The following is a 144,179-nucleotide window of genomic DNA, read 5'->3' as shown; positions in this document are numbered from 1 at the left end:
CTCAATGTGGCTCCCAAGAATGTTAAATGGTATACATTTTCAGTGGTCAAAATAAACAAATGTGGTTCACCTTGTTTACTTTTTAAGCCAGGGAAGATTCCAAACCTTGGTTAATTTGAAACAGAATGGCCCAAAGTGAGAAATCGTTTACTCTGTTTTACTATCCCAACACAGCAACACTGATCCACCAAGAGTCTGGGACGAGGGCTACCTGTGGACATATATATTACTTTTGCAATTCTGTCTGGTGCTGCTAGGTGCAAAAATTATCACACACTTCAGCTTTAAGAATGTGAGTCAAAGTACTAGAGGACACATAATGTAAGTTTGAGTTACAAATGCTGAAATATAACAAGCTCAAATAGTTTTCCTTTCATAACTCAGAAATCCCAGTCACTCCTTCTAGGACAAAACTGCAATACAGGTGTTAGGTAAATACTGTTTTCCTTCAGACATGATTACAGGTTCGTTTTCCTGCCGGCATCAGTCTTTGAAAGTCCAAATTAAATTTGTCTGAAATGATTTTCCTTGTGACTCGTATATCATTCAACCTCTCAAAATAACTCTCATTATGATGATTGGAAATCCAGACAATATAGACCTTGCATCATTTCCTTTTTGTGTTTTTATAGCCCTATTCAGACGGGACTAGTTTTCAAAAATTTGAAAAAAAGTTTGATTCATTCTTATCACCTGACATCTGCAAAAAAAAAAAATGTATGTACCAATTGGGACAGGACTAACATCTATGTTTATTACAGAGGTGGGAGGGTCTGTTTTGTACATGTGGGCATTTCAGATCTGTTTTGTACATATGTATGCCTGCATTGCTTATAGTCATTAAGATTGATAAAATGATATATACTGTATCAGTCAGCTCAAATTTTTTGTGACCCAAATTCAGAGCAGATGCAACGACAGAGTTTGTGTGGAATTGTCTACAATGAACTGAGCTATTCTGAGCTGCTAAAAACACCAGATCATGAGCAGTTTGTTAAATTTGGTATATTATCTCAATTAAATTGCAGCAGTTTTTTTTTTTTTTTAATGGTTTCATTGACAAAGTACTTCCAACAGGACTTGATATTTCTGATATCTATAATACCAGATACAGCAGTTTAATACCAGACAAAGCGGTTTTCTTATTTATTGAGTCAACAAACAAAATTATGTCATGTAATAAAGTTCAGACAACTTGGCAAACCTCCCAACCTGTAGGTCTGGTACCATTTGTACTAAACAACCTGTGTCACCACAGGGTCATTCCATGTCAACTCAACCACAGGTCCCTGGTTCAAATTTTTTATTCTGCTAATATTTTTTTATGAAGAAAAATAAGCATGTTTAGTGATGAAAGCTAAAAATATTAGATATCATGGATGAATATTTATTGATTATTACTTTTTTAATAACCACTTTTTGTAGAGGGGGGTCAAAATGGCAGTTTTCATCTCAGATTCAGAGCCAATTTACAGGGGGTAAAAACTGAAATATGGCAGCATCATAATGTTATTTTTACAACGAGATTGTTAGGTCAGTCAGTCAGTAAAATCTGTTAACTTTAGCAATCTTTGTAGCATTATGTGCCAAAGGTGACCATTTAAAAATGGGGAACAGCACTTCAAGTTTATTCTCCAAAGTTTGCAGGCTGTGGCGAGTATCTAGAGGGCAGATCAGCATCGCCCTGGAAATGCCGCTCCCTCACTAATCACAGACCGCTAACACCTGTGCATGATGGCCAGTGCATCTGGAGCTCTTATACACAGCCTTTGAAACTGGGAGAGAAAACACGCTATGGCAAGTAACAAACTCAGAAGAAGAGAGACTAAGGGACCGTTCACATATCGCGTCTTTTGCACGCTCAAGTTCATTATTTCCAATGTAGGCCGCGGTATGCGCACTCATAATGGAAAGATGCGCGATGCGCACGCAGTGCGACTCTCCCATTTTTTCCAGGCGCACTGCATCGAGTTAAAAACATCTCAACTTTTCAGAATGCCGCCAGGGCCCCGCAGGTCATGTGACAAGAACTAAACATTCAGCTTCATCCTTTCTCGTAACAACGTTGAAAGCTCAGCCAAGATGAAGGAACAGCTGATCATAGCTGTATATGGATTGCCATTTTTAAATAAATTTAGTAGCAGAGCTACTGAAAGCGATTTTTTTTTTGTGTGCTGCAAATCCGTTTATCCTTTACTGAAATTTCCGCGTGTTCATGGAGAGAGTGCGTCATTGTTTCTTAGCAACGGCAGACGCCTCAGGAGGGCTTCTGCCTGAGCGCTTTGGAAAGAAGGAGAAAGCGTCGAGCCTAGTGTTTTCCACGAGTCTTTAGGCGCGATATGTGAATGGCCACTAATGTGTGTTTTCTCTCCATTTTCTTCCAGAGACCGACTGAGCTCCTGGCCATTCACCCACTTTACAGAGGACCACAGACAATGCTGCCACTAGGACCACAGCACCTTCACTGTGCACCATATTTGCACTTCTTTGTTAAATAAATCACCCTCAGGGGATTTTCTTGCCGTTACCTTCGCCTTTTGTGTCCTCAATCACCCCGCTACATATGGTGGAGAATGCGGGTATAAGAGGGTTAATTATGACACGGAAGTTAACTGCACCAGTCAGTGCCAATTGAAGTTGATGGACCAAGATGATATTGAGGCTTACCTTAAGAAAGTCTAAAAGATGCTGAAGTTAGGGGTCATAGGGGTGTGCCAGTACTAGTATCGGTACCAAACGGTTCCTGGGCAAATTCCAAATGGAAGTGATCATCTCTATTCCCCTTGGAGTGGGGACTTTGGAGTGAACAGGGCATGTGTTGCCATTAAGTAGTCGTTAGGAATGCACTTTGCGAAAGGAGCCACATAATTTACTCATTATCTTCAGCTGGCATGTTCCTGATAGCGCAGCATGTGTCCGTCAGAAGATGTCGCTGTTTTACTGTTGTTAGCATAACCGTTGCAAATAAACATAAATTTTATATTTAAATAGGTTTTTAAAATATGCTATATAATATATAAAAACAAATATATATAAAACTTTTTAAAACATTAAATGTATATTGTTTTTATGTCAATTTCCATCAGTGAATCTGCTGTCACGGGAACATCCCAGCTGAAAATAATGAGGAAATTATATTTCTCCTTTTGCATTCCTAACGACTACTTAATGGCACGCACATGCCCTACTCACTCCAAAGTCCCCACTTCAAGGGGATAAGGATGATCACTTCCAAATTTAATTTGCCCGGGTACCGTTCAGTACTGATACTAGTACCGGCGCATCCCTAAGGGGTCATCAAGCAATCTCGTAGCCCCTGGGACAGCCCCATCGTTAGGGTGCCGAAGTCCGATGGCATGACCCGATTGTGCAATGACTTCCAGAAGTTGAATGACGTTTACACCTTCGACAGCTTGGTCAGTGTAAGTTGAACTGTGACGGGCTGGCGTCACAGCCAACCCCAGAAAATGCCACCTTGGGCTCACTGAAGCTAAGTACTTGGGTTACAAGATCAGAAGGGGACTCATCAGAAAATCATCAGGGGGCAGTCAGAAAATTTAAAACCCAAGTATAGTGCTGGGCGGTAAACTGGTTCATACCGAAAACTATTTTCGTTACGATGTTAATTTTGAATATACCGCCACACCAGTGTATTTAATTACTCAACGTTCGGAACGAACGTTATGCTGTGTCGCGGCCACGCGACACTGTTTCAGATGGACCCTTTACAATGTTGCACTTCTAAGCAGCGACTGCGAGGCGTGGTGAGGGTACACACAGCAGTGCTCTGGTGTTACGTTATAACACCTGTTTCACACATAGTCCATCTGCAGTGTGTACTAACGGATTCCAGCTGCACGAGGTTGCGGTCCGTCAGTGCGTTCAAGGAGCTGTGTGCCGTCTGCAGCAGTGTAGCAATTACTGAGTATATTTTTGCTGTGCTGCAGGCGCTGAATTAAAGTGAAAGCGGATTGTTCGCAGGAAAAATGAACATGGATTGACATGGAAACGCAGTCACATGGGTTTTTGGCTAGGTTAAAAACAAGAAAAAGAGCACTTTTAGATAAGAAAAGGAAAACAATATATATGTTCACTTTCATGGAAGCAGAAAAACAAAGTTCATTAAGACCCGTGGGATTGCTTGTGATAAAGATTTAAATGCAAAATGCACGAGACTGTTTCTGTCTGTGGTGTTTTAATTTTAAATATTTTAACAAAAACAGTAGGCTAATTATTGTGTTTAAATGTTTTGCCGCTTGCTTGAACAGCTTATTATACAAACCTAGAAGTAAAATGCATGAATAATGCATTGTTTATTAGGGCTGCAACTAACGATTATTTTGATAATCGATTAATCTGTCGATTATTTTTACGATTAATTGATTAATCGGTTTATGTACTTATATTTTAGTTTTTTCCATTTTTTCCCCAAGTAAATTATTAATAAAGGGTCTTTATCATTCAGCATAGATTTTTAAGAGATTTTAACCATTTTGCATTGTCATATCCTCATCAAAAATATACCTGGAGTTGTTTTATTATGTTAGTAATCCTTTGTAGAACTCTTCTGCAATCAAAACACTGACCCATACTCTAGCAAAATTCACAAGGAGATTTCAAATATTGTTTTCACCATGGCAGTCCTTAGAGCTCCTAAATTAGTTTAACATCCCAAACAAAGCTTAAGGAATCTTTGAGAACATATTTTCACGAAGTATAAGGATAAAACAGGATAAAATTGCAGTGCATTGTATTTTATTATTTACTGGGAAAAAGCTTTATAGCTTATGCTGTGAAATTGTAAACAATCCTTCGAAAAAAAAGTGCCAATGGCATGAAACCTGAATGGAACTCACAATTTAAAGTAAAATCCATCAGAAGGTTGTCCAGAAAAAAAAAATTGGGACACACAAAAAACCTGCTGTGTGAAAAAGAGCAGTGAATACTTAGAAAAGAAGTGCATTTTAAATATACTCAAACATTTACCTCTCTCATTCAGTCATAATTAGGCTGCAAGTCTGAATTATGAACTGGTAAACGACAAACTGATCACATAACATGTTTGTAAAGCTTTAAATGTTAACTGTTAAAAAGCAATGTTATCAGCTTTTACGACTAAACATTTGCAAACAACCTTGTACTGGAGAATCCGCACAAATAGAATTCTTAGGGGCCATTCACATATCGCACCTGAAAACGCTAGTCGCGCCGCTTTCTCCTTTCCAAAGCGCTCGGGCAGAAGCGCCCCTGAGGCGTCTGCCTTTGCTAAGCAACCATGACGTGCTCTCTCCATGACGTGCCCTCTCCATGAAGACCCGGAAATTTCAGCAAAGGATAAATGGATGCGGTGTGGACGCGCCTGGAAAAACGGGCGCATCGCACCGCGTGCGTGTCGCGACCGCGTCGCTTCCATTATGAGAGTGCATACTGCGCGCCTACATAGGAAATAACGAACTTGAGCACGCAAAAGACACGATATGTGAACGGCCCCTTAAACAGTTCAGTAGTGTAGAGTTTACAGGTTACTCTTCATTTTGAAGGCTCAAAGTAAAGTACTCCCACTTCCCGCTGAATGCTGCAGAGACGCTGTTCGGGAAGCACGTGACATAAAACGAGGCCAGCTATTGGCTATTCGCTACTTCACCTGCTGTACTGGCTGAGTAAAACCTCCGGTGGCTCATTACTGCCACACTTTGGTCACCGCAGATTTGAAATATGCACGAAATGAGCCGCTTATGGCAAATAAAATTTATTTAACGACGAATCGATTACTAAATTAGTTGACAACTATTTCAATAATCGATTTTAATCGATTAAATCGATTCGTTGTTTCAGCTCTATTGTTTATATTTGTTGAGTTTAAACTAATGTCTATATTAGATTAGGTTCAACTTTATTGTCACTGCACATGTAAGGTACAAAGCACAAAATGCAGTTAACATCTAACCAGAAGTGCAATAAGCAGTAAGGACCGAATATACAAGGTCTACAACAGACCACATGGCGTTCCAAAGCGCTTCACAAGGTGCCTCACATTCACCCATTCACACACTCATTCACACACCGACTGCGGTGTCTGCCATTCAAGGCGCCATCCAGCTAGTCGGGAGCAGCTGGGGTTAGGTGTCTTGCTCAAGGACACCTCGGCACTTGGTCAGGTGGAGCCGGGGATTGAACCACCAACCTTCCGGTTTGTAGACAACCTACATGAACCACTGAGCCACTGCCGCACATATGTACAATACAGATAAGTATTTTGAAATTAATTGACAGATTTTAAATACTATTAGCATGATATACAGATAGGTGTGCTATGAACAGACTATACAGGTGGATTGTATAAAAGTGTACACTATAGGCAGAACTATGAACATATGAACAAAATTGCACTATTGCAATGGACAGTAAAGTGCATAGAAAATATTTCAGTGTGCAAATGGATTATTCAGTGTTCCTGGATGAACAGGCAGTAGTGCAAGTAATAACAAGTTACTGTTTTTTTGCTTGTTGTAAATAAATAAATAAATATGAAAGATTGTTACTGTTCTGTGATAAAAGACTTATATATATATATAAGATATATATTTTTTTTTTTTTTCTTTTTTGCCATGCATTGGTCATTAAAGCTCTTCCTCTGCCCTCGGGTGTTGAAATATATTCATTGCCCAAGGTCCACACGTAGTCCGTCTGCAGTGTGTATGTGTACGTGGTTCAGAAGCAGCAGCTGCACCAGTTCTGACAGGTACTGTGTTTTCCCACCCCATACTCCCTGCAACTAGTAGCTCTTTCCCAACATAACCAGGTCGATGCTTGGGGGGCGGGGGTGTGGTGAGTAATAATTAACACTGGGAAATAAATAAAAAAAACTGGTAAATGGGAGCTGGGTAATCTTATTGTACATTTCACACTGTTCATACTTTAACTACAGTTAATAATTAATCGTGGTCATTCATAATCTGATGTGTCACTGTGTATTTCTAAACCGTGGGTTACTGTTATTATTTGCATATTTGACAGTGTCAACAGCAATGACAAGATAAAAACAAAACCGCGATTGTCATGCGTGTCTCGTCAGTAAAGCTGGTTCTTTGATTACTAAATATCCATCACCTGCTTTCAAATGGAGTGCCACTTACTACACAGAGCTGTAGTTTGCTGACAAGCTACACAATACCTCGTCATAATCGCAGATGAATCGCATGCGGTTATGAACGCGATATTGCGTAGCTTGTCAGCGAACTACGACTCTGTATATTTAGTGCCGCTCCATTTGAAAGCAGGTGATGGACATTTACTGCTAATCACAGAACCGGCTTCACTGTCGAGACATCATGACAATCACATGTGATTAATCAAGCAGCCCTAATTAAAACAACTTATTCTATTTCTGAAAAGGTTGAGAAGTAAGCTGCTACATATTGTAGCTTCAATTCATATGCAAATGAACTAGAACAGAAGAGGTCCAGGAAAAGCTCCAAAAAAACCTCCATCCAGATATGTGATCATGATGAGAAGAAAGTGAGGCAATAAACTGAGAACAATGCCAAAATTCCAGTTCAAATGTCTCAACTGACATAGTTTTAGTCTACGCTCCTTGCTGCCAAATCACACTAGTCTGTGTTTTCTGGAATGGATAGGTCACTGAGGACTATGAGGGTTGTGTCTATGTATAGAGGTGTAAATCTACGTCCACCCCAAATCTCCACAGTATTATGAATAATGTTTCCTATTAACCTTTGCAAGCACTATTCAGAGTGAAAAAGAGTTCAGAAAACCAATGTCTGGCTGCTGAAACGGCTTTGGTTAACAAGCAGCTTCAGAGCTGAACAATTATCTCAGGAGAAGTTTTTTCACACATAATGTAGCCCTGGGTCCATTTTCAGAAACCAATCTGACAGCCCTATTCGGAGCTAAAACTTTAAGACAGACCCTTCTGTTATTTCAGTGTAAAGCATGTTTAAAATGGATTCTCTTCATGCTGAGCTCATGTATCTCTGCTCACATTTACAAAGCAAATGGGCCACACCCTATACTTAGACGATCTAAAAAAAGAGGGTAAAGATAATTGCTAGCATTGAAACCCCAGAGTACTTTGGTGTCCCTGTGCAGACGTCACCCAAAAGCTATGCCAATTTGATAATTCACCATAAATTATCTTTTATTGAAATGTAATGACTTTCTCTGACTTTACCTAGACTGTTTTAAGCATTGTTTTAAGGCCCAGTTCACACCAGTGTTATTGTAGTGTCATTATCTACTATTTGTTGTTGATATTTTGAATAAGTTTTTTATATTTTCTGTTGCATGTAGTTCTTGTTATCTTTTTAAATCCTTTTGTCTGTAAAGTGTAGCGTATGAAAACGGCATGTCAGATTGCCAACACAAAATACAGCATAAAGTTTCAATATGCAATACTTCTATAGCATTGATTAACATCCATTTCAACATTTACTTAAACATTATTAAAATTAAAAGTTTTATCTGTTTACCTTCGTCCCTGAAATAATATCAATGAACATTCATATTTTTATTACCCATAATTAACAAATGTAATACATATTGTAACTATATTGCTCATTGTTAATGTCAGTTAATGCATTCTAACGTTAACTAACGAAAGTTTACTGTAAAGCACCTCAGTCTGAAACAGGGCTTTGCAGAAGATTTCATAATCAAGAGTCTCTGTCAGTTCACGTTCAAAGGACAGTAAACTTTGAGGACCGTAGAGATGTGTGCAGCTGCAATTTGTAGTGGCGAACAGCATCTAGCACATCATTTGTGTTTCTTTCCTCAAAGGACGCATCTATTTAGCAAATCAAACCCTATACCTTTGCTAACATGCTTATTACATGCTTGGCTCAGAAATCCAACACCCCCACAGGTAGCTTCATTTGTAGACGTTTTTTGATTCAGTGCTAAGACTTAGTTTCAATTGGGATATTCAATATTTACTTTTCAAAGAATTGATCTTGTGTGATATTTGTTTCGCTGTTGTCAAATTCAACTCCCCAAAAGCATGCATTTTACTATTATGTCATTAACAAACTGTAACTAACAGAAAAACAAATCATTATTTTGAGAAGCATATGGTAATGTTATGGGCCTACAGGAAGAGGGAAAATTAAGAAACTGCATGTAATTGGCCATGAAAACACACGTTTAATTATTTTTTTTTTTATTAAATATAGTTTAAAATTATAGTGAAATAAGACTATTATTATTATTATTATTATTTAATAAATTACACCCATTTGGAAAATGACCATGTGGGCCACAACTCAAAGCCTTGCCACTATTCTCACCAAGGACAATAATGATGAAGATAAAGTTTTGGTCACACTTTATTTTAGGGTCCAATTCACACTATTAACTAACCATTAACTATAACTTTTGCCTCAATTAACACCTTATTTGATGCTTACTTATAGTTTATAAGGTAGTTGTTAAGTTTAGGGTATTGGGTAGGATTATGGATGTCATGCATTATATGTACTTTATAAGCACTAATAAACAGCCAATATGTTAATAATAGACATGCTAATAAGCACCTAGTTATTAGTGTGAATTGGACCCTATACTAAAGTGTTACCAAAGTTTTTAAATCATTAAATTTACAAGAATAGCACAGTCCAAACTAACAACAACAATAAAAACTATATTTTTGGAACTTTTTTTTAGCTGATGAATGATAAAAACATTGACAGCCTATCAGAATTCAATCATACATAACTGCAGCACACACTTGCAATAATGAACAGAACGTTATGGTCTTTGGTCAGAATGGACCTATAGGCTACTTCAGGTACAGCCTTTCTAAAGCCTTAAATTGTCAATTATTACTATAAACATTGGGATATGCTGAAATGCTTTGAAGGGTTAATATGACCTGTTGCCAATGTTAAAACTTGTCCTCCATATTTAACTGCAATTCAGACCATTTCATTCTCGTAATTAACAGCATTTAATCAATCATAATTAGATAAAATCAAGTTCTGCCATACATTTTATTTTTTTATATCCTGTTTTGCTCAAAAGCATGTTACATTTACAGAAGTAAAATTGTAACTTACTGAAAGAAAAGAGACTTTTTCAAAGTCCAAATATCAACGGCCTATCAACACCAGATGAATATGATGCCACATGCTCCCTGTTCTTCATGAACCATTCTGCTGAAACAGCTTTCCAGACTAGAGTCAGCGTTCCCGCATGGAAGCCCCAGCCCTGGCACTGTCAGCACTGAGCTCAAGTCAATTCATCATGTGGCTGATTCCGTCTGATGTGATTTGCTCGACCACACACACTTTCATTTTCTCGATTTTACTACAGCTGTGAAGTGTGGCTGCCAAGAGTCATGAGTTACGAGAAACTCCATTTCACGTCATTTCACTCCAGTTCATGTGCAGTACAACATTCATTATTCTTGTAAGCACTGAAATAAACATTTTAATAGGGAAACGGTTTAATTTCTGGAATTAATCTTCAGTCGCCTTTTTATTTTATGAGGCCATTCTTTTCTAATAATAGAAAAACATATATGTCGTCCATTTGTCAAACAGCTCAAATCCTGTTTCAATTAAAGACAGCATGACCTATTTACAAACCTATTTACTTTCTTAGCTCACATTTCTGTTGTAAACAAACTAGTTGTAACATAAATTGTCAAAATGTTACTATATATAATAGTTTACTTTGACTTTAACTGAAATATTATGGCTGTTGATTTTAAAACAAATCTACCTCTACATATAATGAACAATCATAATACATAATACAATAAATGCTCTGCTAGAATACATTTGAAATAAGCCCCTACATATTATAGTACATATATACAAGCATATAAAGTCCCTACATTATATAGTCCCATGGCAGCCTGAAGTTTTGGGTTTGTTCAAGTGATTTATTTTAATTATTTATATATTAGTATAATTACACCTGTTTATATGCATGCAATTTGTCCCCCAAGTGATGTGATTCATTAGTTACATTAAAAATTTGCGTTTGGTGCTTTTTGCCTTGAGTTTCTGAAAATGTTCTCTGAAGAAACTAGATGGTGTTTGTCCCTTTCGAAAAGGATTCTGGAACTGGATAGAGCAAATTTCATAATATCTCAAATTCCAAACAAATGCTCACTGATCAGCTTTTGAGTGCAAGGTCCTAATTCTGAACTCACATTCATAATTAACTCATAATTAACCCTATCAACCTCGATGGTTAATATCTTATAATGTACATGTATATTTGGATCAGTTTTAATATATTTTTCACATAACATAATCTTTGCATCATTGTAGGAATTCCAGGTTACACTATTTTAAGGAGTCATTGTTAGAATGTAATTATACATTTAAGTACTTAGTAATATTAATTTATTAATACATGTACTTAGGGTTAGGTTTAGGATAAGGTTTTGGCTTATGCGTAATTAATTGTTTTTATAATAGGCTAGTAAGTACATGTAATAAGTGTAACAAGGACGCCTTTAAATAAAGTGTTACTGAATTCCATATTCAAAGCCATTTGGTTATGTAAACGAATGGCTTTCATATTTAGTTTGCCAATTTAAATGTACATATGCATGCCTCTAGTTTACATATGAATCATAAACAATGATTCAACCTTTTACATGCCAAATATATAGAAACAAAACATTTCACATGTCTGCTCTAAGCCTGGCTTCTGATTAAGCTCCTTAGTCCTGTTGTGGAGTTGTGCAGGCTGCCATGGCACCACAGACCCAGTTTAACTGCATCTAGTGAAGGGAGTTAATCTTAGCAGCCCATGACAACTCAGTCCTCTCAAGGATAAATGGACGAATTGTTTCGATAAATAAGAAAAATGACCTCACCATATGTCTCTTACGTCAAAAACATATTTTGAAACCCATACTATTGTGATCGGGTGTGCAAAAGCGACATACTGTGACTACGATTACAACAACTGATAGATTCCAATCAGATTTTAGCAGCAGCTGCACCACGTTTTTACCTCGTTAAAAACAAAACCTAAAGATTGAAGATAAGAAAAATGATCTCAGTCTTAAAGGTCAACCACACTGCTGCAAAAATTCATTCTCACCAGGCATTTGCTGGGAGGTAGAGATAATAGTAGAGGTAAATCGTCATAACAATAATGCATAATAATCTGCAAAGGGATTTTTACCTGAAAGTGGTAAGTCTTTGACAACCAGGCCCGTGAAAACAGACCCCTCGCCATTGCAGAAATTGATCATCTCAAAAACCGTGAGCTATCTAGAGCAGTCTCCGTGTGCCGAATAAGAAAATAAAAATAATGTCCAGCGAACTTCAAGTGATTTGGCTCGCGCTACACATGACGTGTACGGTTGCTCTCGGCCAGTTGATATCCTTACATATAATTGGACTCCACGAAGGCTACTGTGTGAATTTATATATTAAGAATTCATGTTATTCGAGTCGGCTTGGTTGACATCCAGCAGCTAACACTTTCAAGTGCAGCTGTTTGAAAATAGCGAGACCGCAGCATGTCAAGGGCGCAGGCGTACACAATTTCTGCCGACCTAATGTTGTGCTTTTTCTCTCGAGCGAGCTGTGAGTCATGTTTACTGGCGCCCTCTATTGAACACCATACGTATAATGGATATTTCGAGTTATGATTTGCTAATAGGGACGCCTTCCTATTTAAAAATGCTAAAATGCAAGTTGCACCACATAAACATGCACAAATAATGTTTATTTTGTCTGTATATAAGTACTGTACAGGCTAAAAGTTATATTCTTAAAACAAATCTAAAACTTAATTTTATGAAAGAGTATTTAGCTTTTTTGTAAGCCTTTTTCATGCTGTTTAAATTTTATTTTTGCCCAGTGGTGAGGGTTAAAATATATCTTAAAAGTGTTAATACTGATGTGCTTTATTATGCAAGATTAATTCAAGCTTGTATATCAGGGTTCTTAGCTACAGTCAACTCTGAAACAACAAAAATACGTTAGTTACATATTTTATAAAATATTTTAAAACATATTTTATTTCAGCTTGTCAAGTCAAGCCACCTTTATTTATATAGCACTTTTAACAATACATATCGTGACAAAGCAAATGAACAGCATTAAATTGGAAAATGGTATGTAAATTATGCAAAAAGGCAGTTCATCATTGAATTCAGTGATGTCATCTTCCAACTCAGTTCAGTTTAAATAGTATTTATGCAATCAAGTTGATGATATGGATGGAAATTATATGTCCTCCAATTAAGCAAGCCAGAGGTGAAGTGGCAGAAAAAACCTCTGGAAAAACCAATCTCAGTCCTCTGGCCAGATGAAACAAGCAGTTGTCAAAGCAACAATTTTTTTTGTTTGTTTTTTTTTTACAAGAGTTTATTTTTGTACTAAAATAACCAAAATAAATTTATACAAACTGCAAAAACACACAACAGAATTACTAAAAATGTAGGCCTCACTAAAATTACATTGAAAATGAAAAATCTAAAATAAAAACAAATTTACAGTATGAATAAAAACTATAATAGTATCTCAATGATACTAAAATAGCACTGAAATAAAGGCTATAATATTTAAAGGAACGTACAGATTGTGCATTGTGCCATGACCCACCTTTGGACATAGATCTCTAAATAAATCTTTCTCAAGGCTTAATCAATGCTGCATTTGAAAGGGCAAAGTCTGGTTCCATTCAAAGGCCCTTAATATAGAGAGGACTAGTGACACTTAAAAATAAAGGAATAAGTAATCAGTATAATAATTCAAACATAACATTTTGATTAAAATTACTTAGGCCTATTAAATCAACAAGTTTTTACACATGTATAAAATTGTTTACTTAACTGATGTTTATAATATAGTTAAAATAATTTATCAAATATATCAAATCATTTTAAAAAATAAAGACATATTTAACACTATTTTTTTAATAACTTATTTAAAATTATTTTAGATGCGTGTAGAAACAAGCTAGGCTTCTTAATTATCTACTTTTAAAAAGTGTTCAGTGGTGCCCAGAGTAAAGACTACATTGGTAAACTTTTATCAAAGGCTAGCATGATGGCTAGTACAATGCACCATTTGTATTCCTGGCATGTGAGGCTTGGCTTCATTGGTGAGGCCAACTTAGAGGTACATAATGATACATCCAGCTTGGCAAAACACATGAGTTCAGTCTAAAGGTCTAAAACAAAATTGCAATATTGTAATACCTTGGAAAGTAGAGAGATTGTCATGTTTGACAAACATGTTTTTCAGAAAAAGCTGGTGGCTTAGTGTTATACTAAATGTTAGCTATTTGAAATTTTTAAAGGGGTGCTATTATGCTTTTTCACCTTTTCAACTTTAATTAGTCTGTAATGTTGCCGTTTGAGAATAAAAAAGATCTGCACAGTTACACAGCTCAAATTAAAATTCAAAAGGAGATATTTTATGTAACAGAAATCACATTTCAAAAACTACAATGAACGACTCGTTTGGACTACAATGCATATTTTCCAGTATTTGTGATATCACAAATATCAACGAATGGGACGAGACTTGGTTGAGCTGCACTAAAGAAGGCAATGAGTTTTTTCACTATTTCAGAGACACGCTAGCTTTCCCAAGGCAGATGAACTTAGAGTGGTTACAATTATCCAGGTTTAAATCACACTCAAATTGATTTGATTTTGACGCAATATTTACACTGAAGCTCGTAGCTGGCAGCTATGGTAAGGGGCATGACATTTCCCAACAAGGCACCGAGTGCCAATCACAACACACACTGGCCCAGCTAACAAATCACAGAATATTTCGTATTTCAAAAGGTGAGCTGATACAGGAACTATTCGAGCCATTCATGCCAGACTGGGTAGAGAGGTGTTGTAATAATGTAAAATATTATAACATAATAAAAAATTATGTGTTTTTCGAACAAACCTAGTATGAGAGCCTGGTCTAGTACCATTAACCCCCACGAGTCAAGTTAAAGCACAGTTGATCTTCATTAGCAAAGTCAAGTCACAGTTGATCTTCGTGAGCAAAGTCAAGTCACAGTTGATCTTCGTGAACAAAGTCATGTCCCCGCTGACCTTCCAGATTCAAAGTCCAGTCAAGTCACAGCTGACCATCCAGAGTCAAGTCAAGTCACCATTAACCCCAACGAGTCAAGTAAAACCACAGTTAAACTGCATGAGACAAGTCAAGTCACAGTTGATCTTCGTGAACAAAGTCAAGTCACAGTTTATCTTCATGAACAAAGTCAAGGCACAGTTTATCTTCATTAACAAAGTCAAATCACCAATGATCTTTGTGAGTCAAGCCAAGTCACCATTAACCTCCATAAGTCAAGTCAGGTCACAGTTGATCTTCATGAACTAAGTCAAGTCACCAATGATCTTTGTGAGTCAAGCCAATTCACCATCAATCTCCATGAGTCAAGTAAAGCCACAGTTAAACTTCATGAATCAAATCAAGTCACCGTCGGCCTTCATGAGCAAAGTCAAGTTGACACCAATCTTTGTGAACTAAATCAAGCCACTGTTGATCTTTATGAGCCCAGTCGAATCACTACAGATCTTCCAGAGCTTCGCCATGTTCCAAACAATCTTCCAGAACTTCACATCTCAACAGATCTTCCAGAGCTTCATAATACCACAACAGATCTTCCAGATATTCATCATACCACAACAGACCTACCAGAGCCTCATTACGTCTCAGCAGAACTTCCAGAGCCTCATCACGTCTCAGCTGAAATTCCAGAGCTTCATCACGTCTCATCTGAACTTCTAGAGCCTCGACACTTCTCAGCTGATCATTCAGAGCATCATCATTTCTCAGCTGAACTTCCAGTGCCTCATCTCATCCTGTCTGTTGCACCCAGCAATGTTCTCTCAGCCTGTCGTGTCACAGCCATGGAGACTGGCTATGAACTCTCTTTCTGCCCTGTCATGGCTATGGAGGCTGTTTGGGAGCTCTCTTTCCCTCTCATCATGGCCACGGAGGCCACCATTAACCTTTTTATGTTCTCTGTTTCAGTCCCACCTGGCCAGACTTGCTCTCCTGTGCCATAGACTCCACTGTGGTGGTCCCCTGCTCTGCCCTGGTGGGTTTCTAGTTCAGCTGCTCGACTGTGGTGGTCCTCTGCTCCGTCCTGGTGGGCTTCTGTCTCATCTGCTCGACTGTGGTGGTCCTCTGCTCTGCCCTGGTGGGCTTCTGTCTCATCTGCTCGACTGTGGTGGTCCTCTGCTCTGCCCTGGTGGGCTTCTGTCTCATCTGCTCGGCTGTGGTGGTCCTCTGCACCACCCTGGTGGGCTTCTATTCCATCTGCTCGACTGTGGTGGTCCTCTGCTCCACCCTGGTGGGCTCCTGTCCCATCTGCTAGGCAGTGGTGGTCCTCTGCTTCACCTTGGTGGGCTTCTGTCTCATCTGCTCGACTGTGGTGGTCCTCTGCTCTGCCCTGGTGGGCTTTTGTCTCATCTGCTCGGCTGTGGTGTCCTCTGCACCACCCTGGTGGGCTTCTATTCCATCTGCTCGACTGTGGTGGTCCTCTGCTCCGCCCTGGTGGGCTCCTGTCCCATCTGCTAGGCAGTGGTGGTCCTCTGCTTCACCTTGGTGGGCTTCTGTCTTATCTGCTCGACTGTGGTGGTCCTCTGCTCTGCCCTGGTGGGCTTCTGTCTCATCTGCTCGACTGTGGTGGTCCTCTGCTTCGCCGCGGAGGGCTCCAGTTCCACCTGCTCTACCCCGGTGGACTCCTGTTCAGTCGGCTCTTCCTTGGTCTCTAGCCATTCCATTTCCACATAGACCTGACACACTGTCCCTCCCCCTGTTTTGCCTCCACTCCACCACCCTCCAAGACTGTATAGAGCATCTGGAAGCCGCTCCTTGTGGGGAGCGGCTTTCCTGAATTTAATTTAATGAAGTTCACAGGCACTCCAGCTAGAGATCATGACACAGGCATCGATCTCTAGCTGGAGTGCCTGTGAGCTTCATTAAATTGAATCAAATTAAATTCAATTAATGCATTTAGCAGACACCTTTATCCAAAGCGCCTTACAGTGCATTCAGGCTATCAATTTTTACCTATCATGTGTTCCTGGGTAATCGAACCCCCTACCTTGTGCTTAATAGCACAATGCTCTACCAATTGAGGGCACTCCATTCCAGGGCACTCCATTCCAGACTCTTGCCACTTCACCCTGGACTCCATTTCCCAACTTGCCTCCTTTACCAAGACTCATCAATTGCAATCACCTGTCACTCATCACCTCATCAGTCTAGCACTATAAAGGTTGCACACATCCACACACACTTTGCTGATTATTGTTTACCCTGTTCCCTGTATTTGTGTTTCTTTGCTTTGCCTTGCCTCCTTGTTTTTGACATTGGACGGTTTATCTGGTTTATTTATTGTTTTGCTGTCTGCCCCTGACCTCTGCCTTGGACTGTTGCTGATTTTGGATGTCCTTCGACATACTTGACGCTGTTCTTTGATTACTGCTTGTTTGACCATTCTCTACAGTAAAGCCTGCATTTGGATCCTCAAATCTGTTGTCATGATGCCTCCATCATAACAATAATGGTCTTCTCATTATAATAGTATGTATATAACAGTCCCAGTCATAGTTATTAATATTCTGCATTGCAGCCGCTCAAATCATGACTAGGGCTGTCAACGAATATTCTAAATTCCAATATATATTCGAATAGTTAAAAAAAAAAAGAATTTCGAAGGTGAAAATTAATATTCGAATAAAAAAAAATGTGGAAAAAATGGCCCGCAGTAGTAGAGGCGTGGTTGTCTGTTTTGCGAGTGGCCGCGCTAGCGTGCCTGAGGGTTCAGGGACATGTCACAGCCTCACAGGAGTCGCACTATCTGGCACAGCATCACTGCTGAAAGTTGACGCGTCTTCATGGAAGATGCCAGAAAGTGCAAAGCCCAACTCGACCGCAGCAGAGAAAATGAGGTAAAATTGTTGACCCGCGAGATAAAGTTGTATGAAAGCTATTTAAGATACAGTTAGCATACCATTCGACCACTAGCAACATGAGGTCACATCTCAAAAATGTGCACTCAAATGAGCATGGCATAATGTGTGGAACTCCAGCTAAACAGTCACGCCTTGACACTTAACGTTAGTTTGCATCGCCCGCCGCAAGCTCTTTTTCTGAAACACGACAACGAGGCCATAACGAATAAATTAATTTCGTTCATTTGTAAGGACAATGAGACCGATCAGTATCGCGGATGGTGCACGCTTCGGGAAGTTCTGTGAAGCAATGGATCCTAGGTTTGATTATTTATCGTTTCATGTCAAGGAAAAGTTCCATGTTTACCACAGCACAGCTCGCTCGGAACATTCAATGTCAGTTATATATGCTGGAAAACTTCAATTAATATTAATAATATTTGTTTTAATCACTGAATGAAGCCTGCTATGTTTGGGACAACAGTCGCGACCTTAAATTGCTTGCACAAAATTTTTTTGTTCATTTAAACCATTATGCGCAGAGAACGTGAGGGTGAGAGAGCTTGAGGTCTGCAGTCTTGGCCATTAGTTGATTTCCTTGTTTTTGTGTAGGTAATACGTTGTCATATATGTTTAAACTTAAATAGACTTTCTATACAAGTAGTTATGTCTCTTTGTATTGTTTTGGCCTGTTATTGATGTAATGCGCTTCATTTACAACATGCGCAACCAGATGTTCTAATAGTTCGAATATTCGTGTATTTTTTAGAGGGAATATTCTAACGTCATTTTTGAGCAAATTTGACAGCCCTAATTATGACTAATACACGAGAGTCCCCGTTTATCTTGGAGTCAGTTTATGGACTATGCTTTGTTGCTCTTCATTCACTGTGGGTGTCGTGAAGGAGGAGTGCGACATCGCACTCACTCATGTTATGGCAGCCGCACTAGAGCACGAGCACAGAATGGGGGCAACAGGTGAGCCTGATTGCAAGATGGCCGCCAGCCCAGCGTCACTGCACAAGATGGCCGCCAGCCCAGCGCCTCTGCACAAGATGGCCGCCAGCCAAGTGCCTCTGCACAAGATGGCTGCCACCCTAGCGCCTCTGCACAAGGTGGTCGCCAGCCCAGAGTCACTAAACAAGATGGCAGCCACAGTTGATCTTTCAGGGTCAAGTCAGGTCCCCGTTGCTCTTCCAGGGTCAAGTCAGCTCCCTGTTGATCTTCCAGGGTCAGGTCAAGTCACCATTAACCCCCACGAGGCAAGTTAAAGCACAGTTGATCTTCATGAGCAAAGTCAAGTCACAGTTGATCTCCGTGAGCAAAGTCAAGTAACAGTTGATCTTTGTGAACAAAGTCAAGTCCCCGTTGACCTTCCAGAATCAAAGTCCAGTCAAGTCACAGCTGACCGTCCAGAGTCAGGTCAAGTCACTGCTGACTGTCCAGAGTCACCATTAACCCTCACAAGTCAAGTCACAGTTGATCTTCTTGAACAAAGTCAAGTCACAGTTTATCTTCATTAACAAAGTCAAGTCACCAATGATCTTTGTGAGTCAAGCCAATTCACCATTAATCTCCATGAGTCGAGTAAAGCCACAGTTAAACTTCATGAATCAAATCAAGTCACCGTCGGCCTTCACGAGCAAAGTCAAGTTGACACCAATCTTCGTTAACTAAATCAAGCCACTGTTAATCTTTATGAGCCCAGTCAAATCACTACAGATCTTCCAGAGCTTCGTCATGTTCCAAACAATCTTCCAGAACTTCACATCTCAACAGATCTTCCAGAGCTTCATAATACCACAACAGATCTTCCAGATTTTCATCACACCACAACAGACCTACCAGAGCCCCTTCACATCTCAGCAGAACTTCCAGAGTCTCATCACGTCTCAGCTGAACTTCCAAAGCTTCGTCATGTCTCATCTGAACTTCCAGAGTCTCGTCACATCTCAGCTGATCATTCAGAGCATCATCATTTCTCAGCTGAACTTCCAGAGCCTCGTCTCATCCTGTCTGTTGCACCATATAGACAGGCTGTGAACTCTCTTTCTGCCCTGCCATGGCTATGGAGGCTGTTTGAGAGCTCTCTTACCCTCTCTTTACAGCCACGGAGGCCGCCATTAACCTTTTTATGTTCTCTGTTCCAGTTCCACCTGACCAGACTTGCTCTCCTGTGCCATAGACTCCACTGTGGTGGTCCTCTGCTCTGCCCTGGTGGGCTACTAGTTCAGCTGCTCGACTGTGGTGGTCCTCTGCTTCTCTCTGGTGGGCTTCTGTCTCATCTGCTCTACTGTGGTGGTCCTCTGCTCCGCCCTGGTGTGCTTCTGTCTCATCTGCTCGACTGTGGTGGTCGTCTGCTCCGCCCTGGTGTGCTTCTGTCTCATCTGCTCGACTGTGGTGGTCGTCTGCACCACCCTGGTGGGCTTCTATTCCATCTGCTCGACTGTGGTGGTCCTCTGCTCCGCCCTGGTGAGCTCCTGCCCCATCTGCTAGGCAGTGGTGTTCCTCTGCTTCATCTTGGTGGGCTTCTGTCCCATCTGATCGACTGTGGGGGTCCTCTGCTCCACACCGGTGGGCTCCAGATCCACCTGCTCTGCCCCGGTGGACTCCTGTTCAGCCGGCTCTGCCTTGGTCTCCAGCCATTCCATTTCCACATAGACCTGGCCCTCCGTCCCTCCCCCTGTTCCGCCTCCACTCCACCGCCCTCCAGGACTGTATAGAGCGTCTGGAAGTTGCTCCTTGTGTGTGTGTGGGGGGGGGGGGGGGGGGGGGCTATGTCACGATCTCTAGCTGGAGTGCCTGTGAGCTACATTAAATTAAATTAAAGGACGTCTTTATCCAAAGCGACTTATAGTGCATTCAGGCTATCAATTTTTACCTAACATGTGTTCCCAGGGAATCAAACCCCCAACCTTGCGCTTAATAGCACAATGCTCTAACAATTGAGGGCACTCCATTCTTGCCACTTCACCCTGGACTCCATTTCCCATAAACCTTTGCCAAGATTTATCAATTGCAATCACCTGTCACTCATCACCTCATCAGTCTAGCATTATAAGGGTTGCACACATCCACACACACTTTGCTGATTATTGTTTTGCCTGTACCCTGCTCCCTGTATCCGTGTTTCTTTGCTTTGCCTTGCCTCCTTGTTTTTTGACAATGGACTGTTTATCTGGTTTATTGATCGTTTTCCTGCCTGCCCTCACCTCTGCCTTGGACTGTTGCTGATTTTTGATATCCTTCGATATACTTGACGCTGTTATTTGATTTCTGCCCATTTGACCATTCTCTACATTTGGATCCTCAAATCTGTTCTCAAGACGCCTCCATCATAACAATAATGGTCTTCTCATTATAATAGTATGTATATAACAGTCCCAGTCATAGTTATTAATATTCTGCATTGTAGTTCGACCTGCTCACGCTGTGCGCTGAAAAGATATCACCGTAGTACTACAATGAAGCGCTTGACTCAAAATCAAATGCATCTTATATCAGATAAATAATTTAAGTAAAATTGTCACAGTTTCTTTGCTTTGCCTTGCCTCCTTGTTTTTGACATTGGGCGTTTATCTGGTTTATTGATTGTTTTGCTGCCTGCCCTCACCTCTGCCTTGGACTGTTGCTGATTTTTTGAAAGGAACATCACCTGCAAATTAACCTTGCCAAGACAGAACAGCTTGTGGTTCCACCAAACCATCTGAAGCATGGCAGGGAGCTAGAGGACGCAGTGTCTCGTTCTATACTCAGGGAACCATGGTTACATTCGTAACCTGAGACATTCCCTTTCAAGGGAACTTCAGACTGCGTCCTATAGGGGTCGCTATGGGGAACAATATACCCATGCTGCCACGCTGAGGAGAGTGTAGGCCAGAATCATGGCGAACACTAAGTAGCAACTCTACCATTTCCATGGCAGTTGCCCATGGGACGTTAGATGGCTGTCCGTGACATTACCCCTTATGACCAAAAGCACAGGCTACAAACCCACCTAACTCGTTAGGGCCTCGGCCCGGGGTAGAGCGGAAGGCTTGGAATCAAGAAAGATTCCTTTAAAATGATACGTCAAATGATACGTTTTTATACTAAGTCTTGCCTGTCACACAGGGGCTACCGCTTGCTCTTGCATAAGCTTGGTAAACGAGCTGTCTCAACAGATCCCTAGTAGCAACACCCTGTTTAGATAGGTAATCGAGGATACATATGTGGGGTGGTGCCCAAGAATGCAGAGCACTAGCGTGCGAACCTACCACAGTGTGGATTTCAGAAAGTGCGCAAAGACTTCACGTGCACACTTACCATAACATGGATTTTAAATACTGTTTTAAGGAGGGGGCTCTCGTGGCACTCTGACAGAGCAGCTCATAGATGGTGGATAGGTGGATCCCAAAACAATATGTTTGAGAGTCATCAACTCGATCTGTGGAAATAATGATGGAGTGCTCTGGGGAAAGAACAGAGAACTCAATCTCACATGAGAGGAGAACTCGGAATTCAGAAAGAGAGTAGCGCACTCATAGGCGACCCTTCTTGGTAAAGTGTAACGCTGCTAAACTACCATGAGAACCGCCCAAATAGTCCATCATGTTGAGGGAAGCGATGCTTGAAGTGTATAAATGAATACACACTGGCTGAGTGGAGCCCAAGGAACCAAGGTCTAACCAACTCAAGAAAGGGAATGAAGCTGAGCACGAAACCCTTACCGTACAGGATTTTAGAAAGTGTGCAAAGTGTTCAACATGTACACTCACCACCATGTGGCTTTCAGAAAATACACAGAACTTAGCCTGTGTACTTAAAGGTTCCTAAGCATTGCAGAGGTGCCGATCTGCACAGGAGACGCAAGTTCACATTTACAAACTTCTGGCGAGGGGAGCATCACCTGAGGCAGCATATACAAGAAGACTTCCATAACTGCCACCTCCACTTCCCGCTTGATGCGTCAGCAACCACCAAGCGGCCAGGAAGCCCCTCAGGCTGACCTGGTCAGACATCCATGAAATTCCTTGCAGTGCTGTGCCGGGCCTAATGAACAAGAAGGCTCCCGCAGAAACCTGTGATCTGGCCGCCTGATACTGGAAACATGAAGCCGGAATCAGGGCTATCATACCGGCTGGACATAATGCAGACAAGTGTTTAGTAAACACTGTAATTGAGAACTGCAAAGAAACTCACAGAAGATTAGTACACACATAACCTCCAGCAATTTGATACATATACAAGAATATACAGCATGGATCAAACTGACCCACCTGGTTCCTACACTGGAGACCAGCTCAAGGGGTGCTTACCCTTAGTCCGGACCATCAGTAAGTTGGTTACCATGAACATAGAACCAATTGAAACATAATAGGTTTAGGATAAGAGACTGTTATGCAAGAAGTTCCCACCTGGTTACAGGGGAATTAGGAAGATATGGGAAAATGAAAAAAACCCCAAAGAGACTGAGTAGATACTAAGTATCGCTCTGATTTGGACGAGAATGCCGATACCTCATTTGGATCACATCTCTTAGGTCTTGCCTACCTCCCCGTGTCACGATTCCTTTTACCCCTACCCGCAGGTGGGGGAGGAGCGTGAGTTGTGAGATTATCCTTCTGTGCCCCGTCTCTTATCCTCACATTGAGATGGATCAGGACCCCTATGTTGTTCATGGAACAAAGGATCTGAAAGCAGCTGAAGCACACCTTCACCTCCCTGAACTTCTCGATTACAGTCTCAACGGAGGTACCGAAAAGTTTGGAAGGCAAAACCTGAGCATCGATAAGAAAGCTTTTTCTTTCTTCCCGATGTCTGCCAGGTTCACCCACAGATGTCTCTCTGTTACCACCATGGCCACCATAGACCCATGGCGGAGGCGGCTTGCTTGGTAGCACGGAGAGAAGGATCTGTGGTGTGGCGCAGCTCGGCTACGTGATCAGGAGAAAAGCCCTCGCCTTTGTCCATGTTTTTTAGCAGATCAGCCTGATATGCTTGAAGCACCCCCATCATGTGTAATGAAGCCACAGCCTGACCTGCTGCTGCATATGCCTTGCCCTTTAAGCAAGATGTATCCTGAAGGGGTTTAGATGGTAAGGAGGGAGATTAAAAGAGGATGTCTCTTCCACAGAAAGAAAGCTTGTTCTGCAGGGGGGCATCCTCTCATAGCCGCTTTCGAGCATCGCCTTGATTAGGGATGGGTATCGTAAAGGTTTTAACGGTATTACTACTCTTACCGATACTGCTTAACGGTCCGGTACTTTAACGGTATTCTTATCGGTACTTTGTGTTGTGTTAGGCAGTTGAAAACTTTGCATTTCTCTGTCTGCGTATAATGCACTTTTGAAAGATGCTTTGACAGATTGCTTGTGTTTCAGCCCTTACATCCAAAAATGTTGTTGCACTTATGACAACCAGCGTTGTTTGCATCAACTCTAGTGAAGTATAACCACACTTTGGAACATTTTACTGTCTCCACCATCGTCACTCTTTGTATTAAGCGGGAGTTTTCGTACTGTAAGGGGCTGTTCACATATCGCTTCTAAAAACGCGTGGAAACCGCTAGGCACGCCGCTTTCTGATTTTTTTCCCCCAAAGCCTTCGGGCACTTGCACTCCTGAGGAGTCTGCCGTTGCTAAGCAACCATTACCTGCTCTCTCCATGAAGACGTGGAAATTTCAGCAATGGATAAATGGATTTGCAGCACTAAAAACTGCTTGCAGTAGCTCTGCTACTAAATTAATTAAAAAAAATCCACATTCAGCTATCAGCTGTTCCTTCATCTTGGCTGAGCTTTCAACTTTGCAACGGAAAAGGTGAGGAAGCTACATGAACTGCGGTGTGCTTGCGGCATTCAGCAAGTTGAGATGTTTTTAACACGATACGATGCAGACGCGCCTGGAAAAAACGAGCTCTTCACACTCTTTATTATTAAGCGGGAGTTTTCATACTGTTATGTCTGTGCGTGCGCCGCGCTTATTGTGGTGTGTGACTGACAGACAGCCTCTGCGGCGCGCATGAGAGATCTCACAGATCTCACAGACAAACGTCTAAATACGACCACTTTGCTTCCATTATGAGCGTGCATACCGCGCGCCTACATTTGAAATAACGAACTTGAGACATGTCTCAAGTTCGAGGATACATATGTGGGGTGGTGCCCAAGAATGCAGAGCACTAGCGTGCGAACCTACCACAGTGTGGATTTCAGAAAGTGCGCAAAGACTTCACGTGCACACTTACCATAACATGGATTTTAAATACTGTTTTAAGGAGGGGGCTCTCGTGGCACTCTGACAGAGCAGCTCATAGATGGTGGATAGGTGGATCCCAAAACAATATGTTTGAGAGTCATCAACTCGATCTGTGGAAATAATGATGGAGTGCTCTGGGGAAAGAACAGAGAACTCAATCTCACATGAGAGGAGAACTCGGAATTCAGAAAGAGAGTAGCGCACTCATAGGCGACCCTTCTTGGTAAAGTGTAACGCTGCTAAACTACCATGAGAACCGCCCAAATAGTCCATCATGTTGAGGGAAGCGATGCTTGAAGTGTATAAATGAATACACACTGGCTGAGTGGAGCCCAAGGAACCAAGGTCTAACCAACTCAAGAAAGGGAATGAAGCTGAGCACGAAACCCTTACCGTACAGGATTTTAGAAAGTGTGCAAAGTGTTCAACATGTACACTCACCACCATGTGGCTTTCAGAAAATACACAGAACTTAGCCTGTGTACTTAAAGGTTCCTAAGCATTGCAGAGGTGCCGATCTGCACAGGAGACGCAAGTTCACATTTACAAACTTCTGGCGAGGGGAGCATCACCTGAGGCAGCATATACAAGAAGTGAATCTCACAGACAAACGTCTAAATACGACCACTTTGCTTCCATTATGAGCGCGCATACCGCGCGCCTACATTTGAAATAACGAACTTGAGCAAAAGACGTAATATGTGAACGGCCCCTTATGCGTGTGTGTGCGCTTATGTAACTCTTATGCTGAAACCGATGGATGTGAGAAGAAAACGGCCTCTTCCATTCCTTTTCGATCTCTGCATGGAGATCAGATAGAAATGGAAGGCTTACCTGAGCTGGAGGGCTATGGTTAGAAAGATAACGCTAGTCGCAGCGACCTCGCGGCATTACCTTGTTAGGGCACTTTCATGGTAAGTCCAACTTTGCTGTGGTGTGATCCATAACCACCAATAGCTCTACATATGCAGGGCAGGAGGATTGAGAAGGCTCAGCCTCAGTTTCTTCGCCATCCTCAAACATCTCCTGCTCTTCCTGGGTAGAACCCAGCAGAGCACTAACCTCAGTATCGGAAAATGTTAAAGATATAACATCACCCTCACAAGGCTCTTTCTCGTCCAACACCCACAAGCGCAAAAGGGAAAGTCCCTCTCTAAACTCGTCAGCCAGATCCACCTGTGATCTCCACAAGCTCATTCTCCTCCGTGCCTCAGCAGCGGCGGGTCTTGAACCGTGGGAAGCAGATGGCTGCCCTTTTTTTCTTTTTTCCTCGAAAAGAGAGACGAACAAGAGCGGAGCCTTTTCATTTAAAAAACACTCACAATGCATGCAGATTGCCTTCTCACAGACATTGTGTGCGTGCTCTTCACCCAAACAAATGAGGAAAAGATTGTGTGTATCATCGTATGTCAAATAATGTCAACACGGATGCACACACTGTCTAAACACTTGCTAGTAGACGCCATGATAGACAGAGAAAGATCACTCTTACCAGTTCTCTCAGATGCATGCTTCAAACGGAACAGTCAGTGAAGACGAAGAAGAGAATGACGTGTTCTCTTGGTGCCTATTTTCCATAGTCGCGCTGGTAGTGACATCGGGGGGCTGTCGCCGGCTAACTCATTGGTGTTTTTTTCAATGTATGCTTCAGAAATGGGTCACGACGAGGTGTTCCCCATAGCGACCCCTAAAATACGCAGTACGAAGTTCCCTTGAAAGGGAACTCCTTGTTCAAGCTCTTGCTCTTTCCAGGCTGGACTATTGGAATACTCTCTTGGCAGGTCTTCCAGACAGTTCTATAAAACATTTACAATTAATCCAGAACACAGCAGCAAGATTAATTTTTAATGAGCTAAAAAGAATGCCATCACACCTGTTTTTCAGTTTGCACTGGCTACCAATAGGTGCTGGTGTAAAATTCAAGGCATTGATGTTTGCCTAAAAAAACACCACTGGCTCTATACCCCTTTACCTAAATCCATTACTTCAGTCTTGTGTGCCCACTTGCGTCCTGCAAGTGAATGTAGCTTTATTTTGCCACCCAAAAGAAGCACAAATTCATTTTCACAGAATTTTAAATTAAATGTTCCCTCTTGGTGAAATGATGTGCTCAACTCAATCCGAGCAGCGTAGTCCTTAGCCATCTTTAAGAATCTGCTAAAAATACATCTCATCCATCTTTATTTGACCCTCTAACTCTAGAACTCTCTATTCTAATTCTATTCTTATAAAAAGAAACTTGCCCCTTTTAGACTTGCACTCTGTTAATTTACTAACTGCTGTTTTCATTAAAAAAAAATAAAACTAGCTTCTCTATTCTTTTTGTATTCTATTTATAATTGTCTTTTATTTATTATATAATTAACAAAAGCAAAAAAGGCCTCAAACGCTAGCTTGTGTACTACATTAAGGTAACTGAGACTTGTTATTGCACTTGCTACCAACATTACTCTTTTGTTGATTTTGTTTGCTTTCATTGATCATTTGTAAGTCACTTTGGATAAAAGCATCTGCTAAATGACTAAATGTAAATGTAGTGTAAACCATTAGAATTTTTTTTATATATAGTTAAATTTTTTTTTTTTTTGGCAGGAATTATAGCTGCAGGCTACATCTAAGATTTTTACATATCAGATCGTTTAATCATGAATCATTACTTTGTAAAATATATTTATGAAATATTTTAAGAATTTAGATTTACATGAATTTGATGTAATTTATTACAATAAAGCTTTTAATAAAGTTTTTTGACTGCATGAAAATAAAATAAATATAAATATCGCGTGTTTTAAACTATATTTTTAAAAGATGCCTTTTTTATAATATTATTATAAAACATACTTACATACGGACATACGTATTAGTCACTGACCAAAAATAAAACATTCTGATCACCTAAATGTCAACATAAAGTCAAAATAGTTACGCGGAAGTGTAATGGGACAACGAAGCGCAGAATTATGTGACGGTGTGAGTGAGGTAAACATCCTCCCACTAACGCTTTTTCAAATTTGTGAGGGAAAGTGAGTCCGTGCGGAGCGCGAGTGCGTCCCACAATGCACTCGCCACTCAGCGGGAAACCAAAATGGCGAGAGCGAGCGAGCCAAGCCAGCCGTTTACCATAGTGTAAAATACTTAATACGTTAGATTCATCTCTCAAAAGCAGCACCATCTCGATTTACAGCGGAGCGCCTGCTGACCGTTTATGGTGTAGTTCGTTGTGTTTGTGAGGCATTGTAACCCGGGAAAGTGGCCGAATGAGGTAAGACAGATCCAGATAGGATTCAGTCTGTTACAATAAAACAAGGGGGTGTGTGGGGGGCTTTCATCTCTCACTTAGCTGCAGGTAAAAAATTACTGGGTTCAGGCATACGTTTTCTGATTCCAATGAAACAAACTTTAAGCTTTTGCACGGTAGGCTTTTTTGTTTGTGTGTGTGTGTGTGTGTGTGTGTGTGAAGTCACATTGTTCTGAATGAGAAATCCTGTTAGCTCTCTCCAGCTATGCTGCTAACAAAAGAGGCTTTTTGCTTTCTCTGTCATTCTGCTTGGGCGCTTCACTGACCAGCACATACAAAGTGCACTCATTTCTATAAAAGCTCCTACTCCGCTCTTACACGTGAAATACCTCTAAAATCAGCCCCAGAGTAGTTTGAGACTACATTTTCAGCCTTTTTGTTTATTTGAGTGTGTCCAATGTGCTTTTTTTTTTTTTGCATTAGTGTAAACTAAAGTGTGGTTGAATAGTTTTTTTCATGAGGTGTTTTTCTCACTTGACAGAGACTCCGCAAGTTTAGATAACCTGGCCGCCCACCAAAAGTCAACTCCAAATCACCAACACAAGTCACCGGTGCCTTTGTCACAATTTCCCGTGAAAGATGGGCTGACCGACACAGCCAAACTCGCCAGCAAGTTTGAAGAAGGGCAGGATGTCCTGGCCCGATGGTCAGATGGCCTTTTTTACCTGGGAACTATCTCCAAGGTGTGTTTGAGATCTTGTCATTCAGACGATAAATATTTCAAAGTATAAAACAGAAATAAATGGAGATCATGTTTTGTTTTGTGTATTACATGAAAATAATTGGCTGCCTGTGGCAACAGTTAAGTGGCCATTACAGCGATCAGAATCATTTACTCTACTGTGTTAAGGAGTGCATTACATGGGTCCTAGAAGTACAAATCCAATTTAATGTCTACATAGGGAAATACATTTTAAACAATAATGTTAAACTGTTACCTACAGACTTACTGTGAGCTATGTAGTTGTAAGTCAATGGTCTATGCTTTTATTGAAGACCCCAGCTTGCTAATTTTTGAATAATTGTTTAACAGTTTAATTCCATGAGAAAACTACACTACCCATTATTCTACAAAATAACCCACCAATAAGAGTTTCACCAAACAATAAATTGCACTGAAAGCGCTCTATAGCAGCCACCCACTCCCATGAAGCGCTGTGAATGACTCAATCATCAATCACCCTGCACTTTTAAAGTAAATATTTGGACATATCCATATTTTGCTATAAACATAAAAAACATTGTTTTTACATATAGAATAACATCTTAAATTAATAGTCTTATATAGATTGTTTTTAGATTTGTCATTAGCAGTGCTTTTTGTCTGCTAATCAAATACTTTTTTGCAAATCAAGTTTTGTAAATGTTGTAATTTGCCTTGTAGTGGGCGGACATCAATACACTGTATATACATACTGTTACCAGAATGAATGAATCTATCTAGATTAATCTGAACCTCTTTTGATTTATGCTTTCCGCAGATAGATAAACATAAGCATCGCTGCTTTGTGATTTTTGAAGATCAGTCTAAATCCTGGGTTCTGTGGAAGGACATTCAGACAGGTAAATACAAAATGTATTTTCTGATAAAAAAAAAAAAAATGCAGATACCCTGTTACTAGTCTATTGTGTCTTGATGGCATCTCTGAGGTGGGTTTTGGAATGAGATCCTGACATAGATTTATGTGCACCATCCACTGGCTGATTGTAATACTAATTCTCTTTTGCTATAAAATAACACATTTCTTCTTCCCTTCTGGTCATTTTAATAGAAGATTGGTCAGTTCTTCTATTATGCTTCTAGTTTCATGCTGTCTGACTGTGGTTTTGCTTTTTGCCGCCTTTTGGTTTCTCTTCCCTATCTCCTTCATTCAGCCTGAGTTACCTCTTAATTTGTCCCTGACAGTTGACAGACCTCAGAGTCTCCAGGCTTACACAAACCGTAAGTCCCACATCGAGCCAGGAGACAAGAATAGGGAAGGTACCTATGACATCTGTCGGTGTATCTCTTGATAACAATTCAACAAAAGCGTTAATTCTTAGGCCTAAAATAAATTCTCTCATGGTTTTATCTTCAGTTATTATTTGTCTCAAGTGGCAGTTGCAGTGAAGTATTTCACAGTGGTGTTCATCATCAGTTTCGCCTGGCAACTATGGCACACCATTCCTTCTTTTGTAATCTTTTGTGTGGTTTGAACAGTTTCTTTTTATTAGTTATTCAGATATATTCTGAAAAAACAACCCCCTTTTAGTCACCTTTAGGCGCTGTCCACCTCTCATAAATGTAGTCCCTGGGTCTCATTCACTAAGTATACATGTGCAAAAGTTGCATATGAATGTTTTCAGAAACAAATGATGATTCACCTAAAACCTTTGTACAAAAAAATATTCTAAACCTATCTTTTTTTTTTTTAGGAAATAAAACCATGCGTGCAAAAAGCATGTATGCTGAATGTCATTATTATCATCATAAAATGTATATTTTGTCTGAACTTTTTTCATGAAAATGAAAGAATAAGAAAACCTTTGTAATAGCTCAACATCAAGGTTTTTCTAAATAATGAAGCATATATACATGTATGTACAGCTGCCTAATGGGAGATCTGTAATGTGAATGTGTATAAAAAGTTTGTGTTTGACGATGCTTTTTAGGAAAGCACACTTGCGATTGCTCAAGGATGTTGCTTCTTTAGAGGGTGCTAAAGTGATTAAAGGCTGTAAAAGAAAGGTTGCCTGTAAAGCCCTTATATGGAAATGGTTAGGGCACGTTTTATTCAAATGGCTAACCTCTGGCATGCTTATTAACCTCTGTTGCTTATTTGGAATGCTCCAAACTTCCGAAACATTAGAATGAGGTTCAGAACAAATTCATTTGCACATACTTGTCTTGTGAATAAGGTGGAATTTTTGTAATGAAAAGTTCTCCTGTGCGTACAAATATGCAATAATCTATGCAACTATTAGTGAATGAGACCCACTTTTCCCAGATGTAAAGGACATAACGGTCACATACATCTGCACACTTAATTTTCTTTGTTCCTTCTTTCAGGGGACAGTGGTGGGGAAATGCTCTGCTCTATATGCCAGAATGAAAGCTCCGAGCCCCCCAATGAAATAGTCATCTGTGACAAATGTGGGCAAGGTAGGGCTGTAACTATCCTACTTGTAAATCTGAGTCCCTTCACTCAACAATATAAGCGATTGAGTTCCCTGTTTCACCCTGACAATATCTCATCCATAGGATACCATCAGCTATGCCATGCTCCCATAATTGACTCCAGTGTCATTGCCTCTGATGACAAATGGCTGTGCAGACAGTGCGTGTTTGCTACAACAACAAAGGTTTGTTGATGATACGTTCACTGCTATTGAAGGAATATATCTAAAGGGAATAAAGCCAGAGGTGTCTCTTTTCATCATGTGAAGAGTAGAGATGCACCGATTGCAATTTACTTGGCCGATTCCGATTTCAAGTGTGACTTACCAATACCGATTACCAATCTTTAAAGTTTATTCAGAATAGGTTGCAACTGATGCGGACCAAAACACTTTGTAGTCTTCTGTATGAGGTGCAAAATTAACCTTTTGCTGGGTGAATAAAGAAAAAACAAATGGGGGAAAAACTTAATTCCCATGCAACACCAAGACTTTATTTTTTGGAATTAAAGTAAAAGTAATAAAATTGTGAAATATCATTACAATATTCAATATACAATTTATTCCTGTGATGGGAAAGCTGAATTTTTAGCACCCATTACTCCAGTCTTCAATGTCAAATGCATCTTCAGAAGTTTTGATGTTCAGGAAACATTTATTATTATTATTATCATTGTTGAAAACCATTTCATTCTGCATAATGTTTTAGTGGATACTTTTTTTTTTTTTTTTCAGATTTGACTCCACCTTAGAATTGAGTGATATATGTATACTATAGGCATGTTTATCTATCCTGAATTGTTGTGGTTGTATCTCTGAAATCATCAGAGAGGCGGTGCACTGAAGAAAGGGCCAAATGCCAAAGCCCTACAGGAAATGAAACAGTCTCTGCCATACGCCCTTGAAGATTTAGTGTGGGACCAGGGCCACAAGACCAACATCCAGCAATGCTACTGCTACTGTGGAGGGCCTGGCGAGTAAGTGCGTCATATAGACACTGTTGCAGAAAGCAGTGTTGGATAATATAGTTATTCTTCTTAGTATAAACCCCACTAAGATTAGGCATTGGATAATAAGTTGCAGATGATTGTAGGTACAAAATGGCCCCAGTGGAACTGTAATGACTCTCTTTCCTCCCACAGCTGGTATCTGAAGATGTTGCAGTGTAATAAGTGTAAACAGTGGTTTCATGAAGCCTGCATCCAGTGTTTTCAGAAGCCCATGCTCTTTGGAGACAGGTGAAGTACTGCTCTCCAATCATTTGATTAAAATGAAAGCCAGTATTTGAAGTTTTGTCAATTAATTAACATCTACCTTCTTTATTCTCAGGTTCTATCTATTTATTTGTTCAGTTTGTAATAGTGGACCAGAGTACCTCAAACGTTTGCCTCTGAGATGGTGAGTTTTCTATTTAGGATTAGCTTGTAATGCTAATGTAATCTAATGTTTAATTACAATTTATTTTAAAAACACCAATCACACTGTTAAATGTATTCTCAAAATGAATATACATTTTTTTTGCCTAGTATATTATGTTATTTTAGCTAAATAAAATTGTAGCATTTAAAATTATTTATTGGTCTTAAGTGCCTTATTTCTTATTTATAGAATTTAATAAATAGTATAGAATTTTAATAAGACATTATTTGTTATTTGGATTAATATTGGCCAAAACACAAAAATTACGAATATCCATTTCACTTACAGTACATTGTAATGTTGTGTTGTTCAAATGTACCTGTAGGATTAAAAATAATTAAGAATGTTTTAAAAAATGTACATAATTAACCAACTTTTATTTATTAAGACAATATAGTATTTAACATCTGCCACATATCAGTTACCCACCGTATCAGTAAAAAAATTGTCTTCTTACTGATATCTGCTTTTTTATTTAAATAGCTTCACAGAGGATTTTTTTTGTTCCATCACATATGTTGACTTCTTTAACAGGGAAGATGTTGCACACCTGAGCCTCTATAACCTGAGTGTAATTCATAAAAAGAAATACTTTGACTCAGAACTCGAGCTGATGACTTACATCAATGAAAACTGGGATAGGCTTCAACTTGGCGAGGTATTGGTCTGGCTAGTCATTGTAGTTGCATTAGTTGATCAGCTAGTGTTAATGTACCTTCATTTTATTTATGACTTTGTACCTCTAGCTTGCAGATACCCCGAGAGCAGAACGATATGAATGCATTCTGGAAGCACTTAACAGCAACCTCAACATGTGAGTTTATCTGTATGCCCATCATGGGCATTTTACCTTCACACAGTAAAGCTTGAATTAATTTATCTTCTTTTTTGCACTGGTGGGTTTCAGGTTCATGTCAGGGAAAGAGATAAAAAAGAAGAAACACCTGTTTGGATTACGAATTCGCTTCCCACCAGCCCCACAGAGTTCTGAGCTCCTGTCAGGTCGAGAACCGGAAAAAGCCTCCCATGAGATCAAAATCAAAGGCAGGAAGGCCACCAAACCCCCTCATTCATGCAGGTTAGTCATCGCTTATTTAGTTCTATTGGCTTCACTGTCATGAACGTATCTTATGCTGTAATCTTTTGTAATTGTTTTAGCACTGTCAATAATGGAGTGAAGAAAGGAAAGAGGAAGCATCACACGCACTCCTTAGAGACGTTGGCCAAACTGAGAAGATCAAGTGAACTTTTGGCACAGGTAAAGTAGTTAGATTCATTTTTACATTTATTTGCTGGTTTTGTTTATCTACAAACACTTTAATTAATGTGGACATTTAACATTTAGTTTGTCACTTTTTTTTATTGCAGAATGATGGGAAGATACCAACTCTAGACAACAACTCACTGGACTTGATGGCTTCAAAAAGGTGAGATAAGGATTAACAAAAAATTATATCTAGAAATTGTTGAATTACAAAAATCCCACCCTTTTCCCATTTATGTTTTCATTTTTTTAGTGCTAAAATTGAAAAATCTTTGCCTTCATCAAGTACCTCAGATGTTGAATCTGTTGGTGCCACCAGCAACAGTGAAACTACCTCAACCACCCTCTCAAGGCAGTCCAGGTGATTTATGTTTTAATGATGATAATTTTTCATCCTCAGTATGTGTTTATACCTTTTAGAAGTTTTAAAAAGGACAGAAGATGAAAATACTTTTATCCATCATGGACAAATTAAATTAATCAAAATTGAAAAGGCTTTCATAATGTTACAAATATTTCCATTTAAAATAAATGGTTTTCTTCTGAACTTTATATTCATCAAAGGAAAAAAAAACACAAAAAAATAATTTCAGAAATATTTCTTAAGCATGAAATCAGTGTATTATAATTTCTGAATGTTCATGTGAAAAGACAGGGATGTTACATTTTAAAATGTGTTCAGATAGGAAATGTATTGAAATAGAAAACTTAACATTTTAATACAATTAAGAATAATAACAATTAGTAAAGTAATAAAATGATTAATTTTTAATATTTAATTTACAATATTCCTGTTTTTACTTCTTTTTCTCCCCACCAAATGCATTCTTGGTGAACAGAAGAGACTTCTTTCAAAAACAAAATTTTACTGACCTCAAACTTTTAAATGGTAGTGTATATTAATTTATCAATTATTTGTTTAAATTCATAATTTTTTTTAATTCATAAATTTACAGACTTTATATAATTGATAAATGCTTGTTTAAACTTTTAGGCTTTATAACAGTAATTTTGTGAGTTTGGAATTCAAGATTTTCTTTTTTTTTTATATATATATTTCTTTCGAAGTTTTAATTTTAACTATTCTTTTTGGGCACAATAAAAGTCTGGTGTCTTACAGGTGAGGTTCAGATAAACTTAATATTTATGCTGACCTCTATCAGAGATACAGAACTTATACAGCTTAATTTTTCAAAAGCAGATTATAACTCTTATTCTGTATGATATGTGTACCCTGTTCATCTCTAGTTTGGGCAGTCCGAGCGGACCACGCACTGGATGCTTATGGCCCACCATCACACAGCCGCCGATTAAGAGACGCCGGGGGCGTCCACGGCGAGCACTGCAGCCCCCAAATCCAGAGATTCCTCCACCCTGCAACCCGGAGCTGCAACCCAGCAACAACGTTCCCGAGCCCAGCCCCCTCCCCTCCTGCCTCTACAGCGGCATGGACATCATGCAGGGCCTGGACCCCAGCACCCAGCTCAACCAGCTCAAGAGTTCCATCAGCACTTACTTCGGCGCTGCAGGACGCCTGGCCTGTGGGGAGAAGTACCGTGTGCTCGCTCGCCGTGTCACTAATGATGGCAAAGTCCAGTACTTGGTGGAATGGGAGGGTGTCACTGCCTCCTGAGCTTCATATCAGTCTAATGTATTTCATTTCTTGACAGTAAATGTGTAACCCATAATGAGAGAAGGGCAGTGATTGTGCCCAGATGTATGTGGTTGACTCAGGACTATAAGAAAGAGATGGGACTTTGTAAAGTTCTGTGTATGTGACCTGTCTCTGTGGAAATTGAAAAGGAATGCCTTCACATGGACTGGATTTACACATTGAAGGTGGCTGTAGTTTCAGGTTTAGGACATAATCAATTCACTACTTTGTGAAAATAACCCGTGTCCTTGCTTTTTTTTCTCTGATATGGAGGTGCCTTAAGGGGATGTGAAACGGATACTATATATGCTGCTGGAGACTGAGGATTTTTGTTTCTGCTTATTCATTTAAACATTTTCTTATAGCTCGAATTGCCAAGAGGAGAGAGCGCTATTGTCAATAGGGCACTTTTATTTACATTTCAACTGATTGCACATAAAGCTCTCATCCTGTACATCTAGTATTGTGTCATCTCACTTTAAACAGCCTAGCTTGTGAATTTGATTATAAAATGAAATTGATGTTAAAAAAAAAACAATGGGAAATGGTTCATTGTTCTCCTGCCGCAAAACAAAATTAAAATATGAGTAGCATTAATATTTACATAAAATCTTTGTGTTTGAGACATTCCACATTCCCAAGAAGGCTAATCGAAGGCTTTTTTTTTTTGTTTATAGTTGTCTCTTTTTTTATTATTATTATTTTTTTTATTATATATTATCTTAAAAACATATGACAGCGCTGTAGCGTTAGGAGGTCTTTTGTATATCCTCCCTTTAAAACAATTCAATATCTGCCCTGGTAATTTAAGTTATAAAGGTTTTTATTTTTAGTCTAAGCGCGTTTTATTTTTTAATTCTGAATCGGATGTCTAATTTGTCTAGTCTTATCTGTATACTTTGTTATACTATGCAACTAATTCAACAGACCTGTGTATATCGGTTTCTTTATTTTTATTTTTATTTTTTTTGCAGCATTAGCTTCACGTTACAATCAGAAAACAGCAGCAATATTTTTGTTATAATTGACTCAGGCTTTTGTGGTGCTATTTATTACTTCTTTTTTTTTTTACAGTGTACACTAACAAATTGTCAATTCACATGAGCACTCAGGTTAATTTACAACTTGTAGGACATCCAAATGAGATTTTCAGTTCTTAGCTTTGTATTTTCATACATTTCAAAAATTCTAAAGTTGTATGAATTTTTAGGTGGACATTTTTTTTTTTGACCTGAGAATGCCCTGTTCTCAATAATATTATCTAACCACTTGCAGAGGGTGGAAGTAGAATTGGTATCAGGCAAGTTTTGGACTTCAACATTAATACCTCCTGATTTTGATACAAAAAAAAAAAAAAAAAGATCTAAATATTAAACTCTTGTTATGTTATGTGTATGAAGCATTATTCAGTTGGTGTACCAGTGTTAGTAAAGCTTGCTTTGTATTTTCCTGGCTTTGAGCAGGCTCCTTTAGCCAAAGAATAAAGATCTGAAACCTTATCAGTGTAACTAGCCATTTTTGAATGCCTTTGAAAAGAAAAAAATACTATTTGGGTTAAAATTACAGAAATAATTGAAAAGGCGTCTGTCTATATGGCCCTGCTAGTGTGTTTTGCACATATATTTACTTGAATCCATTTTCAGTGCTGGGTAGGTTACTTTGTAAACGAAATAGGTTACAGATTACAAGTTGCTATATTTAAAATGTAATTAGTAATTAAATGCTACTATTACATTTGATTACTTATCTAATGAATGTTAAATTGTTAATCTTTTTCAACCATTTAAGCCAGGCAGGGTTGACCTTAATATTATAGTTAACACCAATTACTAAAGAGAGAAATCCTCTGTCCCTTCAAGATTATAATAATTAAATTTTAAAACAGCCATCACAAAGTCAAATCAAATCTTTGCATAGCTTTGACAGGAAACATTTGCATCTAACAATGCCTTGGTAGAAAAAAACGTCAAAAATAATAAAGCACATGCACACTTTGTAATCGTTCATATTGTGATAAGTAACTTTAATTTAATTACACACTTTTTAAGTTACATTTATATTGAAGTTTAATTATGGAATGCCGTTACATGTAAATAGTTATTCCCTAACAGAGTGCATATTTCTGTATTACCATAGCACGCAATTAACATCATTCTATGGCCCTGCTAGTTTATTTTTCTACAGTAAATACCTTGAAGATGGGTGTATCAAGCGAACAGGGATTAACAGCCCAAAATGATTCCCTTAATTTAAGATACAGATAGTAACAGATAAACAAAGCAGTAACAGCTATTTTAACCATCATACAGTACAATGTAAATAAAAATATAACGAAAACATAAAACAGTTAAACTTTAGCGCTGTAATAATCGCGCTGTCATTCGCGCCCCTGGCGCCTCAGTATTACGTCACGACTGTTGAGGACGGTTTTTCGTCTCAGCCAATCAACTGAAGCGACGACGGCAGCGCGTTTTGTTTAGATCTCAATGCAGTGAATGCTAGGCTAACTGAAAACAACAAAACAGGCGTTTTCTGCACAAAACTGCAGTTTTGAATATGCTGATGAGCAGATATTCACCAGTATAGAAATATCTCGTCAATTACCCACCGAAAAGCAGCGGAGAGCTAAACAATTGTGATAGAGTTGACGTTTGTTCCTTGACAACCTGTTGAATACATGAAATGAAGCCAAATCACTTGAGTGTAAGGTAATGTTAGGTATGATAACTCATTACTCATAACCATCAATAGACAAAGCTGTAACGTTAAATTAAAATAAGAAAGTATTTAAAGCAAGAACTATGGTGTGAGTTTAATGGTAGTTTTTAGCCAACTCTAATTAACGAAGATAATCTTTATTTGCAGGGCTCTTCATAACAATCACTAATGTTCAAAGACAACAAGGGGCTGGTAGACGATGTTGTTTCCTTGAGAAATCAGCTGCGATTAACAGAGAAAAACCTGCAGTCACTGGGGGAACAACTGAGGTTAGGCATTTTAGAACAACTTTAGTTGAGGATTGCTGAAATGCATTGTTGGTTTTACTTGATGATAGTTCCTTCAGATATGATTCAAGATGCAGTTTTGTGTCCCTTAGGTTTTATTAGAAATGGCTCTTTGACCCATGTAATTTTAAATGTTGTTTGTTTTGGTCATTTTTGTAAATAATTACTGTGATATTATACAGTAGCTAAGCATTATGGCATTTCTTGTATTATTTGCATTTCATAATTGAAAAAAAAAATATTTTCTGGCACTCATTTCAGTCAATCAGGAAATGATATCACTGGTGAGGATAATAACAGTAGTGCTGTGGACGGATTCCCAGGTCGTCTTACTTTAGAAGACCTTCAGAGTCCTGATCCTGGTCAACCAAGAGGAGCATATTCACACCCTGAGCAGAGGCCGTGTGCATGTGTATCCATTAGTGACTGCAGGGTAAGATGCTGTAAAGATATAGCAAATAAATTAACTAAAGTGTTGCTGAAAAAATAGACCCCCAAAACCCACTGATTTGAAAGGTTTTTGCGTTATTTGAGCTGTGTTTTTTGTGTTCATTTGTAGTCAGATAGAGACATGGAGACCGAGATGTCTGTACTCCGGAGGAAGCTTAACACCATCAGGCAGGAAAACACTTCTCTGGCCATGGAGAACAGGCAGCTCATCAGTGACATAGAAGCTTCTCAGCTTGAGTTAGTCAGCTCAAAGTCCAAGGTAATGCTATTCACATAGCTACTGGCTATGATGTGTGTTGGGTTCCTGCTGAGTTATTTAAGAGGTATGCTTCTGTTCATAAACTTGGGGAAGGTTAGTTTTTTTAATATTGTGAAATATTATTACAATTTAAAAGAACCATTTTAATATATTTTAAAATAAGCGTAATTTATTATTTCTTCAGTGTCATGATCCATCAGAAATCATTGTGGTAGGAAACATTTCTTTTTATAAATATTGGAAAAAAAAATTGCACTGCTTATTTTTAAAATTAATATTATATATTCTATATAGTATGTATATAATTTAACCCTCATACATTTTATACAGGATTTATTTAAAATAAAAATCTTTTGTAACATTATAAATTTGTGTACTGACACTTAAAAAAAAGGAATCTTTCACGCTGAATAAATGTTTTTTTCTTACTGACTCCAAATTCTTACAGCATTTCTTACTGACCCCAACCTTGTGATTACTTGTGTTTATTGTGTTTATTTTTACAATGTGTTGATATCATGTTGTACTAATTGAACATCATTTGTTTTAATTAGTGGTGTTTAATAAATCAAGCATCACTATTACATTGTTTATAGTTTGCATAAGAGATACATTGTTACTCTATAGATCACAAAAGGAGAATATCCTGGCCAGTGTTCCTTAAAAATGAAAGTGAATGAGGACTGGTTCTTTGAAACTGCAATTTAACTATAAATATAAAAGTATTATAGACGTAATCCATACAATTTGGACTCTGTATTCCCAGTCTTCTGAAGCCATATGTTTATTCTGTGTTGGAAACAGGCAGTAGTTAAAATTTTTGTTTACTAAAAAATTAAATCTGAACATCCACCCAAGCAGTCCTTGGCACATTCATGAGTTATGAAGTAGATTTCATATACAATTTACATACATTACGTACAATTTTTAACACCATACAAACAGCTTAGCAACATCTTTTAAAACACTCTGAAACATTAAAGTTGCCATCAAATGAATATTGAAATCTCTCTGGTTATATTGTTATTTGATGTTTGTTTGTATAGATGCGTCTGCTGGGATCCACTTTGGGAGCCAGGACCTCCAGTGTGTCTCACATGAATGAGCAGATTCTGGGTCTTGAGGCAGAACTAGAAACCCAGACCAAAGCTTTAGAGTAGGTTCATCTTCTATATCACTTACATCCTCCTTGAAAAATCTGATTCTTTTGTGGCACATATCTGGAGCAGCATGTTCTTGTTACTTCAGGGCTGCAGAGCAGAAGTTGGAAGAAAGTGAACAGACAGTGATGCAGAGTAACCGGCTGGTGGAGAAGCTCAGAGATGAGCTGAGAGTTGTTAAAGCGGAGTTAGCTGAAAGAACACGACTGGGAAAACGGTACAAGATAAAATACATTAATGAAAACATTAGACTAATTCATCCTGGGAACAGTAATCACTTAAAGCTGGAACTATCTCACATTTATAAGAAGTCTTTTTGTAATTCCTGAAAGCACACAACTTAAATTCCTGAAAAATGTTTCCTTCTAAGTGCTGAGCAGCAAAGAAACCAAGCACTTCGAAATGCAGAGAAGCTCACAGTGACCTTTAAAGAATACAAAGAGGATGTTTCTGAAAAACTCAGGAAGGTAATATAACGTAGGAATCTTAAACTGACATAGAAATCATTCAGTAATGACTTCTTTTGCTGCTGTATGTATCATGCATATCCTGTATTTGCTGAAGGTGTTGGCGAATGAGGGCCAGCTGAAAGTCAGCCTGATGGAGTGTGACAGGGAGAGAGAGGAGCTAGAGAGGAAGTGTGCTGAGCTGGAGAGAGAGAAGGATGGTCTACGTCACAACATCTGGTAAGAGACCATGTTATATACTGATATAAATTATATGCTGATTTATGTTGTGGAGATGTGAAGATCATTCATCAATGATAGTTAATATAATGTCAAAATACCAGTAATAGTAGACTTTTTTATATTATTTGATGCATAGAAAGTGTATATTTAAACATCTTTCTGAAACAAAATTTTTTTATAACATTAGAAATGTCTTTACTGTCACTTTTTAACAATTTAATGTGTCTTTGCTGAACAAAACTCTTAGGGCCCTAAACTTTTGAATGGTAACTAATGTATATTATATGTTAAGTTATTTCACAACACTGACCCAAACTACTTAGATCATTATTTCGGTATTTTAATGATTATGCAATTCTTAATAATGAAATGAAGTCACAATTATGTATAGTAGATTTAAAAGGGAAAGTGAATACAAACAAATCATAATACCACTCTGCATCATATTTGCTGAATGAAATCCAGATCTTGTTTTGTACTAACTTTGGGGTGCTGACAGGGGTGTCAAGCACTTATGATTTTTGAGGGGGCATGTGCGAGTGGGGGTGGGGGGATCATGCTTTTCATGTGACACAGCAGCCATGATAACACTGTATAACTGATATTCCTATAGGCTTATGTTTTATTTATTTTTCATTTTTATTCAAAACAATTCCAAACGTACTAACTGTATCAGGAAATATCTTGATTCTCAAATATATGAAAGTAAACACGTTTTGCACCTTCATAGATTGTTAATTAATAAGTAAATGGTGATGGGCAAAGTAGACTAATAGTGTAATCTATTAACTACACATAAAACCCTGACTTTTTACTTAAGTACCAGATATGGTTGGCATGCCATAAAATATTTTTTAATTTGACTGACTTTGTATTTAATGTGAATTTAATAGCAATATTGTAAGTTACTAACTAGAACACATTTAGGACATTTAAGAACATTTACATTATCACAGAATATTTCCATTCACTCTATCCAGAGTTCAGGCACTCTCAAAAACTCCCATTAAAATCACTAAGGCTGTTTACACTGTGAAATGAATACCTTACATTCGTACGCACATCTGCACTTTGGATTGCACAGACACTATTTAAACTGAACTGAGATGACATCACTAAATTCAATGATGAACTGCCTTTAAATGTCATTTTGCATTATTGACACACTGTTTTCGTAATGAATGTTGTTCAGTTGCATTGATGCAATGTATTTTGTTTAAAGCACTATATAAATAAAGGTGACTTGACTTTGTTGTTTCAGATGTGAGCAAAGCAACGTGTTTCAGCGATGGCACATATGAACATCTCTGATTGGCCATTGCATTCATAAGCTCTACAGAGTCATGTGTGATTGGCTATCTTGCAGCGCTGTACAAACACGTCTGTCTCTGGCTCAGCGCCAGCCAGCGAACACTTTTGAATTAAGCAGCTGATGCCGTGACGTACTGAACGATCTAATCACACTGGTGTGATCGTATCAAATATAAAAAAATATTATTTGGCTTTTTTTTTTTTTTTTTGTTCTTTGGAAGCTGCATTTTATATCCAATTATCTCCGAAATTTGAGGGGGCACTGTGCAAGTGAAAATTAAAATTCCATTGATGTCATCGCAACTAATACGCATTTTATCTAATATGTTAATCAGTAAACAAACTGATTATTTGACCAGTTGGATAAGGTATTGTTTGGAAAAGGTAAACTGCTCATGCTAGTTACTGCTCTTTCTGTTTTCTGATCAGTGAGCTGAAGGAGGTTCACAGCCGCTCTGAGTCTCTGTCCACTGAGCATGTGCAGCTGCAGTCTCAGGTTCAGCAGCTCTCAGATCAGCTGAAACAGCTACAGAGGGAGCTAGCAGAGAAAGAGGCTCAGCTGCAGCAGATGGCAGGGCTGAGGAAAGAGAACGAGGACCTGCGGCTCCTCACGGCATGTCAGGAGCAGAGGGTCGCTCATGCCCACAGAGAGAAAGAACAGGACAGAGCCGAGCTGACCAGCCTAGAGAGCATATTGGACTTGCTACATCTGAGAGAGGTGCTCATTAAACACACACACACACACCCTACATGAAAGTAATTACATTTTGCATGTTTAAAGGGATAATTCACCTAAAAATGAAAGTTCTGTCCTCATTTAAGGCATGTTTACACCAAGAACGATAACTGTAGTGATAGATATATTAGTGTCTACACCAACTGATGATAGTGTTATATGTCACTATGCTTGAGCACTTTAAAGCAGAATGGATTCTGAATGGCTGTCAATGATCAGCTGAAAAAAATCATTCTGAATGTGATTCCACCAGTCCTCTGTGTTTTTATGGTTGTAGATGTGGCGTACACTCTCTTCTGCTCTTTTCTGCGTTGTCATAACTATATTGTTATAGTTATAATTCTTGGTGTGAACTGGCCTTTACTTACCCTCATGAAGTCTCAAAACTGTATGACTGTTTTATTCTGTGAATCAAAAACAAGATATTGGTTATAATTTCAGTCATTGAAAGTTATGGAGTCTAAAACATAATTTGACTTCACTGATTTTTGTTTTATTTGCAAAAACAGTTCTCTTCATGATTGTGGAATGACTTGTGTTTCAGAATCGAGAGGGGGCACTGTGTGTGAACCCTTGTTTGCTGCCTGACTTGTCTTACACAAGCACCACTGAATTTCTCAAACACAAACCTGGTGAGCATATAACTGTCAGCATAGGGTACTGCTGCCTTCCCAAGACTGTCCACTTTCATTTATTCATGCATTTTTGTGTATTTTGTATTATTTTACTGGACATATGCCGCGTTTCCGCGTTAGAGGGTTGGACTCCCATTCAAGGGGTTGTGAGTTCTAGTCTCGGGCCAGACGGAATTGTGGATGGGGGGAGTGCATGAACAGCTCTCTCTCCACCTTCAATACCATGACTTAGGTGCCCTTGAGCAAGGCATCGAACCCCCAACTGCTCCCCGGGTAGCCGCAGCATAAATGGCTGCCCACTGCTCCGGGTGTGTGCTCACAGTGTGTGTGTGTGTGTTCACTGCTCTGTGTGTGCATTTCGGATGGGTTAAATGCAGAGCACAAATTCTGAGTATGGGTCACCATACTTGGCTGAATGTCACTTCACTTTCACTTCACTATACTTTCGTAGTTAGTTCAGACTTTGTGCATTCGTCTCGGGAGTGTGATGTCCGCAACGAGGCGAATCCTGTAATTTTCCTCTTTACAATAAAACGAAATAGGATATCAAATACCACTGCCTCCTTTGGTTTTCAATTAAGCATAATAACAGCTGCAGAAATGTACTTAGTTCAGGGATATGTGTATATGCAGCCATTACAATTAAACTAAATATTATATAAATTTGCCTTTTTTATTTTCATTTTGACATATAGATAAATTGAATACAGACCAAAGAAAACCTGTTAGATTTACCCCGCAGCTGAATTATATTTTGTGTTTAACCACTAAAGAGGCACCAGAGCCAGCGGCACATATCAGAAGGTCTATCCGAGGTGAGACTGCTTCTTGGCAGATAGATGATCACTGAGCTCCCGCTGATCGAGTGGAGCTCACCGTTTACAAGATCGGCGGAACGCATTTTTAAATAGGCGCTGTCTTTATAAATAAAACATAGATTTGAGTTTTAAACAACTACATTCTCGCCTGAAATACTTTTAAAATTACATTTCATGACACAATAACAGTAATATTTTGAAAATGTTGATCCGAATAAATGGTGGTTGAACTCAACCAGTGCTGCGTGAACTCAACCAGGCATTATTTTACCCAGAACTTTAAAATAAAGTTCTGCGTGAACTCAACCAGGCATTATTTTACCCAGAACTTTATTTAGTTCCTGGTTCCTGCGGTGGAAACACACCAAGTACCAGGCCAAAGTCCCTAGTTCCTGGGTAAAGTTCCTGCGGTGGAAACACGGCTATATTGTTACTTTAATCTTTCCCCCTGTTCATATAGGTGAACGTTATCAGAAACTGTTGGCGGTGCTTCAGACGGTTGAGAGGGAGAAGACCCGGCATGCCAGTGCCGCACAGGGCCTACAAGAGAGACTGACTAGAGCCCAGGAGGAGATTTCCTCACTGCAGACCTCCATCACAGAGAGATCCTCTCACTACCGGCAGGTCCACAACCAGCTACTGGACAAGGCTACACAGGCCACCTCCTTAGAGAAAGAGGTTTGTGACCCTTCAAATCAGTGTTTCCTGTACCAGAACAGTGTCACTGTAGTTTTGTGGGGTACCATGACATTTTTTTTAATTTAATTGTCTTTGCTGGCTGCATGTTTGAACTTGAAGCAGTGAAAAAAACGTTTGTTTGTATGTTTAGGCACTCCTTTTGGAAACTTCTGCTTGATAATATAATAAAGTCTTGTAATTCATTTATAATAAAAAATTATGTAATGTAATCTGTAATCTGTTTTTTTAACATTTGACTGTATGTACTACTTTAGAAGTGAAATTCAACTACCAGTGCAGAAAGTATTTCATTATTCATTAAATATTAACCAATTAAACATATGCAATGGCATGTACTACCGTTCAAATGTTTGGGACGAGTATGTTAAAAGTCTCCATGAAATCAAAATGTGAACACAACTTGATTTTATGCCAAATTCAGTAATTTATTGTTTTGAATTTTCTAGAAGTGTATTAATCTAACTGAGCAATGTTCTGTTTATAAGCTAAAAAAGAAGAGTTTGCGTGTGACTGTCCTGGAGAAACAGCTGCAGGAGAAGAGTGCTGCTTATTCACAGGCTGTAATGAAGACCAGCCAGCTTGAACAAGACCTTCTGGTAACGTATACATACAAAGCAAGTAATGATTTCAAGATAAAACAGCAAATCTATACTCCGTTTCTGTGTTACATTAGGAAAAGGCCAGCAGTATTCAGCACTACCAGTCGGTCTTGAACAAGAAACAGAGGGAGTATCAGCAGACTATAGAGAAAGTCAAAACGACACAGTCACACAAATGCAAAGAAATGGAGGACAGAATTGAGGTGGTATGTATGCTATTGTGCAGTTGTAATTTTATTGAACTTGTAAAAAAAAAAAAAAAAAAAAGTTAAAACCGTGTGTGTGTGTTTCAGCTACAGTTGTCTCTGGCTCAGAAACAGACTGAACTTGAGGAACTAGAAGAAAATATGACTGATCTTCACACAGAGAAGCAGCAGTCACAGCAGAGAGCTGATCTTCTACAGGCTGTTGTAGATAAGCTCACTGAGGTCAGATCTCGCTGCATACTCATTCCATGAATACAGTGGGTTTCCATATTCTGAGAATACATTAAAAATCTCAATTTGAATTGTTCCGAATGCATTGATATGTTGTTCTATGTGCCTTATTTGCCTACCTTTGTTCAGCCAATAGCAAGGGTTTGAGGCGTGACTATTGTACTAGCAGGCCAAGCCAGAATGGGAAAATAAAAAGATTCCTTTACAGAACAGATGTCAAATTCTAACATTTTCCAAAAATAAAGAGATATACAACGTTTTAATGAGGGGATTTGCAAGCTTGCAGAACTCCAGAGTCTGGACTAAACCAAAAAACTCCATTGTTTTGAGCGATATGTGGAACTGAAACACTTCTGATTGGCCATTGTGTTCCACAAATCAACAGATATGTCTTTGATTGGCTAAAATGTTCAATGATACAAAAACACTTAAATATAAATATTTGATGCTCTCTAGTGCGTGAACACAAATATGCAGTGGAGTCTGCTGTGAGGCGGCTGCAGAGTACTTTCTTTTTGTTGTTTGTTTGTTTCATTATAAAAGTTTCATTTTTCATTCCCAACCCAGGGTTTGAAAACCACTGGCCCACCCTACCTTTAAATTAAGAGGGAATTTGACTACTGATTTGTCAGTAATCAAATTAAATTTGTGATCTTGATCATGTGTAGACATGATCTCCCTTGAAGCACTTTAAATTAGTTTGTAATGAAAAAAAAAAAACGAATTTTTATTACATTTACATTTAATGCCTTTAGCAGACACTTTTATCCAAAGCGACTTTTTTTTTTTTCAGTATGTGTTCCCTGGGAATTGAACCCATGACCTTTTGCACTGCTAATGCAATGCTCTACCAATGAGCCACGGGAATTTAATTATTAAATTCATTAAATTTTTTACTTTACTCAGACTTCTGGACTGCACTGAGAGGCATTAACTGTGAATGTTGTGGGTTTGTGTAAATCTCTCTCTGAATATGTCTTAATTCCTTGGACAGGATTTTGAGGCAAAATCTAAATGCAGTGAAGAGGCACTTAGAAATGTTGAAGAGCAAGCTGCTGACTCTGCTTCAGTGGTGAGACTGACTAACTGTTTTTTACTTTGTTGTCTACTCAGCACTGTGAACAGAACAGGAGTATGGTATTGTATTGCTTTTTCTAAAGCAGTGGTTCTCATCCTTTTTGTCTCAAACCCCCCCATTTTACAAAACGATATTCAAATGTATTTCCTTATTTCTGCTGTAACATTACAAAGCCACATTTTTATTGACAGAACCTGTCAGTGTTGATATTTAAAATGACCTAACCATCATTCAGTCCTCAAAACAGAAAGTATTTTCTAGCCAACAAGTGCATACGCTGATTATTATGCAGCTGTTGAGATATAGAACCAAAACTCATGAGATCTATTGCCCCATAATTGAATTGGTTAGGTTGTCATTTCTGTTTTGTTTCTTTCTAGGTTAGGAACCTGCAGACTGAACTGTCCTCCTTTAAAGAGGAGCGGAGTCATTACCTCCAGCAGATGGAGGAGGTAAAGAAACAACATGATAGACAACTGGAGCTGAAGAACAGTGAGGTCAGTCACTTCCTCTTCCTGGGGGAACATTAGTTGAATGACAGTTAGAAGCTCCTTTTGGCTAATGTATCACTCATTGTAGCATTTTTATCAGCTGTCACAGCTGCAGGAAGAGCTGAAGAGGAAATGCATGGCTTATCAGAGCTCCAGTGAGGAGAACCTGCAGCTTCAGCACTCTATCCAGAACCAGCACACCATGTTGCAGGAGAGCACATTACGCATCGCACAGCTGGAGGAAAGCCAGAGTCAGCTGCAGAGCCAGGTACACACAGCTGGGTTCCCGTGGCTCTGGAAAACCAGGAAATATTAGTGAATTTTGATACATTACATCTTTCATAGATAGACGCTGCTGTCATTTAGGTTAAAAACACATAAATACTCTATAATAATCAATACTACATATATACAGTACATATCAAATGATCTGTAATAACAGGCAAAGCAATAGTGACCACAGCTACACACACTTGTGTGGTGCGACATTACTGTAGAATCCAATATAGTCGGCACATCATCGTCTTTTAGTTTCAATCTTTCTGAAAGTCCTGGTTGAATTGTGCTTTGTGTGTATTCTAATCCACTGTAAAATGAAGTGAACAAAGGACCAAGTTCTTACTGATGCATTCTGGAACTTCATTAAAAATAAAGTTCATCCACACTTTCATAATGTGGGTATCAAAAGGAAGGCAATGCAAAGACTTAGTCTGGTTTTTCTGTGGAGCATCTTAATCATTAGATTTCTGCATAGACCTGTGTTTGTCGCTCTCGTTTAGATCTCCCTTTAGATTTTTAGATTTAATGTGAAATTGCTATTGCAGTAATGGTTAGTAATTTTTAGTAATGGTTATTCTGGCCCCAGCATTAACTAGTTCAATTCAATTCAATTCAATTCAAGTTTATTTGTATAGCGCTTTTTACAAAATAAATCGTTACAAAGCAACTTTACAGAAAATTATGTTTCTACAATATTTAGTAGTAGCTAGTAGTTTGTGCACATTTGACAGGATTTTAGAAAAAATAAAAATAATAATAATAATACAAGACGTAGTCAGCTAGACGATGAACTATCAATATTATTAATTAAGTTATTATATGATTCAGTCACACATTTAGCAATAATTGTTAGTTCTGTTTGTTGATTCAAGGTTAGCATCATCTGAGGTCCTCTGAGGGTCAGCATCATCTCTTCTCAGGTGTTCTGGATCCAGACTGGAGCTTGTGTAAATCCTAGTTACCACGGGATGTAAATCCCGTGGCGAAACATAGAAACAAAATACAGACATCATTAGCATAGCTGCTGATCCAACAAAGTAAAATTAGTTTAACCCAAGCTAATGAATAAAAATGCAACTTTGAACAGATGCAACTACACTCACAATTAAAAAGATACATTATTCGAATGCTTGGCGAAAGAGATGTGTTTTTAATCTAGATAAACTAGTCTACTCATCAATGTTGAATGAGCTTTAAATTCAGCATTCTGTGTAGAATTTAAATGGGTCAGGTACATGCTGTGGTCTGTGCTACCGCTTTCTTTTTTTAAATTTGTACAAGACCCATGACTATCCACATGTCTGGGTATGCTTGCTTCATGCAAAATTAAGCTATATGATCATTGTGTGTAATATCCTAAAGCTCACCTTATATCACTATCAAAAAAACACATTTAGGTTACATTGTTAGGCTTCACGTAAAAACAAAAAACTGAAAAACTAAAATCAATTGCATATATTCTGGCAAGCAGGCACTTTTTATTATAAGAAAACTATAGAATCAATTCTGATCTGAGTAACTGATCAAACTCTGTATCATATATCATTCCGGTCTGATAATTTTTGCATATTCAGTATCATTATCCTGATTAGTATAATTTTTAAATGTCATCCTTGTTAATACCTGATCAATATATAAAAGAGTCATTCATTATTTTGAAGATATGTATAGTTGTGCCTAAGGGTTGTTCTGCTCCAGCATAAAACAAGCTTTTATCCAGTAAAAAAAAACCTTTGTACTGAACCTCCAAAGGGAGTTGACCCCATTTACTTTATTAAAGCATGTTTCTGGTTTCGTTTTAAAATATTTATTGGTTACTCCAAATAATCTATATCTATAATATATATATTTTTAATACAATAACTTTTTCACTATTGAATATTTAGTAATGTAATTTTGATTGTCCACTTTACACATTCTATAAAAGCTTAAGAAGTAACTTTGCAGCTACATGAACTATCACACTTATTTTTCAGTCATTCTACTGATATTTAAAGGGTTAGTTCACCCAAATATTAAAATTATGTCATTAATGACTCACCCTCATGTCGTTCCAAACAAGTGAGACCTCCGTTCATCTTCAGAACACAGTTTAAGATATTTTAGATTTAGTCCGAGAGCTTTCTGTCCCTCCATTGAAATTGTGTGTACGGTCTACTGTTCATGTTCAGAAAGGTAATAAAAACATAATCAAATTAGTCCATCAGACATCAGATGATCAGTTAGAATTTGTTGAAGCATCGAAAATACATTTTGGTCCAAAAATAGCAAAAACTACGACTTTGTTCAGCATTGTCTTCTCTTCCGGGTCAGTTCTTAGTGCGCTCACTGCAGTGTAGTGATATCTGGATCACGAATGAATCACTTGATGTAACCGGATCTTTTTGAACCAGTTCACCAAATCAAACTGAATCATTTGAAATGGTTTGTGTCTCCAATACGCATTAATCCACAAATTACTTAAGCTGTTAACTTTTTTTAATGTGGCTGACACTCCCTCTAAGTTAAAATAAGCCAATATTCCGGATTAATTCATGTACTCAAACAGTACACTGACTGAACTGCTGTGAAGAGAGAACTGAAGATAAACAGAGAGCCGAGCCAGATACCGAACAAAAGATTGACTCGTTCTCGAGTCAAGATCCTGTTGCATTGGTTTTCACATCACCCGTGGTTCTTTCGGACAGTTCGATTAAATAAACCAGTTGAAGAAAACGGTTCACAGGTTCTTTTGTGCTTGAAGTAATGAAGCCTTTCATTTACCCGCGCTCATAACATTAGCACAGAATCCGTTCAGAATCAATCATCAAAAGAATCAGTTTGGTTCAGATGCGTTGTGTGTCAGTCTGCTTCACGCTGAATCACACAACACATGCGCAGTATCATCAGCCTCTCGGTTCTTAAATCGGACTCCTTTCAATGGAGGGACAGAAAGCTCTCTGACGAAATCTAAAATATCTCAATCTGTGTTCCGAAGATCGACATGAGGGTGAGTTATTAATGACATAATTTTTTATATTTGGGTGAACTAACCCTTTAATACTTATAGAATAGCAAGTGCATGTCAACTTATTATCCTATTATTCACCCTGTTGCTAATGTACAGGCAATGACTTTACTGCATTTAGAAAATAAACTAATCTTTAACGATAGTGGGATTATATCTACTGATCGCTCACAGGTGTCCCAGTTAGAGCAAGATTTGGAGAAGGAGCGCACTGCCTTATCTCAGGCTCTGAGGAAAAGGGAGAGAGAGGTGGAGGAGGCCACTCAGGAGGTGCAGAAGAAGGAGAGGCAGGCCGCAGAGCTCTCTGGCTCCATAACGTGAGACCACCTGGCATTTCAGTTCCTTAATTTACCTTTTGTATTGAAGGAATATTTCTTTAGCAGTCATTTTTGTGTACCACTGCAAATAGAAATCCAAAACTGGTTTATGGGTTTCTACGCAGCATGGAAAAGTATGAAATTTGATTTGAGTGTTTTTCAGGGCTGTGTTTCCCAAAAGCATTGTAAGCCTAAGTTGATCATAGCTCCAGTGGTTTCAATGGATCTATGACATACTTAAGTTTACGATGCTATGGGGGAACGCAGCCCAGGTCTGGATAACGATTTAAGAAAGAAACGGAGTATGTATTTTCAGACCATTGCCCCTATTCTATTTTCAAAAATATAAAATATAATTTCTAAAAAATAAATGTATAATACAAGCATAGTGTTTTTTATGCAAGTGTGAAAGCATATGACTGAAGAAATTACTAGAAAATGTTTGTTGGCTTCAGTTTACATTAGCTGGAACACTGACCTTTTTTATGAGACTTGGCCTGAGGCTTTCCCTTGAGAGGATCTTATGACTGTTTTTTAGTTTCAAAGCCTTTGTGTCCCTAGCCACTCCCGCTAAACTTTTTCTCTATATATACTGCAACAGCAAATTATTTTAGCTGAGGAAGAAAGTGCTTCACATAGTGTCTGTTCACATAAATACTAGGATTTTCATATCTTGATTTTCTGTCACTTCTTTTAAGGTCAGTTATCTTTTACCTATAGTCACATCCATACAACAACTGGACATTAATAAAAGATAGTAATGTTAAGCTGTGTGTTTTTCAGGCAGCTGAGTTCAGAGATGAGTAAGTGTCGAGTGGAGCTGTCAGACATGGAGCTGGAGCTGCTGCGTTTGAGGAGAGACAGCAACACAAAAGCCTCTCAGCTTAATCAGATGGAGGAGTCACTCAAGGAGACCAAAGGCCTGCTGGATAAGAAGAGTGAAATTGGTATGCAGCTCCAGTGACCACCAACAAATTTATAATGGGCATAAATGTCTGAGTTGTACTTAAACCTAAGCCTCTTAAAAATTAAGAATTTAAGAATTATCAACAGACACTCATTAGGGTTTGCAAACCTAATTTTAAGAAAATCTCACTCGAATGTGTTTTGAACTTCACAAGGAGACACTCATAGTCTAGTCCAGTCTAGGCTACAACTCTGAGGAAGATGCAATGAATCATTTTTATTTTAGTAATATTCTTATGTTTTTTTGTCTATGCGTCTCAGTTGTGGACCTTGAAGAGAAGCTCCATCGCAGTGAGATGGACAGGAGGAACTCACTGCAGCGGGCTCAGTTGCTGGAGGGACAGTTGCAGGAGGTGCGCGGAGAGCTTGCAGATACCCTGGACCACCTGCAGGAGCTCAGAGACCTGCTGCAGAGGACACAGCTGACTTCAGACCAACAGCAAGCAACAATCGATAAAATAGCTGCTGAGCTCAGGTGAGCTGCTCCACCACCTTGCTCTGACTGCTGGGAAGCCACAGCAGTCCTTCCATCATGGGATATGCAGAATTACTGAGGTTTCTAACATCCTCACTCATGTTTGGCTGAGGACGTTGTGTTGTTTATATGCCACTGAAAGAGATTATGATGGATCTGTAAAGGCCCCAAAAACACATTTTGTGTTTTTAGAAAACCATTTTTATATGGGATGCAAGAAAGGATAAATATTTTGTTGTAAATATTGCATCCTGGTTTTTCTCTAGTTCTTCTTGATGGACATTAATGGTGGATGTCTTAGCAGAGACCTGTGAAGTCATTCCATTTTCATTTTATTTCCTAAACCCAAGTTTCCGACATTTCATAAAGGTTTTTTGGTATATTTATGTATAAATATAGTATATGCACTTTGAAAATACAAACCACATTATGCTGCTCTAATATAATAATTGTCTAAATCTATTATTTTGATTATAAATATGAGCCATTATAACTTATATTTATTGTTTTTTCTTTTAGTAATGTGTTATGTATTATAATGTGATAAATTAATTGATTTAGATTAAATGTACAATTTCTTTTTTCTTTTTTTAATATATAACTTGAGTCTTTGTACAGTGAGTGTCCAAATATTGATAAATATATGTGTTACAGTAGTCTATGGGATTAATAGATTAAAATTTGTTTTTATATATACTTAGTTACATTTAAAAGTTTAGGGTCAATAATTCAATAATTGAACACTTTTATTTAGCGATGCATTAAATTGAAAAATGACAGTAAAAATGCATTAAATGTTACAAAAGATTTCGATTTCAAATAAATGTTGTTCTTTTGAACGGTCTATTCATCAAAATATCCTGAAAAAACATGTTCAGAGTTTTCACGAAAATATTAAGCAGCATGACTTCTGAAGGGTCATGCGACACTGAAGCCTGGAGTGATGGCTTCTAAAACTTCAGTTTTGTTATCACAGGAATAAATGACACTATAGAGTTATTCTAAAGTGTAACAATATTCCTCATTGTCAATCAAAAGCCCCAGAGACTTCATAAGAAGTACTGTACTGGCTACAACTCAAGCAATCGTTCCATTCTTCAGAATGTTGTCAGTTTGATCTAATCATGGTCAAAACAAGCACATTCACAATTTCACCACACCTCAAACATATTCAGTCAAGCCACTGTAGTGCTTCATAACAGAATTTGTCAGCATGAAGATTAATTTTGTTGAAATGTGCCACATTTACCCAGCTACACAACTACTGGTCATTACACAACTACAACAATCAAAAGATTTCTTCATAAATATACCTTTTTGACAACAAGTGATAATCATAGAACACATCCACACAACTCGCACCATATATGATTCTCTACGTTCGTGTTCTTTTTCATCATGTGTTTGTGAACTGTAGTATGCAATGTTCCCCATGTTGCACACTGGACTCAAAACAGAGCTAAGGATACTCAGTCACATTTAAAAACATTAGCAGTGGATTGTGGCATCTGTTAATATTGGTTTGTAACAGATTTGCTAAATTATTTGTTATGTACCTCACTGAACAAATTCAAAACCTCATGCACATAAAGATCTGTAGTTTTCGTACTGTGACGTAGCTGGTCACCAGTTAAAAATCAAGTGTGTCATTTCTGCATCAAATGCAGTTGACAATATAATGTCCAGTCTCCCCATCAGCCTATTTGACTATATCAAATAAATACCCATTCAAACCACACAGGATGGTTTAACTAATTATTTTATGTTTATAGTTCTCTTTGCATATAGGATGGGAAACAAGTATTTTAAATTGCACATATCTTTAGCCTTGTTAAAATCTATTCAAAATCTAATGCAAACCAAAATAAATGGTTGAATGAATAAATGATTTTCTCATTGGATGTGTTTTACAGAGAGAGTCAGAGGGAGCTGGAGGAGAGGAACCATGAGGTGCTGGATCTGGACAGTGCTCTGAAAGAAAGGCAGGGGGAGCTACAGCAGAGAGCGCAGCTGGTACCACACATAAACATAAACAAGATCTCCATTATCTCCATGTCTCAACTCTTCTAAAGCATTGTGTTCTCTCTTGAGTTGGGACAGCTGGACGTGGCCATTAAAGAGCATAAACTGGAGATGGAGAAGAATGTGGAGTATTTACAGGGAGCTCTGGAGAAGAGCCAGAAAGAGCTTCGAGAGAAGGACCAGCAGGTGAGTCATTGAGAGTGACCATGCTTAGTATATATATAGTTTGTTAATGGACAAATTGACTTATGAGGTCTCGTGGCTCTCTGGGCAGATGCAGTTCTTGATGGAGAGGATGGAGATGCTGAAGTCACAGATTCAGGTTAAGGAGGACCTGGAGATGGTATGAAACATTTGAACCAAATGACAACCTCCTGCTCTCTTGTGAAGCCTATACGGAAGTGACTAAAACTGCAATTCATTGACTGGCCGCTAGATGCATAGACTCCCCATGTTAAAATGGCCAACTTTACAGCAGAAAACAAACCCTGTTTTTATACAGGTTTGAACCATAGAGAGGACTGCGGAGAGAGTATAAGTTTTAACCCTGTATTTAAGAAAGTAAAGTGAGTAATCTCACAAATCCTGTCAAAAGCATACCCAGATCCATGCCCATTTTCACCTGAAAATCATAATAAAACTCTGAGCAACCCTCTGAAAATTTGATTAAGAAATTACGATACAAGCAGAAAATAACAGTGTTAAAACGATAAACTCTTGCTATACAGGAATTAGTCCACAACAGGTTGTGTAACACTTATCTTTAAAGGCCGTTGTTAGACTTATTTCCTTTTTTCATTTTATCATGGGTGCCATGTCATTCTGACAAACAATAATTTTATCAGTCTTAGAGCTCATCATAATCTTATGCAAGTATGCATGCTTGCTGTATGGTCAGAAAATTGTTTAAAAAAAAAAGACTAAGCCTTTCAATTGCATTGTTTAGTCTCAACCTATATTGTGTGTCTGTGCGTGTGTCAGGATGCTCTTGAACATGGCCAGCAGCTGCGTGTGTATCGTGAGCAGCTCCAGAAGACTGTGCAGGAGCTACAGGAAGCACATACACGCTGTGAATCTCTAAATAGACAGATGAATGAAGTCACCCAGCAGGCACTTCAGAAGGTGAAATGTCTGCAGCTTTAAACTTGTTTACATGCACATTCTTAAAACAATTATGCTTAAACCAATTTGTGGTCATGTAAACTCATCAAAACATTTCTTTAGAAATTGTTTGTGTTCTAAAGTACATCCTCATACAGCTAAAGGACTTCTCCTTTAGTGATGTAGTTGTACAAACTTAAAACATGCGATGATACATTGCTGGTCATTCAGCATTTCCATTAAAAAATTATGAGAATACTATTAAGAATACTTATAACAATATAAAACATGCTAAGGTCTGATGAGCTAATGTTTTCAGTGGTGCGTTAAACTGATTTCAATTAATTGGAATAAACAATGGAATAATGCACAAACACTAATAGAGCTCAAGACAAGTGATTTAAAACACGGGTTTGTAAACACAGGTTTCTTGCATTGCCTGGTTATTGGTTTGCATGTAACAACAAGTTATTTTAATAAACTGAATTTAGCAGTTATCAGTGTGTGTTGTGGGTATGGTGTGCACTGAAGTTGGATGTGTGACTTGATGAGAAAATGAAGAGATTTATACAGAAAATTCCATTATCTCACGCCTACGATTTAAACTTTGATAACATGTATGGTGTAACATCAGTTTTTGGCTTAGTAGCACGTCAGTACATTGTTGAGCAGATCAGTGAAAGGTACCTTTTAATGAGCTATCTCTCAGATGCCTCAGGGGCTGATGGTCCTTAACCTGTTTGTTGTTTTTCTGTAGGAGAAAGAAGTTCATAAGCTGCGAGAAGAGATGTCTGTGATGGAGAAGCACTCTACACAGGCAGAGGTCAGACTCCAGGCCACCATTACTTCCCTGCAGCAGGAGCTTGAGCAGCAGAGAGAGGAGCACCACAGAGAGGTTTGGAGAATCAGAACATTTGTCATGGGACAGTTGAGCTGGTTTGCTGGGTCTGACCCTCTCTCTCTGCTTTCCAGCTTTCAGCTCTCCAGCAGACGCGTGGGCAGCTGCTGAAGGTGTCCGATCAGATTTCCAGCAGCTTGCGTAACTCTCAGGAGCAGCTGAGCCAGCGGCTGCAACAGGCCCGAGACCAGCTTGAAGAGGCTAGATCTACCTCTGCTCGCCTACACGCTGAGCTTCACAGCAAAGAACAGCTCCTACAGAATGCTAATGAGACCCTGCTTATCAAGGTGCACGACTCACTGGATGGTGTCTTACAAAACCACTACATACAACAGTTCCATATTACGTTTGCATCAAACATCCATACATTCTCCAAAACTGCTTGCCCAATAGATGCTGGAACCTATCCTATCATTTTGGACTGATGACAAGTCCAATATTTTACATATAAAACGGTTCATTTCTAGAGTTATACTGTGAGGAAAAGTGCCATGTACAAGCAGCAGTATGGCTGTACAATTTGGATTACAGTCTAATCAAATTTTTTTTACTATTATTATTTTTATTAAATAGTGTACTATAGTAAATAGTTTTGTTTGTTTTCACTGTGCTTGTTTGTAGGGCTGCATGTAATGAGCAAAAGTTGTGTAATTTATAATGACTACCGGTAATAATAAAAATAATAATATAAATATTTAAAAAGATGCATATTACTATTTTAATGTTTGTTTGTAAAATAAAATGTATAAGTATTTGAGAACAATTTTGTAATACATTCTTATAATAATAATAATAACATAATTATACATTTAATTGAAAATATAATTTATTAATAATTATGTATTTTTGTTTTATTTTTCTTATTTAATAAGAAGTTAACAAAATGAAATTACTATTATAATATTTGTTAAAATAAACCGTATTTATGAAAATTATTTTATTTATTTTTTTATTAAAATATAATAATCATTAATAGCCTTGTTTAGTATGTCAATATATAATGCAACTGTGCTCATGGCGACCAGACCTAGATTCCCGTCTCAAGGTTCTTTGCCGATCCCATCACTGTCTCTTCACCCAATACTTTCCTGTCTGCCCTTTACTGTTCTATCAAAAAAAGAAATAAAAGCCCATAAATATAACTTTAAAAAATAAAACATATATAATAATCATTCATGCAAACACTACACTACTTAAAGCTGATTGGCCATATTAAAAAAAAAAAAAAAATTTTAACAGCCAAACAAAATATTTCTATAAAAGTAATACATTCAAAATGACCATTATGTCTTGATGTGTGAACCACGAACGTGTAGAAAAATAGTATGGAAGAATTTAATCTCATTTTGAGACTTAAAAAGGATCTATTTTAACACATCAGGAGAAATGGACTGAGTACTGTACAGTAAACAATAATCAGTCTTTGAATCCTAAGCATACATTTGCCTTAAAAGCCAACTGTATACCCTTTTTTTTTTTACATATATAAATTAATAAATAAACTGTCTAGGTAGACATCTCACTAGGTTGTGGAACAAAGCTAATGTATGATTTTTAATAATCTTTTTCTCTAACTCCTTGTACTGTGTTTTCTTAGGAGTCAGAGATCACCCGTCTTCAAGCCAAGCTCTCAAGCTTCGAAAGAGCCACAGATCTACACAACATCACACTTCGTCACAAACCCAGCACTCCTCCACCCCCCTCTCCTCCTCTCAAAGACTCTATTCTTCACGGCTCCCCATCCCCCTCTCACAAAAACACTTCAGCACGTTCCAGCATCTCCTCCTGGCAGAACACCTTCTCTGACACATCTGTGGAGCTTTCAGACAGTTTGAAAGCCAGTGTACAGGCTGCAATGCTGCTGCCCCCCTCCCCAGACCAGACCTGGCAGGGTCTGAGCACCCATGAGGCCACCTCCACTACAGACATGTCCTTTAATCCTCTCACATACATGCTGGACCAAGAGCAACCAGAAGAACCAGATTTAGACTCTCTGTCAGGTATGCTGAGGTTTGTTAACCAGACTCTGGCGCTCCAAGAGCAGCAATCCCTCTGTGACACCAGCACCCACAAAACAGGCAAGTAACATAACTGCATGTAAGCACTTGTATAATATCTGTTGTTTATTAAAATGTTTATTAACTTAATATCGCTCATGCTTAAAAGGAGAGTTCACCCTAAAATGACAATTCTGTCATCATTTCTTTCTTTCTTAAAACGAAAGTCAGTGAGGTCCAATGTTGTTTTGGACCCTAGTGACTTTCATTATATAGACAAAATGGTTGAAGCATATCTTAAAATACACTGCTGTTCAAAGATATAAGGTCTTTTTTAATACTTTAATGCAGCAAACATGCATTGAGTTAATCAAAAACAATAATAGTAAAAACATTTATAATGGTACATTTTTTTTTTTACTTTTTATTTATCAAAGATTTCTAAACGTATTATTATTGTTCATGGTTCTGACAAAAATATTAAGCACCCAACTGTTTTCAACATTGATAATAAGAACACTTTTGCTTTCCTTGCAGGAACATGATGAGGTGCAACCGTACTGTGTCTGTCCTGACCCATCAACTAAAGATATTCCTGAAGTCAGAGGAACAAAACCTGCTGCGGATTCATTAATTTTGCCCCGAGCTACTAGATGATTTTTGTATGAAGGCTAAAGGTTACATGTAACCAACTGAACGTTGTGAATCAGTTTGGTAGAGCTGTTTGAGTTCGTCCAGTAGTATGATCAAACATGTCCCAACTGATTTTGAAATATCCTTTTCAGTGGTGTTTTTGTATTTAGGTATATATTTTTGTTTTACATTTTATGATACTAATTTATATGATTTCTAATGTGTATGATTGATTGATTCTTAATAAATCTTTAGATATTCAGAAACCTCTTTTTGCTTTCATGGCAAACTGTCACATTAAATTAGTTTTTCTGAATCATCTTGTTTCAGTCTAACACCAAAGTCCACTATATAGCAGGTTAATAAGAAGTGTGCCATAGTTTAAATTAAGTAAATATGTCTAGGTGTGTAATTTAACATGACTTTCGGAGGAAGTCAATAGCTTTATTCCCATTGTGCTGATGCAATAGTTAAACAAAAACTTGTTAACATGTTCCAAATGTTAAGTATATACAAAAGCATGGTAAAAGATATAAATACAACAGAAAACACTAGCAAAGCATCGCTGCTTCTGTTTTCTCTCCTTATGCTGATTTGCATGCATGAAAGAGGCTTTGGTTTGCAGTGAAGAGGATGTGGTCAAAGATTGGTGATTTATAGCAGCAGTCTCACGCTATGTGCACGTACTGAGAACTCTGGAAACCCTATAGTTAATTTCTTTAAATGTATTGACTAAACATAGCTATTAAGAAGATTAAAACATTATTTAAACCATGCACTTTAAATGCCTGTATGATGTGGAGCTAGTAGAAGTGAAGGATGTGAGTTGGTGCTTCTGTCTGCATTAAACGCTGATCTGTGTCGCGTGTGGCTTTTAGAGCTCTGTGGTGTTAAGGGCAGAAACCATGCTGTTTCAGTCCTTTCAAAGCGGGAACGTCTGGTTTTTTGGCACACGACTCTCATGAAAAAGAACAGTACGTAATTACATTGAATGTCTACTTGTAGCATACTTTTTTGAAACCGTACCTGCAGATAATTTAATAAAGAAATTAAAGGCCGCCTAAGTGTACAAGCTCAAGACTTGCTTTAAAGAAATGCAGTAGGTTACGGATAACTGTTAAGTCTCTGAAAACATTTGCAAATGCTTAGACTAGAGTATGCTGATTTAAATTTTCATGATTGTCCGACGTAGCGCCAAGGTTTGAAATGCTCCACCCTTTCAACCATCTCTCTGTTAATGAAAATATTGTAAGGGTGGATGTGTACATACTAAAGCATATGTAAGCTACTTGATTATAATTTAACTGTAGTGTGTTATTCAGTATTGTGTTTTTAACAATGTGATCTGATATTTTTACAGTATGTCAGAAAACAAATGTAGAAAAGTTTACTTTGTGCACCACGTTTTATCATCTTGTACACTTCCTCCTTTTCCTTTTTTAATTTTTTTTTTTTACATAGACCTTACAATGTAACAATTACAACAGAATTTTTACGCTCTCAATTGCACATCTTCCACGTGAGTGCAGCATCTTCTTGCTGGAGCATTTGCAATAACTACTAGGCAAAAGCCTGACCATCTCATGGGCTTTCATTTTGGAAATCTCCTCTCTGCAGCCTTTTGCTCTTTGTTAATTTGACCTTTACAATGGAGAAGTCTCCAATGGCAACTATGGCAACAGTTTCCACGAGACCATAAAGGTCTCTAGTGATTCCCTCTCATTGTTTGATTATTGACATTGCCACAGCCCCTTTATCTTAAATGCATACTTCTGTCACCCACCTTTTTGGGGCAGATGTCCACAGCTGCCACTCTCATAGGCTGAGGAGTCACAGTTATTCCAGCACTGCAGAGGAGTTTAATTCCGGAAATCAAAGAGCTTTGTGGCTCACCATCTGTCCGCTGATTATTTAACTTGCTAGTTCGGCTTTAACATAAGCTCTCCATCAGCTCTCCTTGCAGAGAGTTTAAAAAAAGGATTAGGATCTGGTAAATATTACAAAATGATTATAAGACGAAACAAAGTTCTCATTTAATGTATTTAACAGTGAAGCTTTCACAGTATATCTCAATCTTTAATGGTCAGCTTGTCAGTTCCCATCTTTGACCAATGTTTTTGTTTAATAAATAATAAATGAGTGTTTGTGCCATTAAAAACCATTCTGTTGAGTACTGTAGATGCCTGTATACTTCAGGAAGTAAGAAATATGAGACTGTAGAAAATCAATGAACAATAAAACCCTTTTAAAATGTATAAAATACAATAATATCCGCATGTAATGTAATTTACAGCTGTTGTCTGAGAGTTTTACCAATATATCCAATCCCATTTTAAATGGCCTTTCATGTCTGTGGGTTAATTGCAAGCACATGTTAGTGGGGGAGATGTTTTAAGTTTCAATCCACCATTTCTGTGGTATAGGCAACCCGCAAAAGCAGCATCTGATTCTTATTTTACATTATATTATTTTTGTCTGTCATTTTGCAATGCCTTGTCTAGTTTTCTTCATGCTGTCCTTCCTGTATCAGAAGCTGAAATGTGTTAAAGTTTGCCAACAATGTTTGTGTAAACTGACAAAATTTGTCATTCAAGTTCCTCTTGTATTGTGTGGCCACTGCTTTCCTGTTGCTACATTATTATGCAAACATGTACGTGTAACACTGCTCTGTTAGAATAGCTTGAAATTTATTAGCGGTCTGTTGTTTGAAAGTTTGAGAGTTTTTTATTTATTTATTTTTTAAATAATGTATAAGAACTGTTTATAAATAACGGGAATTCATGACAAACAAGAATGTTGTTTACTTAATGAACATTCGGAGAAACTTTTGGCTGACATAAAACATTTAATATTGTGTATTATGTTTGTTGCAAATGGGGGGGGGGGTGTTTGAGATGTTTGTTTGTTTATTATGATTAATCAATTTAATCTTCTTTTATTAGTATTTATTGATTTATTATTTGACCTCACATACGCCCAAAAATGTTGTATAGGTAGTCCGCTGACATGAGACACAACTGAAAGATCACCGTGTTCACACGCCCCTGTTCTGCAGACACTCCCTCCAGTTAAATCGCGCGGATTCTGTAGAGAAAGACTACAATACACCGCTTTTTCTTGTGCACTGACAGCTTTCTGCATCTGCCACAATCTCGTAAGTTGGTTTCGATATTTTTTTTTTTTTATTGTAGGTCATATCTCTTTTGAAATCCACTGGCTGCATAAGGAAAACTAAACGAATGGAGTGTTCTTTACTTTCCTCAAGTAATAATAAATACTAACATATAATATAAATGTTACTCTGCTCACATGGTAACGCAGAGTCTGCAAAATATTTGTTATCCGGGTGGGAAAGTGGTTTAATGCACGCCACGTTTCCACTATCATAAGACAAAGTCCAACTTTGCTTTCCGTACGTTAGTGATTTATTTATGCTCAGAGAAGTGACAGGCTTTGAATACTACAGCGGTAAATGAAGGACATTAAAAACAAAATATTTGTATGACTTTGGAGTTATGTCAAATCTGAAATGCATGTCATTGTTACATTTATGCATATACAGCTATGCAGTTGCGTTTGATCGTTTTTGGTTATAGGAACAATGTTGACTGCTATATAGACTTTTATGTTTTATATATATATATAATGCTATAAAATTATGTATAATGTTTTTTAATAAATACTTTTTGTGTAAATGTAAAGTCTTTTGAGCACCAAATCAGCATATCTTAATAATTTCTGAAGGATCAGGTGACAGTGAAGACTGCAATAATGACTGCAGAAAATTCACCTTATTATATAATCACTGCATTACATCAGAGCAGCAGAGCATCTTTGACTGTTATTTGATAACTGAAACAGGTTGAACTAATAATGAAATGACATGGTCTAATCTGCTGCAGAAAATATGTAAACGGATCCATTTGCATGGATTGTGGTTTTTGTGCTTCAAGCCATGTCCTAAATGTATAATATTTCAAACGGAAAGTTATATATCAATATCTCATTCCATCCTGATGGTCTGACGGTAGCTGCTTGCATCTCAGCTTGTCTAACAGACATTTCTTCCTGGATGATGGGCCATCACCTTCAACTCATCCTTGCCAAGACAGAACTGCTTGTGGTTCCAGCTAACCCATTGTTTCATCACAATTTTTATGACTGTTATTAGGGAAGATCAGCTAACTTTCTCAAACCACATTGCTTAAACTGTCCTTCAGATTTGCTTTATTCAACGTTAACATGATCAGGCCCTTTCTTACGGAACATGCAACACAACTGTCCAGGCTGGACTATTGCTGTGCTCTCTTGGCAGGTCTTCCAGCCAGTTCTATCAAACCTTTACAATTAATCCAGAATGTCGTAGCAAGATTCATTTTTAATGAGCCGAAAAGAATACACATGCTACGTGTACTGCGTTTAAGCTAACTGAGACTTGTTACAGCACTTACGTATCATTGCTCTTTTCTTGATTTTGATTGCTTCCATTGTCCTCATTTGTAAGTCGCTTTGCATAAAAGCATCTGCTAAATGACTAAATGTAAATGTAATGTAAATGGAGAATGACAACAAGTGAAAACCCCTAAGGCTTTTTTATTTACTACTGTAGCACAAAAATTGCTTAACGTTAACATGACTGATGAATGCAGAATGTATCCTATACTGATTACTATATAAAAAGCACAAGACCATGTTAAATGTTTAGATTAGTTTCTGAGGTAGCGTGTAAGCCAAGATCATGTGTTTCTCTTTCTTATCAGCTGTGTTGTAGTCAACACCATGATGACTAAGATCCTCTTTTCTAAGGCTCAAAATCTTATCTATCCTGTCACAGAGGTGTGATGAGTGGTGCATTTCCATCTGTGTGTTTGCTTGTGAGTAAATGGCGCAGACAGTCCCCATGCTGTGCCAGACTATGTGTTTTACAGAACAGAAACTTTTTATTTCTCTAAATCATATGTCTCTTCTCTATTGCTTTCACACTATTCTCTTGTTCTCAGGATGACGTAATACCCTATAAAGACACCAAAACCTTTTATCTTCTGCACCCCCTTTAGTCACTATGGTGTCCCATAAGGAGTTTGAGACTGCAGGGAAAGCTTCTGGTCTGCAGATATGGCGCATTGAGAATATGGACCTGAAGCCAGTGCCTAAGAATCTCTATGGCAACTTCTATACGGGTGATGCCTACCTTCTGCTGTACACCACCACCGCACCCTCGTACTATATACACATGTGGATGGGTAAGTGAACAGAATAGAAGAATTTTACCTATGGCAGTACAATTATATGATTTTAACCTTTCACACATGGTGAGTCACATTTGTTTTACGTTTGCTTTATTTAGATTAGGAAGGATGTGGCTTTTCTGTTCTTTTCAGTTTTGTGTCATTTCATTTTTAAAGGTACTCTTCTCAAAAGGTTGTTTTATTTAGCTCTAGAGAAATGTATGTGATGAAATCTGCCATAAACCCAAAAGGAAATGCATTTAAAACTTTACTGTTGTGCACTGTTCAACAGTTCGTCACCATTTCAAGACTGGTTCAAGTTGGTCAACTGAATTTGCCGCGCTGACCTGACCTGAGTGTACATCTCTACACTATTGATGATAGACATTAGATATTCTTTTCCACCAAATTTCTTTAGAAATTTACTAGTACATGTACACCAATGACTAGCTTTATCAATGAGTTTTTGAATCACTCATTTAACTGATTCATTTAAAAAACCATTGATTCATTCAGCAACAAAGCAACTGAACGGCTGTGTTCCAAATCACATACTCTCTAAGTTACGTACTTCTTTTGAGCCGTTAAAAAGAATGTTTTACTTCATACTGTACACTATGAGTTTGTGTAGTAATCCAGACATACATTCAATATTTCATTGTCATGTGACCTACCAGCGTCAGTTGTGTCACATTACTGATATTCACAAATCCTTTGCAGTGGCCTCTTTAAGGGATAGTAAAGTGTCCATCAGATGCACACTTCAGAATCTTCCTGGAAATAGTAGGCCATCCAGGGACTTTTTGCTTTCTTTACTATAAATACTTCTCATGAGCTTTCCCACCACCATTAATCTAAAGAATTCTGAAAGTGAACCTATTTTGTGCAAATAACTAATGACAGTCCCTACCCCTAAGGAAAGGTTTGTTTGTTTTAGTACAGATGGCATACTTCAGAAGGGTAGTCACTAAAGGTTATTTAGTCAGCTCCACAGAATATAGCGTGCCTTCACTTGTCCGTGTGAAAGTGCATCAACTGTTGGTTGAACTGTCAGCCCACTAAGGTTTATGCTGTCTTCTATTTAATAATAGAAAGATCAGTTAGATGAGGTTTTTGTTCCACCCAGTGGTTTAAACGTATTCGTTTTGCTCGCAGACATGCTCCAAACCATAGTAGTTCTAAGACATTTAAATGGAGCTGTACTGTGAGAAGTAAAGGTTTATTTGAGGACACAGAGTGGAAAATCTCATAATGTGCTCCATGTGCCCTCTTTAGGGTTTATATTTGGTTCTTATTTTATTAAAGACAGATCCACTGCTAGTGCTGTTTGGCAAGTAAGGTCAGTTTGAGTGTGTAAGTTGTGGGACATTGGTTTTCACTAACAGCAGCATCTACACTGAGATATGTTTTACTGTCTTTTGTATGCTGCTTTTGTGTAAAAAGTTAGGTCTGTCCATAATAAAGAAGTGATGCATTTTTGAGAAACATATAAATTTAATGACTCAGTAAAAGTAAAAAAAAAATGGAGTACATGAGAGTCTACACATCATTTAAAAAAAAAAAATATGATATTGATATTTTACAACCTAAACCAATATTTACTTGTCAAAAAGGAGCCAAAGGATTTGATATTGCAAGAGACTTATTGACCTTACTGACTTAACGGTTGTTTTTGTTATACAACTATTAAGCAAATTATTTAACTAAAATAATATAAAATAGAATATAAATATTATATAAAAACCTTAAAAGGAAACAAATTTATTGAATTTATATTAAATAAAGCTTAATATAAAAAATGAAGTTACTGAAACCAAAATGTAATAAAAATAAGAATGATCTATTTAAAATATAAATAAAAATAGTAAATAAATTGCACTAAAATAGCACGGTGACACATGAGGATCTTCAGCAGTGAATCAGTCGTTAAAATATTTTTAGTATTAAAGGTTTATATAAGGTTTTCCTTTAAGTATTTCATTTTTTAATTAGTTTTTTTATTCATCATATATTCATCAAAAAATCTAGAAATCAATTGAATTGCATTTATATATATATATATATATATATATATATATATATATATATATATATATATATATATATATATATATATATATATATATATATATATATATATTAAAAGATAGCACAGACAAGCAACCCTTTTCCTGTGGCTCATTTCCCCCTCCTCCAGGGAATGAGTGTTCTCAGGATGAAAGTGGAGCTGCAGCTATCTTCGCCACACAGCTGGATGACTTTCTCGGGGGTGGTCCGGTTCAGTTCCGTGAGGTCCAAAACAATGAGTCGCTCACCTTCCTGGGCTACTTCAAGTCTGGCATCAAGTATAAGGTAAACTCTCCTTTGCTTTTTAATGAAAATGACCCTTCTTAGAAGCAGAGTTTATCATTAACTTGCAGTGAGAATGCAAAAGTAGTCTTCCTGCTGGGTTGACTTTGTAGAAGCATCCGAGTAGAATCAATTATGGCTCTAAAACATCCATTACTGTTTAGTCATGCCACATTCTTTCCATTATATTCAGCAGTTTGCTTAGCTAAGTAAGTTTGCATGGCTCTTTGAGAAACACTCTGCTGAGTGGTTTGCATTTAGATTTGTACTTTTCATTTTGCCACTATCCCAGTATCATTTTATGTAATGGAATGAGTCAACTGTCTTTCCTGACTCATCAGCAAGGTGGGGTAGCGTCTGGCTTCCAACATGTGTTGACTAATGAAGTGGATGTGAAGCGACTGCTGCACATCAAGGGCAGGAGGGCCATCAGAGCCACTGAGGTGGAGATGTCCTGGAGAAGCTTCAACAAAGGAGACTGCTTTATCATAGACTTGGGGAAGGTATAGATAACTGTGAAGCTGCCAATAGAACACATTTGAATATTTTTTTAATATTCTAAAATATTTTACTATTATATTTGAAACATACACTACATCTCAGTATGATTTATTGTTTTTGAAACAACTCTTTTATTCACTTAAAATAGTTTTTTTTTATTGTAATAATATTTTACTATAATTTTCCAACTTTTTTCTATTTCAATATATTTTAAAATGTAATTTATTTCTGTGATGCCAAGCTTAATTTTGAAAACGGTTGAGCTGTGTAATAGTTTTTTTTTTTTTTTTTTTTGGAAAATAAGTGATTTTTTAAAGATTCTATAATGGAAAAAGAAGTAGCATTTATTATTTGTAATATTATAGGCATATTTAACAGGTAATGCATCCTTACTGAATAAAAGTATTACTTTCTTTACTTCTTTACTTTTTTTCCCTTAAAAATAAAATCTTACTGACACCAAACTTTTGAATGGTAGTATACATTTGAGTCATTTTAAAGACACTTTTCCAATTTTCCGTCAGGACATTTATCAGTGGTGTGGCAGCGACTGCAATCGTTTTGAACGTCTGAAGGCCTCCCAGTTGGCCATTGATATCCGGGACAATGAGAGGAACGGCAGGGCCAAGCTGGTCATGGTGGAGGATGGAGCTGAACCAGACGCTCTGACTAAAGTGAGTGAAAGATTTAAGCTCGACTTTTCCTGGAATAATTTCCTCTCAACAGCCATCTGAAATACTCAACAATGTGGGTAGACATCAAGTTCACTTATCATTTATTATTTTTGTATGTTTTCTGGTTTAGTGCAAATTGTTAAAGCTGACACTAAATGCCTTTTTTTTAATAAAATAACATACAGTGTTACATTTGCATGAATGCTGAATAACTAACCATCAAACAGGCCTGATGTAATTTGGCACAATGGCTTGCTTGTTTGTGTTCTGGCTCTGGCTTGTGTGTTGTGTTAATTAGAAAGCATCCATCATGCGTTTAATGAGAGGGGATGATTTTTGCGTGCCAAATATCCCTTTTGCTATCAGGTCATTCAGCACAGAGTTCAATGTTTGGTCCACTTGGCATCAGATAAGGGATTGAAATAAAGCCCTGCTGTTCCCATATGGGCTTTAATCCTGTATTCCTCTCACAGGTTCTTGGGCCCAAAACCAGCATTGCCCCAGCAACTCCTGACGATGAGGAAGTGGACACCTCCAACAAGAAGAAGGCAGCATTGTACATGGTAATAAAGACTATTATCTAAACTTATATTTTAGCCTAGTTCTAAATATTTACCATCTTAAATATTTATGTGGACTGTTACATTGATACTGTCTACATCATTCACACAAGGACAAAACATTGTGTTTATCATTATCTGTATTTCTTCAGCTTTCAACACCTTTAATTATCTATTTTTAATTCATGTGGTTTATCATTGTTATTGTAGATTTCAGATGCCACTGGCTCCATGAAAACATCTGTCGTGGCCCAGACTAGCCCGTTCAAGCAGGAGATGCTCTCCCTAGATGAGTGCTATATCCTGGACAATGGAGTTGATAAGAATGTGTTTGTCTGGAAAGGTGTGTCTCAATGTGCACGAGCTGATAACTTTAAAATCAACATTTAAAAAAATGCATCCTATTTTCTTTCCTGCTTTATTGGGCATAGTTCGTTGGTGCACATGATATTTCGAAGAACTCGACTTTACTTTTTCAGGCTAATGTAATCTAGACCATGCAGGCTATTAAAGGGACAGTCAAGTCAAAATTCAAATAGTGTCATCATCATGTCATTCCAAACCTGCATGACTTACTTTCTTTTGTGGAATACAAAAAATTTTTTGGAACAATGTTGGTTCTTCTTTTCTGTTCCACACTCTTCCTGGTGACACCATTTACATTTTTGGGTGGCCAATTTTGTTAAATTAATATTATTCAACAGCCTGTTTCATCTGCCCTATATCTGTTTTTACATCTCTCATATAGTATTACGGAGATGTCAGACTGATACCATCTTTGAGGTTTCATAGCGCTGACATACAGCACAACATGACTAGGGTCCCTTTGTTTAATGCACCACATATTTTTCATAAAAACGAAAGAGAATAATTTAGCCTATGCCTCTGTCTTCCCTTTGCCAACAGGACCAAATGCAAATACATCTGAACGCAAAGAGGCCATGAAGACAGCAGAGAAGTTCATTAAAGAGAAGAATTACTCTAGTAAAACACAGGTACATACATAATGATTATAATAAACACACATCATATTGACCATCAAAGAAATGGATCCTGTGCTTATCAGTTTATTCTTGTGATTGAGTTTTTATTTCTGTTTAAATGCTCTGGTTTGTAGAAATCTACATTTAGAAGCAATGTAAACAATTACTAACAAGCTTTATATATTTATGCTTACTGATTTCATACAATATCTTATAAAATATGACTGAAAATATGTTTTCTACATTCTCCATGGTTTGTGTATATGAACAACTAATGGCACATTTACTGATACTGTACTTTCAATAATTGATGCTGTAGATCCAAGTGCTGCCTGCAGGGGGCGAGACCACCCTGTTTAAGCAGTTCTTCTCTAACTGGAAGGACAAGGACCAAACCACTGGTCCTACCAAGGCCTACACCATAGGAAAAATAGCCCATGTGGAGCAGATTCCTTTTGATGCTTCCAGCCTCCATAACAACAAGGCCATGGCAGCCCAACACAACATGGTTGATGATGGTTCTGGAAAAGTCCAGGTAAATTAAATTTTGGTCATCAAATAAATAAATAAATAAATAAAAAATAATAATAATAAATAAATAAAACTTTGCCATTGAGGATAGAAAGTTTTACTTTTTTTTAATCATAAAGGTTTTCGCTGCATTAGTATTGATCAAGTACACTTGATACTTTTATATTTTTTATATATTTATTAAAGCTGGATCGCCACTGTATAAATGATGCTGCAAATCCCGTGCTTGCTTGCATTCATTGCTTATATGTATAAAGGGGAGATCAAGTCAGGAAATGTTCTATAATCAGTCTGTCATTAACACTAATGTTTGTCTAAATCAGATTTGGCGTGTGGAGGGAGGGGAGCGTGTCCCGGTGGATCCCTCTACTTACGGCCAGTTCTTTGGGGGAGACTGTTACCTGATCCTCTACAGTTATAAACAGGGAAGTAGGGAGCAGCATATCATCTACACCTGGTCAGTCCACATGTGTTTATAGTGGTTTATAGTATATTATATATGTTTTTTATTTCATATGAACAAAGTCTCATTGTATTGCATGCACGTGATGGTTTATAGGCAGGGCCTGAAGAGCACTCAGGACGAGCTGGCAGCTTCTGCCTTCCTTACAGTCCAGCTGGATGACTCCATGGGAGGAGCTCCAGTTCAGGTGAGAATTATCTTTGAAAAAGGCTGTTTGAAAAGAGCATACAATAATGTTGTTGGTATGCTGTTTACTGACAAACTTATAGGGTATAGGTTTGGGTTGTACGTTTTGGCATGAACCAGTGTAAATTCTTCATTATTTCCCAATTTTGTGTGAATTATTACATGTTTACATGACACTTGTGTTGGGCAAGCCTGAAAAGCCATAACTGTTCCCTCTTCTTTATACAAGCACTTGCTCCTGTGCAATAAATTGCAAATTTCCAAGAAAGCCAAGAATGAGCTGTATTTCTGATGGTAACCACCAGGGTGTGATCTTGATCAGAAGAGCCATTAAATTAACCTAGTTTGTCTGTTGTGGTTTTTATCAATTTTATTCACATGCACCATATCATTAAAAAACATGCGATTATTATTTTATCCACCTCAAAAATTTGCTTAGGTGCGAGTGACACAGGGTCAAGAACCTCCCCATCTGATGAGTCTGTTCAAGGGCAAACCTATGATCATCCATACTGGAGGCACATCCCGCAAGGACGGCCAGAGCAAGACAGGCAGCACGCGCCTCTTCCACATCCGACAGAGCTCCTCTAGAGCCACACGCGCTGTCGAGGTCAGTCACAGTCTGAATACTCTCGCACATACAGTATAGTGCGATGTTTCTCATGAATCACCTATAACTTCCATTGTAGGTTGAACCATCTGCATCCAACTTAAACACCAATGACGTATTTGTGCTGAAGTCGTCAGATTCTGTGTTTGTGTGGAAAGGTGCAGGTGCCAGTGATGAAGAAGTAGTCGCTGCGAAGTATGTTGTAAGTGTGCTGGGAGGGAAATCCACTGATGTGGCCGAGGGTAAAGAACCAGGTGAGTGTCTGCCATGTTTTTTTTATGATGTATTATATGAACTTCTTTCTTACATAGCTCTCTCCTCAGCTGGATTCTGGTCGGCTCTGGGCGGGAAGAAGGAGTATCAGACATCTTCAGCTCTACGAAATATGGTCAAACCACCACGTCTGTTCGGCTGCTCCAATAAGACAGGCCGGCTAATGGTGAGTGAGAGTCAACACACAGGCAGGCTGGAGGACAGCTGCGGTTTGTGAATCTGGATCTGATGTCTTGTTCTTCTTCTCAGGTTGAGGAAGTTCCTGGAGACTTCACTCAGTCAGACTTGGCTACCGATGATGTCATGTTGCTTGACACCTGGGATCAGGTGAGTTGATGCCCAGTATCTAGTCCACATGAATGTAGCTCAGGCCAGTGGGTGGTCTCAGCAAACCTCTAATGGGGCTTCAAGATGACTAACTTGTTTCCCAGATAAAACATGCTCCCTCATTTTTATTTAGCTATTTATTATTTATGAATTATTTAATAAATGTGAATATTTTTATATCTGGGAACTTCATGGAAAATAATAACATTTTGAAATGCACACTAAAGAGAAAAATACACTTTTATAAGAAGAAATTGTCATATTTGTAAGTAAAAAATATTTGTTAAAAGCCATAAACACCTGTAGAAAAGTGGAAATAAACACATATAGTTTTAATCTAATATTATAATTATTTTATTAATTTATTTTACTATATTAATAAAGTTTGTTAAAAGGTTTGAAAACAAGCAGCTTCCTCATTACAGCAAAGTACAAAAAATATTTTGTCTTAGATGATGAGGGGCCATGGAATTAAAAAGGTTGGGAACCACTGGTTTAGACCACTCTTTAGGCTGTGTCCCAATTGAGGGGTTGCATTCTTAGAAGGACACAGAGGCCACACCTTTAAAACCTGTGAAGGTCAAAACCATCTATTGTTAAATGGGACAGTCTAGCCCACGGAGGACTGCTGTGACAGCTTCAGCTGATGAGCGGCGGTGACTAATGTACTGGAGTTTTATTCAACTGTCTGAAAACATACAGGGTAATCTGGCATTTTCTCTCAAAAAATCCAAACATTACTGGTCTCACAGCAAAAAAGGTCCCCGTTTTGAGCCCCCGGCAAGGCTCCCTGTGTCTGTGTGGGTTTATGCCGGGTGCTCCGGTTTACTCCCACAGCCAAAAGACATAAAGGTTAGGTAAATTGAACATTTCTAAATTGTCCCCAGACGTGTGTGTAAAGACAAGACTTGTGTATGGATCAACTTGTGTATGGATTAACTGATTCTCGCCATGAATATAGTCTAGATGCTGGATTGGCGCTAAGAAAGAAATTAACAAACGAACAAAAACTGGCACGCAATAAATCTTGTTAGCCTGATAGTAATGCATTTGGTCTTGAAAAGCAGCCTTTGACAGATGCAGCCTCTAAATTAGGACACAGAGGGTATCAGATAGCACATGTATATATTTAATGGGCTGTAATGATGAAGAAATGCTGCTCTTTCTAGATCTTCCTTTGGATTGGTAAAGAAGCCAATGAGGTTGAAAGAACTGAGTCACCAAAAATAGGTAAGTGACATGTTTAATAAATCATAGTTTCATGATAAAACATTTAAGTTTTTGAACAGGATTCTGGTTAACACAAGCTTAAGATATTTTAGTATCATTTTTTTCTATGTCAGTAATACCCCACTCCCAAGAATTTTTAAAGCTTTTATTGTCATGAAACAAACGGTTAAATGGGACAAGAGAGTTTGTCAGTGACCTTAAACTTCACCACGCCCAACAAATCAACTTCTTTTCTCAGTAGTCTGCTTTTATAGCCTCGTTTCACACTCTTGCAAACTATTCTAATTCAGACTTTCTAAGTTATAGTTGTTAAATAAAAGAGTTGTTAGAAGCTTAATGGTAGTGACATTTAAGTAAGTCAAAGTTCGTTTATGTCTTAACTTTAGATTTTTACATCTGGCAATTGTATTTAGGATTCAAAACTCATCCAATTTTTTGATCACAGAGCTTTTGTGAATCACAGAGCTTATTCTCTGCAATAATCCAAAAGCAAGTGGAAAAATCTTTGTTGAGGCAAACAGAATGATGCTAACTTACAAGTTGACCTACAAAAATATGTCATTCCTATAGCACTTTATATTCTGTATACTCTATAACTGAGTATGTTCTTTGTCTAGCTAAGGACTATGTGGACACTGATCCTTCTGGACGTCGTGGACTGCCCATCACAACCATAAAGCAGGGGGCTGAGCCCCCGACCTTCACAGGCTGGTTCCAGGCTTGGGACCCACATATGTGGGACTCTGACCCTCTGGAGAGAATCCAAGCTAGCTTTTAAACCCATAGATGTTTCCTCTTTTTTATTCAAGCACTTGCTCCTGTGCAATAAATTGCACATTTCCAAGGTTTTACACAATCTTAAGATTGGTGAAATGCCCATCTTGCTTAAAAGTCCACACTGTAATTTTTTTGTTGTTGTTAACATTATGTTGGCCTTTATGCGGTTGGTCTTGGACTTGTAACTAGTTTGTAGTTACAGATGCCATTGTAGAAATAATTCATATATTCAGTAAGCAAACAAAACAAATTATAGGTGAATTACTGAAATGAAAAGTCAACGTAGAATTTGGCTGGTCATGCGATCTTGAATGTCTGCCCTCATCAGGCAATTTAAAATAAAATGGCTTATTTAGTACTACTGCATTTTTAAATCTCATTTAAGATAATTTTAAACATCACCAAAAGTACTGTTTTAATTAGGAAAATTACCATCGTTAAAACTGTTCAAATCTACCAAAATCATTAGCACTCATAATAGTATGAGGTATGATGTATAAGGTATGTTACCCTGTTAACATTGTTATTTTGACAAGTGTTTTGGCTAATTATTTCTGTCATTACGGCTTCCATACTTATTAACATAATAAAATATGTGGCAACCTTCAAGCCTATTGTTTTTACACACAAGCCATTGATATATGCTCAGCTTGTACAATGGTGTTATTGTGTGGAACTATAATAAATTGAGATTTTGAGAAAGTGAAATGATATTTGTATATTTACTGTACTTACTAGGTTTATACAGTAGTAAACACACCAATTCTACATTTTTAGAATAATAACACAGAACAATAATAACACAGAACAAGTGTTCAAAAGTTGGTCAATACTTTATAATAAAATTACTGCTTTCATTCAGGAAGAACACATTAAATTCAGTTAAAAGTGAGAGTAAAGACTGATGTTACAAAAGATTTCTTGTTCAAATAAATTTTAAGCAATTTATTAAAGAACAATGGGAAAAAAAATTGTGGTTTCCACAAAAATATTAAGCAGCACAATGTTAATAATACACACATTTATTATGATAAATGTTTATTGACCATCAGATCAACATATTGAAATGATTTCTGATGGATACTGTGACAGTGAAGACTATCTTATCTGCTGAACTTCTTCTCACTTAGACTTTAAACAGTATCACTGGGATTGAGTCATGGGTGTTATTCACGTATACAACAGCACTGTTCTCTTTTGCTTTGAAGCTACCTGCTTTCTCTAGACAACCTAATATCTCTGGAATGTCACATTTACCACAAACCATGCTTGTCTGACATCTCCATCGTGATGATGCAAATTCAGGTTTTAAAATATTTATTTATTTTTCAAAGAATCAGTTGAGAGTATGATGACTGTCCTGTACTGAGGTCATCCTGTGTCATTCTCTCGAGATCTACAGCTCTCTTTTTTCCCCAGGTGTGAAAATGTGTTTGTGCAGCAGCCTGCTCCTACCAGGGGAAATGATACATTGCTTAACTCAACATAGCTGCTGACCAAATACTCAGAACTGGTAATAGACAGGGACAGAAAATAAAAGCAATGCATTGTGCTCAGTAATATTCTGGAAAACTGTGATTAACTTTCATGTTTAGATCTGAAATGGGTTTTGGATGTTTTCGTCTGATTTTCAAATTTTACACAAGGTGATGCATAAGGAAGCACTCTTTTATATTTCACAATTCTATTGTAATGTTGTATTTATCATTGCTTGGTACCTCAGAGTTAGTAAGTTAATACCTACAGTAGGAACAGCAACACAGGACAAAAATTAAACAGGTTTTTCCTATTGTCACATTTTGAATGCCAGCTTGGGGAGACTCTCAGACTCTCTTTTGCCTCCAGCACAATCTGAAAAATTTATAGAATAGCATAATTTGAGCCACATAGCTAAAAGCTTGCCAGTGAATGGAAAAAGTATGGGAAAAGATGACATTTTCTGTTGCAGCTTTGCAGTTATTAAACGTGAAAAAGAAAAAAATCGTTCTTAAAAATAATGATGATAATATAATAATAATATATTGGTACTAGTAATGTATTATTTTTATTATTCATTATTCGCTTAGAATATCAAGGAAGACAATAAAATTACAAAAGTGTTTTGTATTAAAAGGCCAAATAAAAAGCTTGAAGTTTTGTGCATCTGGCAGGAGTCCGGTGTGACGTCACATGCATTTTTCTCGCCTGTGTTCCTGATGCAGGGTGGGTCACGTGGCCATCCCTTTTTTCTCTATAGTTCCCTAGGAAGAGTGCAACAAACACAGGCAGTTCGCCAGGGTTTGAGACGCATCCTGTGTCGCGCTCCCAATCTCGGACAGCGCACTGGTCCACCTGGATGCCGTGACTTTCGTTTCTTTGCTTTCAATCCAAACAACAGAAACACTTTGAAGATGGCTGGAGCAATTATTGAGAACATGAGCACCAAAAAGTTGGTGATTGTGGGTGTAATTCTCCTTCTATTCCAGGCGTTCTCCTTCATGGTCGGAGGACTGATTGGTGAGTAACGTTAGCTACTTTTTACAAATCCGCCTAGATTTGATAGTTCATGCTTTGTTGGTTTTTACTAATTAGTATGTTGCCATTCGTTCTGGTGTGCAACAATGAGTGTTTTTTTTAGCAAGAAAAGAGTCGTCTTGGGGTTTGAGGACGGAGTTAAAAGTTGCGGAATGGCTTTGTTACAGTAGTGTCAAAGATGGGCGCTTATTTTCACCTCGTCGACTGGTGCAGTCTTTGTGCTGTTGCTTCCAGCGTTCCGCCTGTAAGTTTGAGAGCAGATCAGACAGACGCGATATTGATTTTTACTCGCTAATTCTGCTCCTTGATGTATCTTGTTTGTCCGCGGTCCCTGAAAAATGCTACGAGAAGCTAAACGGAGAAAGGCTTGTTTAAACCAACTTGAACTTTTAATATAATATTGTGAAGTGTCTTCCATATTCACATTGTTCACTAGCCAATTTTAAACAACTTTTAATTAATGTTCAAGACAGTTCTTGATGTTTCCATTGCAGAGCAGACACACTTATAAAATCCAGGAAAAACAGTAGTACATTAAGAAATGTTATAGACAAATAAAAGATAAAGTTAGCAAAGGAGCATGTTGTATATTACAAACTTTATTTGCTAATTTTAGTCAATTAACTTGTACCAGTCTTGTATTCAGTTGTTAAATTCAGCCTTTCTACTTGAAATCAGCCAATAAAGGGTTAAACGAGGTGCATCTCTAGAACTTTTCTTTGATCTTATAACATTTGAGCAGACAACCCATCCTCTGTGCCCACAGGCGTTCCTCGGTTTTTCACCAATGTTGTTTTGTGCCTTTTTTGTTACAGAAGCAATGAAATGTTCACTTCGATCTTAAGGCTTGAGTATTTATTTCCAAGTTGTTGTTTAATTTGACACCACCTGGAAAGACTGTTTTTGTCCTTGTCCACTTTTCCTCTTTGCAACCTCAGGCTGCCTTCTGATTTCAATAGAAAGGAATCATTTCTTGGTCTCCTGCAGAATGTGGGATGAATGGTGATAAATTAGCTTGCTTTGGCTATTCTTGCCTGTGATTGATTTAATGAAGCAGGATTCCTTTGTGTTTGTTCGGTGGCTGGTGGCAGCGAGGGTAATTGAGTAGAAAGGCGCGCTGCTTCCCCTGTTATTGGACATCTCAAACATGGCATCAGGTCATTGGGCCGAAAAGTGACTATTATTTAGTGGTGGTATTTTGAAGAGGGATTGTTCCTAGGATTGTAGGTCAGAGAATAATTTGACCCCGGAGAGGTTTAATACAGCTAATTTTCTTTACTTGGTATATTTCAAAGGAACAGGTTTGTACCACGCAAATGTGAGCGGAGCAATTAAAAGCTTTTTAGATATTATCAACATTTTTGATGGTGCTGTTACTCAATTATTTTGAATGAAATACTGATAAACACTCTTGGAATAGAGACTATAAAACTGAATAATGTCCTCAAGCTATAGGCTGGTTTACATTATCTCGCGCTTCCTGGTTATTTGCAAGCTTTAGAAGTCCTTGATGACCCAGGAAGGGTTCTATTGACTCATACTTAACAAACTACCAGGACCAGCCTTCTGAATGGTGGAGGAAGCCTGTTCATACTTTCTCATGCTAATGACCCCCTCTTAGTAAGGATATGTCAGAAGAGAGTCACTTTGAGTCTTGTGCTGAATGTCTAGACCTTTGTTTTTCATTTATATATGCCATTCAAAAGTTTTTTTTTATTTTTTGAAAAAGAAAAAAAAGAAGTGTTTATGCTCACAAAGGCTGCATTTATTTAATCATAATTAGTATACTAAAATAACATCAATATAACTTTATTAAAATATATATTTTTTTATACTTCTTTAAGTAAAATTCTATGCTCTGTGGTTTAAAAAAATCTATTTCTTGTATTCTTGTAAAATATGAGATTTTTATGTCTTTGTTATGTGCAAAATATGTGAATCAATACATTATTATTTTTTTTATTCCCAAGCTAATCTTAAACCAATATTCAAATATATTTCTGTAGCTCCAAGCCCCACCACTGCTGTCAACTACCTGGCCACCAAGTGTGTGGACACTGCAAAGACCCACCATAAGGGCTCCAATTGGTTCATGCCATGGGGCTCCGACCAGTGCAGCAAGATCAGAGACTTTGATGAGGCCATGGCCAAGAGAATCGAGGCCAACAACATTGTGTTTGCAGTCCACATTCCACAGCAACACAGAGAGATGAGTGCTTGGTTCCAGTTCATGTTGGTTATCCTCCAGCTTGACATTGCATTCAAAATGCATAACCAGATTGGTGAGTAAAATTTTTTTTATTTTTTTATTTTTTGTATGTGTTTGTTTTAGTGTGTTTGAGGTTGTAATGGGCATCCCATTTACCCCCCAAAAACCATAAACATGACATAACTATATGGTTCATAAGCTTATTCGAACATCGCTATTGTGTCGAAAGTGTAGGAGGGACACATGAACACCCAGAGGAATTTCCCCTTTTTACATTTAAAAGTAGATTGGATTTCTCACATGCTGTGAGAAGACTAACAATGATGGATGGCCTGTTTTCTCACTGTTGTGGTTGGAGCCTGGGGACCTCAATGAGGATTAAGTCAGCATGCAGGTAGGGGGGAAACTGCTCAAGGCTTTAACACACACAATTGGAGGATAATAAATAGGAATGTAGTCTTCCCATCTGGTTTGATTGCCATCTCAAAATTAAGAAGCATAAATTAAATGTAAAAGATTAAAGGAATATCTCCAGTAATGTTTGATCTCATTAGACTGTAACATTCCATCGCTATTTTTTATTATTATTATTTAAATCAGGGTTTTTTTCAGCGTTTTTCTTGATTTGTCAAGTTAATGCACCTTTGTTTGAACCTGGTGGGTTCCGTTCGTGCGGACCTGCATAGTACTGTTGCCATTTGAAATCATCTGGCTGTGGGAGGGTGGGGATCTGGAGCGGCTCCAAGTCTGCCCTTTCAAAGACAGGATTAAGCGGATAACACTGGCCACTAATGAAGAGCCATTGTTGAGCTAGAGCAGTCTGGGAAAGTGATCGGAACGTCTGCTCCTTCTAACAGCAGGAGCACCTTTGCTGGCTATTCAAGTCTTGAGAAATGGAGGAGGACTTTTTTTTGGTTCCTTAACACATTAACTAGTACTAGTGTGGAAGCTGCCATGGTGTTATATACCCCACCCTGATGCACGTGTTTGTGCATAAAGTGGGGGGGTTATTTTTTTATTTATTTAATTATAATTTTTTTATTACTTGTTTGGCACAGCATTCTTAACTGTAACTGCCTTTATTGCAGATCTTTCCATTATTATGCATTCAGCACTTGAATAAACCATTTTTGTACAGTTCAGGGTTTTGTAGCACAAGCTGGGTCATGCTTTCCTAGAAGACCATCCTCAACCAGATGTTATGTGTTTACCGTAGGTCTTGTGTGATCTTCTGCCAGCTGTTTTTCTGTGTATCCTGTTCTCTGAGCGAGACCTCACAGAGTGTCAGCAGTCTTACTAATAAGGTCCTAGCAGGAATTAATTTGGCACTCAGCATTTCACAATGAAAAGGAACATATTGCAGTGAGAGAGAGGTGTGTTCATGTTACTTCTTAATTACAGTTAGCACAGTGGCAGTGCTGGGGGTAATGTATTACAAGTAACATCAGTTACAGTATATCGATTACTTTTTAAAAGTAACTAGTAATGTAACGCAATAATATAAAATATCTGATTGATATTCTTTCCCCATTTATTGACTGACCGCTCTCCTGTCCCCATGTTGAGAGAAATCTGCTGTAAGTGCAGAGGTGGTGTGTGTGTGTAAACATGATGGCTACTGTAGGTTTATACTAAATGTGAACATGCATTTACTAGTCAGTATTTCTCAGAATGAATAAATACAGTGAAATGCAAACTCAGAATATGATGCAAACCTGAAATAAATATATAGTGTACTTGCTGCTGACCCATTAAGCAAAAATTACTTTATATAAACAACATTTGTGGCTTTTACTGAAGTGTTGAACTTTCTTCTCCTGCATATTAATTCATGCCATCCAGAATGGCAGCACAGCTGAAAGGTTTGTTTGAGCTGGACCCTCTACTCGGATGTGAATTTACATTTGCTTCAGCCTGAGAATTATTCATTTTACTTTTGGTGTGGAAGTGCTTTTACATTTGCCCAAAATATAACTTTTTATATAAAAACAAGCAAGCAAACAATCCCAGCACAGATGAGGAAAAAAGGTAACATGAAGTAATGAATAAGAAAGAAAGTGACCCAGTTAGTTACTTTTTAGGGAGTAATGTAATATCGTAATGCATTACTTTTAAAAGTAACTTGCCCCAACACTGCACATTGGTGAATGCAAAGCAAATTTATAAACAAATTTTGTGTTCCCAAATATTTCTGCTTCTTTTACCACTCAAAATGTAAAATGGTAAATTTGACACATTGCTTAAAAATTTATTTAAACACAGAGATTTTTAAAAGGGCGTTTTATCTAAGAGCACTATAAACCAATGCATATTTACAGTCTCTGATTTAAGTTAAATGTTTTTAATTAAATTAAGTGAAATCATATAAAAGAAAAATGATATACCTAATTGAAATTTTGCCCATTGATGCCTTTTGAATTATTTCCAAAGTTTTTGATGAAAATTAACTTGCATGGTGCATCCTTTCAATGAAAGTTAGAACAATTTGCAACAAAACTTGTATTAAACTAGAGTTTAAGATACACTACCATTCAATGGAGTCAGTAAGATGAAAAGTTATAATACTTTTATTCAGCAAGGATGCATTAAATTGACCAAAAGTTACAGTAAAGACGTAAAATGTAAAACTTAAAAATCTCAGTTTCTACAAAAATATGAATCAGCACAGCAGTTTTCAACATGGATAATATTAATAAATGTTTCTTAAACATCAAATCAGCTTATATTTCTGAAGAATTATGTGACACTGAAGACTGGAGCAATGGCTGCTGAAAATTCCTATTTGCCATCCCAGCAATAAATTACATTTAAAAAAAAAAAATGTAAATGTAAAAAAATTATATACATTCTGGTTATTTTTAACAATATTTTGCAATATTATTATTTTGTATAGTTTTTGCTGGTCAAATAAATGCAGCCCTGGTTACCATAAGAGACTTAATTAATGAAACCTTTTCAACAGTAATGTATATTGTGGCATAAACCCATCATAACCGTTGTCTAAATTCTTTAGAATAAATTTTTCTTCACTAGTAGTATATATAAGTAAAAATGAAAAGATGTTTACCTTGCTTGTTCTGGTTAAAGCAACCATATTAGTTTTAAAGTGCCATATTATGTCATTTTTATGGTTCCTAATATTGTTTTGGATCAATGTTAAAAAAACACTTTAGTTTTTACTGAGTACGCATTTAATATCCTCATTTTCCAGCAGTCCTCAAACGATTCGTTCGAAGCGGTTAAAAAATTCAGTCTCCCTAATCCCCTCCTTTCCGTGAGCCTGCTCAGCTCTGATTGGTTAGATGGCCTAGTCTGTTGTGATTGATCTATAACTCGCAATTGGTTGTTTATATCACACAATTCTGTGGAATAAAGTCAGAATTGTGAGTTAATATCTCGCCTTTATTTCTCAGAATTATGACTTTCTCACAATTATGACTTTTTAAATGCAATTGCGAGTTTATATCATGGAATTATGAGAAGGGGAAAAAAAGTCTGAAATGTGGGATAAAAAGTTGCAATTACCTTTATTTTTTATTCACTGTCAGAAACAGGCTTCCATAGGAACTAGCGCGATCATAAAACAAACATGATGAAATTGTCCGTTTGCATGTTTTTTTTTTTTTTAATTTAAATCTAAAAGCATCAATGTTTTACAATAAAAAGTGATACACTGCTGAAATTTATCAGGACTGAAAATTAGTCGGACAGAAATTAAGCAGTATGAACCGTTATTTCACAAAAGAAAGAACAGGGCCTACTTGTTCAGTCGAATCTGTATACATCACATTTAGAAAGAATCAGTTCTATATATTTTTTTTTACATCAAAAATAGTAGCAGAGGGAGCTCACGAACAAAATATATTATGATGTATATATATATATATATATTTTTTTTTTTACGACGTACGTAGAGCTAAAGTCTTGAAATGAGACCTATGACAGATAAAATGTTACTAAATACACGATTGTGATGAAGAAATCAGACATCAGCTTCTCATTCTCTCTGTGGTCATATTTACCATGTTTACTATGGTAATGTTAATGGTTAGCATGCATAGTCTTTTGCATGGCATATAGATACCCATTTTTGCCTTGTATGGTGATCATAATCCAAACAGGATCTCAAACAGAACTTTCAAACACTCTGTGCTGTCTGAAAGTGAGTTTTGAGCTCAACTTATTTTAAAAGTCTTTGATGCTGGACTGGTGTTATCTGTTAGTGTTCTGGAATGATCTGCGGCACTCATGCTCTACAGACATGGAGAAACTCCGCCTTTGTTCATAGCCACTCCCCTATCCCAGCATTGGTCAAAGGTTTTTTATTGGGCCAAAAAACCCAGGCCATTAGCCCTGATGAAGCATCGACGAGGCATGGTCAAGCCCCAGAAATGACAGTGGAAATTTCTCGAATGTATGGGCTATTCTAATAGATCGCATGACCATCACCAGCCCCTCTGCCTCATATTCAGTGGAGTGCCGTTGGATCTCTCTTTCTCATCTCTCTGGCCCAAGCAGCACAGTTTGGCCGGACTCCAGCAATAACACAGCTGTTGAAATGGCTTAGTCGTCGGGGTGATGCGCGCTGCGCCCGGGCGGAATGTTTGTGTGTGCTAAGCTGACATTCAAAGCTCTTTGGCACAGCCGCTCGTAGGTGGGGGCCACTGCAGACACACTGGAGGAGAGAGGATTGGGCTAATAATGTCTGCCGCTCTCTCCCTCTCTGTTCCTCCTGCCCCTCCCCCCATAAAGCTCAGCCTTCCATGTGCAGGAATTCTCTTTAGTGCTCTCCAGCTTGTTTCATAACACAACAAGGATCTCTTTAGAGAAGTGAAGTGGAGCTCACAAGGCTGTGCAAAGCGATCTAAACCACCGGCCCCTTTTCCCAGATACCTCCTGCTTTCCCAAAGCTCAGGAGTTTTACACCACATGACTCTGTAATACTTTGAAAATTCCTCATGCAAAATTTAACCTGATTTTTTTTCATATTAATTATATATATATATATATATATTACTTGCTGATGTGTTGAAACAGGTGTGTGTGAGGTTATGATTGACTCAAATAGGGTGTCCATAGATAAAATTACTCCCAGATTACCTTGAGCTACTTTTAGCCACACTGTGATGACAAGTTATTCTTGAGAATGTTATGGGATGTCATAAATCTGTAATTTCAAAAGTCTGCCATTTGGCCTTGTCCCTAAAATAGTCCAATATTGTTCTTCAGTCAGCAGGTGCTTATTTATTTTCAAAGATGTCAAGGTTTTGAAGAGATAAGATCGCTCAGAAATGACCTGCAATGATCATTTACTCATCCTTGTGCTGTTTTACTTTATGCAACTTTTTCCCCAGTGAAACACAAGAGATTAATTTGATTGTCTGTGGAGTAAATATAATGTTGCATATATATATATATATATATATATATAATATATGCAAAAAAATAACGTTTTGCAAAAGAAAATAAAGTATTGGGAGAAAAAATTTAAATTTTGCAAGAATCAAGAGAAATAATCAGCAGATGTTCATGTCCCCAACTTCTGTAACTTGAGCAAACACTGCTAATACACACATACATTTGTTAATAAAGTAAATAAAACGAAAACATGCATGTTTTAATGCTACTGATAAAAATAAACAATCCACTCGCAAGCCTCTGCTCATCATGACAGTACCTGGATCAGTGAGCAGCATCTCTGGCTGATGAGGTCGCTTCCCGGAAGGCATGTTGTACACGCCCCCCTCTCTTGACTCCACCCCCACGTCAAAACAGTGCTACAAAGCGAGACATGCAGAAAAATGAAGCCCAAAGGGAAAATGGCATCGCAAGCTCAAACTAGACTGGCACGCAAAATAAAAGCAGCATTGCAAAAAAATTTATAAGATATGACCATGGAAAATATGTATTGCAAAAAGCTAATTTATCTTCCTCAATACTTTAATTTTCGTTTGAAAAACTTTATATTTTTGCATATATATATATATATATATATATATATATATATATATATATATATATATATATATATATATATATATATATATATATATGCAGCATTATATTGACAAGCAAAATGCACTGCAGTCATTTGTAATGTAATAAGTGTAGAAATATAGCAAAGTCTGTAAACAGGAATTAACATATGAGCTCTATAACAAATAAAAGCTTCTCATGTAGCTGGCATCTTTGTTTGGATTGTGATCTATGCCATATGGCTACAGCAATTTTTTTTAAAGGGGGGGTGAAATGCTAGTTTTCACTCAATATCCTGTTAATCTTGAGTACCTATAGAGTAGTACTGCATCCTTCATAAATCCAATAAGTCTTTAGTTTTATTATATTCATAAGAGAAAGATAGTCTGTACCGATTTTTCCCGGAAAAACACGACCGGCTGGAGGCGTGACGTGTGGGCGGAGCTAAAGAATCACGAGCGTGAATAGGCTTTTGCGTTGAGAGCATGTGGAAACTGTGACATTACCGTGAGGGAAAACCCATCATCCAAAACAAACCATGGCTTACAGTCAGATTCAGCCGTTTATTTATGATCCAGAATCAGATCCAGAGGCTGAAGCCGAACGAGAGCAGCAGCAGCAACGACTCGCTCCGAGCGGGGCTCGAACCCGGGTCTCCGGCATCGGAGGGGACGCACTAACAAGGAGGCAGAGATATTTGAAGCAGTTTTACTCACCGCCTGCGGTTCCAACACACGATCGTGACCCTTTTTCCTTGGGATTGCATCATCCTTAAGAAATAAACGATACGCAAATCCATCGTCAAACTGGGCCTTGTGAACAAGCATCTTCGAAATGCAGGGAACAAACAAAAACACTTTTACAACTCCGTTGATTCTCTGTAAAAAATAAACTCCATCCACTGGTCCCTTAATGCAGTTTTTTTTTTTGTAATCTGTGCAGGGTTGTCTTGCCCTGGCAACCAAAAACACACTTCTTTTGTGATTTTTCGCGACGCTCTCGCTCTGATCAGTGATTGTGCTCAGCCTCTCAGTGCTCTGCTATACGGGAGCGCGCGCTCTTCCGGCAGACGTGCCCTTAGGACCCATATAAGGAAATTCCACTCCATCTAACGTCACACAGAGCCATACTCGAAAAAAACTTTCCGAAACTTGTGACAAACCGGAAGGAGTATTTTGGGAACAAAAATACTCCTTCAAACGTACAACTTAATTTTTGAAACTTTGTCCATGTTTAGCATGGGAATCCAACTCTTTAACAGTGTAAAAAACTCAGTATGCATGAAATAGCATTTCACCCCCCCTTTAAGGTCAGTTCAGCCTGTAATAGATAAACTTATGTACTTTTTCATTCATTCTTGTCTCATGCTTAAAGAGTCAGAATCGACCCAATTGCTTGTTTAAAAAAAAAAAAAAAAAAGACTGGAGGTCAGAATCTGCATTCAGTCAACTCTGCAAATAAGGTCATTTACAAAGGTTTTAAAGAAGTTCAGCAGTTAAGAAGAAAATGGCAGATATTAAAATGCAGCAACTGTAATTGGTTATAGTGCATACATCAAACTGAATTATGTGCGGTCTTTGTTGGCATGTAGAAGACGGGGCTTTGATCACCATGGATGTTGGTCTGGCCTACAGAGACAGCACTGTGAGTGAGTGGACTGAGATGGCCCATTCACTAGAGCATCGCAAACTAAGCTGCAATTTCACTGCCAAAAAGGTAAGCATGCAAGTTATTTCTGACCCATAACAAATCCAAAACCACCCATTACTGATAGTGTTAAGGCCATTTTTCAAGGTAGGGCAGAGACTTCAATCTCTGTAAATACTATATAGGGAACAAGTGTGTTGTACCTTGAAAAGCTCAGTATTCAGCTTAGTTTTAAAATGTTCAAAACCTCACCAGAATCTCTCTTTATTGCCAGACTTTTGAGAACGAGGGGCGCTACTATGATTGTGACCTGTTGCCCTTCATGGAGGTTGGCAGTGTGGCCCATAAGTACTATCTTCTCAACATCCGAATACCTGTTAATGAACGCAAAAAAGTCAACATCGGGATTGGAGAAATCAAAGACATTCGTCTGGTGGTGAGTCTTCAGACAATGTGTGCTGTGCAGAATGTGTGCTGTGACTGATTAAATACAGTCATAGGTTTGCTCAGAGTTATGCAAGCAGTTTTGTTTGAGCATTGTTTGCATGGGAGGATTATGGCCCAGTCTCGGCTTGTTATAATTGGCACACACTTTTGGAGAGGGCAATGGTTATACAAATGTCAGTGGACTGAACATATCTGGATTGCATCACTCCTTAATCTTCCCTTCTGTTTGGCTTACTCCTTTTATTTGGCTCTCAGCAAACAACCATACCCATTAATTAAGTGCTCTTAATGTGTTTCTTGTGATGTCACTCGACAGAGCATTCATCAAAATGGTGGCTTCACCAAGGTTTGGTTTGCCATGAAGACGTTCCTCACTCCCAGCGTCCTCATCATCATGATCTGGTACTGGAGGAGAATCACCCAGATGACCAGGCCACCTGTTCTGCTGGAAAAGTAAGATTCTTATGTTTCTGTAACTTCTATAAACTAGTCACTAGATCTAGGCCACAGTCACACAACAGCAGAATATGTTTGTCATTTACTGTATTTGTGTCCTTAATAAGGTTATGTTCAGACTGTTTGGTTACTTATGGGATTGACAACCTTTTCTATAATCGGTGAACTTTCAGGACTCGGATCTGTGTTTTAAGCAAAGGCTTGCTTTGTGAATGGAACCATACTGGACAACTACTTGTCATTTCTTGCATGGGTTTTTATTTTTGGTTTATGGTTTCTGTAACTTATAGAAAAGCAGATATGAGTAATCTAAAATTTCAAGACCCTGTCCTTTAGATCAGTTTTGTGGTATGCATGCATCGCAAATGCTCCACTCCTGAGGTATAAATCTGCCTTAAGATTCTCACCAAATCTTAAGATTTTTAAGAATAAATTTGGCCTCATTCGAACCTTTGTTGTGTCAAATGTGATAAGACTTTGCAGTTTTGACAATTGACAAATTGGCTGATTGTTGGCTAAAACGTTTTTTATTTTTATTTTTTTTATTGGTCAACATTTTTATCATCTTATTTTCTTACTTTCAAGCATAGCACAGCTCTTGCCCACTGCTCTGGGTGTGTGTTCACGGTGTGTGTGTGTGTGTGTGTGTGTGTGTGTGTGTGTGTGCGCACTCTGGATGGGTTAAATGCAGAGCACCAATTCTGGGTATGGGTCACCATACTTGGCTGTATGTCACTTTCACTTTCATAAAAAATATGTTGCATTTTGAACAGTGTTTGATATGACACAATTTCATTCAGATGGCTAAGATCTGATATTAATAAAAAACACTAATTTCCTGATGAAAAGGATTTATTTCTGTTAATGTGTCCTTAAGAAATCTTTTTCATAATTTAGTTTCATTTGGTTTCTTCCTTGCAAAATAAGCACTTACACAAACCATCCATCCCTCACACACTGCCTTTGCACCAGAGGTCCCAGCAGACAGGAAGCTCTCAAGCAGTTGTACTTTGCACATCTTGCAGGAAGGATAATAATTTTTTCATGTTGTAAAAGCTTTTCCACAGCATGCTTTTTTACTAGATGGGAACAAGATGGGAACTGGAATCTTTTTTTACATTTCTGAGGGAGCGAAGAAATGTGTGACATGGCTTTCTTATTGGAATGATGCCAGAATCTTGCCTTATGCCAGTGGAACTGGCAGAGATGAGGGACTGTGTGTGTGTGTGTGTGTGTGTATGTGAATTAGACGTCTCCAGGGAGCAGCTTATTATAGTTGACGTCATGGATGTGCACTATCTTGCATTTTTTGTATTCACAGCTTACTTTTTGTGCCTTGTGTGTTTAAGAGCTTATTCAATAATACATAAATGCACTTCATGCATACAATGAATGACTTGAATACATTGCATGTAGTACTTAAATTATAATGGTGAAGTATCAGACATAGCTGAATTTTTTTTTTTTTTTTTTAGCAGCCATTACTCCAGTCTTGAATATTTATTTTGTGCTGCTTAATATTTTTGTGAAATCCTTTTATACTTTTGTTTCAAGATTCTTGAAATAACAAGTTCAATTTAATGTATCCTTACTGAAAAGAGTATCAATTTCTTTCTTTCAAAAACAAAAAAATCTCATTGACCCCAAACATTAAAACGTACCTGAAAAACGTGTCTAAACTTAAAATCTATAATTACTTCAACCTTTTCTTGAAAATGCTATAAAACCACATGAAGCCAATATGAATACAAGGAGTACATTTCTAAGAACTTCTGTTCTAAATTAATGTTTTAAAATATTTCTCTTTCTGTCTTGTCTTTTCATATTGCAATTTTACTTTTTGGTAGCTGAAAAGCTGCTTTGTTCACATTGTCGGTAAGCAAATGCACCTTCGTACCCTCACCAGAGTTAAACTCATGGAACATTCCCGGCATTCCAACACAATATGGTCTCTTTCTGCCTTGATTGTGCAGGCTGGAATGTGTTTCATGCGTTTGAAGTCACATTCTACACCCCATCTCAGTCTCACCAAATTAGCTTGTCCCAGCATGTTTGGTTTTAAACCCTAGAACAAAAATGAAATCCAACATGGAGCTAAATTTGTTTGATACGTTGGTTAAAAGAAGTGATCTCTACTGGACTGGTATATTGATAATGATCATATCTCTGTACGCATTGTGTTAATTTAGGATTATCTTTGCTCTGGGAATCTCCATGACGTTCATCAATATGCCAGTTGAATGGTTCTCGGTGGGTTTCAACTGGACCTGGATGCTACTGTTTGGTGACATACGTCAGGGTATCTTCTACGCAATGCTGCTTTCTTTCTGGATCGTCTTCTGTGGAGAACATCTCATGGTAAGAGCCACTTTCCTGTTTTTCCAAACAATGGAATACTAAGGGAGTGTTTGGAAACTATTTGGTGCAGAACTAGACTAAACTAACTTGTAGTAACAAGAGCTACTGAATCAGTTGCCATACTCAAAATGACATGTAGTTTACGGAATTACATGGTATTATGCATTTTTGTTGTGTCCCCCCCCCCCCTCAAGGACCAGACTGAGAGAAACCGTTTTTCTGTGTACTGGAAGCAGGTCGGACCCATTGTCTTTGGCTCCTTCTGCCTGTTTATTTTTGATATGTGTGAAAGGTGAGTCAATGCTGAACTATCCTCACTTTGGCATGAAGTAACTCACTTTGGTTTCCATGTTTGGTTTCCAACTCGAGTTTTTTAAGTACTGCTGTGTTCTTTTTAATAAAAATGCATTGTATTTGTTTCCTTCATAGAGGAGTACAGCTGAAGAATCCCTTCTACAGTATCTGGGCATCAGATGTTGGGACAGAGCTTGCGGTATCCTTTTGACAGTGTGTGATGTTGGTATAGATGTTAATGAAAGGTCTTCAGGATGGCAAGTGATGGTCAAATCCCTGCTCTGTTCCTTCATGTATTATAATCCTGCATATTTTTTATGTGCCACATATGTTCAGACCAGGCTTTTAAAGTAAATAATTATCCACACAAAAATATCTCAACCATACTGTTGCTGATTTCTATACTCTTGTGGTATAGTATAGCCATGTGCTTTGTGTTAAGTTATCACTTTAACTGAGACCGGTGCAGATGGCTTTCATCATTGTAGCAGGAATCTGCGCATGTCTCTACTTCCTGTTCCTGTGCTTCATGGTGTTCCAAGTGTTCAGGAATATCAGTGGCAAAAGGTCGTCTTTACCTGCTATGACAAAGGCTCGTCGACTGCACTATGAGGTAATGTGTAACCTAGATAATGTTAGCATTAGTATGACTAATGAGCTTTTGGAAAACCCAAAAGAAGTTTGTACAAACAAGCTTAGAAATTTGCTAAAAGGAAGTTTATGACCGTATACCGACTGATACAGCTGATTTATTACGAATTAAAACGTCCAAAATGCTGCAGCTAGCTTTATTTGAATGAACTACCATTCAAATGTTTATGGTTGGTAAGATGTGCTGGTTTGTGGTTTTTGCATGTTCAGTTTGACTCCATGTTACTATAACCTTGAATTTAGGCTGAAATCCATTTTTATTTATTAGTATTCTGATACTTGATTATTCTATTTAACTGTTTACTTTTATATTTTACTCATTAAAACTGTGTTTGAATTGTCTGTATCTCAGGAGATCAAAGTAACTGAGATTCTTACAGTGCTCAAGAAACATTTGCTATAAGCTGTGTTAAAAAACAGTTGTGCTGCATAACATTTGTTGTGGAAACCATGAAACACTCTCATGTAGGGCCTCATCTTCCGCTTCAAGTTCCTGATGTTGGTCACACTAGCATGTGCTGCGATGACTGTCATCTTCTTCATCATTAGCCAGGTATAGATTAGTTGTCAGTTAAATCAGTTACTACATGATATGTCTTTGTAGATTGATTCATTCATTTGGTTTTCGTTTTGTGTGAACAGGTGAATGAGGGTCACTGGCACTGGGGTGACTACACTGTTCAGGTGAACAGCGCCTTCTTCACCGGAATCTACGGCATGTGGAACCTCTATGTATTTGCCCTCATGTTTCTTTATGCACCGTCTCACAAGCGTTATGGGGACGAGCAATCAAGCGGTGAGACACTTTGACAGTAAAATTGTAAATAATTTGTATGACACCTGCAACTCTAATGGCAAAGCTTCTATGCAGAAATGCTTCATATAATAGGTCATTATGCATTATAAACGTTTATCAACCAACATCAATGATGGTCCGGATACAAGCACCTCACAATTGATCATGGAATGGACATTATGGACACTGATCACAATCCTTCATTGATTTTATTTTGTCAAATTATACCTAATCTACAGTAGCATCAACATTTAGTTCAGACTCTGTAGCCAGAGGTGACCCCCTGCATTAAATAGCATTGATTTGTTTCCACTGTAAAATATTATTTTGCTGTGAAAGAACCATATGGTAAAATACATTTAACAGACATTATTTGGTATCATTTTTTTTGTACTATATATATATATATATTATATTAATATATATATTATATTAATATATATATTATATTAATATATATATTATATTAATATATATATATATATATTATATTAATATATAATTATATTATTATAGGGCCGTTTGATGACAGTTTTAATATGCTGTGCACTAGGGATATCAAGGGTTTTGTTCCTCATGTAAGTAGTGAATCACTAAACCATTATTTGATTGATAGCTGTCTTCCAATCAGTAGCTTTTAAATAAATGAAGGGCAAATTTGAGGTTTGGCACAGAATGTTGCAAAAATGTTGCCCCCATAGAGCATTGCAATGCATTTGCATAAGGATTATTTGTTTTCAGACAAACTGAGACTACATTTTGAGACACTCCAAATTTCTGCTCAGTTTTTCCCATGAATCATGAGAATGTTTTTTTTATTTTTATTTTTAGTGCTGTATCGAAATGAACAGGTTGTCTAAATCGATCTTGGAATGTGTTTTTAAAAAGATGTCTCAAAAGAGTCCAAGAATGCTTTCTCATGTCTGCAGCACAAGGAAATCAGTATCTGCATTACTGTAATGACATTCACTTAGCACCATGTTACACATATTTAGTGTGTTTTAAGACTAGCACATCTTAATGCCAGAAAAGGGTGGGGCTAGTTGGTTTTTTTCCCCCCTCTTTTGGGAAATGGGCCTCTTTGGCGGCAGTCGTTGTCTCTAATCTAGGCCAGGCTTCCTGCTTGGGCTGGTCTAATGAAAACCATCAATATCTTGAAGTCATGCTTGAAACTTTCTTTATGGTTTTCTGTCCCTGAATGGTGTTTATTGTTAGATTAGAATATACATTCTGGAGATCTTCAAACACCACTTCAATGTTCCAGGATTTATTTTTTAAGTGCATGATGCCAAGAGGTAACAAGTGTCAGTCTCAGCTCTGTCTAAAATTGTGTTGACAACATGTAGACAAATTGGTAGTAAATCATTAATTGTCAGTTAAATTTGGTCAGTGGTCATAACCTTCCTAAATTCTCCTGTTATTACCATTTGAGTAAATGTATGAGCTGACTTACAGTAGTATTCAGTAATATTAACTTTTTTATTTATAGATTTCAGTATTTTTAATTTACCAAGGTTGCCTTCAATTGATAAAAAATTGCTGCATCAACCTCTATAATGTTGCATACAGATTTCTGTTCAAAATCAGCCTACTGGAATGTTTTGTGAAGGATTATATGATAGTTTTGAAATGTATAATTTATTTTATTAATTTTAATTAAGTATTGAAAATGTATAGTGCATCACACATGGTTTTCCATGTTTGTTCAGATTTATGCTGCAACACATTTTGGGGTATTTTTTTTTTTGTGCTGAATTCTTTATCACCTTGAAACTTATGTTTCCTGTTGTTGCTACCCTATCATGATGTTAGTGTAAGTATTGATCAGTCACTGATACATATTCCTCTGTTCTCTTTTTTCCATTTAGCGGATCAAGCTGGAAACAGTGGTGAAGACCTACATTTAACCACCACCATCACACATGCGGATGGACCTACTGAGATCTACAAACTGACCGGCAAAGGAGCTCAAGAGTAACCAGGGTCATTATTCAGGGTCCAACAAGAGTCTCAAGAGCTTTTGCGTGTCCTCACAAATATTAAGCCCCTTCTTCACTTATTAGCTTTCCATTCCGCTGAGGTTCAGTCTAAAACGTTTGCTTATGCCGAGCTGTAGAAAACAGAGTTGCACACCATCTTGTGGGTGCTGGGAGAAATTATGAAGTGTATCTTGTAATGTGGATAGGCTAAGGCACTGGTGTTTGCAAAGACCAATACAAGGTCATTTCTTTTAATTATGCAGCGATTGTTTGTCATATATGTATTCTGTTGCTGAGATCATTGTTTTCCCCTGTAATTTCAAAACAAGGAAGAAACAATGTCAGCATACTGTAGTTATGTATGTTTTTTTTTTTTCAGTTGATCCTTCCTCATATGACTTCATTTAACACTCCCTACCAAAAGTAAACACACCCATTGAACCCATAATAAGGTCTCCCAGAACAAAATGTGGATGTAAGGTGACATACCGATAGATTCATGTCCTTGTGTTCTGAATGGCAAACACTATGTTCATTACAATGTAGACATATTTTTTTTATATAAAGTGCTTATTTTCATCTGTTTGAAAGCATTAGTGGCTGTACTGTATCATTGTGTTGTAAAAAAAAAAAAAAGAAAAAAAAAAGGATCTTTTTGAGATTTCCAGTTGTATCACATGGAACTGTAGTTTTTTTTTTCATGCTTTTTATGCTAATTTAAATAATAAAAAACATTTTAGATTTGTTTGGTTAAAGGAACTTTGCTTAATAAAACACTGGTGAACAGATATATGTGCTGCAGTATAAAAATAAGTCTCAGAAATACATTTGTTATATTTACAGCTTTTACACAAGTAGTATGAAGCAGAAAAAAATCACCTCTTGCCCTACTGTACAATTTTGAATAGCTGACCCAATGTTACCCAACTAATAGCACATTTATATACATATACTGTTTTTGGTTCCGATTCACTCTTGTGCTGCGCTTGGTTTGAGCCGCTTTGATTTGCATTTGGGAACGCAACATTCCTCATTAGAAACGTTTGTCTGATGTTTACAAAGAGAAGTTTCAGTGTCACATAATCCTTCAGAAATCATTCTAATATGCTGATTTACTGCTCAGTAAACATTTCTAGTTATTACCAATGTTGGAAACATTTTTCCGGTTTAATATTTTTGTGGAAATAATGATACCAATCAGACATTTGTATAAGATTTAAAAAAGAGAGAGAAATTAATTTTATTCATCATGCATGAAAGTGACAAAAAGTGAGAGAATACATTTAAAATGATTTATATTTAATAAATACATTAACAAATTGTATAAATATATTCAATAAATGCAAATAAACGCTGTTCATTGAACTTTATATTTATCAAAACATCCTGAAAAATAATGTGCCATATTTGCACATAAAATATGAAACCTCAAAATTGATTTCAACATTGACAATGATCAGAAATGTTTCTTGAGTCAAATAAATTGTAATGATTTCTAAAAGATAATCTGACACTGAAAGTTGGACTAATGATGAAGAAAATTCTGATTGCATCAGAGGAATAACATTACATTTTAAAATATATTAAAATTGAAAACTTCACTATTTCTTTTTTGGAATAATTAATCATTTTAATTTTCCAAACTTTTGGCAGGTACTTTAATAATAATAACAATTCTATATACTTTAATATAATGTATTATAGTACTTTATTGTAATATATTATTATATTGTTGTCATGATTATTAAATGCTGCTTTTTATTTTTTACAGGACAGTATGCATTTTTACAATATAAGATATATCTGTTAATGTGCTAAAATATATATATTTTTTAATAATGAGTGCCGGGGGCGTGGTTTGTGGTGTGGTCAGATTTTCCTATATATAGTTGGTTTAGAGTTCAAATTATGTAGCAACCCCTAAAATGCACCACTTCTTTGCTTAGTATGCTGCCATCATCTTCCTGCTGCCCATCTCTGCAACACAGCAGCCTTTCAGTTTATCTCAGCATCAACAATCTCCTGCTGTATTCTTCGACCAGGTGCAGACTATTGCTACACTGATGTAATAACAGAGACAGACAAACATATACACATATACCATACAGTATATGCTTATTTGTCGGGTACCATTTGGTCAGTAAGATTTTTCACTAGGACAATAGGTGATTTTTTTCCCCTGCTTCAAAGGTGGCCATGACCTATGAATTCTGCAGGTCGTTACTAGGAATTAATTGATACAAAATTCATTAGTAAAATATTTATTTTTATTGTATACCTAATCCGATTTAGAGCCATTTTATAGTATACTAATCCATAAATCCATGTTTATGGGTATTCACTTTTAGTGCAACTAAACTTTTTTTTTTTTTATGTCTGTGGTATGGCTATCTAATAAGATTTAGACCTACTTAAAAAAGAGGGTACTTATCTTAAAATCCCAGACACTTTCTTTAAGACCTTGTGTGTGTGTGTGTTTGTTTGTGAAACTAAGTTAACATCATGTTTAAAACAGAAAATATAATAATATTACATGTTTTAAAATGGAATGAGGACTATTGGGAAAATATATTTGAGTAAATATACAATCTAAAGGACAAACAGACTGCTGATGACATAATTTAGCTATTTTAAAAATAGCAATGTAACATTGGCATAATCAATGTAACACAAATCTAATACTTTTAACAGTGTCACTGTCGTAATGTAAAGATACAACAATCATCACAACGACAAATTCCTGACAGTACTAAAATAACATGGTTTATAAGCAAGCATTCCTTGCCATTTTATCAAGGCGAGGGATTGATTGTTCCCAGAATCACAGAAAGAGGGCGTCCGAGTTGAGGAGAATTCGGAGGAAAACAATCAGCGGAGTCTCTCTCCACAGTTCGAAGGCTTCGAAAGGTCGACGGTGACGTCATGTCTTGCGCCGACCGTGATTGGTCAGCGTAGGTGGAAGTGTTACAAACGGTGTCATTCACAAAGTAACAAGAAAACATTACAATAGTGATAAAGAATGTAATTAACTTTAAAATATTTGGCCTATTTAGATCATTTTCCTGGCAATTTTACACGCGGATCTTTTGAAGTTCACGTAAAACCAATTTTGGGGCGTATTTTCGGTTTCTTCACTGATTTATCAGCAGATCACACTTGAAAGATTGGTTTAAAGGTAAGACTATTCTGTCGACGGCGAATGAGTTTTACGATTATAATTTATTTGTTATTCACAAATAACAAAAGATGTAGAAACTCTTCTGCTTCTTTTTGTGGCCTATGTACGTTTGTATGTCGAAAAGAGAAAGTTGTCGCCTTGTAGCTAATCCTTTAAGTTTAATATAAAGTTTTGAAGCGGATAACAAACTTTCACTATTCAACAGGTTAGTCAGTGTGCAATATTAAACTGTACATCAGTAGGTGGCTATAAATCTAACTCTTGAACAACAAAAATAAAGTTAATATGACTGCCTATTTTTCACCGTTTGGAATGTAAGGGAGATTTCTGTATTTAAATCATTGTCATTAGTAGGCCAAAATGGCTGTTTGGGTTGTTTAAGATGAAAATACACTAACATATACCAGAAATCATTTGAAGTCTTTCTCAGTTTCTGTTAGACTGCCTCAGATCAAACTACAAGTAGAGACAAGACGATTTAATTTCTTTCCGTAGTCAGTGAAACCTATAGGGGATGTACTGCAACTGAAAAGTAGAGTCCAGACTTGTATATAATGTTTTAACCCCCTAATTTTGCCCCTCTGAAGGGGTTTGCATGCATGACTATACTGTTAATGATCCACACTCATTAGTTTGCATGTGAGCCCATTGAGGAGCCTTTCACTTCTCAATTATCAAACTGTTCAAGGACCATCCTCTCAAGTATTTGTTTTATGACAAGTATTTACGTTGTCTTCATATGTAGAAGAGTGTCTTGAATCTAGTCTGATCTCCTTGAAAAGCTGACACATGGCCCTGAGAATGTCCCTGAACTCCCATACATCCAAATTACACAGTTTAAATCATATTAAATTATCTGTTTAAATGAATATTTTACCCAAAACAGATAATTTTTTTTACTTCCTGCCATGTTGTCTGTGTCTATCAAGCTCCAAAATGGACAAAAAGAGGGAAAACACCATAAATATAGACCACACGACTCAAGTGTTATATTCCAATTCTTTTAGAGCCATAGAATGGGTTTGGGATGAACAGATTAAAGTTTTATGAATTTTTCACTGTAGAAAAACCCTAACGTAACCCTAACCCACAGACCTGAAAGCAAAAATCACTATTGTTCAGATCTATTGGAAATTCCTAAAATAATCTGTGAGTAATCAGCCTTCTGAATTGGACAGAAAATTCACGTCAAGATTAGTTTAAACAGTTCTATTTGATTTAAATTTAATAGACATGGTCGCCATGAATGATTATTGTATAGAAAAGAGTGAAGTCGTCATTTCAAGTCAACTTTAATAATAGAGAAACATGAGTAAATAATGAAAGAATTTACATTTGTTTGGGTGAAATCTTAAGAATAATAATAATAAAAAATGTAAAAATACAGACACATAAATCCGCTACTTCCTTTTGAGATAGTGGTGGCTTGTAGTGTTGCAGTGATTAACCACAGAACAGTCCAAATGTGTCCTCTGTTTATATTCTGTCTGTTAGAGGATGTGACTGGAAACAGAGCTCTGCCAAAACCAAACCTGTACTCACCATAGTGCTGCTTCAACTTAAGAAATATCTCATATTTATGTAATGCCAGCTGTTTGTGGGACATGTAATACAGTAGACATCTTGTATCATTGCACATGAATCATCAACATTGGGTCAATCAGTTTCTTTTTCTTCTGTTTATTTTTGGATATGTATTCACTCTTGCTACTCTATAAGATTATACGACTTTAATAAAATAAGATGGCTGCCCTCACAAGGAATTGTAACATTTAGCCACTGTTCGTAAGTGACGCAATACTTCAAGCACTTTCTCAATTTGATTGTGAAACTAAGTGTTGCACTATTTTGGTTTCCTCGGAAGCCACATTACGATTTGTTATATTGCAACAGGCTCCACAATATATCACAACTACTCTTACCTTAAAGCTAGATACATTGGCAAAGCACTTTATTACTAAAACTGAAATAAAAAATTCAACTGAAAATATTCAAATAAAATTATTTTAATATAAATATTTATTATTGATTAATAATATATAAATAATACTAACGCTGGCACATGGTCTCTGCACACTGGCAGTAATGCAGTGATCAGACTTTTTTTTATTTATTCGGTGCATTTAAAAAGGTTCATGCCATGACCTAGTACTGTAGTTAATGTAAACACTCTAGCCCATCCACAGGCAAAATTTGACTTTAACTTTTGTCATAAACCACCTTCTCACTCCTGTGATTTCACAGAATTATAAAAAAAAAATTCAGCCTCATGCAGCCACTTTTATCCTCTGATACCATTAGAAACAGATTTAAAGAGCTACCGCATGACTTCAGAACTGCACTAAATCAAAAGACTGTGCTTTAGAAGATTAAAGTTATGCATTAATAGAATTACAAGATCATGTGTGATTTTAGTCAGTGGTTTTCTAGTTCTCATGTGAAATGTGAAAACTGTTATCCAAGCATCTCAACTTATTTCTTCATGTTTCTCTTTTCTCTTTCATGTTTTTCCCTGACCTGCTTGGTTAATCATTTAGGTAATACTTTACTGCAGTAAATATGATATACAGTGCATATGATATGTGAAATGATGGCCATGAGGCTTTTGAGAATTTGTGGACTCTACCTTATGTCTGCCAGTCATTCATCTCCATCCCAATCTGAATGGATTTATTATCACCCTTCCTCTGTTAGGTGTGTTTGTGCCAGCCTCAAATATACCTTAAATCTGCAGTATGTGCATGAAAGATCTGATTAAAGTCGGTGTAGTTTTTTCAGTTGTACTTTTGTCACAAATTTTGAGCAAGGTTCCTTGCCTCATTAACGACAACTGGGACCTGTAGTGTGACATGCTGTACTTAATCTAAAGCTTTATTTATTTATTATTTATTGTTATTCTGTAAGTTTTTTTATTAGTATTATGGTATTGTTATATTATTATTATTATTATCAATTAGTAGTACTAACTATAATTTTTTGTATCTATAATTGTTTTTATATATGTTATGGTATATCATTTTATTGAGTAACAAAAAAAAAAAAAAAAAAAAAAATATATATATATATATATATATATATATATATATATATATATATATATATATATATATATATATATTTAAAACAATATTTAATAATAATAATTCTTATTAGGTTACATTTTATTTTAAGATTTTGTTACCTTGTTATTATACATTTAAGTACTGAGTAATATTAATTAACTACATATACTTACTATATGGTTAGGGTTAAAGAGTTTGGTTTAGAGTTAGTTGCATGCAATTATGCATCATTTATAGTTATTACAATAGTGTAACATGTGTAACAAGGTCACCTTAAAATAAAGTGTTACCTAATAATAATAATTATTATTATTAAGTAATTATTTTTAACAGTAATTATTAGTAATTTCTAACTTTTTAATTTTCTATTGGAATATGTGTATTGTTAACACTGAAAGCTTCAGATTATGTGTCAGTTATAGCTAGGCTCAAAGTCAAAATGCTAGGATGCCATCTACTGGTAATCTATATCTGGAAGTGGTTTTTAATGTTGGCCTGTGGCCACGAAGATTTTGATTTGTCTGCTAAATCCCTGCACTACCATTTATCTCCAAAAGGTGGTGTATGTGGCTCACACTTGATTCTGCATTTATTATTTTGTGGATGAAATCCAACGAGGCCATAGTTGGGGACCAAAAAAAAACCCCTTACTGCCTTTTGACACATTTTCCATTGTAAGGTTCGCTGGGGTCAGACCCATGGCGAGACACATCATAAACACCCATTAACACTGACAGATGGTCAGAATGATACGTCCCCTTTTTAGCTTGACCAAGACCAGTTGGACAGAGTTTACATTTCCTTGCTGTCTGACACCAACATTAAGAGTGATTAATGCTGAGCAGCTCTGAGGTATCCTATCTGTACATTAACTACGGCTGTTAGAATCTTGTCCAAATTCACCTTAGAAGACCCCCCCCCCCCCCACAAATCAATAGGGAATGACATTACCATAATTGGAGACCTTGAAACAGATGTGTCCGATATCTACACAAGATTATGGTTTTGTTACTTTATAACCTGGTCGTTTCCTTTTTGATGTGCTGCTTTATTTGGTAGTGACATTGTTTATCTTTATATTAATAGCAGAAAAATGCTGTCACTGCATTTATTACATTTAAAGACTTTAACAGCAGATTATAATTGACTTTGAGATTCTTCCCTTTCTAGGAATGGGAATCATAAAGAACTTGAATTAATTTTTCTATTCTTTTCTTTTTAAGAAATGCAATTACAATTTAAAACAATGTGAAAGTGTGTTTTAAAAAATAACTTTTCTTATAAATGTATATTCACACACACACACACACATATAAAGCATATACTAATGCTCATTCTGCATGACCACATTTTAGATCCCTTAATCCATATCTATACTTATCAGGTACCTTACCTTATTAATAAAGGTTAATAATTCGTTTATAGTGAAAATTGGACCTTAAAATAAAGTCACCAAATTGTCCTTAATTCAGCATTGAACAACTACATTCATGGAAAATAAAGCTATTTAGATTTACATATATATTTATACCATATTTCTTGCAAGTGTTACATGTATCTTACAAATATATTATATGAACAACCTAGGCAGAATGACCAACTCATAAGAGTCACTTGTTTGCTAATCAGACAATGTTGAACCCAGTGCATGGTATGTTTTGATTCACCAAAGGGATTGGGAATCAAACTGTACTGATTGTGCTGTAGGTTTTTGATTCATTAAAACCAAGGGGCTCATTAGAGTCAAGAGATAAGATAACTTTTTTTAGGTTAGCCATGACCTTTCAGTACTTAACTGTATTCATTTGCCAGATGCTTTTTATTTCTAAAACAACATACATTGAGAACGTTAACATACAAAGTTAATGTATTGCCAGGATGTGTTTCCCCTGGGAATCAAACAAACAGCTACCTAATTTGGGCATAACTTCTGCTTTGGCATAGGAGTTTGTCAAAATTACCTTCCTGTTGGGAAGGCAGCGAGAGCATGGGTTCTCCTTGTGAGTAAAGATGGGCATGATTCAAGGAAACGGCTCACATAGGTCAACTGAATGAATGGAAGTCATTGATCCAGCAAGGTGTCTCATGCTGTAAACTGAGAAAGTGTTCATTGCAGTGAGCAGCCTCAGGTTGGGACACTGTGTCAGTCTAAGGGGAAGTTCACTGTCAGGGGGAACAAAGCAGGGATTATGAGAAGTTTGGGAAGCTCCCTCAAAGACCCGAGGTTAGCTTTTGGGGGACTTGTGAAGGGAGTTTTGTGAGAGAGGTTCAGTGTGGGAGATGCTCATTGTCAGGGTGGCCGTAGGGCCCCAAAGTGTTTGTCCGCTTTTCTGTTTAAGGAGAATGAAGTGTGCAGGTGGCATGAGGCTATACAAGTGCTCTCTATACTCTGACAACCAGCTCACTATCTCTTCTAGTTTTTTGAGCCCTATAGCCCCAACTTAATGTAAGAAATGATCAACCAGGAACAAGGATGAAAAGAGAGCCTGTTATTCACAAGAATAGCATTTAGTTTTTTCGTGTGAGTGGCATGTTTTGTGTGAAGATTATCACTTCTATAGGTCTCAATTGTTTCTCTCAGCCATATTTGGCTGCCCTGTCCTCTCTGATGATCTCACTGGTGCACAGTACTCCTCCACAGAGCTGCATATGTTTTGTACAATGGCAAGAAAAATCTTTATTTTCTTTCACGCGGTATTCAAAAACAAACATACAATGTGAACAAGTTTCCAATTCATGAATGCATGACTGATTTGATTTGGTTCTTTTTAGTGAATCGGACACAAACAGTGTAGTCTGATTCCTTAAAAAATGACTCTTCTGAGTCGGTCTGAATCCTTCTGGACTGTTTCCAGAAAAGAGCAGTTACTGAATCAACATCTAAATTGCACACAATCTGAAAGACTTTTATTTTGATGAAGACATTGACAATAAAAACATATAGTTCTGTAAGTGTTTATGGGAACTCCTTTAATTCAGTAGTTAAATGACGTGGGGCTTTTTGCCCTTTATCCCTCTAGCAAAATGCAAGAGATTTTTTGGGGGAATTTAACGTAACAGATATAGGTGCTTCTCGATGAATTAGAATGTTGTGAAGTTAATTTATTTCAGTAATTCAACTCAAATTGTGAAACTTGTGTATTAAATAAATTAAATGCACATAGACTGAAGTAGTTTAAGTGTTTGGTTGGTCATTGTGATGATTTGAGCAGGTGCCAAATCCTGCTGGAAAATTAAATCGGCATCTACAAATGCTGGTCAGCAGAAGGAAGCATGAAGTGCTCCAAAAGTTCTTCGTAAACTGTTGCAGTGACTTTGGTTTCCAAAAAACACAATGGACCAACACCAGCAGATGACTCTGCACCCCAAATCATCACAAACTGTGGAAACTTAACACTGGACTTCAAGCTATGAGCTTCTCCACCCTTCCTCCAGACTCTAGGATCTTGGTTTCCAAATGAAATACAAAACTTGCTCTCATCTGGAAAGAGGACTTTGGACCAATGTTAGCCCAGGTAAGATGCCTCAGGATTGGCTTAAAAAGAGGAATACCACAACTTTATCCAAATTCCTTGACACATCTGTGTGTGTTGGCTCTTGATGCCTTGACCCCAGCCTCAGTCCATTCCTTGTGAAGTTCACTCAAATTCTTAAATCGATTTTGCTTGACAAGAGAAGGCCGTGGTTCTCTCAGTTGGTTGTACATCTTTTTTTTTTTTCTCCACACCTTTTCCTTGTACTCAACTTTCTGTTAACATGCTTGGATACAGCACTCTGTGAACAGCCAGCTTCATTGGCAATAAATGTTTGTGATTCCTTGTGAAGGGAGTCAAGGATTGTCATCTGGACAACTGTCAGATCAGCAGTCTTCTCCACGATTGTGTAGCTTAGTGAACCAAACTGAGAGACCATTTTGAAGACTTAGGAAACTTTTGCAGGTGTTTTGAGTTAATTAGTTGATTGGCATGTCACCATATTTTAATTTGTTGAGCTAGTGAATTGGTGGGTTTTTGTTAAATGTAAGCCAAATCATAACACCTAAATAGAACCAAAGACTTAAACTTCTTCAGTCTGTGTGCAATGAATTTATTTAATACCCAAGTTTCACAATTTGAGTTGAATTACTGAAATAAATGAACTTTTCCACAACATCCTAATTTATTGAGAAGCACCTGTATACATTAATTTTCTCTATGGGCTTTCCAAAGTAAAGCCTTTTATGTGCCATTGGTTGTTTTCCTGTTGTGCTTGTCGTTCTTGTCAGTGCTTTCTTTTTCCTTTCACTGGGTGCTTCTCTGAAGTCTTTTTCTTTGTGTTTCTCTCCTCCCCCAGTCACATGCTCTATGTGCATTTGTCCTTGACTTACTCTACTCACCTGTAACCAACGTTTTGTTTTGGGTCTCTTTCTTTCACCCTCTATCAGGCACAACATTTTAGTAACCTTGTGATGCAACACTAGCATACCTGACATCAGATCAGAAGGTTTCGTGTTCAAATCACGTCATGGTCAAATGTATGTATAATTTTTTCACAGAAATGTATTTATTTATTTATTTGTTCACAACAATGTATTTATTATCAACAGTTTATTTATGTATTCAAAGCAATTTATTCATTTGTTTATTTATGCACACACAGCAATTAATTTATTAATTGATTTATTCACAGCAATTAAAATAAATAAATAAATGAAGAAACAAAGGACAGATACCTGACATTACCCTTTCAAAGTACTCTGTTTTGCCAGTCAGGTCAAGTTCATTGTGGACTAAACAGAGTGTATCTGGAACAGTTTGTGTCATGATGTTCTGGTTCAAAGTACCTTCCAGGAAATGCTTATGATTTTATTACAATGAACCACTGGTGTTATGTGACTGCTGTGTCTCCTCTTCTGCCAGTCAGTGCACAAATATCATACACAGATCTTGGTTATGGGGTTATATATGTTAAGAAATATGAAAAATAGGCCGTTTTGAAAATGCATTTGCATTAGCCAGCATATTCTTTCTGCAAGATCACTGCTTTACTAGTGCTAAGCTTGTGGTTAATGAGGCAAGCATCACTATTAGTGAAACTTATACTCTTTTATTTTCACTGGAAAATGTCATTTACAATTCCGTTAGATCTGGAATTTTGTGTGAGGGCAAAATATGTCCCCCCCATAAATTTCACATCAGGTTTAGTGTGTCCTGTAAAAAACTAACTCTGCAAGTGTTTTTTCCACCCCCCCCCCCCCCCCAAAAAAAAAAAAAACTTAATACTAATACCTAAAACTTAATTCCTAGCTGGGGTCTTGAACAACCACTCAGAAGACTCTGTAAACCACATAGCAACAAAAGCACCTTGAACGCCTCAGAAACTGCAGAACAACACTTTTGCATATACAAACAACACTCAAATTTTCACAAAATTTAAACATCTAGTTTTTGTCTATAGTACATCTGGGGGTGTAGTTTGTTATATGTAACACGATAAACATGTTTGTGTGTGTGTGTGTGTGTGTGTGTGTGTGGGTTGAACAATAGTGTTTATGAGATCCTGTCACGCAGTGGTTTTTCCCCATATTATGAGAGGCTGTATGCCCAAACCTGACACAATCTACTGTAGGCTTTATTAAGCATTCTGTGGAGCTGGTTGACCAATATATCATGTGCTGATGAGTTCATGGAAATAATCTTTGATCCCATGATGACACATCGGTTCATGTGACATGCAGAAACTCTGGAGGCGTTCATTTGTGGAATTCTTTCAAGTTTGTGAATGGAGGCTAGATTGACAGGTTTTCTTTTAAACCAAAGCATTAATTTGTTTGTTGTATAAGAGTCATTTGAGACCTACAAACTTTTTGTTTCTATTATTTTGTGATTATCATCAGATTGCTGTACAAAGTCGAATGTACTTATTGCTATAGGTTCATGTATACTTTGTGAATATGAATGGTTTATGCAAATACTTGCAAATCATATCTTGCACGTTAGACTCTTTATGTCTAATTTAATTTTAGACATAAAGACAACCCTGTCCTGTAAACCGCACCACTCAGCCATCTGCAGTCATGAGAACACTGTTGTGACTGGAGTGTTACTTAATGGTGCTTGATGGGATTGGAATATTCCACAACCCAAAATATTAAACTGTGGTTTGTAACTCATCCAGCTTCAGATGATAATAATGCTTCAGATGTGCAGAAAATCCCATGTGCATACACTGAAGGAGAGACCAGAGAAGGAATCCAGACTGTAATTATCTGCTTAAGATGTAATGTCCAATTTGTGAATGAATTACACTTATGAACAAGTTCCTTTTTAAAACGTCTGTCAAATGATCCACAAAATGATCCACAAGTCAGTTTGAATCATTATCACAAAGTATTCACAGCGGATTCTTAAAGGGGGGGTGAAATGCTCGTTTTCACTCAATATCCTGTTAATCTTGAGTACCTATAGAGTAGTACTGCGAGCGGGGCTCGAACCCGGCTCGAACCCGGCTCGAACCCGGGTCTCCGGCATGGGAGGGGACGCACTAACAAGGAGGCAGAGATATTTTAAGCAGTTTTACTCACCGCCTGTGGTTCCAACACACGATCGTGACCCTTTTTCGTTGGGATTGCGTCATCCTTAAGAAATAAACGATGTGCAAATCCAGCGTCAAACTGGGCTTTGTTTGTAAAACAAGCATCTTCGAAATGCAGGGAACAACCACAAACACTTGCACAACTCCGTTGATGCTCTGTAAAAATAAACTCCATCCACTGGTCCCTTAATGCTGTTTTTTTTTGGTAATCTGTGCAGGGTTGTCTTGCCCTGGCAACCAAAAAACACTTCTTTTGTGACTTTTCGCGACGCTCTCGCTCTGATCAGTGATTGTCTGTGCTCAGCCTCTCAGTGCTCTGCTATACGGGAGTGTGAGCTCTTCCGGCAGACGTGCCCTTAGGACCCATATAAGGAAATTCCGCTCCATCTAACGTCACACAGAGCCATACTCGAAAAAAACTTTCCGAAACTTGTGACAAACCGGAAGGAGTATTTTTGGAACAGAAATACTCCTTCAAACCTACAACTTGTCCATGTTTAGCATGGGAATCCAACTTTAACAGTGTAAAAAACTCGGTATGCATGAAATAGCATTTCACCCTCCCTTTAACTGAACCATATATTTTTATTCCAGTTATTTCTGAATTTAAATAAACTGGGAACTCTTGTTTGTAATTAAAGATGCACATTCATATAAGAGATTTGTTGTAATAAATGTTTCCATTCAAATGTAGTCATTTGGCTACCTAAATGTTTAATTGTAGGAGCCACTGGCTGTCTAGACCTTTTTGTTAGAATGGGATCCTGGAATAGAGTAATACAGTTGTGCTCATAAGATTATGCATATCCCTTGCAGAATATGCAAATATGTTAATAATCTAAACTAAATAAGAGGGATCATGAAAGTTGCATGTTATTTTTATTAGTACTCTTTTGAATAAGCTATTTCACATAATGGATGCTTAGATATACTTCCACAGGACAAAATAATAATTGAATTCATAAAAAAATTACCCCGTTCAAATGTTTAAATTTATAACTTTTATAAAGAATATCTTTTAGGCTTTGAGACTTAAGTCTTTGCAACTTTAGGGATCTTATCTATGCACAATCAGCTTGTAACACTCCAAAGAGAAAGACAAACTTGAAATTGCATCATATGACCACTTTAAATGTGTTCCAGAAGACCAAATAAGTAACATTTTCCCATGCAAGTTAACCCTTAATGCATTGTGCTGCCTTATTGAGCATCAGTAGATATTTTCACCTTATATACTAGTTATGTATTAGTCAATGAATGAATTTATGCCTTGTCGTTATTTTAACCATCTCTTAAACTGGCATTTAGTTATTTTCATTATAGGGATAGTTCATCCAAAAATTTCAATTCTTTCTTGCTTTATTTACTCACCTTCATGTAGTTCCAAATCGGTATGACTGTATTTCTCCCTGTGAAACCCAACAAAACTGAAAAGAAATCCTCACACATCCTTCAAAATATCTTCTTTTGTGTTCAACAGAAAACAGAAAGTCATACAGGTTTGGAAAGACACGAAGGTGTGTACGTGAACTTTTTTGTGTGATCTTTTTAAGGACAATTTATTTTCCATAAACTCACGGCATGTTATCTTTCACTTATTCTACATTTGCTTGTTTTCTTGTCTCGCTTTTCCCGTAGTCAAGCCCTTTGACACAAAGACCCTCCCTGTAAAAGCCCAAACCCAGTCACTACTGTGTGACATTACTGTGTTTTCACTGTTATTGAGCCATCCAGCATATTAACTAGGAGGAGCCAAGCATAGACCTTTGGCCTCAGATAGTGATAATCTGATGTACTCATACACAGTGGAGCTGCTAGTGACTGGGGCTTCATAAAGACTGCTTTGTTTTAGAGTTGTAGCCTAAACGCAGAGCTCTGCTGGGGTGAGTTTGTTGTTTCGAAGTTGAATAGTTGTGCATTTCTCAGCTGCTGAGATGAATGGGGGCATTAAGAGGAGGGTGACAGGCAGAGAACACAATGGATGGGAGTTTTATTGCACCTCGGTTGCACCAGCATATCTGGCATCTTGCCCATAGATACAGTACACGCACAACCTCCCGTTCACAGCTGTATCCTCTCTCACACTCTTTTTTTTCTCTCTGTAATTAAACTACAACAAAGAACAAAAATACAATTCTTTCAGTTTGGACTGTCCCCAGCCCTAGAATTTTTCCAGGGTTGCCTGACTTTGAGAACTACCTTTGCGCTGGTTCATCCCCTCAAGACAAAGATATTTATTTTCCAGGGGGTGAAACCTCAACACACAGCTCTTGGTTATCAGGCCGCACGCATGCTGACGTACATGAGACATTATCTCCGAGAACTGGTGTTTCTTTAGGCCCCAGGCGTTGACTGATAATGGCCCATTATTGTAGCCCTGGCCCTGTGTTGTTCAGTGTGGATTGGCTCGTTTTTGTGGACTTGTTCACATATTCCCATCTGCTGGGAGTCACTGCACAGTGGCTATTTTTGGCTTGGCCATTAATACGCCATGATGCTTGGCCAAATGCATGATATCAACTTTATAGTTCACACTGTTGGTTGCAAATCAGATTATAGTTTTTAAATACTGCAAAAATAATAATGCAAACTAGCCACATTGTGTTACAGTACTTTTAATGGTTTAATAGTTTCATAAAACTCCTAGTAAGAAGAGATACTTCATTTAATATGATGGCTTTAACTAGGAAAGCACAATGGTAGCATATCAACAATATAAATGTATTCATTTATTGGTTTCTGTCAATATCAAAGTTTAGGCAATGTTTTGTTTCAGTGCACAAGACAGTCTCGTTCTGGACATACTGAATTCTGCTGTCCTGCATGTTTATTAGATATGATCACACGCTCATTCCATGGAGTGTATTTTTAGATAGCTCTTGCACACCCTTTTCATAATAAAAATGTCTAGGCTGATGCTTTCCATAGAATAACTGTGGGGCAATACATCTGTTTGTCAGAGAGCTGCATGCACTGTCAAATGTGAAGTGGTTTTGAGAGCTGTTTCTATAGAACTGGACCCTTGGGGTTAACAGACCACTTTCTGTAGAAATGGCTTCTGACCTATAATAAAATTTAGATAACTTTTTGTTAAAAAAAACCCTGGAGAAAGAGAAATGGTTATCAGATATTAGACCAGGCATCTTTACGCCTCTGAACCTGTTTGTCATTTATCATGAAATGAAGATCTCATAGTGTGATCATCAGAATGGGAGTTCAGACAGCTAATAAAAACATCACAATAATCCACAAGTGCACACACACTTCAGTCCGTCAATTGTCTTGTGAAGCAAAAAGCGGCATGCTTGTAAGACACAAATCCATCAACGTGATTTTAAAATCCATCCCTTTTTGCCCTCATATCAAAACCCACCAAAATATTTGTTGAGAACTGTTTTGAACCATTTTCACTTGTAAACTGCTCTGCGCATATTTCTCGCCTCAGTCAGACGACCACTTTTTCACTTGAGAAAGCAATATTTTGGATGGGCGACTGGTTTGAAGTTAAAAACATTAATGATGGATTTGTTTCTTACAAGCAAGCAGATTTTCACTTCACGGGACGTTAAATGATGGACTGGAGTCCTGTGGGTTAGGGAAAGTGATGTAATAAATTTCTCTAAAACTGTTCAGATGAAGAAACAATCTAATTTACATAATCTGGCGAGAGTTAATAAATTGTCCAAAAAGTTTCATTTTTCGGTAAACTTTTCCTCTAATGATTCATATAACCTCCTGGCTGAGAAACACTGGCCTAATTAGTATTCTTGACTTCCTTACACTTTCTGCATCTTGAACTGTCACTTATTCCCAACACCTTTAATACTTAAAACCTGAGCTTACCTAAAACGTTTAACACCATTCTTTTGCTGCCTTCAGGTGATGCAAGTCCAAATGTGCTGAGCAGTCACAGTAGTTCATGCTGAGCGAGAATGAGTTGCATTACTACGCCTGGCTGATCAGGGCGTGCTGGTGTCACTTTGTGAGATCATGTGACTAGGCGAGTGGCAGGAACTGATAACATCTGCTGAATGAACATGTCTAGGGGCAGCAGTTGGTGACCTCAGGGCTAACAGGGTAACACTGAGATGGGGACATGTTTTGTGTACCTCCCCTACACACATCTACGCATCCGTATGCAGAACATAAGGTCATCAGCACATTTCCTTTGATTGAGGCATTGATAACCACTCTTATCTTTAAAGACTGTCTTCCTATCTCTAAAAAAAATCGGGCATGGACATAAAGCAGTGTGTACTGTAAATGATGGCATCCAGTGTACTTTGTATGTTCTGTTACTATATTTAGCCTTAATATTCCGGTGTTTATTTAGTTTGGTATAATAAGTTATGTAGGAATGTTCCTTCATGACTTCATGAGTATGAGAGGAATAGGAAATGGCCAAATATATTTCATGCCATAAACAATAATGGGGAAAACCAGTGATGTTTGGAAAACTTTTTTCTTATTAAATATGCTTTTTAAAATATTTTTCTTTGATATAACTGAACTTAAAAACAGACTGTCAGTCTGGATATTATACTTCAGGATATGTAACTTTTATTAACTTTAATCAAAAGTAACACTAAAAATGATATCTGAAGGATCATGTGGCCATTTTTACTATTTTTTTAATCAAATAAATGTAGCCTTGGTGAACATAAGAGACTTCTTTCAAAAACATTGTCATCTCACTGACCCTAAACTTTTGAACTGTAGTGTACATTCACAGAATGTTCAGCTTTGAAAATCTAATATCATCATAATATTTGCATGTTAAATTGCAATAGCACATCTCTCTTACATCTTAATTTATATATTTTTTTATTAGCTATAACTTGAATAGCTTACACTGGATATTTGTAGTGCAGACTGTCTGGCGACTGGTGTCTGGATATTATGGAAGGGCATTTATGATTATGTAATCTTTTCACATAAAGAGCACTGTAACACTGTCCTGGTTTTGTGTGACACCATGCCACTGCAAAACTTCCTCAAGCCAGGTAAAGTAGTCCCATGTGAAAAAATGTTTTGTAACCTAGAACACCATTTCCTCTTCCTTTACCCATAAGTCAGTAAAGTAAACTTTTTGTCTCTTTTGTTACAGTATTTCTGAGTCGCAATAGATGATGTTTACTAACTCGTGGTATTAATGAAGTATTCCAGTTCAGAGAAGGAACATGGAAATGGATAATACATTTACAAGAACTTTTGAATTTGCTAGAATTACGTTGGTTTGGGAAAAAGAAAAAAAAGAAAAGAAAAATCTAAACATTTTGACCATCATGACCCATCCCTGCTTTGAACAGAGAGCTATTCATTTACCTTATTAAACCAAACAACAATCTAAAAGTATATTTAGGTCTGCAGGGTAGATTTGTATTAGTGGCATAAAATACATATTAAGTGTAAGCAAGGCATGACTGATGCATATTAAACTAGACTGTCATGAAAATGAATGTAGCTGAACGTAGCCAAGCTCAAGACATAAGTTGTTTTCCACAGTACAAGCGCAGCACTTCAATTCCAGCATTACCTCAGTTCCTGAGAAGGTTTGGTCATTTTATCTGTGGAGAATGAAGAATAATTTGAGTGTATGTCAGTAACTATTGCACGTAACCTTCAAGTCAGTGTCAGGTTGGATTTGTCAATGCAGTGTCATAATCTTTTGCCACTGCATCAGATGTGTTCTAACGCTATGTTGTTGTGGTGGGATTGTTTAATGATGTCTGTAGGTTTATAACTGTTTTATGTGGGTTTTGTTTTGTTTTTGCAGTTATATGGTTTAAAAAATGTCCTCTAAAATGGTGGGCTCAAACAACCTGGCACATGCTAGGAGGATGGTACAGCAACTGAGAGTCGAGGCCAGTATTGAGAGGATAAAGGTACATTTTCTTTTCTTTGCATCTTTAGAAGATCTTTCTTTCCTCTAGTCCTCTTTATATGTGATTGTGTATTTTAAATGTATAACATGTATTAAATGTATAACAAAATAAATAGTTAATTATACCCCCCGATCAAAAAATGACTTGCTTTTTTAATATCTTACGCTATATTATCACCAAATCTTGGATTCAATCTTTTAGACAACTTGTTTACTTTTAATTAGCACTGGTTTTAAATTTCTTTTTGCTCATAGGCTTCATTGATCTGAGCTTATATACTCCTCATTTATTGAGTGAATGATGTATAGTATAGACAATAGTTCTGTAATAATTTCCTCTGTAGCTGTGTGAATTTCTTTCTTCTGCTGAACGCAAAACATGGCATTTTTTTTAGATATGGGTAACCATCTGTTTCTGGTCCCCACAGACCTCCATAGTAACCAGAAACTCTTCAAGATATCTTCTTTTATGTTCAGATGAAGAAAGAAACTCTTACAGATTTGAAACAGCTAGAGATGAGCAAATGATGAAAGAATTTACATTTTTGGGTGAACAGCATTTTCCAATGGTTTTTGAAGCATCATAACAGCTGCTGAAAATTCAGTTTTGTCATCACTGCAATAAGTTTACATTTTGAAATATACATATTTAAATAGTATGTTTACTTTAAAACGTAACATTTCCTAATTTTACTGATTAACTGTATTTTTTTTAATCAAATAAATGCAGCCTCGGTGAGCAGCAAAGACTTCTTTTGAAAAGGTTAAAAACCTTTATGACCCTAAACAGTTTGGTGTACTGTATATTGTTGTTTAGAAATAAAAAGAAACCATAAGATATTGTTTCTTTGTGACTGAATGGTCCATGCATTAAAGGGTATTAAATAAAACAAAATCATACAAGAAAATTTTTCACATTCTGGCTTGTCTCATCCAGGTATCCAAGGCCTCAGCTGACCTCATGCGTTACTGTGGAGAAAACGCCAAATACGACCCCCTGCTCATGGGCATCCCTGCCTCAGAAAACCCCTTCAAGGACAAAAAGCCCTGCACTATATTGTAGTGTAACAAGTATTAATCTAATTTAATTACTTCTACTCAACTTTGCCTTAAGTTCGGCTTTTGCTCCTTAGTATAACTTTGTGCCATGTCTTAACTGTATTTAGCTCTTACAGTATTTATTACTGTAAATAAACTCCAATCAGTACTAATTAATTGCCATTTTGGTAATGATTAGAATCGAATCTCATCTTGACCAGCATCACTTGTCTTCTGTTTGGTTGTTTGGGCCAAACTGAAATGATCCTATAAATCAAGCCGTTTAGATGTTTTAAATGGGCTTAAGTTCCTCTTTCCACCAGATGATGCATTTAGTTAGAATTAGTTTGAAATAGGGAAGTAGCACAACACATTATGATACAAGGAGCTTGCAACTACATTAACTGATTAAGACTCACTTAACGTGTGTTATATATTCCTCTAGCAGTACATGTGAATAATGTTATAGCAAAGGGACTGACTGAAATAAATGGAATGGAATTTGGATTTGGATTATGAGTCTAATGTGACTTCTGCAATCACAGTTTAAGTGCATGCTGGGTAAATAAAACAATATGGTAAATCTCACATCACACAAATACTGATTTGTTCTTAATTATAGGAGCTACCACTATGCGCAAAACCATTAGAGACGGGTTACTGGTGTGCTTTATAGGAAAGGAGAACTGATTTCCCTGCACTTTCAAACCCATGTGCCTTAGATTGTTCAAATCAGTACTTATTACAAATGAAAAGATGACATTTTATCTGTTGACACTCAGTAACTTTTTGGTTCCATTTAGATTTAAAGGCCTTTCCCTTCTGATTTAAATGTATTTTTTCTGTACCTAGGACATTTGTAAAACAGAGACTACTGTTGTTTGATCTTGTCTATGAATTGAATGTTTTTTTTCCCAAAAAAGGGCAGTTGTGACATTCACACCTTTATTGGGGCAAGCATCATACACTGATGCTGCAACATCTGTATTATTGTGGAGAGATCAGAAGTTATGCAGTATTTGAGATTCACAACCAAATACCTGTGACCTCAGTATCTCTGTGAAGAAAAAAGTTTCCCTTTGAATTTTTTGGTGTTTCTTTCTATTCTAATTTCAGATTATTTTTTTTTGCAAGTCTTCATAACGTGTACTGTACCTTGAAAGAAAGATTTTATTAAAATTGTGAAATAGTAAAACTAAGTGCATCACATATGTACGTGTTCTTGCGAAATCTACGGTCAAACAGTTTGTGCTATATTAGTGTATCTCATGAAAATGTGTTATATGTAAATGCAGAGTTTTTTTCATTTGATGTAAAAGTGCAACTTGGACATTCTGCAAGTAATCACTATTTGTGTTCCACAGAAGAAAAAAAAGGTCATATGGGTTTGTAATAATACAAAGGCAAGTAAAAGATATTTAAATTTTGGGTGAATTATCCCTTTAAACACACAAAGGAAACAAAACATTGTTTTTACCACAAGGGTTAGGAGTTAAAAAGAATAGTTTGAAATCAGGAAAGCTCCTGTTCAAAAGTTTGAGGTTAATAAGATTATTTATACTGTATATATTTTTAAATAAGCTTATTCTTACCAAGATTATATTTATATAAAAAAATATTTAAAAAACATTCAACAGTAATTTTGTGAAGTATTTTTACAATTATTTTACAACTTTTGAATGGTAGTGTAAAAAATACAGTTTTTAAAGAATATTCTATATTGTGGATGATGCTTAAAATTCTTCTAAACCATTAAATATGTGACAAACGATTGGTATTAAAGGATTGTTGATATGGCGTGAGCTGTGATACTCTGAGATCTAGGAGTGGTGCACTGTGACGCAAGTTGTGACAGAACAGCAGTTATATCACCTGGTCCTTGTTGCACCAGCTGTCTAAAAATAATCTTTTTAAAGACGTCAGAAAACTGCCCAAACAGAGCAGTTAACACTTTCAGAATCAGAATTATCTGAGTTGAGAGACTAGCTGATTTTTTTTTAAAATCAGGATTACATTTGGCTTTTTTACACAAACAGCTTAAGATCATTTTTAAGGAACCCCTAACTGCCATGTTTTGCATTCAACTTGTCTTTGAGAGATGCTATTTTGTTTCCCTGACCAAGTAACTTTTTTTCTTGTTCACGTGACTGGAGTTTACCTTCCTTACATCAGCCTAACATCATTCAAACCTTGTTTCATCACTTTGCACAGGGAAGTGGTGGGTTGGGTACACAACTGATTTACTGGTATGTGGTATCTGGAAACCTGACCCAATATGTGCCAGTCATGTGATCTCGGCCGCCCTTTCTGAACACTTCCAGGCATGTCTCTAGACACTTCCGTTCTCCAGCTGGTCTTGTGTAATGTGTTACATTCTTCCTACGCGTTGACTTTTAACCTACAGAGCAGTATCAGTTTGACAAACATAGCACAATTAAGAGCAACTTGATTTATGACAGCAAGTTTGACATTGACGCAAGCAAGCGTACAGTAAACTGAACCTGAGCAATTCATTTCGGCTGAAAAAGGAATCTGATGAATAGATGCAGTGGTCACGCTAACTACAGCACGACAAAAGAAAGGCTTGGATGGCTTTTGTTGGTCTGTAATAGGGAGTCACGAAGGCCACTGAGTCCAGCGTGACCCTACTGATCTGAGAGGTGTATGGTGTTGTCAGGTCCATTCTACTAGTCCACTCTGCTTTTCCAGAAACCTCTAACAAAGTAACCAGCATGACTACCATGTTGTGTTCAGAAATACTTTTATTACAACACAAAATTCATTTCGCATTTGAATATAATAGTATAAAAAGTTTTTACATAAATACTTTAATTTAATATAAATAATTTAAAGACCACAAAATAACAATTAACTTAAGTAAAAAAAAAAAAAAAGTTTCTTACAGGATATCATCTCAGTGGTTTAGAAGCAAGTCCCTTTAAAATAATTTACTTCCCAACATTAATAAGTACTAACAGCATACTATTAAAAATGATGGCAAAAAAAAAAAAACAAAGAATAGGACAGCCTCTTTGAAAAATATCACCTCTGATATTATGTTGCCTGAGAAATATTTCATCCTGTAATTAACTGAAGTGCTTTATGACACCCCACCAATAAATTATCTCACAAGATTCTCAGGCGCTCACTTCCTGTGACATCCTCAAAAAGTCCCACAAACAAAGGCAAAAACTGCTGAATCATTTCAGATTGCAAAAGGGTGCTCCTCCTCCAGTTCACTCTGTAGGTTACTCCCCAATTCCAGCAGTCTGGACTATCAGTCCTTTTTGTGACCAACTTTTTTACTAGAAATTTGTATCCATGTTTTCACTAGTTTGTAGCTGTCCTCATCGTTCTGGAAGGTTAATGATGGGCACCCATTGATCCATACAGCGGCTCTCTCTGCAGAAGTGGTTCACTTTTCCCAAAGCTGGGTTCTTCCATGTGGATGCATGTGGAACCTGTGAACATCAGAAGAAGAGATGGGATTACATTGTGTTTGTGTTTGCTACTGAGTGTCTTTCTAAGCATTAAGGATTGTCTTTTGGATGGCACCCACCCATGTGATTTCAAACATTTTTCGTGAATAGAATTTTGCAAGTAGGAATAAAAATGAAGTCAAACTGCAGTAGAGTGCCATGAATTTAAATGTCTGAGGGGTGAGAGTATGCAAATCTTACTAAATGCATCCTATGAAGTACATAAAACCTTTTGAAAGAATATTAGAATGATAAATACTAAGGCATCTGTTCATTTGATCCCAATGGAGAAAAATAAGTGAATAAAGGAACCTGGAACATTAAGTGAAGAAACTCCTATTTGCATAGAGTACAGAGCAGGATGTGCACTTGGGTGTCATGCACTGGCAGTTACAGCTGGACATGTTCTGACAAGTTACTAAAAGCAATGGCTCACGTGCAGGGTACTGGCCTATTTTGGTTTTTGGTTCCTATTTAGATTCTAATCCCAGGTACAATTATCGTTGACACTCACAGTGACCAGAATGCAGTGCAGATCCATCTGCTCGCTGCCGTGCATGCCGGCGCCCCCGAGGATGTGCGCGAGGCGACGCGTGTTGTTGACCCGCAGGATGTTGATGTCATTCTCGCAGCAGAAAGCCTGAATGAGAGTGAAGTGAATCTGAAGCGCCACATCCTTCACATCATCGTCGTCTGTGGCCAGGATGCACAGCACTACGTTATCAGGGTCCCTAAATAGAAGCGTTGAGATTTTAGTTAGTTTCACTGCACCTGTTGAAACGACATTGAAAGCCAATAACACTGAAAGCTTTTAAACTTACACATTGAGTGACTTTGCAGCCTCGTAGACCCCAACTGTAATACATCCCTGCGGTAACGCGGAGCGCAGGACCTCCTCCAGAGCTTTAATCACAGAATCCATCCTGTAGAAACACAATTCGGATAAATTATTGAGTATTAATAACGTCCAGAACGTTGAAGTTTTTGAATGGCGACAGCTTTAAAGTTGACAGTTTTAAACTGAGTCGGTTAAACTTATTACAGTAATATGAGTAATGTAAGTTATTCACTGCTAGTTTAAGTGTTTGGGTGAGCAATTTACCTACGTTTCTCTTATATAAGCAGATAAAATCTAAGCAAAACTTATTTTGCAAAACATTAAAGACCTGCTAAAGTTCAGATGTTTAATAGGCACGTCACAGCGCGCGATGGATCTCGTGAGAGTCTCGAGCCTCGTGAGCTAAGCTCGTGCAGCTGACACTTAACCCGGTATATGTGTTTGCTGTCTTTATTTCACATCTTTCACAATAAACATAAATATAACTCTTTATATTTGTTTTTAAAAAAACACTGTTCCTTTTGAATATAACTTTTTTCCTGGGTTCCTGCATTTTTCACTTATTGGTACATTTACGTTACTATAATAATGTTATGTGTCTTAATTGCCGAATAAATGCATATTGACATATTTACCTTTCAATAGAGTAATCTCCATTAAGTTCTTCAAACGTCATGTTGCACCTAAAATCCAGCACGGACTTGAATAAGTTTCCTTTGAAAAACAGAGTAAATCCAGCAGTGTCTCGTGGATGTCCTCTCTCTGACTGTCAGTGCAGGGTAAATATGACGACGCGAGGAGCTACATTACATTTAATTTCCCTGAGAGCTGTGAGGAGAGCAATATCTGCATAATAATTCTTACTGGACACATGCAAATAAAGAAAAGTAAAAAACATTTTGATTGGCTGTCACTCTGTACTCACAAAAGTCGGCCATTCTCATTCGTGTGTCTAAGTTGTCATGGGCGGGGCGTAGCCCGTCACGTTGGGTGACGTTGTTTTTAACCTTGTTGGACTTGGAAAACTTTTCAGTGGCATGTCCGGGCAAAGGAGTCTTTGGATTTCCCAAATGTATATTCAACCACACAAATTATTAAACATTAGATAAACATTTTATCTAAGCATCTTATAAAAAAGAAACAGCTTTTGAAACAGTTCAAAATGCTGCACAAGCGAAATTATGTTTGTGGGTCAGTACAGTACATTTCTAAGGTTTCTTATAGGTACAATTGCAAACAGTTTTAATACATGTGACTCAATAACATGACGCAAACTGCTATATTTTCTGTGCTTAAATAAATAAAACAAAGTCAAATCAGTAGAATGATTTATTATTAATTTCCGGTCGTAGCTGTAGCCCTTCTTGCCACAAACCAACAATAAAACAGATATAATTTCAGTCTGGTTTGATCTCTAACCCAACAGTGACACCCCGAGGACAAAGTAATATATTGCGCCAGTATTCACTTTAGTGCATTTAATAAAGGTGACACAGCCTCACCGAAGTCTCTTACCAAATTTCTTATTAAGTACATAAAATACTGTGGCAGAATAAAAGCTAAGTAATAAAGTGAGTGTGTCATATTCCAGGCCACATGATATCTGACCAGTAGGAAGCTGACAGGATTTTTTTCGGAGGTACATTTAATTCATAATAAATTCTATCAGCAATGTCTAAAATTCTATGGAAGTAATACAAGAACATTAGTAATATTTCCTAGTGTTTGTTTGCTGGGCAGCCAATGGCCCTATAACCCTGAAAATATGCAAGACCATAACGGACATCAGACAATTAATTTATCACTATTTTGCATCTTATTAGGGCACAAATAAAAGTTTCATGCCTTTTTTTTGTGTGAACATTACTTTTATTTTTTATTTTAATTTGGTATTCCTCAGTATGCTGTCCCTTTTGGGGAATAAATTCAATTAAAACTATTTTAAAATATTTATTCTGTCACAACATTTTACTCTCTCATAACTTACAGTAATTCATTGTAAAATTATGTTAATCAATAAGCATAATGTTTATTTATGAATATATTAGCCAGCTTTATCTTATTTAATATGCAAATGTTTAGATATTAATTATTAACATGAGGTTGACACAAACTTATCCAGCACATATTGTTGAAAATTAAATTCAGTATTGCTAAATAAATGATTAATTATAAATGTTCATTTAAGAGTATTAAGAGTATTATTGAACTGGTTTCTTAAACAGCCAACAAAGTTTAAAGTCTACAGTATTTTATCTTAATTAAGTATCTTAATTAGGGCAACGTATCCTTTGATATACAAACATTTACAGACATAATAAAAAAAATATATTTTTTTCAATTCTTACTTAAACATGTTACAACATAAACAAATGCTAACACTAAACAACAACCTTATATATACAAGTTTCCTCCAAATATTATAAATACGTGAAATACATTAACTTTTATCTAAAGGTGAGTAGGCCTACATTTCCCACTACATGTTGTTTTAAATGCTGCCTGTAAGCTAAACAAAGAACACACTGGATCTAAATATTTACAATAAACACCCCTTTAAACATGAGACCAAGATTTGAGAGACTTTTACTGCATCTCCCCACAACCTCTCTATTGACTCTTTTTTTGTAAAAAAAAAAAACACATATATATATATATACATATATACATACATATATATACATACATATATACATATATATACATATATATATATATATATATATACATATATATATATATATATATATTTGTGTTCGTTCAATAAAACAATTTTAGTAAACTGCTGAGGATAACTGGTTAACTTTCAATTGAACAGCAGATGGCGTCAAAACCTTACCAAATGAATAGATAACACTTGCGCATTGTCAAAGTACCTTGGAATGAAGAGAATAGCGACCTATGAAGGTCTTTAACGCATTTTTGAATTAATTATGCTGATTAATAAACATTGACGTGACATCAGACTGATATAACATGAATTGAGTAGTTAAAAAAAGGGGAAAAAAAGAAAGAAGAGAAAGCACCACCAAATATAACAAATATATATAATTAGCTATTTAATAATTAATATAGTTAATATAATACAACTAATAATTAATAAACTAATAATTAACCATTTGTGCACTTTACCAGTGTAACAGGATCGTTTGTTTGTATTTTACAAATAATGTCTCATGTGAAGGGGTTTTCTGCATGTGTGATATTAATTTTAAAACTTAACAGATTATGCAGCTATAAACCTTATCTAGAAATGCATTGCTACATTTACATGCAATTATTTACTCTTATTGCAGTCACATTTCAGAAATTGAATCAAATGTATTTGTATCATTGCTGACATGATCTGCACTAATTTTAATTAGTAATTTATTGTCACATAATTATAAACATAGTCTGTTTTGTTTCATTAGTTTTGACTGCAGTCAGATTAGAGTTTAGATTTTAGTCATTTAGATGTTAAAGCACCTTAACATTTGAATCAAAGCATCTCAACAACAAATGCATTTTTATATATATATTTATAAATATGTATATTTATTTTTCTGTGAATAACCCTTTTTCTTACTTCATCCATGTATTTTAGGCTGAACTTTTATTACAGCTGTGGCTGTAATAAAATCCCTGTTACAAATGATCAAATAAAAGACTAAAGTGACATTTGAAATGACCTGTTTGATAAAAGGAAGAGATGTTTCCGTATTGTTTTTCAGTTTATATTTTCATCATTAACACCATTTATTGCATTCCCACATTTATTCAGACATACTGTATTATAAAATAATACAGTGAACAGACATATGTGTCATATCAAGTTTAAATTTACTCAAGATTTCATAATAGTGTGTTTTACATCGTGTTGTCGTCATGATAAATAGGTAGATAGATGGAACTCTAGTGAAGGTGGAGATGAATCCTTGTCAAACTGAGTGAATGTACAGAAGTAGACAGACAATACTGATACCCCACTGATAGAAACAGCGCAAACAACAAGCCAACTGCTGAACATGATACAGTGTGAGGCTGATAAATGTGGTCACTGAATAATGCCATCTAAGATATGTCTTTGTAATGGACTGATTGCTCAACTAATTCACCAGCTCACCCAGCGCCACACTCTTTAATGTAGAGACATTCATATTTCCTCTAAGATTAGTATAGACACTGGCTGACACACTGCTCTGCTCAAGGTATTTGGTCAGCGTAATTCATTCATAATGCCACAATGCACCCCATCTATCACTTTATTTCCTTTCCCCTGCCAGTTCTGTCCCTCTCCAATTCACATCCAGGCTCCTGGCTCTTTATTGAGGGGGGTGTGCTGGGCTGAAAGTGCATAGGTGTATATGTGTGTGTGGGCAAGTGTGCTTGTTTTGGTAGCGGTGGTGGAGTTGTTGGACAAGGTTGGGAGGTCAGCACTGTTTTGCCTGCTGATGTATTAGCCGCATATGCAAGCGATAAATTACCAAGCGAAGGGAGTCAATTATCCATCCCTTGAAGAAACAGGGGCTTGGTGCTCCAGTGGCCTTAGGGTCCTTTTTCCAATTGAGAGGACGATGCCTGGCAGTGGAGAAAAAAGGGAGCTTGTGGAGAAGAGGAGGAGCGGGATGAAGATTAAACTGGGAAATGATGTGTGTCATTATCCCCACTTTGCATTTTTTTAAACGTTCATTCTGAAGTGACTTATGAGAATCGTGATTGGCACGTGTGAAATGCGCAACAATCACTCGAGAAATGGCATCCGTTCGCCTTTTATAAGGTCTATGTTCTCCTCAAACTGCTTAACACATCAGAAGCTGTCCCCAGTTTGACTACTGCACCTATTAGGTCAATCAGTATATCAGAACACGTGGGCTCAAGTCCCATGCCACTGTGCTTTGTCATTTCCCACCACCATTGATTTCTAAGAGCTTTTTTCCCTTTTCTTTTCTGAAAAAAAGGAGGGTGGGGGATGTCACGAAACTGTGTGACACTACTTTGAGCGCCTGCCAGAGCAAGTGGCCCCAGCGCTGACTGACATGGGTGACACTTAGGGAAATGAGGTCATTAGCTGGAATTACAGAGGGTTTTGATAGCTCAGTAATGGGTTTTAATGATAGAATTTAACATACAGGGCCACTAGGGACAGACAGCAAAAACAGGCAGACAGGTCATTTAATAAAGAGAGGGAGAGAGACCTCACTCTGTGGAGCGTGCCTGAGAACGGGGACTGTGTGTGTGTTGAGGTGAGAGTCTAAAAATAAAATATGCTTTTCCACCAAGCTCTGAATCAGAAAACTCTGGCAAAAGGGAGTTTCTGAAAAAGGGAACTGGCCTATTTCATTCATCCATCATCTTCAATGTCCCAAAACTTAAACAAATCTCTTAAGATGACCAAATAGAGAATAATTTGCAAGTTATAATTTTCATTCTTTATGTATCATGTGGACATGCGTATTCACCATATAGATATGTGAAGTATTGTAAGAGTTTTAGATCAGTGATTATGTTCTCTTGTTCCTTAAAACAAAAGTCTTCTTTACATAAAATTTGCATAAAGATATACACTTTGGTGATGCTTATGAGCTCACAAATTGATGTCACATTTAAATGCCAAACCATCTATGAAACATATTGCATTTTGAGTCTCACCCCCCAAACGTTAGCTTTTAAGGTTAGTTTTACTGACTTTGGAACGGTAGTGTAGATTGTTTAAAAAGTTATCTACTTTGAGTAAATGCTGTTCATTTGAACTTTTTATTAATCAAATAAAAATAAAACAATCCCAATTAAAAACAACAACAACAACAACAAAAAAACAACAACAATAATAATTAGCACAACTGTTTCCCTGATACTGATAATAAATCAGCATATTATAATAATTTCTGAAGGATTATGTGACTCTAATAATGGCTGATGAAAATTCAGACTTGTCACCATGGGAATAAGCTATATTTTAAAGTATATTGAAATAGAAAAATTATTTAAAAAACATAAAAATACCAAACTTGATCCCAAACTTTTGAATGGTATTGTGTGTGTATTTGTGCACACCATATTTTATACAATACAGATTATGTCAGTTCAAACTATGAAGTTAATCAATCAGCTATAAGCATTTAAATATATATATATATATATATATATATATATATATATATATATATATATATATATATATATATATATATATATATATTTATTGGTATTTATTTAATAAGACAATACATAAGACATCCAGTGAAGAATAACAAAAATTAGAGACTGTCTCCATTTAAACCCATCCAGATCCCTCCATTACAAATTTTGTTAAATGTAATATAAAAAAGAGAAAAAATATATCATAAATAAGCAAATAAAGATAAATAAATAATATGAAAAAGTTGAGGGATGATGAAAGTGAGAATCTTTACCGCAAAATATACAGCAAAAGATTTATCGGATCTACATATCATGCAATGGGGGGATGACAAGTTGCCATTTGAAGAATGGTTCGTCTAGCTAAAACAGTAGTAAAGGCGATAACCTTGTGAGATTAGTGAGTCAAGTCAGGAGAAAATGCCAAAAAGAGCAGTCAGGTGGTTGGGACCCAAGTCTACGTTAAGAGCATTGTTAAGAGTATCAAAAACATTGGCCCAAAAGTCTGTCAGCCAAGGGCAACTCCAGAACATATGGAGATGGTAGGCAGGAGACTGCTTGCAAAGATGACAGGCATCACTCCTATCTGGAGACATTTTAGCTAGTTTGGCATTGGTTAAACGAGCTCTGAGGAGCACCTTACACTGCAGTAGGCCTGTTACAGCTATAAGCAGTTCTAAAAAAGGCAGCAACATCACATTCAGCCCAAGTCTGTTCAGTGAATCAGTTCAGTGTTGCGAGACGCGATTCAGCTGTAAAGCAGCTCTACAGAAAACAATAGTGCCATCATCTAGCTCAATTCAGCTGAAGTTTTGTTCTCATAAGATGGTATCAGTCAATGTGGTCATATTTATAAATTACTGGATGTCTCTTGGACCCCAAATAAGCAAGCCAAATATGTGGCCACCAGCTAATTTACAATCTTAAAAATAAAGGTCCTTTACGATGCCATAGAAGAACCTTTTTGTTTTGTAAATGGCTCCATAAAGTACTTTTAACATCTGAAGAAACTTTTTGTTTCACAGAAGCCTCTTCAGATTATAAAAAAGGTAAGAAAGGCAAGGCAAGGCAAGGCAGGTTTATTTATATAGCACATTTCATTCACAATGGTAATCCAAAGTTCTCTACATAAAAGAGAAAATGATGTAAAATGGGTTTAAAAGGTTTAAAATGAATGTAAAACAGTTAAAGATAGAAAATGAATATACATAAAAAATTGTGCAATCAGTTCGGCCATTTTACAGTGCTCAGTCAATAAATGTGCAGCTAAGCAGATGAGTTTGAGTCTGCATTTAAATGTGACTAATGTTTTAGCACATCTGATCTCTTCTCGAAGCTGATTCCAACTGCAGGTGGCATAATAACTAAAAGCAGACTCCCCTTGTTTTGTGTGAACCCTTATTTCTAATCGGTCTGTTAGGTTTATAATCAGTGAAAATATCTTCTTTGTATTTTGGTCCTAGGCCATTGAGTGAAATGAGTAAAACTACTTTAAAATAAATCCTAAATTTAACCGGAAGCCAGTGTAAGGAGCTGAGAACTGGTGTGATATGTTCAGATTTTCTGGTTCTAGTCAGAATCCTGGCAGCAGTGTTCTGGATGAGCTGCAGCTGTCTAATGGTCTTTTTGGGAAGGCCGATGAGGCGACCATTACAATAGTCCACCCTGCTGGTGATAAAGACATGAACAAGTTTCTCCAAGTCTTGACTGGAAACAAAACATCTAATTCTTGCAATGTTTTTTAGATGATAGTATGCTGATTTAGTTACTGCTTTGACATGACTACTGAAACTAAGGTCTGTCTCCAGAATCACACAAAGATTCCTGACTTGATTTTTATTTGTTTGACCCCTATCAAGTAGGTATGTCAAGGTATGCATTCACTTTGAGAACTTCAACTTTGTTTCCAAATGCAGTGGCTTCAGTTTTTTCATAGTTTAACTGAAGAAAATTCTGGCACATTCAAATGTTAATTTCATCAATGCATTGGCAGAGGGAGTCAATGGGGCTATAGTCATTTGGCGATAAATTGTGATAGTGAAAGAGATTTGACTTAGTGGGAGCATATATAGGCTAAACAAGAGCGGTGAAAGAATTGAGCCTTGTGGGATTCTGCATGTCATGAACGTCCACTTAGACTTATGCTCTCCTATAATCACATTATAACCTCTCTCTTCTAAGTATGAGCTGAGCCATCTGTTTACCATCCTGGAAAGCAAGACCCAGTTGTCCAGTCTCTCTAATAGTATGTCTATCGACGGTGTCAAACACAGCACTGAGATCTAGTAGTACCATCACTGATATTTTGCCAGAATCACAATTGAAGCGGCTATCATTTATTATCTTAATGAACGCTGTCTCTGTGGTGTGATGCAGTTGGAAACCAGATTGAAAATTGTCCTGGTATCCATTTAAGTATTTGTTCAGTTGATTAAAGACTATCTTTTCAATAATCTTGCCTATAAAAGGAAGATTTGATATTGGTCTAAAATTGCTCAAAACGGTGTTATTAAGTTTGCTCCTTTTCAGAAGAGGTTTAACAACTGCAGTTTTCAGGGAGTTTGGAGTCCCAGAAAGGATTAAGGCATTCACCACTTCTAAGAGGTCTGCTTCTAAACAGTTTAGCACCCTTTTGAAAAAATATGTTTGAAGTGTGTCAAGATTTGCAGGTTGACAATTTAAGGTGCTTCCAGAATTTTGGAATCAATTATCAATCAATTTCTTCAAAAGCAGACATAGTATCTTCTTTTTGATATTGCAGTGAATTTGTATGACCTCTGCATAACTTGGGGATGTGCTAATCACCTTTCTGATGTTATTGATTTTCTCAGAAAAGAAGGAAGCAAACTCATTACATTTGCTGTCGGAGAGCATTTCTCTGGAAATCTGACTTTGCGGGGTTTGTCAGTCTCTCAATATTAGCAAAAAGAGTGTGAGTGTTGTTTAAGTTACTGTTTATGAGGTTTGAGAAAAAGGTCTGTCTAGCTGTGCCTAGTTCACATCCACTCAGCTTTTCTGCATTGTTTTTTCATACTCTGAACTGCTGTTGATTTTCTTGATAATTTTCTCAGGAGAAATGTCATCAATAAGATTTTTAACTTTTGAGTTAAATGAATCAAGGAGAAGATCAACAGAGTCTGCAGAAATGCTTGGTGTTAAAGATATAGCCTTCATGAATAGCACACTAATGTTCTCGTTAATGCATCTCTCTTTCTGACAGAGACAGATCTAGATTCAGTGGCAGCAGAGATCAATAAATCAAAGAAAATACAGAAGTGATCAGATAGTGCTACGTCCTTACTAACAATGGATTAAATGTTTAGATCTCTTTTGATTAAATCAAGAGTATGTCCACATTTGTGTGTTGGTTCATCCAAATGCTGAAATAGATCAAAAGTGTTTAAAGCAGTTTTTGCTGCAAGATGTTACTTCACTTTTTCACCAAGGCACTTGGTTACACATGGTTTGCCATTGCAGACAATCAGCTGTTCTTCCAGTCTACCTGTACCACTGTCTTAGGTGACTTACATTATGGATATTGTAGTTTATTGCTCTTGCCACACCTGCAGTTGGATTTTCAGTGCCACAATGTTTACAGTTTTCACAGGGAAACAACCAAATGGCTTGTGGATATTAAGCTGAGATAGGAAAAAGCATTTTAATTACAACAGCAAACACATACATAAACACCAGCTTTTTAACTACACATTAATAAAAAAAAATGTTCATAGTTTGTCTTGAGTTTATGACATATGACAGTATGACTTGCTATAATCCCCTTTCAAGTTAAATGACAGGAGGGACTGAGGTTCCCTTCTTTGACACAAAACACAATCACAGGTTTGTATACACCAGAAGAGACACACTTTTCCTCATCCATGGTTTGTCTGATTCTCGGAGCGGCAGTAAGCTTAGAGACAGCTGGACTCAGAACAGATCCAGTCACTAAGCTGTGGAGAACAGTGGCTGTAATGGTTTGTTGAGCTGCTGAGGCCTGTAGCAGCCATATTTCAGAGAGTATCGATCAGATTCTGCCTTTCGCCCCCAGCCCTCCCTCCCCTCTGTCCTTGATCCTGTAAAGTAATAACTGAACTCGTGTCAGGGAGGTAATTATCATTGATCCGCTGGAAAAGGTGACAAATTTCGCTGTCGCAACAGTGCGTGATTCATGCTTGAGCATTGGACTAACGGTGATGGTGCCATGACTAAATAGCCTCCTACAGCTAATATAAGCAATGTAACCTTTATCTAGCTGAGGAACGAGAGAGCTGATCTTCTGACCGGACCCTCAGCTAAAGACCGCTGTAAACATTTCTTTCTTGAGCTGTCTATGTAAGCTCAGGGAACAATTAGCAGCATCAAATCACCTTTATCGCTCCTGAGAAACTTTTCTCCCTCACTGAACATTGATGGATCTGGGTTTTCTGGCTTCCTCAACACTGAAACTGCAGTTCAGAGTGTGTAGATTATTGTAGGATGGCTCCTACGATAGAACACAATAGAATAACTTCGTCTCATTGACACAACAAAAACAAAAATAATTGGCAGGCTCTCTTCAACAAAGTCTGCTATATAGTTCTCATCCTACTTAGCTTGTGGTCCCCACTGGCAAGAATGGAGCTGAAAGCATGTCAGGTCATAACAAATGAGTTGGACAGGGCGAGGGGCTGGAAGATTGCCACATTCATCATGAGACAAATGGATGGCATCAGGGGCTTGTAACGCTTACTGCCAGGACTGAGGGTGGAGAGGCTGGAAAGACCAACTAAGCTTCAGATTCCTTTTAATGTCCTCTTGATTACATGATATACTGGACACAGGCTGCAAAGATTTACGTTTCTGCAAGATTTCATTTTCTATAATTAAAATTGTGTTCATTTTCAACAAAAAAATTTAACGAGAGGTCATAATGTTTTTTTTGTTTGTTTTCTGCTGTAAAGAGTATTTGAAAATGCTTGAATGCACAGTTGGTTATTAGCAACTCCCTCATAATATACAATGAAAGATATATTGAAAAAAGATAGGGGTCCAAACAACACTGGTCACTAATAACTTTCATGAACAGTAAAAGATTTTTCAAAATATCTCCTTTTTATCCTCCACAGAATAAATTCTGGAATGTCTTGAAGGTGCATAAGTGATGACAGAACTTCTGAGGTGCACATTTCCTTCAAGGATTTATTTCTACCTGATCTGATCGTCAGTTTTATGTAGTAAGCTAATATTAATCAGATTAACACTGTTAAATTAACACCAGTTTATATGGAACCACATGAAGCATATTTGTTGTTATTTTTGTATATAATATATTATATATATATATATATATATATATATATATATATATATATATATATATATATATATTACTAAATATAATTTATTATATTAAATATCATTCTTTTTTTATATCTTCTATTTTCATTTTAAGTTCAAGATTTAGAAATGTTGTGATTTTAATTATTGTTCATGACTAATATAGTCTTAGTTTACATTGATTTTAAATGTAAAAAATATACAATAATATACAAGTAATATACAATTTGCAAGAAATGTTTTTAAATGGAAAATGTAAATTGTTATGTTACCAATTTGCCTTAATGAGAGATGTTCACACGGCCTGTGTCACAAACTATTTTGCTTATTAAATTAGAGTCTAGAAATTAGCACAGATCTTTAGAATTGTGCAAAAGTTCGGTCAGTGTCTAGGCATATTTAACAATTCAAAAACACACACACAACACTCACTTGGTGACTTTACTGGTACTTTCTTGTTAACGGACACCCCTCCCCTCCCTGCTCTCTTTCTCTCTCTCTCTCTCTCTCTCTCTCTCTGTCACTAAGTTTTGATAGATGACTGATTGCCGAGCTGAGCAGGAAGATTTATTAGTGTTTATCCAGCGCTCGGTGGTCACCTGCGGCTTAGAGACCTGGGCCCTCTGCACCATGAACAGGGAGGGTGTGTGTGTGTGTGTGCACGTGTCACTCCGCTTATATGTACAAATCTGCAGTACATGATTATTTGTGTGTGTGTTTGTGCGTGTAAACTGGTGGCGTGTATAAGTCACACAGACTATGTACTTTATTTTCCTAGCTGTTTGGGTGTCTCGGCATGCTAAACCGAACACTGGCTAATGGAAAAAGAAACTTGTGGAAAACTTAATAGAGGTCACTTGTCATGCTAAACCCTGCTCATACAGTCAGCCACAAATGTTACCCATAACCCCCATGACCTGTGATTATGGGTTAAGTGGGGTGAGGTTTGGCTGTGTACTGTAATTGTTAGGTTGATTATTAGTTTGACACAGTTCTGTTCCACTCTTTGGCCTCACGTGTGCTAGAAGAAGCTATGGGGGATTTAAAATGAAAGACGAAGTATTCATTCTTATATACAGTGCCTTGCGAAAATATTCATACCCCTTCATTTTTTTCACATTTTATTATGTTCCTGCCTTATTATAAACTTCTTATAGTTTATTTAGAATATATTTGCAATTTACACTCCATACACCATACTGACAAAGCAAAAACAGAATTGTCAAAACTTTGTACATTTATATATAAAAAAGGAAATATGTACATTGCATAAGCATTCATACCCTTAACTAAACATTTAGCTCAAGCACCTTTATAGTCTCAAGTCTTTTTTGTTTAATGCGACAAGCTTTGCACATCAGTATTTGGCAATTATCTGCCATTCTTCTCATCTCTTCACCACTCAAGCTCTGTCAGGTTGGATGGGGCAGATGTATATTTTCAGGTTTCTCCAGAAATATTCGATTGGGTTCAAGCTCAGGCTGTGGCTGGGCCACTCAAAGACATTCACAGAGTTGTCTGTAAGCCACTTTTGCTGTGTGCTTAGGGTCACTGTCCTGTTGGAAGATGAACCTCCTGCCCAGTCTGAGCTTCTGAATGCTCTGGACTGGGTTTACTGTACTCTGCAGGATATGAGCAGAGCTGGTTTCCTTCAAACATGATGCTTAGAATTGAGGTTGATCAGACCAGATAATCTTGTAAATTCCAAGTGTGTTTTCACGTGTCTTATTTCAAGTTTATTTGTATAGCAATTTTTACAATACAAATCGTTACAAAGCAACTTTACAGAAAATTATGTTTCTACAATATTTAGTAGTTTCTTATAAGTGGTGACTGTCAGTTTGTGCACGTATGACAGGATTTTTAGAAAAATTAATACAAGACGTAGTCAGCCAGACGATTAACATTATTAATATTATTAATAATTCATAATTATTATGAGGCAATATTTGTTAGTTCTGTTTGTTGATTCAGGGTTAGCATCATCTGAGGTCCTCTGAGGGTCAGCATCATCTCTTCTCAGGTGTTCTGGATCCAGACTGGAGCTTGTAAATCCTAGTTACCACGGGATGTAACATAGTGGCAAAATAGAGACATCATTAGCATAGCTGCTGATCCAACAAAGTAAAATTAATTAGTTTAACCCAAGCTAAAGAATAAGAATGCACATTTGATCAGATGCAACATTACTCACAATTTAAGAGATACATTATTCAAATGCTTGGCAAAAGAGATGCGTTTTTAATCTACATTTAAACAGAGAGATTGTGTCTGAACCCTGAACATTATCAGGAAGGCTATTCCAGAGTTTGGGAGCCAAATGTGAGAAAGCTCTACCTCCTTTTAGTGGACTTTGCTATCCTAGGAACTACCAAAAGTCTTTGTGACCTTAGGGTACGTGATGGGTTGTAGCGTGGTAGAAGGCTAGTTAGGTACGCAGGAGCTAAACCATTTAGGGCCTTATAGGTAAGTAATGATAATTTGTAACTGATACGGAACTTAATAGGTAGCCAGTGCAGAGACTGTAAAATTGGGGTAATATGATCATATTTTCTTGACCTCGTAAGGACTCTAGCTGCTGCATTTTGGACTACCTGTAGCTTGTTTATTGACGAAGCAGGACAACCACCTAGAAGTGCATTACAATAGTCCAGTCTAGAGGTCATGAATGCATGAACTAGCTTTTCTGCATCAGAAACTGATAACATGTTTCGTAGCTTGGCAATGTTTCTAAGATGGAAGAATGCAGTTTTTGTAACATGGGAAATATGATTTTCAAAAGACAAATTGCTGTCTAATATAACACCCAGATTTTTGACTGTAGAGGAAATAACAGTACATCCGTCTAGTTGCAGATTGTAATCTACAAGATTCTGTGTAGTGTTTTTAGGTCCTATAATTAATATCTCTGTCTTATCCGAATTTAATTGGAGAAAGTTATTTGTCATTCAATCTTTTACATTTTTAACACACTCTGTTAGCTTAGATAATTTAGAAGTCTTAACTGAAGAGAGGATTGAGTTTGGCCACACCGCAATAAAGACTGGATCAGCAGAGTGTTGGAGTGATGTTCTGTAGATCTCTCCTATCTCCACATATGATCATGGAGCTCAAAAAGAGTAACATCAGGTTCTTGGTCAACACACTACTTAAAGCCTGTCTCCATCAGTTGCTCAGTTTGGCCAGGAGGCTAGCTCTAGGAAGAGTCCTGGTTGTTTAAAACGTCTTCCATTAAGGGTAACAGTGACTACATGTTTCTGTGGACCTTCAGTGACAACGCAAACCTGTTTCTGAGCACTACAGACAGTTACTTTGACCTTGATTTTGCTCTGAAAGGCATTATTAGCCGTAGATCTTTTATTAAGATGTTTGTGCCAATTGAATTTGCCACAGGTTAATTTCACTTGACGCTACAAGCAAAATTAATGCTCCTTAGCTAAATTTCAACTGTCCCAGATAAGGGTATGAATACTTATATAATGGAATAAAATTTTATGGTAATGTTTTTATTTATTTATAAATTTGCAAAGATTTTAAAAAACTTTTTTTTTTTTTTGCTTTACAATTATCGTGTATGGAGTGTTAATTGTTGTGAATTTTTTTTAAACCAGCAACAAAACAAGACGTGAAAGAAATTAAGGGGTATGAATACATTCGCAAGGCACTGTACACATTCAAAATGCTCTCTGTGATCCATGAGTTGGTTTTTTAGCTACGAATCCTGAAGCAAAATTAATGATTTATACTGCAAGTCAGATGGGTTTCCCTGCTCTTGGTTAGAATATAATCAGAGTTGGTTTTGTTAGATTTGTTGCAATACAAATGCAGACATGAATACTTGATCAACCATTAATGTCCGTTTTTGCATTACTGTGGTAGTAACACACACACATAAATATAGCATAAGTGCTGGAATTGCAACAGGAATCACACTCGCCAACTATAATTTTGCATTATTGACACACTGTTTTCCTAATGAATGTTGTTCAGTTGCTTTGACGCAATGTATTTTGTTTAAAGCGTTATATAAATAAAGGTGAATTGACTTGACTTGACTCGCAGTACAGACAGAATATCAAAAGCTCCAGGACAGAATGAATCCACCACTGATCTCAGGCTACACCTATTACTTCAATACTAACAGATGTACAGTGAGTACAGCTCTATTTATTTATGTATTCAACTTATTTTCCTTTACAAAAATTTTAACTTGTCAAAATCTAAATCTAGAAATTTAAGTCTAGACGTACTTTGGGCTGTATTTGTCAACCATAATATATTAAATAAATAAATAAATATAAAAGTAAGTTACTTCGCGTAAAAAAAAGGTTGTTACTGGTACAAAATCTGATTATGTTACTTCCAGCACTGTATTGATTATTTATGTTTCACATTCTTCCGATTCAAACAGTGTGTCAAATAGCGACTGACATATAGCTCTTGTCTGGTACGGTTACATCAAACAAGAACAAATGAAGTTGTGGAAGTGTTTAAAATCGGATGCATGTCTCAGACAGTGATATTACCTCTCTGTCATCTGAGATAGCGATGTCCATCAGTCATAGTGTATGTGATGTATCTACATGAATGTGTGTGTGCACCTCTGCACATTCTGTATTGTAAAACAGCGGCCCAAAGCAGCTACGTACACTGTCTTCCCGTAACCTTTCCAGTGTGTTGCGGTTATGCTTGACGAGTGAGTGAGACGGAGAGGAGAGGAGGGAAGGCGAGGGTGAGAAAGACAGGCAATCATTTCTCTCTTTGAGGGCAGTGGAGCGGGGAGGCGTGCAGATGAAACCCCATTTTCCTCTGATTAAGTCCTCTGAAAATATTCCATTTGTCAGTGCCAGCGTCCTGACGGCTGCCCCCCTCACAGTCAGCCGAGTGTGTCTGTTGACTATGTATCGCTGTGATTTACATCGGTCACTGACAACATCATCTACTCACTAATGTCCTCCACTTCTGTCTGCTCCCTTCCTACCAAACCACCTCTACCCGTTCCTCTACCTCTCTCTCTCTCTCTCTCTCTCTGAGCACTCGGCAGCCTATTTTAGCTTGATCTGCCCTCATTGCAAGGTTGGCTGCTGTGATTTCCTCAAAAAAGAGAAAAGAATAAAGGGCCTGTCTCTGTCATAGTCACTCTCAATGTCATCAATTTCAATTTCCAATCTCCTCTCCTTTTTTTCTCGCTCCCACCTTAGCCAGCCTTTCCTGCCCCCCTTTCTCTCAGGGAATATTTCTCGTTCGTTTTTTTCCCCCCTCGCTTTCTCTGCCCCACGGCCCTCACCTCCGTTCTCCTCTCTACACCTATTACCCATTACCTAGGCCCGTGCTTTCTTAGGCTTTGCGAAATAGAATGCAATTTCTCCTCGCGCGCCTTGTGATGAGAGCCAAATGAAAGATCATTAATATTTTGTTTAAAAAAAGACAGAATTGCTTCTTGCATTTGAGCGTTGTTGTTTTTTCCTCATCATTGCGCTCTCTTGCACCTTGTGCATTTGTTTTACACTGTCGTCTAATGATCGACCCTGCATGTGCCCCCTCCCACACCGAAATAAACAACAAAAACTCTGCCTGCTCGAACGTGTGAAGGGTTTTAAGATTGAAATGAAGCCGGCAGCAGAAATGGGGGCACAAAACAGAGTGTCGAACATTAGCTGCCCCAGACAAACCGAACTTTGTCTTTGATTGGTCATTTATAAGAGGTTGTGATAGGTGGATGAGGTGTTTAACTGGCATGATGTTTTGAGTAATAGATTACTTACTTGCAATGTCCACTGGACAGTTCTGAATACATCTGATAAATTTTCTTTACAGTTTCAAGACTCAAGGAAATAAAAATCAGAACCCTGAAACTATTTGAGAGGGAACGTGAGAGAAAAAAGCAGACGTGAAGAGAGAACAGTTGTAAAATTTAATTTGGAAATCAATCAGTATTCATTAGCCCACAGGGCATCCATTCACTCCTCCTTACATCCCACACTTTCTCTCTTTCTCTCTCTCATTCCCTCGCTAACAAAACGTTTCTCCACTCAGCATGGCACCAGTCGTACTCACTGCTCACCCAGCCATTTCCTGCTTCCTCGCTGCCTCGCTCTCTAACCAAACTTTACCCACCGCCCGCCTCCCCTCAGCCCTCATTAGCATGCCATTAGCATTTCATTTGCATGGCCTTTTTTAGAACTTCCCTCGTCTGCTTTAATTATTATTTTTTTGTTCGTGTTTGAGGAGAGTGTCAGAAAGGAAAGTCCTGGGAAGGCCTGGGTAACAGCACCACTGAAGTAAATCTGTAACGACTGCTGCTGAAAGAAGCCATGTGCACAACTCTCATCATGAGGGTCTGATGAAAATGAACAAATCAAACATTTATGCTAACTTAGGAAAGCAAGTGGTTTCTCAAACTTGAGATACACTACTGTTTAAAAGTTTGGAGTATCTCGTGCTTGCCAAGGCTGCAAATAATGAAGTAATGTCAAATATTATTACAATTGAAAACAACTTTTTTATTTTAATGTATTTTAAAATGTCATTTATTCCTATGGTAGTAAAGCTACATTTTCAGCAGCCAGTCTTTATTGTTACATGAACCTTCAGAAATAATTTTTATATGTTGATCTGGTGCTTAAACATTATTATCAATGTTGAAAACAGTTGTTCTATTTTTTTTTTTTTTGTGTGTGTGTGGAAATAACAAAGTTCAATAGAACAGCATTTAATTGAAATAAAACTCTGATGTAACGATGTACAAAAATTTAGGCACCTTCATGTTAATGCATGCCTTCTAAATAGAAGATTAAAAATTGCTTCTCCTACTTCCAAAAAAAAAAAAAAAAATCATACTGACCTCAAACCTTTGAACATTAGTGTATGTTCTATCAATATCTGATTAAAAAGAAAGATTAAAAAATTACTTTTACATTAAGGTAGTACTTGATTTTGTCACTTTTAAAATGTTATTAACTGATTTTAACTGATTATTAACTAATTTTGTCTATGATGCCTCATTTTCTGTGACTAAACTTGCTTATGAGTGATTTTCGTCTCTCATTCTCTCTCTCCCCCTCACACGCGCTCTCAAAGGGGGTAATTAGCAGGCTGTCAAGGAAGGAGGTAGGGTCACACAGGCAATTAAGTGTGTGACAGCTTTGTGGGGTGTGCGGTGCAGTGTAAGGCCTCTGCTGTCAGGCTGAGGGCTTTGCTTTTGCCAATGTGTGAGCAGCCACACACACCTCGATGGTAGGAACATCTCTAATTGATAAAAAATTTATCTCATTTAAAGCTTTCCTTTACTACCACAAAAATAGCATTGATAGGACCAACAACATAATTCCTCTCAAAGATTTTAAAGAGACACTGTGCATGATTCAGTTTTAAAGTTAGATTAAACATCTGTGGACGATTAACAATAAACAGATCAATTGACGCAGTGAGGGATCCTGACTCTTTGTCTCGATGCATTGTAGGCATGGTAACATGCTGTGCGGTAATGCCGTTGTAATTTGGCAGTCATTGGCTGCCATCTCAAAGACACTTATTTCAAGCTCACAACACCATCAAAGTCCCAGCGAGGAGTCGATCTGCCACCGAATGTTTCATAACGACAGAATTACTGCCGATGAATCATCAGAAAATGACGCAGGAGATTTACCCCCTATAGAATGAACCTGATGCGTAAATTGCAATTAATTTCGCAAGTGCCGCAAAATTGGATTTTAAGAGATTCGGAGCAGTTTTTAATTCTGATACACCCAAGGAACCTCTCTGTCTGATGCAAAGATCCCTATAATCCATCAATAACTCAACTCACTGGAGGGTGGGAGATAAGTTGACATTGACTGCATATGCAGTTTAAGAGTGTCCCCTAAAACTCCATTAAAAAAGCGATGCTTTAGTAGGTACACATTCGGCATGGTTCAGGGGGGAACACTTTTTCAATCTCTTCCCTATCATTTTTGAATATCATTAGTCAAGAGCATTCCATTTTCCATGCTTGCCAGCTCAAGCCCCAGAGAGATATGGCAGAGAAAGAGACGGAGCTGGAGAGAAAGAGAAATAGGAAGGGGGAAGCGAACACGAGTGCACGAGAGAGGGAGATATCCAAAAGTCTGGTGATTTATGGCAGTGTGTCTGAGGGCCGGTTCTGTGGCGACATTAGTAGCTGATGAGAAGAACATGTTGGGGGATATTAGCAGTCAGTTATCATTTCCAATCACACACACAAACACACTCCCCTCAACCTCCAGCGCCCCCATAAGCACACGCGTGACAGGCGGCGAGCTGGCGCTCTCTCTCGATGACTGGACTCGATCACCTGTGACAGTTTTGATTTGATGTCACTTCTCCCCCCCACACGCCGTTTGTCTGAGCGGTTAAAAGGTAATTGTGTGACATTAGCATGGAGAGGGGGCTCTCGCTTTGTCTGTGAATGCGGCGCAAGTTGGTGTGTGTGCGTATGCGGCAGTTATAAATGGCCTCCATTTCCCAAACCGCTCCGTTCTCCATTGTGGAACGCGTCGCCGCGGGGCAGATAGGGGGTGTGTGGGTAACCGGAGCTGAGAGAAGGGCTCTCTCTCTGGGGACACGTGGTGACAACACAGGTAGTCTGGTATCAGTCAGAAATATGAACATCTACTCATTATCTGTTGGTATATAAGTGACTTTATTTCAACATATGTATGCGTGTTGTCTTGTTTTGTCATAAGTGTGCTCTGCTTTGTGATGCTACACTTCATACTGTAGCTGAAGAGGATTGGTCATTCCAAGTGGTGTTAACAACATCATGCACTCTCTGCAGACGTAAAAACCAAACAAAAAGCAACAACAACAGTTTCACTTTATGCCTCAGATAAGATGCCTAACCAAGTCCCAACCTTCTGAAGCAGTGGACATCAACAGGAAGTGCTGTAGGCAGACCGCCAAATTACTGTTTGATTTCTGTCAAAAATACAACATTAGTAATAGTTCACACAAAATGTAAGATTATTTTTGTCTTTTACACACACTTATTTGTCCCAAAACTGTATGACTTTCTTTTTTCTTTGTGTGAAAGAAAATATTTGAAAGCATTTTTATTTAAGAAAAACTGTTTTAAATGCCTATAAGTCAATAGGTTTCCGTTTTACTTGTACCTTATTTTTATGTACCACAAAATTCAGTCAGTCCTTAAATAACAATGTGAAATGTAAAGTACAATCAAATGTAAACATATACACTACCGTTCAAACTTTTCAAGGTATATATATTTTTTAATGTTTTTAGAAAAATTCCTTTGCTCACCAAGACTGCATTTACTTAATCAGAATTCAAAAACTGTGAAATATTTTCACAATTTAAAATAGTTTTATTTATTTTTTTATTTTAATGTATTTTTGGTCCCACTTTATATTAGGTGGCCTTAACTACTATGTACTTACATAAAAAAATAAGAACAATGTACTTATTGTGTTCATATTGTATTGTAAAACACTTTTGCTGCTATTGAGGTGGGATGGGGTAAGGTTAGGGAGAGGGTTGGAGGTATGGGTAAGTTTAAGGGTGGGTTAAAGTGTAAAGTATGGGTCAACAGTGTAATTATAAATGTAATTACAGAAATTAAATACAGATGTAATTACATGTAGTTTTTTTTAAACTATAAGTACAATGTAAAACATGTATGTACACAAAAAGTACATTGTACTTAATTATTAATTAAAATATAAGTACATAGTAGTTAAGGCCACTTAATATAAAGTGGGTCCGTATTTACAAATTTCATTTATTTCTGCTATGACAAAACTGAATTTTCAGCAGCCTTTATTCCAGTCTACTCCAGACCACAATTTGGTGTTCAAGAAACATTTCTTATCATCGTTCTGCTGCTTAATGTTTTTGCGGAAACCATATGATAAATTATTTTTCAGGATTCTTTGATTAATAGGAAGTTTAAACGGATAGCATTTATTCGAAATATAAATATTTTGAAACAAGAACTGTCTTTACAATTTTATGCATCCTGAATAATTATTCATTTCTTTTGAAATAATCCTACTGACATCAAATGTTTGAATGATTGTATATGACTCAAAACCATGTCAACTTGCTATTTTAACTGATGTGCAGTGCAATTATTTTAATAAAGTAAAGTAAAACTATACATTACTATCAGAGTCCAAACAATGTACCACTCAGTTTTATACCACATGTAAAAAGGGCTCCCTGCTCAGTTTCTCTATCCACCAAGGGGTCCTTAACCTGGAAAACGTTGAAGATGCCTAACACCATGTGTGCTCATGTTGGAAATCCAGGTTAGATTGTTTCTCAAGGGCGCAAGAAAAGATGTGAATGTGAGCTGTGAACCTAAAATGTGAACTCAAAAGCAGGCCTGTGAACTCATACACAGTTTAAAAAGGGCCATATGAGGTTTGCATAGGAACCTGTCATGACCTGAGGAGAAAACAAACAGGATATCCTGTCTGCGCTTAGATCAACAGGCATTTCTCACAAGCCTAAAGTCACAGGACGCTCTACCACCGAATGGTTCTTCTGACTCCAGGACACAAGCTTCTTAAATATTGATGAATTCCAATAGGTTCTTCCCCTCAGCTTCAGGCAGATGGGTGATAAACTGTCAGCCATTAAACACACCATGCAGAGTGTGAACAAACATCTCTAATCACAGCCTCTTAAAGACTCTTAATGAGCTGTTGTAATTAGCCGGCACAGAGTAAATCTTTTCTGTCCCGATCTGTTTGCCAGGCTAATTTGTCTGGTATAGATTAGTGGATGAGAGGAGAGCTGATGGGGCTGTTTATGTGTGTGTGTGTGTCTGGCCAGTTATTTCACTCTCATTGATCTGTTAGAGATGCAACCACGATGATTCCTGGGTCAGATGCAGCACTTGTCTCTATCGTAGTATGCAATACAAAAACATCAGCGTGTTAGCAAAAAGCAGAGAAAAGCGCTGGCCCTCTGTGCAGCCATACATTTACAATCCATCCTTTTAAAAAACACCAACCCTCTCATGCAAATCTGATAAGAGTAATAGTTCTATTGTGAGGCGATTTCCTTCTCAAGTCCAGCCTTGATCCTGAATATGTCCTCTTCTCCTCCACCGGTGTGGATTGTGGTGGAATAAGCCACAATCCTCCTTTCTGCTGGAAAAAAAGAGAGAGAGAGAAAGGAAAAATCCAAGAGGATCAAGAGCCGAGAGAGCTGCTGGAGAATCGGATCTGGCGGCAAGGAGAGTTAACGAGTGGCCTGTCCTACTTCTGACTGCATTCCCTCGTCTGGCCACAGAGCCGTGCTAGCCCACCTCAGGCTGATGGGAACGCATTCTTCTACATGATGGGCTCATCCATTTTTTTTTTTTCATCTCAATCCTGGATTTAGGGAGATACAAAGCTGATTAGGCAACAAAAGCATATGGGAAGATAAAGGACACTTAGATAATGGGTTTTGACAGCCTCTTTGGCATGGCAAAAAAGGCTCATCCTCTTTTTCTTGCTTTGCTCCAAATATGTTTGTTATTCTGTTTCTTTGCCAACTACTTTTGAGGTGGTTAGGGTGGGGGGAAGGGGTAGATGATAGAAGTTTGTGGATAAGGCTTAGTAAAGAGTCCACAAAGTGGGTAAGACTTGTGTAAAATAAAGGAGTGAGGATAGCATCTTCTATAATAATTTTACCTAAGGAACAACAGTAGTCAATTATTAACTATATGTGTCATTACAATAAATCGTCACAAAATGTATGTTCTAACTAAATAAATACAAAATTCAGTAATTTGTAAAACTCATTATTATAACAATGGAAATTCAAAAAGATACATTGACTGATCAATCAGAACCATAAGTATAATTTTCAATAACAAATTTATAATAAATAAATAAATATATCTGTATGGATATTTTACATACTTACAATTCAACATACATTCCATTTTAAATATATTTTATATAGATTTCGTTTTAAATCATACTCAACCATACAAATAAGACAATATTTGAAAAATGTAATCTATTATGCTAGAAATTAAATAATTATCATCATAGAATATATATATATATATATATATATATATATATATATATATAAATTACATTCTCAATTATTGCTACATTATCTCTAAATTATTTTATAATACTATGCTTCAATAACCCTGTGTCACTGTAAATAAATGTATTCAGAAAAATTATGTATTCACGCCATCTTACATTTCTGTCACTCCTCCAAATCAGACAAACATCTTCTTAAAGACCACATGGTCAGTCAAAAGCTTCTTGTCAACTCAACTTAATGCTGTAGATTTGTGGCTTTGAAAGAGAGAAGAGAAAAAAACATATTTATCTTATTTCTCCATACATTAGCTTGCTGAAAATAATAACCCATGGAGGATGCTTAGTCAAGATAGGGAGCGAGATAACAGAATGTGGATTAGAGCAGCGGCATGATTAGGACTGTTTGTGTCCATGTTTGTGTGGGAGCGGAGTGGCTGGAAGCCCGGGTGGGTGGGTCACTTGGACTATAGGAGTGAGGGAGTATTAATCCGCGCTCAGAGGGAGCAGGACCTCAGCAAACAGCTCAAGCAGACAGAGCTTAAGGAAGGCCAAGCCTGAAAGAAAGTCCTAAATCTTCACATTAGCTCCCCGCGTTTCTTCTGCCGAACTCGTAAGCTCTTTTTCTAAAGGGGAGCACAAACAAATCCCCCCCCCCCCCCAAGAGACTGCCAGCTCCAGCCCATGAGAAGGCACGCACCCTAAAGTCGACCCATCGCCCGACACCCCCTTCTAGAAGCTCGCTGAGAGTCATGAAATCAGAGGGATTTGGAACGAGATTGCACTGGGTCTCTAAACCTCTAGAGCAGGAGAGGGAGGGAGGGAGGCGCTTCAGATCTCCAAGAGTCCTCTTCCAAAACGGCGGCACTCCTCGAAATCGCATCATGCCTTTCTAAGCTCTGGCCCACTTTACATATTAGTTAAACCCAAGTTCAGGTGATTTTACAGTGAGACAGCCAGGCCTTCAGTCTTTGAAGAGAAAAAGATGCAGCATGTGACAACGGATCCGAAGTCAAGACTTATCTCATTTTTCTTTTGTGATTCCCAGAATGCTAAGAACATTTAGCCGTAATAAAACTTCCTGAGTTTTAATCACAAGGTATCATATTTTTAAATATTTCACTAACGTGCTCATCAAGGAGAGAAAATTAGGCTCAGTGGCACAGCAAGATGGAATGATCACATTGCTGCTTTGCAGAATTGAAATATAAATTGGATTATGGCTTCGGGTGTGGGGAAGTCATGGCTCATTTGATGCATTTCTCAATGAATGATGTTTTTTTCCCCTAATGATGAGATGTATTAAGCACCGAGGCATCTCAAATTAAATTTTTCAGTGTCTATTGTCTTATAACGTTTCAATTTGGAACATTTTATTCGCGCCAAAAACTAATAATTAATAGTGTACTCATTACAGCTACGATGGAAAATCAGGGAAGTAGATGATAATGATCCCATTATAAGATTTGATGATGGCAGATTTTTTGGTGATATTAAATCAGAATTTTGTTGAATGTTGTAGCATATGTTACGTGCAAAAGATGCTGAAGGAACAGAAAAAAACTGTAGAAACAATTGCTAGAACATTTCACAAATAATTACAAAGAAATATCAATTAACATGTTGAGTTAAACATGAAATTTTGAAGTAGACAAATCGAAGACTTTCTTGTAAAATGTACTCTGTGCTTACAAATTTGAAAAATAATCTTTTAGAGCGAATGAGTGTATCCCAACCTCGTAAGATCTCTCCTGGCCAGACTTAAACATTACTAAATAATGAGCATTCATTCTGAGGCCTCGAGGAGTATTTAAATGCTATCGATAATCTGATCTGCCGGGGTGCTTGCCGACATTGCCGCCCGATATTGATCACAGAGAGAGGGCAACAGAGGCCGAGGGTTGAAATAAGTTTTTTTTAAGGATGGAAATGACTCCACTCTTGAGAGGCGGAGGAAGGGGGGAGAGAAGATGGAGATGGAGAGAGGATGACACTGGAAGAAGGACGAGGACGGCGTCGGGCTGAAATGAAGGGAATCCATAGAGATTGTGCCGTCTATCTGCTTATAGCCCTGGGCGACCGGGGGAGTAAAGTTGCTAATGATCTCATCGACGTCAAATCTCTGCGATGTCAAACGGCAAGGAGGTACATCAGGGAAATGAGACATTGGACATCATATGTCCTGAGGTGCATCAAGGGTCCAAAGTTACTTTACAGCCAGCCAGGCAGCCAGATTAAATAGAGACAGAGCAGATTCTCTCAGGAAGCACAGGTCCCTTACACCAGCACTGGCTCGCTGAGCTGATGCTAATAACTAATGAACTACATGATAATGATACGCCAATGTAAGTAAAAGGAAGGCTGTTTAAAACAGAACAGGATATAAAAATAGTATTATTCATTTTTTACTTGTATCCAACAAAAGCCAGGGAATATATATATATATATTTCAATAAAAATTATATGATATGATGTTACACTGTAAAACCCAATGAGTTAAGGTAACTCAAAACATTTCAAGAAACCAGTTACCTTAAAAGGTTACCTTAAAAGTCCACAACTGAACAATAAATCCACTTAAATACTGCTATTTACTGCTAGCTATAAGCACACATATTAATGT

At 37.3% G+C, this 144,179-nt stretch overlaps 7 protein-coding genes across 14 annotated transcripts in view; 5 read left to right on the top strand and 2 right to left on the bottom strand.

Annotated features, from left to right (window-relative positions):
- Positions 1-12,566, bottom strand: part of dipk1aa (divergent protein kinase domain 1Aa) — a 33,463-nt gene extending 20,897 nt beyond the window's left edge. The window contains exon 1 of the mRNA XM_026206165.1: positions 12,163-12,566. Within this exon, the coding sequence (XP_026061950.1) occupies positions 12,163-12,216 (54 nt within the window). The 5' untranslated portion in view covers positions 12,217-12,566. The remainder of the gene's footprint in view (positions 1-12,162) is intronic.
- Positions 12,567-28,117: 15,551 nt separating this feature from the next.
- mtf2 (metal response element binding transcription factor 2) lies at positions 28,118-37,457 on the top strand. 4 transcript variants are annotated; one of them, XM_026206159.1, is made up of 16 exons: positions 28,118-28,429; positions 28,947-29,148; positions 29,947-30,028; positions 30,372-30,446; positions 31,515-31,607; positions 31,707-31,807; positions 32,450-32,598; positions 32,764-32,859; positions 32,951-33,019; positions 33,575-33,698; positions 33,787-33,854; positions 33,948-34,118; positions 34,199-34,298; positions 34,409-34,467; positions 34,558-34,665; positions 35,144-35,222. In XM_026206159.1, the coding sequence occupies exons 1-16, from the start codon at positions 28,425-28,427 to the stop codon at positions 35,205-35,207; spliced, it is 1,566 nt and encodes a 521-aa protein (XP_026061944.1). In that variant the 5' UTR covers positions 28,118-28,424; the 3' UTR covers positions 35,208-35,222. The 4 variants fall into 4 exon arrangements, with proteins under 4 accessions (XP_026061944.1, XP_026061940.1, XP_026061939.1 ...); XM_026206155.1 differs by lacking the exon at positions 35,144-35,222 and adding an exon at positions 35,553-37,457 and having other exon boundaries at positions 28,149-28,429; positions 30,372-30,407; XM_026206154.1 differs by lacking the exon at positions 35,144-35,222 and adding an exon at positions 35,553-37,457 and having other exon boundaries at positions 28,150-28,429.
- Positions 37,458-38,384: 927 nt separating this feature from the next.
- ccdc18 (coiled-coil domain containing 18) lies at positions 38,385-62,045 on the top strand. 4 transcript variants are annotated; one of them, XM_026206152.1, is made up of 28 exons: positions 38,385-38,661; positions 38,824-38,945; positions 39,225-39,396; positions 39,523-39,672; positions 40,719-40,828; positions 40,921-41,049; positions 41,203-41,299; positions 41,397-41,518; positions 43,262-43,550; positions 44,113-44,200; positions 45,482-45,699; positions 46,206-46,316; positions 46,394-46,525; positions 46,613-46,747; positions 47,751-47,828; positions 48,215-48,331; positions 48,426-48,593; positions 51,786-51,928; positions 52,712-52,875; positions 53,156-53,369; positions 55,283-55,382; positions 55,461-55,577; positions 55,666-55,734; positions 56,373-56,513; positions 57,250-57,387; positions 57,465-57,677; positions 58,988-59,468; positions 59,925-62,045. In XM_026206152.1, the coding sequence occupies exons 2-28, from the start codon at positions 38,845-38,847 to the stop codon at positions 59,930-59,932; spliced, it is 4,005 nt and encodes a 1,334-aa protein (XP_026061937.1). In that variant the 5' UTR covers positions 38,385-38,661; positions 38,824-38,844; the 3' UTR covers positions 59,933-62,045. The 4 variants fall into 4 exon arrangements, with proteins under 4 accessions (XP_026061937.1, XP_026061936.1, XP_026061935.1 ...); XM_026206151.1 differs by having other exon boundaries at positions 38,385-38,666; XM_026206150.1 differs by having other exon boundaries at positions 38,385-38,676.
- A 995-nt stretch (positions 62,046-63,040) lies between these two features.
- On the top strand, positions 63,041-75,420 carry scinlb (scinderin like b). The gene is made up of 17 exons (XM_026206149.1): positions 63,041-63,174; positions 65,078-65,263; positions 67,446-67,600; positions 67,939-68,100; positions 68,623-68,772; positions 69,246-69,335; positions 69,543-69,675; positions 70,239-70,327; positions 70,635-70,850; positions 71,170-71,303; positions 71,406-71,496; positions 71,935-72,105; positions 72,185-72,359; positions 72,429-72,544; positions 72,628-72,705; positions 73,875-73,935; positions 74,553-75,420. Exons 2-17 carry the CDS (start codon positions 65,083-65,085, stop codon positions 74,711-74,713), a joined length of 2,163 nt encoding a protein of 720 aa, XP_026061934.1. The 5' UTR covers positions 63,041-63,174; positions 65,078-65,082; the 3' UTR covers positions 74,714-75,420.
- A 1,532-nt stretch (positions 75,421-76,952) lies between these two features.
- On the top strand, positions 76,953-94,825 carry wls (Wnt ligand secretion mediator). Of its 2 annotated transcripts, none has more exons than XM_026206148.1 (12): positions 76,953-77,208; positions 79,233-79,508; positions 87,003-87,127; positions 87,333-87,494; positions 87,822-87,958; positions 90,151-90,319; positions 90,514-90,611; positions 90,749-90,812; positions 91,083-91,226; positions 91,755-91,817; positions 91,907-92,060; positions 93,929-94,825. In XM_026206148.1, the coding sequence occupies exons 1-12, from the start codon at positions 77,103-77,105 to the stop codon at positions 94,036-94,038; spliced, it is 1,608 nt and encodes a 535-aa protein (XP_026061933.1). In that variant the 5' UTR covers positions 76,953-77,102; the 3' UTR covers positions 94,039-94,825. The 2 variants fall into 2 exon arrangements, with proteins under 2 accessions (XP_026061933.1, XP_026061932.1); XM_026206147.1 differs by having other exon boundaries at positions 76,954-77,208; positions 91,734-91,817.
- A 2,138-nt stretch (positions 94,826-96,963) lies between these two features.
- On the top strand, positions 96,964-114,973 carry gng12a (guanine nucleotide binding protein (G protein), gamma 12a). Its single transcript, XM_026206146.1, has 3 exons — positions 96,964-97,214; positions 112,629-112,737; positions 113,674-114,973. Exons 2-3 carry the CDS (start codon positions 112,645-112,647, stop codon positions 113,797-113,799), a joined length of 219 nt encoding a protein of 72 aa, XP_026061931.1. The 5' UTR covers positions 96,964-97,214; positions 112,629-112,644; the 3' UTR covers positions 113,800-114,973.
- Positions 114,974-117,114: 2,141 nt separating this feature from the next.
- gadd45aa (growth arrest and DNA-damage-inducible, alpha, a) lies at positions 117,115-118,932 on the bottom strand. Its single transcript, XM_026206145.1, has 4 exons — positions 118,727-118,932; positions 118,075-118,176; positions 117,768-117,984; positions 117,115-117,235 (listed from the first exon to the last, which is right to left on the bottom strand). The coding sequence occupies exons 1-4, from the start codon at positions 118,765-118,767 to the stop codon at positions 117,122-117,124; spliced, it is 474 nt and encodes a 157-aa protein (XP_026061930.1). The 5' UTR covers positions 118,768-118,932; the 3' UTR covers positions 117,115-117,121.
- Positions 118,933-144,179: the final 25,247 nt, after the last annotated feature.

Source organism: Carassius auratus, chromosome 27 (genome assembly GCF_003368295.1).
Source record: "Carassius auratus strain Wakin chromosome 27, ASM336829v1, whole genome shotgun sequence".
NCBI lineage: Eukaryota > Metazoa > Chordata > Actinopteri > Cypriniformes > Cyprinidae > Carassius > Carassius auratus.
The sequence above is the reverse complement of the archived record's forward strand: the minus strand, read 5'-3'. Positions and strand labels throughout refer to the sequence as shown.

Excerpts from the sequence above, each read along its gene's own strand:
- gadd45aa (XM_026206145.1), bottom strand. The coding sequence starts at position 118,767 with ATGACGTTTGAAGAACTTAATGGAGATTACTCTATTGAAAG. Across the intron at positions 117,985-118,074 it reads GCTGCAAAGTCACTCAATGT|GGACCCTGATAACGTAGTGC; the intron begins GTAAGTTTAAAA and ends GCTTCTATTTAG. Across the intron at positions 117,236-117,767 it reads TGCACTGCATTCTGGTCACT|GTTCCACATGCATCCACATG; the intron begins GTGAGTGTCAAC and ends TGATGTTCACAG.
- scinlb (XM_026206149.1), top strand. The coding sequence starts at position 65,083 with ATGGTGTCCCATAAGGAGTTTGAGACTGCAGGGAAAGCTTCTGGTCTG. Across the intron at positions 65,264-67,445 it reads CTATATACACATGTGGATGG|GGAATGAGTGTTCTCAGGAT; the intron begins GTAAGTGAACAG and ends CCCCTCCTCCAG. Across the intron at positions 71,304-71,405 it reads CAGCATATCATCTACACCTG|GCAGGGCCTGAAGAGCACTC; the intron begins GTCAGTCCACAT and ends GATGGTTTATAG.
- ccdc18 (XM_026206152.1), top strand. The coding sequence starts at position 38,845 with ATGTTCAAAGACAACAAGGGGCTGGTAGACGATGTTGTTTCCTTGAGA. Across the intron at positions 45,700-46,205 it reads CCACCTCCTTAGAGAAAGAG|CTAAAAAAGAAGAGTTTGCG; the intron begins GTTTGTGACCCT and ends TCTGTTTATAAG. Across the intron at positions 57,678-58,987 it reads ATGAGACCCTGCTTATCAAG|GAGTCAGAGATCACCCGTCT; the intron begins GTGCACGACTCA and ends GTGTTTTCTTAG.
- wls (XM_026206147.1), top strand. The coding sequence starts at position 77,103 with ATGGCTGGAGCAATTATTGAGAACATGAGCACCAAAAAGTTGGTGATT. Across the intron at positions 79,509-87,002 it reads CAAAATGCATAACCAGATTG|AAGACGGGGCTTTGATCACC; the intron begins GTGAGTAAAATT and ends GTTGGCATGTAG. Across the intron at positions 87,959-90,150 it reads CCACCTGTTCTGCTGGAAAA|GATTATCTTTGCTCTGGGAA; the intron begins GTAAGATTCTTA and ends GTGTTAATTTAG.
- gng12a (XM_026206146.1), top strand. The coding sequence starts at position 112,645 with ATGTCCTCTAAAATGGTGGGCTCAAACAACCTGGCACATGCTAGGAGG. Across the intron at positions 112,738-113,673 it reads CCAGTATTGAGAGGATAAAG|GTATCCAAGGCCTCAGCTGA; the intron begins GTACATTTTCTT and ends TGTCTCATCCAG.
- mtf2 (XM_026206154.1), top strand. Across the intron at positions 33,020-33,574 it reads AAACGTTTGCCTCTGAGATG|GGAAGATGTTGCACACCTGA; the intron begins GTGAGTTTTCTA and ends CTTCTTTAACAG. Across the intron at positions 34,666-35,552 it reads ACCCTCTCAAGGCAGTCCAG|TTTGGGCAGTCCGAGCGGAC; the intron begins GTGATTTATGTT and ends GTTCATCTCTAG.